The 129,846-nt window shown below is 49.0% G+C and overlaps 2 protein-coding genes across 16 annotated transcripts; both read left to right on the top strand.

Annotated features, from left to right (window-relative positions):
• Positions 1 to 271: 271 nt before the first annotated feature.
• IQSEC2 (IQ motif and Sec7 domain ArfGEF 2) lies at positions 272 to 76,518 on the top strand. Of its 5 annotated transcripts, XM_067722419.1 has the most exons (16): positions 272 to 1,209; positions 24,535 to 24,564; positions 36,937 to 37,032; positions 56,793 to 57,054; positions 58,331 to 58,732; positions 61,154 to 62,049; positions 63,414 to 63,575; positions 64,031 to 64,153; positions 65,129 to 65,295; positions 67,572 to 67,711; positions 68,490 to 68,615; positions 70,475 to 70,574; positions 71,127 to 71,288; positions 72,895 to 73,068; positions 73,556 to 73,605; positions 74,210 to 76,518. In XM_067722419.1, the coding sequence occupies exons 1-16, from the start codon at positions 503 to 505 to the stop codon at positions 75,173 to 75,175; spliced, it is 4,563 nt and encodes a 1,520-aa protein (XP_067578520.1). In that variant the 5' UTR covers positions 272 to 502; the 3' UTR covers positions 75,176 to 76,518. The 5 variants fall into 5 exon arrangements, with proteins under 5 accessions (XP_067578520.1, XP_067578519.1, XP_067578523.1 ...); XM_067722418.1 differs by lacking the exon at positions 36,937 to 37,032 and having other exon boundaries at positions 357 to 1,209; XM_067722422.1 differs by lacking the exon at positions 73,556 to 73,605 and having other exon boundaries at positions 357 to 1,209; positions 74,210 to 74,422.
• Positions 76,519 to 83,387: 6,869 nt separating this feature from the next.
• On the top strand, positions 83,388 to 115,502 carry KDM5C (lysine demethylase 5C). 11 transcript variants are annotated; one of them, XM_067722411.1, is made up of 26 exons: positions 83,388 to 84,094; positions 88,510 to 88,587; positions 90,842 to 90,964; positions 91,258 to 91,428; positions 91,805 to 91,939; positions 92,685 to 92,808; positions 92,917 to 93,098; positions 94,135 to 94,293; positions 96,067 to 96,186; positions 96,313 to 96,471; positions 97,332 to 97,513; positions 97,611 to 97,773; positions 104,500 to 104,619; positions 104,729 to 104,923; positions 109,189 to 109,370; positions 109,460 to 109,584; positions 109,713 to 109,860; positions 110,479 to 110,584; positions 111,307 to 111,665; positions 112,278 to 112,416; positions 112,915 to 113,094; positions 113,250 to 113,387; positions 113,574 to 114,173; positions 114,459 to 114,531; positions 114,658 to 114,857; positions 114,966 to 115,502. In XM_067722411.1, exons 1-26 carry the CDS (start codon positions 83,945 to 83,947, stop codon positions 115,323 to 115,325), a joined length of 4,671 nt encoding a protein of 1,556 aa, XP_067578512.1. In that variant the 5' UTR covers positions 83,388 to 83,944; the 3' UTR covers positions 115,326 to 115,502. The 11 variants fall into 11 exon arrangements, with proteins under 11 accessions (XP_067578512.1, XP_067578507.1, XP_067578510.1 ...); XM_067722406.1 differs by having other exon boundaries at positions 113,574 to 114,172; positions 114,449 to 114,531; XM_067722409.1 differs by having other exon boundaries at positions 91,808 to 91,939; positions 114,453 to 114,531.
• Positions 115,503 to 129,846: the final 14,344 nt, after the last annotated feature.

Here is a 129,846-nt window from a genome sequence, read left to right on the forward strand (position 1 = left end):
GAACGGACTGGGATGGAGGGCTTCTTTAGGCTGCATTAAGGGAAGACTCTGGGACCGGTGGAATGTGAGGGGGCTGGCCCGGGTGCCTTGGGGCGGGTCCGGCTTCGGGTGCGGGCGGCGGTGGCAGGTGGGACGCTCGGGGGCGGGCCGGGCGCGCGGGGTGGGGGCAGGGGCGGGGGGCGGGCCGGCGGTCGGGGCGGTCCCGCGCGGCCGCGCTGCGCAGTGACTGCGCAGCGGGCGGAGCGCCGTGGGCCGCGTCCTCGAGAGCCGTGGCGGTTGGCGGCGGCGGCGGCAGCGGCAGCGGCAGCCTCAGCTCCTGCTCCCCGTGCCGCCTGCCCCAGCGCTGTCTCCCGGGCCCCCCCGGGCCCCCGGGCCCTCGAGCCCGGTGCGCGCCCTCGCGTCCCGCCGGCCCCCTCCCCCGGCTGGGCCCGGGGGAGGGTGGCGCCGTGAGCGAGCGGGGACCGGGCTCTCTTGCCCCTTCCCCTGCCCCTGGGCCGCCAGGATGGAGGCGGGGTCGGGTCCCCCGGGCGGCCCGGGATCCGAGAGCCCCAACCGGGCGGTGGAGTACCTGCTGGAGCTGAACAACATCATAGAGAGCCAGCAGCAGCTGCTGGAGACCCAGCGGCGGCGCATCGAAGAGCTGGAGGGCCAGCTGGACCAGCTCACCCAGGAGAACCGCGACCTGAGAGAGGAGAGCCAGCTGCACCGCGGGGAGCTGCACCGGGACCCCCACGGCGCGCGGGATAGCCCGAGCCGCGAGAGCCAGTACCAGAACCTGCGCGAGACCCAGTTCCACCACCGCGAGCTGCGGGAGAGCCAGTTCCACCAGGCGGCCCGGGACGTGGGCTACGCGAACCGGGACGGCGCCTATCAGAACCGGGAGGCTGTGTATCGGGACAAGGAGCGGGACGCCTCCTACCCACTCCAGGACACTGCTGGTTACTCTGCCCGCGAGCGCGACGTGGCCCAGTGCCACCTGCACCACGAGAACCCAGCCCTGGGTCGCGAGCGTGGCGGGCGGGAGGCCGGGCCAGCGCACCCGGGCCGCGAGAAGGAATCCGGCTATTCGGCGGCGGTGGGCGTGGGGCCCCGTCCATCACGAGAGCGGGGCCAGCTGAGCCGTGGCGCATCCAGGAGCTCCAGCCCCGGGGCCGGCGGCGGCCACAGTACCAGTACCAGCACCAGCCCGGCCACAACCCTCCAGAGAAAGTAAGGAACGCGTGTTTGTCTTCCCTGGCTCTTCCCCGCTAGTTCCCTCTCCAACTTGTACGGCTGGTAAAGTAAGAAGCCGGTGCCTGATTCCATGTCCTTCTCTCCAGTCCCAACCTGCCGGGAGAAGCCGGGTCCCCCTCGTGCAGCCGACACCCCTTCTCTAGCTACCCCAGAGTGGGTTGGCCCGATGAGTGCAGGCGTCTCTTCTTTCTCAAAACCGTGGCCAGTGAGGGCCTGGAGCAGTCATCACCCCCTCCACTTCTTCACCCCCTCGCTATATCCTTGCCAGAGGATGGCTTTTCATTTATTTATTTTATTTGGATGTGCCGGTTGGGATTTTTATTGTCTCCGACGGTGTCAGATCAGAGCCCCAAGGGAAAGAAAGGCCCCCCCCACCTCGGGTCTCCTCTGCGGGTCCTGAGCACAGGCCTGATCTGATCTCCTCTGGCGGCCTCAGCTCCATCCTTTCGCAGAGAGGCAGGTGGGGACCAGAATGGCTGCTGGAGGCTCTTATCCCTCTGAGGGGAACTGCAGCACATCCTGGTCGGGGGAGCAAAGATGGAGGCCCGGCCCTTGGCTAGTTCCTCAAAGACCACCCCCTCTCCACCCTCAAGGAAAAACCACCCAATTAAAGAGCATACCAGCAAGGGAAGTCTACAGATCTTCCCTCTTGTTGGATCAGTGCCAGTTTCTGTGCTGGGGTCTGTGTGTCTGCCTATTTGGGACACCTTGGCAACATCTATTGGGTTGGTGGGGCATGGGCTGGGTCCACTTCTTCCATGCAGATACCACGGTGAGCTGGTTGGGATAAATGTCAGGCCAAGAGAGTCAAGGGCGTGCAGGCTCACAGGGCTGCCCTAAAGGCTCCCTGATTTCTCTTCTGCTGGATTGGAAACAATACTGACCTGGGAGTTAGGAAACCCAGGTTCCCCTTCCAGCTCTGCTGCAGATTGGCTTTGTGACCTTGACTGAGTCCCTTCCTCTCTCAGGCCATCAGTTCTCCCATATCTTTTTAAAAGGCAAGGTCTGCCTTGAATGCTCTTTAAGGGCCCCTCCAGCTTAGATTTGATGGTTCTATGACTAATCCAGCCACCACTACAGAGCAAGTCTGAAGTCCTCTAGCGAATGGACAGCTTTCCCCCTCCTCTCACTGCTCAGCTGGTCCTACCATGTGCCACAACCAGTGGAGTGTCTCTTGGAGGCTGGGCTGGGGGTGGGGAAGCCTTCTGCCTCAGGAAATCTGCCGGGAGACAGCTCTCTGCAACTCCCCCGTGGTGAGGCAGCAGGCTGGGGTGCTGGGTTGAGATGGCTGGGCCCCAGGAGCAGCAGCTGCAGCTCAAGGGCTCGGCTGGGCTTCACTGCAGTGCACCCTCAGTTGAGGTTTGGTATGGGCTGCCCCAGAGGGAGATGGACTCTTCTGCCCAGCCAGGGCTGCTGGGAGCCCATTCCAGGAGGACTGACTGTGTGCAGCTTGGGGCCCCACACTGGAGGGAGGGGCCAGGTCGACTGACCAAGCAAGGCCTTTTCAGGAGAGGGCCATGATGGGGTGGGGACAGAGGGAGACTGTATGGGCATTTGTGGTCCTTTAGCCTGGCTGCCGAAGACTTTTCCAGAGTGGTCAAACCTGTGACAGAGGAAGCAGCCTCATTATGTGTGGCTCCAGGGAGCAGAACCAGGAGCAATGGGAAATTTTGGGATAAATCAGGAAGAACTTTCCAACCTGGCTGTCTGGTGATGCAGTGGACTGCCTCAAGGGGGTCGGGGAGGGCTGGAGAAAGCATAATTCCTGAACTGGTGGAAAGCCCAATGAAATGACCTGGGTCTTCCCAAATTCTAGGATTCCATTCTTCTCAGATTCTCCATCCTGCAGATGTGGGTCTGAATCTCTTGGCTGGCTGGAAGCCTGTTTGCTCTTGAGCTCTGTGCTTCTGCCATCTGGGCAGGCCTGCCTTTCGGTCTTTCCCTCTTTTTGTGCACCCTCCAGGCTGTTTGTTGGATTCCCTTGCTTCACATTTCCTACTGGATTAATACAGGAATTTAGACGGTACTTTGATTGTACACCCATTATTACCTCTTTTGGTCCTCACAACAGGGCCTGTGCAGTGAGCACTAGCAATTCCATTTTAGAGATGGGGAAACTGAGGCTCCAAAAAAATGAAGGGAACATGCTCAAGATTACACTGCCAGTTCCTAATAGATCTGGGGCTAGAACCCAAGTCCACCTGTCTCCGAGGCCTGTTATTTTTCCACTGGGGCTTTCCAGCCTGAAGGAGTCTCTTGGCCTCAGGACCTGGCCAGGTCACCAACTGGGAGAGGCCAGGAGAGCCTGAGGTATCTGGAGGATTTGAGCAAGGGGAGATTGCTCTGGGATGAGTGATGAGAAGGGGAGTCGATGGGGGAGGGCAGAAGGCCTTGTCTCCCTTCTTTCTGCTCTCCCTCCCTCTCTCTCGACCAGGCGTCAGAAGGGCGTATTGATGCACTAGCCATTGTTGTCGCCACAGCTGCTGCAAGCTACTCCCCTGCCAGGCCTGTTCTGGGTTTGTAAGGAGTGGGTGAGAGGCTGCCGCTGGAAGCCAGGGCAGGCAGGGTGGGTGTTGAGCAGCAGAGGCTGCAGCATTGGGGGAGGCTAGGTAGAGCTGGTACATGCTGGGCGCTCCTGGTCCCCAGGCTCCCTCTGGTGGAGGAAGAGGGGACAGAGGGGCCTGGGCCCAGCTGCTGCTTGTTGAAGGGCCCCTCTGCCCAGCGACGCTGTCCGTCTGTCACCACAACCCACGTTTTACAGCTGAAGAAACCGAGGGCTCAGAGAAGTGAAGTAACACACCAGAGGTCACACTATCTGTGAGACAGACTCCCGAGCCTGTGAACTTGCCCTCTACCGCAGTTGATAGCAGCTGTCATGTCCACCCCCACCTATGTCATCCCCCCAGGATTCCCACATCCTCCCGCACTGTCTCTTCTGGACAGGTTCCCGGATGCCAGTCTGCCTTCTGCTGTGCTCTGGGTGTGGCCTTTCTAGTGCAGCATAGCGCACGATGAGGCCCGACCTCCTTCTGGCCACTGGGCCTCTGTACATGAGGTCTTTGCTTGCTTGTTTGTTTTTTTAGCAGCTGCTGGTCTGCAATGCTTAGGTCTTTTTCCCTGGAATTGTCACCCCCACTCCCCATGGTTAGAGAAGAGCTCTGTTTTCGTTGTTGATCTTGGCCTGGCCCCCCCCTTTCCGTTCTGGCACCTGGAATGATTTACAGGCGTGCTGGGGGCCACTGCTGAGTCCTCCACGCTGAAGAGAGCTGCATTTCCCTTGATTTGCCTGGGCCCAGCTCCGGCTCTGCCGTAGGCGGTGGTGGGCTGAAGCTGGTTTGGTGGTAACTCTTCATCCTCTGCACGCCCCCCCCACGGCCAGCAGGCTGGCTTGCGTTGGGGGACAGCAACCAGCAGGACTGGCCTGGTGTTCTCAGCAGCCAGGACAATGCGTGGTCTAGGCTCTAGGCACAGTTGCCGGGTTGTCTTGTGTGTGCACTGGAGTGTCAGTGTGCTCCCCACAGGGGCTGAGGGCACTGGGAGGGAGGGAGGGAGCCCAGGGAGGGGCCCTGGGGAAGTCTGTCTCCTTTGGGGTATTGGGCACTTTTCCTGGGCGGGGGGTGGGGGTCTTTCCTTCTTCCCAGGAGGGAATACCATTGCCCTCTCTCCCCCCACTGTGTTGGGAGCATTATACTCACGTGGGAGGCAATGATAATGTCGAATTGAATGAGAATTAGAGGAATCTTGCTTCTCAGTCTAGATCTGGGGCGAGAATGGGGCTGTTGTCATCCACAAACATTTCTTGGCTGTGTGCACAGAGCAGGAGGGGCCCCCAGGCTGAGCAAACACCAGACTCTCTGCGCTTGAGAACCCTCCCACCCCCTTCCCTGACCAAAGACACAGGGGACCAAGCCTGACCCACTGTAGTGCCGGTGCTTAGGACAAAATGAGTAGGAAGGGCAGTGAGGAGTGGAGGCCAGGCCACTGGTCTAAGACCTGGGCAGGGGACTTTGAAGAGAGTGGGTGGAGGATGGAGGGGGAGGTGGGAGGAAGACCGGACCCAGGCTTGCCCTCTGCTACTCTTTCATCTATCTCACCTCTGCCTCTGGTGGCCTCTGAATTTGCTGGGAGCACAGGGGAGGCCTGGGGCATGGAGAAGGGGCCGCACATGTGCTGAGTGAGCCTCAGCCTTCTACGTGCCAGGCACCACCCTATGTGGCTTTATGTAACAATAGCTAACGTCTTTTTTTAACCTGCATTTACTGTGTGCCAAGCACTATTTGTTCTAAGTGCCTTCTGTGTATTAATTCATTCAATCGCCATATGAAACCTTTGATGTAGATACTGTTATTAAGTCCATTTCACAGATGAGGAAACCGAGGCCCAGAAAGGTTGGGTAACTTCCCCAAGGTCACTCAGTGAATAAGTAGCAGAACTGAGAAGGAGTTAGAAGGAGCCCAGGTGGCCAGGCTCCAGAGTCCATCCACAACGTTCTCACCCACCATTCCATGTTGCTTCTTATCTCATTTGCACAGAGTCCATACCAGGTGGATATTGGTATTATCCTCTTTTTTCAGACAGGGAAACGAGAGGTCAGAGAGGTGCGATGACCTGCCCAAGGTTACACAACTGCATGAGGCCCAGAACTATCTGGCTCCTGAGCCTTTGGTCCACCAATGCCTCCTGCAGGCGGGTGTGAAGACGGTAAAGATGCTCTGGATGTGGCTCTGGGCTTCCCCCAGCAGAGCTCCTGGGACCACTGCTTGAGTCAAGCTCCCTCTCCTGATAGCCTCTGGGATTTTGACCACAGTCTCCTAATCGATGCCCTCCTGCTCTTGTTCCCTCGGGCCCCTGATGAGGTACAGACAGACCAAGCTTTCTGTGGGGCTCCAGCAGTTTCCTGCTGTCTCTGCCTGCAGGAGAAGGTTCAGACTGCTTTGCCTGCCATGCATGGACCCTTTAGGATCTCACCTTTCTCCTCTCATCTTTTTACAGTCCCCCTCACACAGACCGAGTTCCAGCCAGACTGGCCTGTGTGCCCCATTGTCAGCCCACTCAGCCTCCTGAGAGCCTCTGGGTCTTTGCTCATGTTGTTTGCTTCTCCTGGGCTGTTCCATCCAGTGCCCAGGCTGCATTCCACTGTTGTTGCCTCTCCCGTGTTTGTGCACAGGTCTATCCCTGACCCTTGAAATGAGCACTTTGCCCCCTTTTATACCTTTATTTGTTTACACCTCGTGTCATCTCTACTAGCTTGAGGGCTCCGTCAGATTAAGATTTCATACACATATATCATGTGCACGTTGTGTCAGTCCCTCTGCTAGGTGCTGTGGGTGTAACTGAAGGAGCTAGAAGCTTGGAAAAACATAGCACAGCACATAGTAGCTGCTCAGTAAATGTTGAGTAGACAAATGATTGTCAAATTAAGTCCCGGTGCACTAATGGCCAGGGGTGCCTAAGGTGTTCTTCCTTTCAGGACTCCTGTAGAGAGAGATGACTCAACTTCAGGGTTCTCTTGGCTTCTCTGTGGCTTTTCCCTCATGCTCCCTGGAGCTGTTTGGCCTCTGCCCTCTGTGTTCCTCCCACTCACCAGTCTCCCAGTTCATAGGATGTCAGGGTAGCAGAGTCAGATGAGACTTCAGAGACATTTAGGCCAATCTGCTCATCATTACCTGTCCCTCCCATGCCATGGCCATGTCATACCATGTTCTTCTCCCTTAATGCGGGATCTTCTGTCCTGAAAGGGGCAAAGAGGCCTGCATAGGACCTGTGTGCCCTCTGCCTCATCCAGTGGGAAATTACTTATTTACCCATCAAATCTTTATTGGGCTCTGACCCTGGGCTAGGCACGGCGTCTTGGAGTCAGAATAAGACACAGCCCTTCTAGCTCATTCTCTGCTATGTTCCCTGGCAGAAGAATCAACACTTGTCATGGGGAGGAATGAGGAGTAAATGACTTATTCCTCTGTTGTGGTAAGTCATTTAGGGCAAGATCATTTGCTAGTTACCCTCACTTCCTTGTGGTGTCAGGTCTCTCTCCAGGCATCCATGTTGAAAAGCACTCACGCAAGGATGCCTGTTTTTTGTGTTGGCTGCACAGTGTGGCATGCGGGATGTTAGTTCCCCAACCAGGGATTGAACCCGTGCCCACCTGCATTGGGCGTGTAGAGTCTTAACCACTGGACCGCTGGGGAAGTCCCGGGACGCCTGTTCTTAAGCACTTAGGAGCTGCTCTCTGGGACCTTCGCATTTGGAGAAAAATGTGGTGCCGTGGGAAGGAGGAATTTCTGTGACTCTAGGCAAGTCACTTAACTTTCAGAACCTCCGTTTTCTCAAGTAGTCAATGGGGATAAAACTGTATTTTCTGATGGGTGCGATTCCTGTTGCCCGCCTCCCCCCAGCCCCACAAAAATATATCAGAAAGTTTCCTGGCTGCCAAGCACACCCAGCAAGGTCCTGATCAGGGTGAAAAAACCAAGGGATAAGGGTGGAAAACAATATGTGAGGCTGCCCTGCCCTCTAGAGGTGGAGTGTAGCAGACAAAGCAACCCAGCCAAGATTGTCTCATCACATCCTTTTTAAAACAAACATGACAAGCCAGGGCTACACGACAGATCACGATGATTCCTCTAACATTTTAGAGGGAAATTTATCACAATTATCACCTGATATGTACCATTTCACTAATATCAAATGTATTTCTTTGTAGCTATGTGATGATACACACACACACACACACACAAACACACACATACATATATATATATATATATATATATATATATTTTAAGGGATAATAAGATTGCATATCTGGCTGGGCCTTGTGATTTTCTACTGGATTCCAGATGCAATATACTGCATTCACCTGAATAGAACCAATATTTTCCTCTATAGAACCACTTTAGAATTATTGTCATTATATCTGTGATTAAAAAGTACCTAATTTCTTCCTTCCCCCAAATTTCCTTACAAAACTGGGAGGCATGCCTCACAACTGTACATCTGATATGCTAGACAATTCATAAATGACCCATCTTGTCATGATTGTTGTGAGAATTCAGTGAGATGACAGAGAAGTGTTCAGCAGAGAGTGTGTGTTTACTTGGTGATAGGCATTTTTATTATTAATAATGATAATTTTGCAAAATTCCGTGCCATGGAAGGGCAGGAGCGAGAGGTCATGTGCGAGCTCATCACATTTCTGAGAGATAGAGGGCCATCCAGTGAATATTGTGCACCTGGGATGTGCCACAGCTTGTGCTATTGCAGGCAGGGAGTTCCGTGATTAATAGCATATGCTTCTTGGCTTCAGGGAGCTCACAGTTGGGTGGAGAAGACAAATGTAACGTGGTGTCTTGTGTGCTATGCCAGAGGGGAGCACGGGAGGCCACGGGTGCCCAAAGGAGGGACATCTACCCAGACTGAGGTGATGCCTGATCTGAGGCTTGGAGGATGAGTAGGGGCTAGCTAGGTGAAGAAGGACGGCATGTGGGTCAGTGGGAATTGGGAACCAAAGGGAGGTCAAGACGGAGGGGACAGCACGAGCAAATGTACAGAAGTATGAGACCAGCAGGGTATGTGGAGGTGAGGAGGGGAACACTTTTACCAGGTCAGTACAAACTAGAGCACAAACAGGGAGGCAGGGAGGATCCAGAGAAGAGTCTGACGACTTGGCTGGTGCAGATCATGAGGACACTGGAGTAGCGGGATAAGGAGCTTTATTCTGTTGCAAATTGGGAACCAACATAGAGTTCTAAGCTGAGGGAAGAGGTGTGTATTGTAGAGTACGGGGTGACGTGTTGAGAGCAGTGTATTGGAGAGATCCTACTACAGGGCAATTTGGAAGATAGACTGGAGGGCATTCAGTGATGAGGCTGTGCGACAGTCTAGATGAGAAGTGATAAGGCCTGAACTTGGGTGGTGGGAGTAGAGATAATCTACTGGGGGAGAAAGACAGTGGCAACACACTGATAAGTGCTGTGACAGAAGGGAGTGCAGCCACTCATGACCAGTAGGGTTTTAATAATATCAGCATGAACGTGAAGAACCTTCCAGCTTTAGGGACCCTTAAAAATCAGGATGTTCATTTTACAGATGAGAAGACTGAAGCCTAAAGAAAGGACTTGTAGGAGGCCACTCAACGTGTGAGCAGAAGAGCTCTGATTAGAAAAGTCACTCTAGTGTTAATGCCAGTGTTTAAAGCATCATTCCTTAAATGTGCTATTTTATGCCTTGAAATCCTGTGAAGGTTGTAGGGATCATTATCTTTGTCCTACAGATGAGAAAACCAGGCCTCCAGGAGGCTGGCTGATTTGCTGGGGAGGAAACGGTAAAGAGTATGCATCACCTAAGTAAAGGATCTCTTGCTTCAGTGGCAGACAGACCCTCTGCTCTGGTTCAGCCCCTCAGAAATCAGATCAGGTAGATTCATAGCTGGGGTCTGTGGTTTCCGTTTCTCCACCCAGGCCCAGCTTTCTTTTTGCTGCTTTCTGCCTTGCAGGTCCTCATTTAATGTAACTGAGGCAGCTCAGAGGCAGTTTCTGGCTTGACAGCAAGGCCTGTCATCCCCCTTTTTCTGTTTTCATGAAAGAGGGCGGGCCTGTGTCATCACTGTGTCCCCATTGCCTTAGGCAGGGTGTCTCTAGCCTGGGTGGCTTTGTTTTGAGGCCCCCGGTATGATACGTAAAGAATGAGCTTTGGAGACCGACAGACCTAAGTTTGAATCTCGGCTCTGCCTCAACCAACTGGATGACCTCAGCTAGGTCATTTTACCTTCTCTGAGCTTTAGTTTCCTCATCTGTAAAATGGGATGACAATGCCCATCTCTCAGGATTGACCAAGATCATTTGAATGGCATTCCCTGATATTTGTAGGTGCTCAATAAATAGTCATTTCCGGGGGAAGAAAAGCAATGACATAATTCATGATTGTGCCAAAACATATGCTCTTATACCTCATTTCATAATCATGATATTACCTAGGATTCTTCAGTTTTTATAGGAGATAACTCATCCAGATCTGGATAGCACATCATTACAATAGGACAGCTTGAAGTTTAATAAAACAAAAACAAAACAAATCAAAAACAGTCATTTCCTTCTCCTTCATGAAATCTCCCATGGACAATGGACAATGACTTGAAGAATTCAGTGCTCGGCAAAGGTTTGCTTCCCCTGAAAACTGGTATATTTCCTCCTTCCTAATATGAGGCTGTCATGGCTCATTGTATCTTGCTTTCTGCCTCAGCTACCAGTTAATTTGAAGTACAGCTCTAGCATCTTTGTTGATCTCTTTTTCTGAGCTCTTATTTTCTAGTTCAATTTTTATTCTTTCCTTATCTGTGTTATTAGAGTAAGCCACCTCAAATCCTTTGTGACTCAGGCAGGTATAAATAACTAATGGGTGTAAATAGTTGAACGAATGGAAGGCTGGTGAGGCTGGACTGGTGATGGTGGGGTTTGAAGACGACCAGAGGGTGGTGCAGGCTGGGGCACCTGAGAAGGCATCTGTAACGGATGATTATGATACTGTGAGGAGTCGAGGGGTTAGTTAGGAAAGAGTCGGTCCTTCACTGGCGTGTCTTGCTTCTGCTCTAGAAAGAAGCATGGATTTTGGAGAACAAGACTTCGCATCACCTAGAGTCATCAACCTCCCCATTTTATATGGACCGTGTGGGAGACTGAGGTCCAAAGAAAGAGGAGGGACTTGTTTTGAAAAATTAAATCAAAGCAGTACATATACATAATTTATTTATTTATTTAAAAAAATACTTATTTATATAGGCTGCGCCAGGTCTTAGTTGCACCACTCGGGACCTTAGTTGTGGCATGTGGACTTCTTAGTTGCGGCATGCGAACTCTTAGTTGTGGCATGCATGTGGGATCTAGTTCCATGACCAGGGATCAAACCTGGGCCCCCTGCATTGGGAGCGCACAGAGTCTTACCCACCGGACCACCAAGGAAGTCCCCATATACATAATTTTAAAAGGGCAAATAGTACACAAGGACATGCATACTAGTAAGCCAATGTCTCCCTGCCCCCCACTTCCCAGCCCCCAGAGGTGACCACTTTTACCATTGAGGCTTTCTGGTGGTGACTTCGTATCTCCAAATAAACATCCTTTGTCGGTTATTTCTTCATTTATCAACTTTAAACATCATCTATTGACTTCTTTCTACTATGACAAGTGAGAATTTAGCTTGTTTACAACACTTGACTCTTTTTTCCCCCTTCCAAACTTTAATAATTATATTACTATTTTGGTTCCTCTATTAGTTACCTTTGTAACTTTGCTAGATACTACTTAGACTGTAATTTCTTATTCCATCAATTTTCCACAGTATCTCTTGACCACTCAGTTTGTAAGATATAGTTATTAGTGCACCATCCTTCCCTCCATCTCTCCTCCACCTTTCCACCTCCCACTTTCTGTGTTCTGTACTTTTGCATCCAGCAAGGTTGACTACATTTGCATTCTGTTATGTAACAATAATTAGGTCTTCAGTGCTTTTCTGGACAGATTGACTTTAAAAGTTGACCACCAATACACGGTGTTTATGTGATTATGACTATGTCATATTATTAATTGCAGGGCTAAATAGTGTACTATAATTACACCTCACTTCCCACAGGTCCACTGTCCCAACCTCTGTACTCCCAGGAAAATTTTCCTAGCATCAAGATCAAATGAATTTTCGTTTCTTATGCTCTACGAATTGCTCAAAGTCATGCCGCTTGTTACTTTGTTTCATATTTGGATCAGGACTTTCCACCTTATCGATTTATTTATTTATTTATGTACTTACTTAAACTTACTGTTGTGTGGTGTTCCTTGAAACCACAGGATAATCATAGCACATCTTCTGGGGACATTTTATTTGAAAATTTTTTAGGAGGGGGATTTTTTTTAAAAACTTCATACTGAAATATGTATACAGAAAAGTGCTCATATCACATGGTCAAGTTTCCACAAGCCAAACACACCTATAAAACCAACACTCAGCTCAAGGTCTGTTTTTCATTAACCCTACCTGGTACTCAGTGAGCCCTTTCAACTTGATGCACCTTGTCTTTTCTTACATAATTTCTTTGGTAGTTTCCTGCCCTTCATTTTCTCTGTTTTCTCTTTCTGGAATGTCTGTTAATTGGATGTTGAACTTCCTGGATTGATCCTCTATGCTGCTCACCTTTTCTCTCATATTTTCTATTTTATAGTTTGTGAATGAGTTGATACAAAGTGAGATGTCTGTATATCCAGCTGACTTGTCCACTTGCTGGCTTTATTTTAGGTGAGCCGCCGGGGAGCTGGCAGTTGTAATGGGTGCCCCCCAAATGCCAGAATGAAAAGCACTTTATTCTGGGAGCACCAACATGCCACTAGGTGCCCTGAGTAATCCCAGATAGTTTAATTCCTTTGATATTTTGCCTAGGGATGAAAGCCAGGCAGCTTGTGTTTTGGATCTGGGAGTTGTCAGTGGGGGCACAGGGAAGGATTTCATGTACTTACCTTCAGTTTATCCCCCCGTTTTCAGCCCCTGATTGCTCCTACCCTCCCCTGTACCTACCATCTTCAAGTCTGGACTCTCTCTGGGCCTCTGCTGGCCTGACTGGCTCCCTCTCCAGCTGCAACCCCCTGAGTGGCGTTGCTGGCCCTCCTTCAACTGTGAACACTCTTCTCTTTGTTTTTCGCTCCCAGAAATTGGTTGAAATCTCTCACCCATTGATATCACCCTCTCCCATCCTCTTCACTGTTATGATTTCTTACCTTATTTTATTCCTTCACATTCTTTTCAGCAGGGTCCTGACAGAAGAGAGAGATAAAGATTTATGCTCTTGAGGTCCAAACTAAGGCTAAAGCTACTTTTAAAAAGTGGTTGTTTTGCTTTCTCAATCCAGATTGAGAATGGAAATTATTAGTCAACCCCCAAAATACCCAACCCTGTATGGCCTCATTTTGGCATGTGTTGCCTCTGGCTCCAGCCCTGTCATAAGCCTTCCTGTGGCAGCCTCCTGAGCACCCCTTTTCCTCAACCTCTGCCATCTAGACCACGCAATCAAGAGAGCCCTCAGCTGAGGGACTGGAGACCTGGGTTCTGACCCCCATCCTGCCACTGCCTTCCTCTGAACCCCCGGGCTAGTCCCTCCACCTCTCAGGGTGCCCTCACTGTGACTTGAGAGGGTCTGGGTCTGCTGTAAGCTATGCTTTGGCAGGATTGGGTGGGTGCTTGGAGAACAGCCTAGCCTCCTTTGCTTAGGCAGTGGGAGCAGGTGGGCCAGAGATGGGCCCCAAGCACAGCTTTGAGGCTGAGCTGAGGCTTCTGCAATAGCAGGCTGCTCTTGCTGCTTCCCCTTCCGCCCACTCTCTCTGCCATCATGGCTGAACCTCCATCCTTCTGCCGCCAGCAGAGGGAAGCAAGAAGGGAGGGCTGGAGAGCCAGTTCCATTTTCCTTCTCTCTCTCTCTCTTTTTGTGATAGTGCTGAGCTGCTTTGGGCTGCAGTACCTGTGCCTAACCCCACCTTCCCTTTTTGGTGCCCCGCCTTCCATCCTTGAATGATTGTCTCTTCCAGAAGCACCCCCTGAATGCTCATGGTGTGGAGGGGAGTTTGGAGCCAGTTGAGGGAGAGAGGTCAAGCTGTGGGAGATGAAGTGCTGCCTAGCTCTGGCATGACAGAAGGAAGCCACAGCTGTAGCAGTGAAAAGCATTGGCTTTGGAATCATACAAACCTAGACTTGAGTCTCGGCTCCACTACTTATTAGCCGTGTGACTCTAGGTAAATCACGTTGCTACTCTGAGCCCCAGTTCTCACATCTATACAATGAGAATAATAATAATGACCTTGCACAGCTGTTATGAAGATAACACAAGTCCTGGACCATTGTAGGTGCTTAATAATCACTTTATTCTTTTTGGATTATTAGAAGGCAGAGATGCTAAGGACCAAATAAAGCTCGCTTTAGTGATTGAAAGGGGCGGGAGGTTAGGAAGGCAGCATTTGACCTTGTCACTGCTTGGTTCGAGACCCCCAGGGGCTTCCTGGCAATTATACAATGAGGTTCACACTCTTGCCTGGTGTTCAATGCTGTTTTTGTTGTAGTCTCTGCCTGTCTTTCTTTTCTTTAAAATAAAAATGTGAAGTGATACTTGCCTCTTTATTTTCTGAAAAAGAAATTTGAAAAGTGATAGACAGATATTTCCTCTGATGCAGCAATCTTTATCATCATCATCATCGTCATTGTCATCCCAGGACTTTTCAATGAGTAGTGGTAACAAAGGACTAGAGGAAGAGTAATCATCAACAGAAAGATAACTAGCAACTGAAACCACCATGGGCTTTCATTTCGTTTCCCCACCACGATCTTGGCCTGTGGATCATGTGGATCCATTCAATATCATGTGAAAAATGCTGAAAATGGTTACATTATCCAACAAGGTTTCTGATTTGTTCTGTGGTTCATCTAGTTTTTCTTCTCTTTAATTAACCTTTTAAGATTTTTTTGCATGTCACTATTACCTCATCCACATGACTTCTATACTTGCCTATTTGTCATTTCTAGGTCTGATTCTTGGCTCAGACGGCCCCTTAGAAAGGAGTCTTCCCTCCACCTGAATTATCTTTCAAAAGGTTTTAACTTTGGCCTTTCACATCATCATGATTTAGGTGGCAGTTGAACTTGGGAGGCATCTTTGCCTCTCCCCTAGTGCTTTTCCACTTCCTGGCTGTCACAAGTTGGTTTTCACACCACCTGTGGTCTAGGGAAGCTCTCGCATGCTCCTTTGGGTCAGGCCACAGCCCCGCTCACCTTTCAATTAAATTTAGTTTTTATTTATTTATTTTTTATTGGGGTATAGTTGTTTTACAATGTTGTGTTAAATTCTACTGTGCAGCGAAGTGGAGTTCCCTGTGCTCTACAGCACGTTCTTATTAGTTATGTATTTTATACAATATTATACATATTAGTCAATCCAAATCTCCCAATTCATCCCCCTGCCCCCCCCCGCCCTCCCCCCTCCCGCTTTCCCCACTCATCTTTCTAGCCACTCTGTTCCCTTCCTGACCTGCATTCAAGTTGTACTGAAGTATCTAGGATACCCTCGGCAAAGTGGACTTCTTTATGGGTCCATGCCTATATTCTGGCTGTTCTCTTGGCCAAGAATACCTTTTACCCCTGTCTACATGGCAGATATCTACTCGACTGTTGAGGAACATCTTCAGTCTCTCACTGATACAGGCACTTGGAAACAGTGAACAAAACAGACCTCTCTCCTGCTGAGCTGACATTCTAGTGTGTGAATGTAGGGAGTGGGGAAAGAAAAGAAACAAATAAACAAGAATATACAAAAATATGTCAAATAGTGGTAAGTGCTATGGAGAAAAATAAAGCTGGGCAGGAGGATGGGAGTGCAGAAGTCTGGTCAATCCTACCATAGCCAATATTTGCACACCCATTAATAAAAGCAGCCTTTTCTCATTTAAGCATTTTCTAATGTTATTACATACTCATTACAACCATAATCCTTCCAACAACTTTATCAGGTTAGTGCTATTATTTTCTTTATCATATTGGTGAGCAAACTGTGCCTTAGAGATGTAAATCACATAGTTAGGAGGGGCAGAGCTGGGATTCAAACCTGGGCCTGTCTGACCCAAAGCCTGTGCTCATAACCTCTAAGCCATTGTGCCCCCAGCAAGCCTCACAACAACTCTCTGAGATTGGAATTATTATACCTATTTTATAGTTGGGGAAGCTGAGGTTCAGAGAGGGGAATGGACTCATCCATGGTTGCACAGCAAATAAATGGATTTGAACCTAGATCTGTCTAACACTCAAGGTAGGCCCTTCTACCAACCTTGAGGCCTAGGGACCTACGGACCTGCCTGCCTCTATGTTTGTGCAGCCCATGCAAGGTACCAGTTGAGGCCATTGGCCCTTCCCCCTTCTCTTCCCACCTGTAGTTCATATGGAGCTTTGAGATGTGTATGGATACCCCAGCCCACATCCAAACCCTGTCTATTTTCCCTTCCCATTGACCACCCACTGGGCCTAGCAGATGGACCTGGATAATAAGACCACACAATTCCTGCAAGTAAGCTCAAGAAATATGGACAGAGAATTCTGGGTTCCAGGTACCTGAGTGCAGTCTAGAAGGGAGAGGGCCAGAGATCCTGATGGGCATATTCTCTTGGCCCCACAGACCCTTTACCTCACAGAGAGAGGCCTCTGAAGTGTGATGTCCAGTGTAGGGTAAACCTTCTGTTTCCCAGTACAGCCTATGATATTGCAATTTGTAAAAAGCTGGGCTCTGTGATCCTCCTCCTTTGGCTTCCTGAACTAGGTCCTGCTTTGCAGTGGGGGTGGGGGCTGCAGTGGGGCTGGGGTTCCATGGGCCTGGGCCTTCCGGGTCTCTGGCCAGTGAAGAACGGAGCCTTTCCAGCAAGTGCCGCTAGAAGTGTACACAGACCCTTGGGTCCCCTTCACAATATTTTGTTCATAAGTATCTCAGGATACTTCATTTCTTAGGAAATTTTTAAAAGTATACACTTAATGCATTCTTCCATTCGAAAATTTATAAAAACTTAGAAAAGTAGAGGAGAAAAACATTACCCATAATTACAACACACAGAGGCAGCTACTCTGAACATTTGATGTATTTCCCTGTTCTCTGCATTCTTTTCATCTGATTGAAATAATACAGCACATACAATTTTTTCTTGCTTTGTTCGTTTGAACATTTCCCCATGTAATTGCATATTCTTCAGAAGCATCATTTTTAATGGCAACTGATATACCATAATGTACTTAACCATCCTCTCAACATGCTGGGCCTATTTTTTTCACTGGTTTTTATTTATTTGTTTGTTTGTTTGTTTGTTTATTTATGGCCGCGCTGGGTCTCTGCTGCTGCCTGCGGGCTTTCTGTAGTTGCAGCGAGCGGGGCCACTGTTCATTGCGGCGCACAGGCTTCTCATTGCGGCGGCTTCTCCTGTTGCTGAGCCTGGGCTCTAGGCACACGGGCTTCAGTAGTTGTGGCACGCGGGCTCAGTAGTTGTGGCTCGCAGGCTGTAGAGCGCAGGCTCAGTAGTTGTGGCGCATGGGCTTAGTTGCTCCACAGCATGTGGGATCTTCCCGGACCAGGGCTCAAACCTGTGTCCCCTGCATTGGCAGGTGAATTCTTAACCACTGTGCTACCAGGGAAGTCCTTCACAGGTTTAAATCATGCTGCAGTAGGCATCTTTGCACATACAGCTTTTAGGGAACTTAGAGCTTTTAGGAAACTGGCCTTGTATAAGAACAATTGTATTCCGCTTATGTCCCTTTCTAGATGGTCCCTCTGGCTGGGTCTGATTCATACGTATAGTCATTCATTTATTAATTCAATCCATCATCACTTTTTTATTTTTTTTTTTTGCGGTACACGGGCCTCTCACTGCTGTGGCCTCTCCCGTTGCGGAGCACAGGCTCCGGACGCGCAGGCTCAGCGGCCATGGCTCACGGGCCCAGCCGCTCTGCGGTATGTGGGATGTTCCCGGACCAGGGCACGAACCCGTGTCCCCTGCATCGGCAGGCGGACTCTCAACCACTGCGCCACCAGGGAAGCCCATCATCACATATTTACTGTGTACCCCTGTGGACCAGACCCTGGGAACTGGGGGCACAGGCATGACTAAGACGTGGCCCCAGACTGCCAGGAGGCCTCAGTCTGCAGGGAGAATCAGGCATGGAAACGGACACTTTCAAAACAGTTTGATCAGAGCTGTGATGGAGGCAAGAAAAGGAGCCTGTGGGAGAACAGAGGAGGGGCTCCTCATCCAACTTAGGGACCTTAAGATAAGCTTCCTGGAGGAGGTCTTGCCTAAATGAGTCACGGAGGATGAATAAGAGTTGGCTGGAATACAAAGGGGAACTTCCTGTTAAACACAACTAATTGAGTAAACTTCTTTATCTCTGCTGCTTCCCCAAATCCCACTGAAATATGAGTAAAGGAATAAAAAAGGTAGAAACACAAGGTCTGGGGTGCTGACCAGAAGTAAACTATTCCACCCAGCAAGCCCCAGGAATCAGAGTCCCGTGAAGCACAGAAGGCAGGATGAGGCATGGAACTGCAGAAAGCAAGGAGAATATTGAAAGTCTGTGAACAGACCCTCTTGGCCCCTCCCCGACCCCTTTCAGTCGGGACACCTCTCCCCAGCTCCATCTCTATAGATGGAGGGTGATTCTTTGGAGAAATTGAAGTTAGGAGCCTCCAGGCTTGGGGACACCAGGCACAGTGGAGGATGGGGGTGAAACAGGGCTGCAAGCAAAGGGATCTGTACCCTAAAGCAGTGGAACCCCAGCCTCCTTCCACTTGCCTACTTCCAGAACACCAAAGTCAGGAGCACATGAGACAGAAAAAGATTCTTCTCTGGGGAAACTGAAAGGCCCCAGACAGAGCCCTCCAAAAGATGACATGTGGGAGTCCTCCAACAAAAGAACAGGCTCTCAGCCCCTAAACTCTGTAGTGAAGCCCATCACCTGGCCAGCTCCATCTACACACAGAGCTTCCCGTCATGGGAACTGATCGCCGGGGCTCACCAGCCAAGGATCCTTAAGGTAGGTATATTTCATTTTATGTAAATTAAACCTCAGTGTAACTGGCATTAAAAAAAAACAAGCCTTAGGTAGCCAGAGATGATCAGATAGTACAAGGGTACTTGAGGAAGCCCATCAACCTGCAAGAATGACCCAAAAAGCAAACAAACAAACAAACCAAAAAACTTGGAAGGAACAGAGGTAATGAAGGGAGGGGAAGAAACCTGGGAAATTTAAGATAGTGAGAGCCAACATAAAGATTTCAAGAGAAGGATTAGAAAATAAAGTTGAAGAAATATCCTAGGAAGCAGAATAACAAGGCAAAGAGATGGACAACAGAAGAGAAAAGATGAGAACACGGGAGGATCAGTTGAGGAACTGCAACATCCAACAATAGGAGTTCCAGAAATAGAGAATGGAGGAAACAGCAGAAAGGAAAGGATCAAAGACGTGATATAAGAACAAGTCCAGAACTAAAGGAATGAATATCCCACCGAGTAACCAGCAACATAAATGATTAAAGAAAAACCCCACCAAGTTATGCCACAGCGCAATTTCAGAATACCAGGGATAAAGAGAGGATCCTAAAAGCTTCCAGAAGAAAAATATATCATGTACAAAGGATCAGGAAAAAGAATGGCATTGGACTGCTCAACAGCAGCACTGGAAGCTAGGAGGCAATGGAGCGGTGTTCTCAAAATTCTGACAGACCATAATTTCCAACCTAGAAGCCTATACTCAGTTGAATTATCAATCAAGGGTGAGGGTGCAATAGAGACATCTTCAGACAAAGGAGAGCTAAAGATTTTATGTCCTAGGCCTCCTTTCTCAGGAAGCACTGGAGAATGTGCTCCAGCAAAATGCAGGCATAAACTCAGAAAAAAGGCCAAGGAATCCAGGAAACAGGAAATTAACACAGAAGACAGGTGAAGGGAATCCCAGAGTGATGGAGAAGGGAGCAGATCTATGGGCAACCTTGTGCAGGCCTGGAGAGCAACCAGTCTGGATTGCAGCGAGAATGATGTCTCAAAGGAAAAAAAAAAATCTGATGGATTACCTGATGTGTCAGAACACATTGAGAAGAGAAATGCACTACTCACAGAGTTTGGGGAGAATTGATCATATACATGAAAAAAACTAAGCAAGCAAAAAAAAAAAAAAAAAAATAGTCATCAACACCAGGGAAAAGAAAAAGTTGTATGGGAAGGAAAATGTAATTATAGCAAATGATTTACTCATTATTAATATCAATGCAGTCATAATAATGTAAGCCACCAATATTGATTTAACCAAAACTTCGTGCTATAACTACAGTGGTAGAATGGGAAGGAAGGACGGTGCACCCACATAAGAACTGGGAGCTAGAGGTGGTTGTGTGTGTTAGGGAGCCCCACCCTCTCTCTGCACGGTAGGAATTCAGTACATGATATACAGAACTGAAAAAAGTAAATCAAGAAATAGAAGTACGCATGTGTTCCTTAGAAATGAGGAGGTAAATACCCGAAAAAGTAGTTAAAAGACTTGAAAACAGTTTGTCTCTGAGAGTGGGAGTTGGGGGTGAGGAGGGGTAGAGTGGGGAATTTGTGTGTTTTGTTTTGTTTTAATCCTTGCAGTACTATGTGACTTGAAAATCTATATGCATGTATTACTTTGGTTAAAAAAAATATTGAAAGGGCACACACACACAAAAATGCCAAAAATGGATTAGCAATATAAGCGTATACTTTAGAAATATGAAAGTAAACTCAGAAAAAGGTAACTAAGAGAGTTGAAAAGGAAACTTTTATTTTTAAGATCCTTTCAGAATTTGACTTTTTAAACTAGTTTACATATCACTTTAATAAAATTTAAAATAATTTTTAAAAACATAAAGGGGAGCAAGAGTGTTCCAGGGAACAAATACCAAATGTTCTAAGAAAGTAGATGGGAGGGCGGAGTAAGATTTAGAGCTTTGGAGAGTTTGGGCTCGACTGGCACGGAAGTTTGTGGGAAAATTGTCTGTGGGAAAACTATCGGTGAGAAAATTATTGAATGTTTGAAGCAGCAGAACCACATCAACTGATTTGTGCTTGAGAGATGTTCCTTTAGCAGCCAGTGAGAGAAGGTGGTTGCCCATTGAAGAGACTTGCAGTTAGACAAGTTGATGTTTGGGAGATCAGTTGCCTGGCTGCCCCAGGGCTGGTTCTCAGCTTTTAGAGAGACTTGTATGATCCCTGGGCCAGGGTACCCACCTCTTTCTCCTCAGGACACTTCTAGGAGGAGCCCTGTACACAGCAGCTCTTCAAGTTTCCATTAAAAAATGTACTTCTGTTCGTGTCCAATCACCTTTCTGTTGGACACCTGATTTTGTAGACATGTTGCTCAAATGCTGGCTTGAGAAACAGTCTCTCTTTCTCACGTAACTTTGCATATCTCGTTTCTGATGCATTTTTTGTTTCTTAGTTTAGGTCTCAGAGGACAACCTTATTTATCCAATTCCAGGTTCTTGGGAGAGAGGCACCTTATTGTGTTCCCAGGCACTGTTTATAGATAGCTTGGAGGGTCAAAATGAGAGGCAGGGAATCCAGTCAGGAGGTGAGAGCAGAAACCCCAGTATGGCAACTCAAAGGCTTATATTCTTTTGAGTTATTCTGCCCTGTTGTCGCCATAAGTCCCCCAAAGGTTCAAGAACTGTCGATATTTTGCCATTTATTCTCCCATCTGCCAGATTGCCCCTTGTACCTGGAAGCAGCAACGTCAGAATCCTTGGTCTCATTACATGCCTGCGTTTTTGGTTCAGAAAATATGGTCACTATACTCATAGGCTTCAATCAGTTACTGTTTATTGAGCATTACTCTTGAGGATGGGAATTGGCTTAGACAAGCCTTTTGAGAACCCTGGGGTCTGAAGTGGCCTTCCATTGGGAGAAAGCCATAGGAGTAGCAGGAGAAATCCATCTCCTTTCCTGACATGGATTGATAAAGGGAGGTCTGGTACCCTGGGTCTTTGTTTCTACCCATAGGTAGCTGAACCCACTTGACAAAAGAGAGAAACTTTGGGATTCTGAAGACACTAAGTATCTTAGGGCCTGAAGATTGGAACTCAACTAACACAGCCCCCTTGTTTTATAGATGACGAACCAAGGTCCAGAGAGCAGTGATTTCTCCAATTCTATGCTGCCAGTTAGGGAATGAGCCATAATAGAGCCCAGCATTCTTTCTACGTCTGTGCTACTTCACAAAAGAATGGTGGTCCAGCTTCATGGAGTAAGGGGTGGATTGACCATTGGGCTGGGCATTAGTCCTGAAGAGGTGTAGGATAGCACAGTGTTAATGATGATGGTTATCTAGATGTAAATAACAATTTGTATACTAAACGCATAAGAGCCTGTAAACCCCTGAGGTGGCATGCACCCCCGCATTGAGGGTCATAAGATGCCGTATACCCTCGAACTAGTAAGAATCAGTCCACAGTGAGGAGAGCTGGCTAATTCACTCTGCCTCATGGCGTGGAGCTCTTTTGCTCCCCGTAGCTGCCATCTTGAGGACTGTAACATCATACAGAAGTGCTTTTGGAGCAGAAGTACATATCTGGTAATCTCTCCTAAGAAAGAGCCTGTCAGGAAGTGCCTGTCCTGACTTTGGGGGACGAGGATAAGGGAACTCACCTTAACGATGCGTAAGTGCCCAGCACTGAGCTGCTGGTGCAGTGGAGCGTGGTGGTAAGAGCACGAGCTGTGGGGTCCAGGCCAAGCTTTGCCCCTACTTGTGTGCCGTGGGGCAAATCATTTCAACTTCTCTGAGTCTCAGTTTCATCATCTTAAAATTGCATGAGTAATTCCCACTTTGCAGGATCAAAGGAGGTCATGTACCAAAAGAGCCTGCCACCCTGCCTGGTACATAGTAGGTGCCCGGTGATTGTTCACATGCCAATGGAGACGATTATATATGTGGCTTATGCTCTGAAGTATAATAGATTGAGGCAAGGGGCCAGTCTGTGAGCAACTTGAGGGTTTATATTCCTGAGTCGGGGCCTGGTATATAATAGTTTGAATACGTGTGTGCTGGGGGTTTTGGGGTGGGGTGGCGAGGAGACCAGCCTGCCTGGAGCAGAGGGTTTGTGTTAGGGAGAAAGGCTGAGGGGCTTAACTTCCATTCTGTTGACAGTTGAGGAGTCATTGAATTAAGCCCACCTGATCTGGTACCTGCGAATAATTGAGCCAGGCCTGAGAAGAAATCTTGTTGCTGCAGAGTGAGATGGAAAGTTTTAATAAATGTGAAAAGGTGCTCTGTGGCCCTGCTCCTCTGTCCCTTTAGGGGGCTGCAAAGGCTAACGATTGGACCCACTGTTGTCCACTGTGCCAGGCTGAACCTCACAGCCACCCCACCCTCCTGCCCCCCTCCCCTCCCCTGTCATGTCATTTTACAAGTGAGAAAGCTGAGGCTGGACATCGGGGAGTGCCTTCCCTAGGAGTATATGGCTAGTAAGTAGCAGAACTGGAAGCACTGGCCTCACCCACTGCCTGCGCTCCTGCACCCAGATGCTTGCCTGCCCCACCTGGCCGGTGGGTGCTCCATTCACTCTTCCAACAAATACTCACTTTCCCCTCCCCGCGTGTCCCTCTCACTTTGCAATCAGCATAGACGACTCTCCCCCCACTCAGGTCCCCTCACTAAGGTCCCTTCTTGGTTCTCTCACCTGAGGACAGAGCCTGTGATGTGTTCATCTCTGTCTCCTCCGACGTCTGCAGTGGGAGTGGGAGTGGGGGTGGGGGAGGGAGGGGAGAAAAGGAGGAAGAAGAGGACAGAGGGGACAGGGAAGCCACTTCACACACTCTCCCCGCTTCTTCCAAGTGCCCTGGTCCTTCTTCCTCCCTTTCCCCACCCCCAAGGACAGTTCCACTGTTCCTCCCTACACACACACACACACACACACACACACACACACACACACATTCTTTTAGGGAGGAACAGCCGGAGTGGGTGTGGGTCGGGTTTCACTCATTCTCTCAGTCCCCTCAAAGCTGTCCCCAGTGCCACTCTCTTCTCTTGCCCTTCCTTTGCCTCTGAGGGGGCCTCACAATGAAAAAGGCAGACCAATGTAGTAGAAAGGAGCCCAGCAGCTGACTCACTCACCCCTCTCAGCCTCATTCTTGTCATCCAGAAAATAAGCAGGTTGGACCAGGCAATTGGCAAAGCCTTTTCTATGTTGTTAATAATACCTGGCATTTGTCTGCTGGGCTGCAAAGGGCTTAATCATCCCAACAGCCCTGCAAGGATTGGCCTCGTGTTACAAGTGAGGAGACTGAGGCTCAGATTCCAAGCAGGGAGGTGATTTGCCCAGGTCACAGGGCTGGTAAGTGGCAGAGCCAGTATCTGAGGCTTGGTCTCTCTGTGTTTAAACCTCGGGCTCTGCCCCTGGCCACCGCTGCAGGCTGCCTCTCAGCCACTCCGAGGAAGGCTCTTCACCATGACCCACTAGGCTAGAACATGGTTGGTTCCTGGCACCTCCTCGACCTCACCTCCAACCATTCTTCCCCTCACTTATTCCACCCCGGCCACACTGTCCTCCTCCGTGTCCCAGCAACTGGCCAGGCCCTCCGCCACATCATGGCCTATGCACTGGCCATTCTCTCTGCACGAAATGCCCTACCCTTCATTTTCACGATGCGTACTAGGTGTCAGGGCTGGGCAGAGGGAGGAGAGGAGTAGAGGGCATATGCTGACTGTCGGGTTTTTTCTCTGTTTCTCTTTCAGATCTGATGGTGAGAATTCCAGAACAGTCAGGTCAGTACCTCCTTTCTTTAGTAGTGCTTGGGAGTTGGGGCAGGGACTGGGGTGGGGGCCTCTGGCTTGTCACTTCGGGATCCATGGGAGGGGCGGGGGCCAACTCCAGGGGTTTTGTCCCACTGGTATTAGGGGTGGGGAGGAGGCAAGCATAGGGAGGGGGTTGAAAACTCTTCCTTAGTCTTTCTGACCCTAGCTGATTTGGGGGCTCGGCTGAACACTGGAGGGGCTCATGGGAGCTACCTAGATGGGAAAGCTGACCTGCAGAGAGGTCAGCTCTGGACCCGGGACCTTCTCCCCCTCCCTTCCCGGGAGAAGGGGACACGATAGAAACGGGGCTTCCCTGGTCTGGCGTTTGTGCTCCACCCTGACCTGCACTAGCCCTGAGTAGTGTGGTTTGGATGGACTTTTGATGTGACACATTCCAGTCATTAGAAATATACCTTATATTTAAGGTAATGTTACACTTAAATATACCTTATATTTAAGTGTAACAAGTGCCCCCCCCCTTTTTTTTTGCATGCTTGGTGAAAAAGGTTTACAAGCATCAATCAGTAAGTTTTCAGGGTGTGATCAATCTGCCATTTGGGGGTAAAACTGGGGTTAGGGACAAGGACTATTAGTGCATTTCCCAGGCCTTAACCCAACAGAAGCTTCATGAAAACACAAGTGTCAAGGATAGGGACTATGTGGGAATGATGCGGGGCTCAGGGTAGGGCCCAGTCAGAGAGCATCCAGGCCAGGGGTGATGCAGTTGGCCTCTGAAATGAGATGGGTCCAGGCAGCAGAGGCATGAGATGGGCTCACTCGGTTCCAGCCAGGGCTGCAACTAACATATATAACACCTATGTGAAGAGTAGAACCCACTGCGTGGATCAGTTGGAGGAATGTTCCCTTTCCACAGGGCTCCTGCAGCCCCTCACCAGGGTTCCCGGCTCAGTGAGTAGAGCACAGGTTGAACTTCAGCCGCGACTCATGCCCTCTTGGCTGTGAACCCTTGTGCAAGGCACTGCTTGTCCAACCATATGCAGCAGCCCAGGTCCTGGCATCCAGGCAGTGGATATGGGAGGGGGGCAGAGGATCCCAGCATCCAGACGGAGGTGCATAATGAGACATGCTGTGTCCTTGCATCCCAGGCAGAGGGGATGGGATGAGCACACTGGTGCCCTGGGCCAAGGTAGGGGCTGTGGGATGGGAGCACACTTCGGCCAGCAGGAAAGCAGGGGAAGTGTGGTAGATACAGTCAGGCCTAGTGTCCAGGCAAGGGGTATATGATGAGATGCAATTAGTCCTGGCATGCAGCCAAGGAGTATGGCCTGGGAACAGCCTGTCCTAGCATTTAGGAAGGCACTGGTCTAGCAAAGGACACTGATCCCAGTGCCCCACTGTGGGTTTGGAGAAAGACAGCTTGGGCTGACTCTGAGCACAGGCTCCCAGGCATCCCCGTTGATATGCCTGCGACTTGTCAAGGAATGCGACTGAAGGCGTCTCTAGCTCTTCCCGACAGGGGAGGTCCTAGGACCTATAGCTCAGGGTTTTAATAGTTATTATGATCATAAATCATATGATGATGTACGTTGGGCCTTTACAACTTACAGAAGTTGTCAGGGACTTTCTTTTGTTTGATCCTCCCAGTGACACTGTAGGTGGAACCTGGGCTGCCCTTATCATCATTATTTTACAGTTGAGGAAACTGAGGCTCAGGCTGGTTATGGGTTTTGCCCACAGCCATGCAACTTATTTATGGCTGAGCCAGGATTCAAACCCAGGTCTGCCTGGCACCAAGCCCAGAGCCCTGCCCACGCCATCCCTGCAGGAGCTTTCGACAGCCTTGCAGATAATAATAATCATCCTCATCCTCATCCTAATATTAGTAATCATAGCAGTTATCATTTGCTCCTCACATACTAAGAACTCTGAATATGATCTTATTTAATGCTCACAACAGCCCTATTAGGCATGGATTGGGATCTCTGATTTACACATGAGGAAAATGAGGTCCCACAGAGGGTCAGTGCCTTGCCCAAGGAAATAAGAGAAATGGGGCAGGGTGGCATCACTCTGACTCATACCCTGGGCTGTCTGCTGCCAAAGCTGGTATTTGTTTTACTGAGATGTACTTCCCGACATCCACCCTGGACCTACAGTCAAGGAGGCTACAGGGACCTTGCAGACTCAGCAACTGTGGAAGCAAGGGTCAAACTTGGACTGTGGAAGGGGCCTAAAATAGCACTTGTGGGGCAAAATCTTGCAAATATGGTGGGAAGGTCCTTTAACTTGGAACCAGAGCTGGGTGGGGTCATCTGAGGATGCTCTCAGGACCCGCATGTGAATTCTTGAGCTCACTTCAGTTAGGGGTCAGGGAGAGCTTCCTGGAGAAGGTGGTGTCTGAGCTGGGTCATGGAGGACTGACACGCAGACTGTGTAAGGAGGGCATCCCTGTAAATGAAACCAGCAGGCATCGGAGGTGAGGGGGGCTGGGTGGGGGCAGTCAGTCGGGCTAAAACAGATCTGGGCAGGAAAGGAGCAAGTGTTAAAGTTCAGAACTGGTCTGGTCGGGACTGGGTCACAGATACCTTCTGTCATCAGTGGGAGCCGGGGGAGGCTGGAGGAGAGAGGTGGGGCTCTGTAGCACAGAAAGGGCAGCAACTGGATCTGGGCAAAGGGTTCCATTTATGGCCAGGTCGCTTTCTAGTTATGTGACTTTGAACAGATCTTTTTCCCCCCTGGAGCCCCAGGGTTGTCATCTAATAAACATTGTGTGTGTGGAGGGGAAAGTTTAGGAGGGTAGAAGGAACACGAAGGAAAGGAGCTAGACTTCGGCTGCTGTGGAAGTGGAATGGGAAGGAATGAGCAGGGTCGGTGGATTGAAAACCCCCCGTAGCAGGGCCCAGGCATGAGGGCTTCCAGGTATGGGGTGCCAGAGGAAGTGTGGAGTCTAATTAGAGCTGAACAGCTGGTGTTGCTAAAGGGCTGTGGGCAGAGGAAGGTGCCTGGACTTCCTGTAGATCCATGAGGAGTTGTCAGACCTACAGGCGCCTTAAATCCAGGTCCAGAAAGGGACTGGCGATGGCTCAAGGTCACAAACTAGCTCTCAGCAGAGCCTGCTTCCTAGCTGTGTGTTGTTTGCAAAGTCACTTGGCTTCTCTGATCCTTACTTTCCTCATCTGTAAAATGAGGTCAATAATTCTGACTTCTTTGGGTTGATGAGAGAACTTAAAGCAATGCTCAGCATAAAATGGTGGCTCAACATATTGTAGTGCCCTCCGCCATCCCCTAACCCAATGCATTGTCATTTATGGGGCAGTAAAGCTTGAGATATGTGGAGAGGTGCAGAACTTGAAGACAGAGGGGCAGGAGGGGCTGATACCTCCGCCACCAGAAGAGGAGGGAGCCCAGGCCTAGAGGTGCTACCGCTGCAGTGAGGGTCTGGCTGGAACTTGGGGGCCCTGGGGACCAGGCCGGGGTTGACAGGCACGCAAGGATGAGAGCCAGAGGAGGTGGCCTGTTGCTAGGGAAGGAGGGAGGAGGTGGGGGAGCTGCTGACACCCGCAGAGCCAGGGACGTCCCCATGGCAACAGGAGCCGCTGCTGTCGGGAGGAGAAGTGGGAGGAGGAGCCAACGCTGGCTCTGTTCCCAGAGGAGGCCTCCCACTCTGGGCCTCAGTGCCCCCATCTGTCCAACGGGAGTTTGGATTAGGTAATCTCTAAGATTCTTTCTTGTTTTGACCTCCTGGCAATCTGGGGTAGCTGAGACCTCACAGACCTTCCGTGGCTCCCCCATCCACATGTCCAGACACTGCCAGTCCCCAGAGCTGCCCCAGCTGCTTCCAAATCTTCCCTTGCGTGCTGCCTTCTGTTCAGCGCAGCCTGGTTGCCTGCCCTGCCCAGCTCTCTGTTCCCACCACTTCCTTTTCCTGGAACCTTGTCACTTACCGCCTGCTGAATGCTCTCTGGCTCTGGTGGGTCCAACTCCAGCCCTGTGCACTCTGGGGTGCCTTCCCTGGCTGCCCGAGTCCACCCTGACTGCTTCCTCGCTCCTGGGCTTCTTCGGCCCCACAGGTCTGCGCTCCTCCTGCTATCCTTAGTAATCGCTGCTGCAATGCATGGAGCCACTTCTGAGAGCTGGGCTCCCCTTGACAGGCTCAAATCATTACAGTAAATTTATGGTGTCATATTGTGAATCCCCATTTTACATATGAGCCAATGCTCTGAGAGCTTATGTGGCTTGTCTGAGTTCCCCCGGGTCCTATGTGGTAGAGCCAGGCTTGGAACTCAGCTCTGTATAATTGCTGCTACCCCAGGCCTGAGGCAGGGCATAATTTATCAGCGGCAGCAGCACTTGCTGGGTGATAGCTAAAGCCCATATATGCTAGCCACCATGCTGGGCACTTTACCTGTGTTTTCTCACTTCATCTTCACAATAATCCTATAGAGTATATATTCTAGTCACTTTACAGGTGAGGAAACTGAGGCTTTCAGAGTTAAAATAATTTACCCCCTCCCCCCCATAGAACTCAGATCAGAATCCAGACCATCAGAGTTGCGGTCACCATGCTATACCGGGGTTAACCCAGTTGTTTTCCAGAAGCACGAACAGAGCATTCCCTGTGTACCAGGCCTGTGTTGGGTGATCCATGGGGGAGATGGAAGCGGGCTACAGACACAGATGAGCCAGCTCTGGCAAGCCCAAATGGGAGTGCGTTGATGAAGAGAAGCCAGTTGTAAGGACAAGAGGCTGGAGGGGGTAGAACTTGAATTTGACTATGGGATGGAGGAGGAGGGAGGTGGGGGGGGGAGGGAGATGGGTAATTTTCCCAAAGGAGTTACCTTTGTCCAGGAAGCTCACGAGGGGCAAGAAGGGGTAAGGGGGTCCTCCTTCCCCTTCCTGTTAGTGTTTCCCTGCCCCGGCCTGGCCCAGCCCCAGGAAGTGGGTGACCCCTAAGCTGGCTGCATGCCTGATTGGCACCAAAATAAACTTGCCTTCTCTCTCTTTCCCTCCCCTCCTCTCTGTCCCCTCTGTCCTGGCTTTAATTAGCAGCCCTGGGGATGAGTCACTTGGCAGCTGGGGAGGGAGGCTGCTCAGAACCCAGTCGAGCCTGAGCCTCGGTTCCTGGCCCAAGCCTCCCGGGCAGCACCACTGTGTTCTTGGTGTGGCTTCACATCTGTGCGGGTGTGAGGAACGCAGGGGCAGCGCTGCGTGCTGGTGGGTGTCCATGCACGGCAGGGTGTCTGCATAGAAGCAGATCTGGTTGTTGCTGCATTTGTCTTGGTGTCCACTGAATGTCAGTGTATGTGAGTGTGCGACTGTAGCATGTATCTGTGGTCGCAACTGTCAGGAAATGAGGGAGCATTTGGGTGAACAAACACAAATGCTTTATAATTGCATTCACCCCTCCCTACCTAAGTGTTCTTTATGCGTTTTTGCTTATGCAAGCCCTGCACTTACATCCCCAATTTTCCCTTGTCTTAGTCTGGGTACACTTTGTTGCAGGGAACTGAAACCCACTCAAACGCGCTCAAGAATAAAGGGTGGGGGGGGGGAGACTATTGTGAGGCTACATCTCACAGAATCTAAGAGCAGTAAATGACGTATAGCCAGGCCTCATGCCAACTGGAAGTGGGACCAAGAAGTCAAGGAGGAAAATTGCTCTCTCTTTCTCTCTCTCTCTCTCTCTGCATCTCTGCATCTCCCTGGCTCATACGTTGTCTCTCTCCATCTTTCATGACTTGCCTGGTCCCTGTCATCTCTTTGTCACTGACTCCTCTCTCTGGACTGACTTCCTCTGCTCTCAGGTGGCCTGATGTGGCCACCAACCTAGAAGCTATGTGACCTTCCAGCTTCAGGGCCCACCCCCACGGGACAGCACTGTTTCTGTCCATCCTGTGGTAAACGAGGTGGCAAGGGGCTGTAGGTGGGAGTGGATTCTCCTAGAAGTGGGTGAGCGTAGAGGTCAAATACTCTGGACTTGGTGTTTCTTCTACAGTGCCCACAGCTTTTATGTGTTCACAAGCGAGGTCAGAGCCTGGGGAGTAGTCTGCTCAGAGGCCCACGATTATAAGCTTGCTCGTCCATCAAGGTTTTGGTTCCTACTCTAATGCAAGTTGACCTTAGCTCACTATGCTTTCAAGTTCCATGCTCTTGCATCAAAATACCCTGTTTTATCTAAAACTTTCCCCTTATTTTGTGCCCAAACAGCCTTTAAGTGCACAGTGAATATTACCATCGCCACCAGTGTGCGGTGATTTTCATAGTCTCAGAACAACTGGCATAATGCTACTCATGGTACAGCTGCTACCAAGTTCTTGGTTGTTTCAGGAATTTTCACATTTTATTAGTGCAGTGACTGAATTTATAGTTATCTTCAGTATAGAATTACAAGCACACATTATCAATATTATCAACTTGACGCTCGAGCTCACTTTTCCATTAATACAAACCCTGCAGTTTTTACATTAATTACAGAGGGAACCTTAGACAGGTTTTCACCTATGAGTAAAGAGTTTGGAACCAGCTGTGCACGTAATGACTGTTCTCCAGATGTAGGGGCAATGCCCATGGCTCTGACCTCGGCCCGGGCCTTGCATCCTCTGGCTGAGACTGGAGACTGCCCACCTCCTTAGGGAGCTCCTACTTCTGGCCTGGCACATAGCAGGTGCTGTTGTTATTTTTTAATAAAAAGGATAGTTTTCTTATTATTGTTAAGTCCATCTTCCACATATAGGTGGTAAGCCTGAGTGGGAGAGATCATCCCAGGCTCAGGGCAAAGCCTCCTTCAACTTAATAAATGCTTTGATTCAGAAAATGTGTACTATGTATCAGGTACTGTTAAGGAACATTCCACACACCTTATCTTTAATCCTCCTGGCAGCTCTGCCAAGTAAGGGTGATGGGATCCACTTTACAGAGGGGGAAACTGAAACCTTGAGAGGTAGAGTCACTTGCCCGAGGTCATCCATCCATCTGTCCATCCATCCATCCACTTAGTCATGGGACAATTTCTTGAGTACCTACAACGTGCCAGGCACTGTGCTAAACTAAATGCAGTTGATACAATGATGAATAATAGAATCCTGCTCTGAGGAAGCTCACCGTCTGGTAGGAAAGCAGATAAGGAAACAGACAATTACAGGCGAAGTGTAGGGTGCTGTGGGAGAACCTCAGAAGTGTACCCAACACAACCTGAGGGTCAGGGAGGCTTCTCCAAGCTGACATCTAAACTGTGACTTGGTGGATGAGTAGAAGTTAGCCTGGTGAGGGGTGGGGGTGTGTGTGAGGTGAAGTGGAGAGTGTTGCAGACAGAGCAAAAAAGTGTGCCAGGGCTGTGGAGCAGTGTTTGGTACTTGCATTCGTGAAGAACTGTAACTGTATCTGCAGTGGGATGGCACTGTCATGAGAGATAATCTGGAAAGGAGGCAGAAGGTAAATTGGGAAGCTGGGACTGGGACCCCGGTCAGTTAGACCCAGAGCCAAGGAGCTGCAGGACCCAGGAGCAGAGTTTCCATGCTTCCCCGCCTGCCTGGTCCCAGGGGCCAGCCTGGGCCAGCCTGGCTAGTGCCAGCGGCAGGCCAGGATTCCAGTGGCCACAGTGCCCTCTAGTGTCCAGCAGCCCATCTTGCAGCCTCTACCTCAGTGTGGATTGTCTGTCTCTCAATACCTGCTGACCTGTTTGACTAGGTGCCCTGTGCTGGATGCTGGGGACACTGGAATGAATAAGACATGGTGTCTGTCCCCACCGAGCTCCTGGACCAGAAGGGGCAACGGCATGTGAATAGACAGCGCTGGAGAAACGCAGGGTGGGAAGGACACAGGGGAGGGATCCCAGAGTCAGATTCCCAGAGGGCACCACCTCTGAGCAGACTTGTGAGGAAGAAGGGGGAGCTAACGAGGTGGGGAGGTGGCACTGGGGGCAGGGTGGTGGGGAATGGTCTTTTGAGCAGAGGCAAAGGTGAGGGCGGACAGCAGAGTGTGGCAGAGAATTGTAGGCGCTTCTGTTTGGGTGGAGCACAGGTTGAAGGTGGGGTGGGGGGAGGCTGAGACCACGGGGAAGTGGTGGGGAGGGGCAGCTCACAGAAGGTCCTGGGATGCCTGACACTAGCTCATAGTCAGCACTTAGTGAATGGACTCATATAAGGAGTTTCCCTGCCCTTTTGGGATCACAAACCCATCTGAGGATCTAATGAAAGCAATGTTCTCCCCGGAAATGCACTCATACTCACTCATATTTTTCATACAACTTTAGGGGCTTCAGAGACACTCCCCGCCCCAGGCCTATCCGTGAACCACAGGCTTCCAAATTCCTCTTAGTATAAATATTGAAACCTTATCAGGACCTCCAGGCTCTGCATGATTGGGCCCCCGCCTACATCTCCAGTCTCGCTCATCTCCCCTTTGCTTTTTCCACTCAGCCACGTTGGCCTCCTTGTAGTTCCTGGAAATACCACCTCAGGTCCTTTGCCCAAGTTGTTTCCTCTGCCTGGAACACTCTCCCCCACTACCTCCACTTTTTGCCCAGCTTAATTCCATTAGTGGTTGAATAATGTCTGTCTCCTCTCACTTGAATATGAGCTCCATGAGATCGGGACATTGACTGCCCTTAGTCACTGCCGTATCTGTCACCCAGCTCAGTGCCTGGCTCACAGGATCTGTAGTGTAAGTGAACGAAGGCCCTGCCAGTGCCCTGCGGCTGGGTCAGGCTCCTCACCCTTCGCTCCTTCTTCCCTTCAGCCCCTAGAGGGTTATCACATGAGTCGCCCCAACAGGCTCAGATATGCCTGAATTCCAAGAGTGGCCCATATGAAGAGGTATCTTCCTAGAAATCTTCCCCTGCCCGAAACAAACAGGTTTCCCAAGAGTCTCCCGTACCTCCCTGGGAGAAGGATCATACTCTCTCAGGCTCAGACTGAGACTTTTCAGCATGTGCATATGTGTCTCATTGAAACCTCACAAGAACCTGTGAGATAGGAGTTGCCACTCACCTTTTATAGATGAACAGACCGTGCCTCAGAGGGGTTACCCAGCTGAAAAGTTGTAGAGCTGGGACTTGTATCCAGCTCTGCCAGGCACCAAAATGTAAGCTCTTTGCCTCACCAGAGAGGGGAAGGGGCTTGCTCAAGGTCACACAGCATCAGCCTTAGGGCCAGGACTAGAATTTCTGTCTCTCAACTTCTGCCAGGCCAAGGTGAAGGTTTGGGCCACAGGTGCCACCCTTAGGACAATAACTGCAAATGGGCACAAGGTGTGGCTGCCACAAGAGCCAAGAGAGTTCCTGAGGGAGAGAGAAAGAAAAGCAGGGGCTGAGACCAGAGCCTTGAAGACCAAGGGGCTTTAGGGGGTGGGCAGAGGGAGAAGAGGCCATGAAGAGCCCATAGATGCCAACTTTGCGGTGGTCCATAGGGCCTATCTCTCTCAGCAGCTTTGGCTTTCTTGAGAGGAACCAGCTGCCCCGGCAGGGAGGCAGGAAGGCAGGAAGGCAGGAAGGCTGGCCTGTTGCCTGTCAACTCCTATTCCTTCTAGATCACTGGCCCCCTGGCCCCTCCCAGGGCTGCCTTCTGCTCAGAACAGCCAGGGACCTGGGCTCTGGGGCTGTGAAAGGACAGGAGCCCTCTGAGCTGGATCTGGGGTACTCTTCAGGAACCCCACACCCTTCAAATCCTCCAAATTGTCCCCTTTCTCCAGCCCCCCACATAAGGAGGAGAGAGAGATTACTGTGGTAGGTCGATGGGGATTCTAGTTTGACTGGCTGTATGAACTTTAGTAAGACTCTTCCCCTCTCCCCGTCTGTAAAATCAGGTGGGCCAATTTCCTTGGAAGAACAGCCTATAGGTTGTGAATGGCGTGTCTTCTGATTTTTGCTTTTCTCTTCAGGGAGCATTTCTCTTAGCCAGTTCAGAAAACAACGCAGAAGAAAGTGAGAGCTTATTGCAATGGTCAAGAAATCGGCTGGGCCCTCATCTTGATTTCCCCAGATGGGTGATTTGAATTTTACTTGAACTGGAGCATCCCAGCATAACCACCACACAGAGTCTCTTTAACTCTGTGGAAGATGAAAATGTTTGTGAAAAGCTTCTATGGAAAGGTTTCTGTATTCACAGGGCAGCAATATGGCCAAGGGGACAGAGTCCTGATTTGGGAATGGCCAAACCAGGTCCTGATCTTGGGGTTCTGCTACTTACTAGCTCTATTACCTGTGCCGAGTTACTTAATGTTTCTACATCTCAATTTTCTCTTCGGGAGAATAGGGCTAGTGACATGTACTTGACAGGGTACTTGGGGAGATTCCAACAGAGGTGCATATAGTGAGCACAGCCTGAGGTTTGGCCGAGAGGAGTCACTTCAAGCTCTCAAAGCTGCTTCCTCGTACTAGGAGTTCCCAGCCCTCCTGGGGGAGCAGGGGAAGGAGCAAAGTTTCCAGTTGCAGTCTGGCCTATAGCCCAGCAGGCCTGGCCCCGCCTCCTTGGTTCCTCCTTCTAGGGAAGGGCTGGGGAGGAGGGGGTGGCAACAGCGGTGGAGGCACCGCCCTGGCCAGGGGGCCTGCCCTCGGGACAGGTCCAGACCCATGGAGCCCCCCGGGAGGAGTAGCAGGTAGGAACCTGGCCCCCACCCCCAACCCTGCAGCCCTACCCCCTCCCTTCCTGCCCAGGCCTGGACCTGGTCCCTGGGCTGCTGATTCAGCAGCCTCCTGGCTTCCTGGTTCCTGGCTCTCCTCTTGGATTCTTGGAGGCCTTTGGCTTGGGGGAGGGAGCCAGCTCAAGTGGGTGAGCCCAGGGGCATCTGGGTGCCCAGCTCTGTAAGAACCCTGGAGCCCTGAGCAGCGCAGTCGGTGGCCTGTGAGGGGTGTGATTGGTGGCTGCCCTGGCTCCTAGCCTGGTGCTGCGGGGCTGTCCACAACAGCTGAGACTCTCTGATACCAACATTCCAGCAGCCTAAGGGTCTCTGAGTCTCAGGTTTAATGAGTCAAGGACTTGGGCCAGTGACTGGCACTTAGATGGCACTTGAGAAACAGTCGTTCTGCTGATGACAATTATTCCAGAGGCTCTGATAAGAAGAGTATCAGATTCCAGGATTCTCTGTTAAGGTTCTAAGATTTAGGCATCCTCTCCAATTCGCAGCAAGCGAGATAGTGGGCAGCTGGCCTGGCCTGCAGCCACATCTCCCGGCCTTTACTTCGGCTCTTGAATGGCCAGGCCCTGACCACAACCTGCCTTCAGGGGCTCGTGGGGGGCAGGGGCTGGCTGACCTGGCACTCACTCCCAGTATCTGCCCTGTGCTGCGTAGGGCAGGGACAGGGCCCTCGGCCTCACTACCCTGCTGTCTCTCCTCCCCCTTCCCCTTCTCTGGACTTTAATCGTGGGAAGCAGGAGGCAGAGGGGCCTTTGGACCCCACGCTAAGGGTGGGAGCACAGCGCTGGGGGGCGGAGCTTGGGCCCTGCCCCAGGCTGGGGGCGCAGCACTGGCCTTGGAAGCAAAGAACCACCCTGTCCTCTGGCTCGCTGGGCCCCACTCGCCCACTCAGCCCGAGTCCCATCCTGTCACCAAGACCACTGAGACCTTGTCAGCTCTCCTCCGCCCTCGCCTCTCCTGTCCTTTGCTCTGGCACTCTCTGCCTCTCCCCGTCTTCTCTCTGTGTCTTTTGTCTCGCCCTTTCACTGTCTTCCTCCTTCTCTGTCTTTCTCCTTTTCTGTCTTGTCTCTTTCGGTTTCTCTCTGTCTCTTTCCCTCTCCTCCTCCAGTGTCTCCTGCACCCCCCCACCCCCACCCCCACCCCGCCCTGGCCTGGGTTCTTCCCCCACTTTGGACCCAGAGCCTCTTTTCTCCCCATCCCTCCCTCCTTTCTTGTGAGGGGTCTTCTCTAAGGGGGAACCCCCCCATACACCTTTTCCCTTTCTCTTTCATCCACCCTTCCCTCTCCCCTCTTCCCTACCCGTGGCGTCTGGTGTGAGGAGGGCTCCCTTCCCCCTTCCCTACTGTGGTGTCCCAGTGTCTCTGAGGCCGAGGTCCCCACGGAGTCACCTGGAACACAGGAGGCCCAGCCCAGCTCTTTCGTCTCTGCTGCCCCCTGTTGTCGTTGTGTTCTGTTTGTGGTTCGAGTGCCGTCCTCTCTTTCTTGACTTTGTGGTTTTTTCTTTTTTTCTTCCTTCCTTCCTTCCTTCCTTCCTTCCTTCCTTCCTTCCTGCCTTCCCCCTCTCCCTCCCTCCCTCCCACCCCTCCTCTTCCATTCCCTATCCTCCACCACCCATTCCTCCCAGTCTTCCCCTTTCCCCTACCCCACTCACTTTCGCCTCCTTGTCCCCATTCCCCACCCTGCCTCTCCCCTCCCTCCCTGTCTCTCTCTCTGTCTCTCTTTCTCTCTCTGTCTCTTGCTGTCTCTCAGGTCCACAGCGTCTCATACTCTACACCAGTATTGCTGTCCTACTCAGGTCCTTGACTCCATGAAGCTTACCCCCTCAGGCAGGCTGGCAGAGAGCAGGTAAGAGCTAGACCCACCCCTCCCCCAATCCCTCACCCCTCCAGACAAATATCAATATCATTGCCAGCCCCTCCCCCATCTCCCTCTAGCCTCTGGAGTGACTGTGGAATGGGTGTCTGAGCGTGTGAGGAGAGTGACTGGGGGACCAGGCCAGAAGACCAAAGAGGACATTCACAGCCTGTTTGTAGCTTGTCCTTCCTTAAAAATCCTTCTCTAGATACCTTCCCCCCCGAAGTGGGAGTGGTTGGTCCTAGAATATATAACATTTGAGCTGTTTTGTAGGATGAGTAAGAGTTTGTCAGTTGGATAGGATGGGGAAGGGTGTTTAGACAGAGAGAACAATCTGCTTATACTTTTGGGGAAGGAGATTATTTCCAAGTTAATTTGAAAACACATTTTACATTTTCTGATTATAATGCAATGAAATAAAATATTAATAGCAATGGCAAAAAGGCTAGGTCCATTTGAAAGTTTAAAAATACTTGTGTTAAAGAGGAAATAAGAATGGAATTTGTGGACTATTTAGAATAAATGTCAATTGAGAATGTCATAGATCAAAACCTATGGGATATGACCATGGGGGTTCCCAGAAGAAAGTTTGTGGTCTTAAATGCTTTTATTAGAGAACAAGACAGTTTAAATGAACTAATTATTCTGATCAAGAGTCTAGAAAGTTCTAGAAAAAGAACAACCAAAAGAAAGCAGAATCAAGTAATTACTATATATAAAACCAGAAATTAATGAAATAGAAAACAAAAGGTTTGATAAGCTAAGAGGTGTTTTTTGAAAAGACCAGCAAACTAGACAGACCCTCCTCTGGCAGTTATGATTGAGAAAAAGGCAAGAAAACATAAATAAAATAAGGTATGATGAAGGGGATTTAACCACAGATTCAGAGTATATGAAAAAGTCATAAGAAAATGCTTTGTGTAATTTTATACCAATAAATGTGAAAATCTAGATGAGATGGTTTTCTAGGAAAATGGTTTTCTAGAAAATGGTTTTCTAGAAAATTTATATTTTCTAGGAAAATATAAACTACCAAAATCACTTAAGGAGTGGCAGAAAACCTGAATAGAATGGAACAGTATAGAAGAAGTTTAAAAGATGGTCAAAGTTTTCTCCTCAGAAATGGTACCAGGCCCAGCTGGTATTATGGAAGTTCAGGTATCATGGAAGTTCTATCCAATATTGAAAGATCAGCTAATAGGAAAAGATGGACAGCTTCCTAGTTCATTCTAGAAGGCTGGTATCACTGGACAGGTTTAGACAAAAAAAAGGAAAACTATAGTCTAACCTCACATATTAATAGAGCAACACATGTTTTAAATTACAGATTCTCCAACTGAATCCATCAGTATATTAAAAGAAGACTGTATCATGACAAGTGAAGGTTTGTCCCAGGAGTGCAGGGATTGTTCAACATTAGGGAAGCTGTTATTGTAATTGATTATGCTAATAGTTTTACAATCTTTTTACTCTATCTCCATAAATGCTGAAAAAATAATCTGACAAAATCACACATCCATTCTTGATTTAAAAACCCTTAGTGCCTTAGTTATCTCTTGCTGCATTGGGGTAATTTGTTAAACAGCAATAGATAACTAGTACAGTAAACTAGGAATGAATGAAAACCTCCTTAACTTGGAAAGAATTTTTATCAGAAACCAAAAACAATCATCAAATGTAACAATGACGTGCTAGATAAATTTCCATTCAATTTGGGAACAAAATAAGGATGACTACTATCACTGTCACTAACCAGTGTTTTCTGGAAGTTTTAATCATTGGGATTAAAAAAAGAAATAAGTGGTATAAATATCAGAAATAGAGTCAGAATTAGCATTATTTGAAGATGATATAGTTGTCTACTTAGATAATCAAAGAGAATAAAAGGAAAAATTATTAGAACTAATAAGAAAATTCAGTGAGATGGGTAGATACAAGATAAATATACACCCAAACCATCAACTTCTCTAAATACCATCAATAACTAATTAGAAGACATAATAGAAAAAGATTCCCATTCACAATAGCAAAAAAAAAAGATAAAATTCCTACGAATTTATAAGAAATTTAAAATACTTCTCTGTAGAAAACTAAAATTTCGTCAAAGGCTATAAGACTTGAATAAATCACGAGTCATATCCTATTCTTGGATGGGAAGAATTCAATATGGTTTAAAATGACATTTTACCCCAATTTGATCAAAAGATTCAATGTATTTCTCATTAAAATTTCAGTGGTATTTTCTTTGGGAATTGTGCAATTGGATTTTAAAGTTCATTTGGAAGAGTAAATGCCCATGAATTACTAAGAAAATTTTGAAAAAGAAGAACAATGAGGGGGGACTTGCCCCGTTAGATATAAAAACTTACCATAAATCTACAGAAATTACAAATATTATATCATCACAGAAATAGAGGAATACATAAATGGAACAAAATAGAGAATTTAGAAACAAACCCATATATTCATATGGGAATTTAATTTGTGACAAAGAATGCATTTCAGATCAGTGGGAAGTCAGTAAATAGGATGGGACTATTAGCTACCATTTGGAAAAAATTTAAGTTAAATCCCTACCTTGTACAAAAACAAATGCAAAAAATAAAGCTGTAAAAGTACCAGAGGAAAATCCAGAATATTTTTATAACAGGGTGGAGAAGCCTTTCTGATCAGGGTTTAAGAACTCAGGAGCCATAAAGTAAAGAGCAATAATTTCAACTACATTAAAGTTAAGAACTTCTGTGTGGAGAAAGATACTATACACAAAGTTAAAACAGAAACAGGCTAGAAGAAAGTATTTGCTACATAGACATCTGTCTATATCGTCTCCTGGAAATCAATAAGAGAAAGGTGCCCTACCCATTTAAAGTGGAGAAATAACGTGATTTGACAATTCAGAGAAGAAGTAGACAGCTAATGAATGAGAAAGGATGTTCAACCTTACAGATAGCCAAAGAAATGTAACTAAAACAACAGCGAAGTACTAATTTTAAAGTACCAAAATTTAAAAGATTGAAAGGGTTGTGAGGAAACAGAATCTCTCATATTCCTTGATAAGAGTACGAATTGGTTTCATTTTATTATGGGACCAGTTTGTTAGCTGCCCCCAGAAACTTAAATGTGCATATACTTCCAAGCTGAGAACTATGTCTTAGAGTTAGGTTTCTCTAGAGTTTTACTACTAGGTAGACCCCAATTTGGCCAGCCAGAAGCCTTTTCTAAAATACCCCAACCCCAACTGCAAACATAAGCCATACTGTGCAACTCTATCACACGCCCTTTTGTAGGGTAGCATTCTCAACCAACTCTTAATGAAAAGGTTGCATGATATATGCTTCTTAAATAAAGACAGGATTATATGATTAGGAATAATCTTTATTTTTAGCCAGTTTATAAAAATGTTAAAGCCACGGAAATAACCTTTATCTACATTTTAAACAAAATGTTCATTCCCTTTGCTCAGCAATTCAACTTTTAGGAATCCTTCAAAACTACTTTCAGACACATGCAAAGATGTTCACTGCAGCATTGTTTATAATAGCAAGCAATTAAAACAACCTACATGTCCATCAGTAGGAAACAGCTTTTCCTTCATGATCCATCCATACTCTGTAGCAGATCAAAAGAAAAAGATATATCTCTAGATACTCACCTGGAAAGACCTCTAAGACTTATTGTTATATGAAAAAAGCAAATTGCAGAACAGGGCTTATAGTATGATCCCATTTTTGTAAGGAAAAGAAAACCCCCATAACAACAATGAAAAAAATGTTATACATACCCTGTCACAACTTTAAAATTACTGGCCTTTTTTCTTGGTCCCACTTCCTTGCCTTTACTAACTTGTTTCCTTCCTCCTCTATACCTTTTTCCTGTATCCACCTGTTGTTTTTCCTTTTAATAACTTGCTCAAATACCACCTGATTCACTCAGCAAGCATTTGTTCTGCCTGCTCTCAGTTAGGCCTTGTGTTGAACCTTGGTGGTATATGGGAATGAGCTGTATCTGGTCCTACAGTCAGGGAGCTCAAGTCTGGAAGGGAGAGAGAGACACATAGACAATGACTGCATAGTGTGGTTTGGGATAGAACAGAAGTAGGCCCAGAGGGCTGCCAGAGGAGGGGTACCTAACCCCACCTGTCCCCTACAGGAGGGGACATGTGTACTAAGTCTTGAAAAAGTAATAGCTTTCCTTTATCCCCCAATCCTGCCGGAAATGGTTGCCTACTTTTTGGCTCTTCAAGCAGGATGACCTAATGGGGGAAAATAGTTGGGTCAGTATCTTTATTCAAGTCCAAATTCGGCTACTTCCAAGCTTGACTTTCGGCAAGCCTCTGAACTTCTATTTCCTCATCTGTGGAATGAGGACAATGCCTATTTACCTCTCAGGGCTGATTTTGGGATTGGAGAAGGTACATGTAAAACTCCTGGATGACTATCAACTGTTGAAGGGCAGGGACTACCCATGTCTTGTTTTCCTCGTAGCTAATATGTAGCCTTGGATTGGATTGGATCTAAAAGCTGTACGTGTCTAGGGATGGTTCTGGAACAAAGGATGCGCCTGACCATAGTGGGGCTTTGGGATGAGGAGGCTGAGAGTAGTACATGGGATGGAGGGGATCGCACCGTAAGAAGAGAGAGCCAGGGAATTCGCTGGCAGTCCAGTGGTTAGGACTTGGTGCTTTCACTGCTGGGGCCCGGGTTCAGTCCCTGGTCCGGGAACTAAGATCCTGCAAGCCTCGCAGCATGGCCAAAAGAAAAAAGAGAGAGAGAGAGAGAGAGAGCCAGGTCCCTGGTGTTGACATGAAGGTGACACAGGAGGGAAAATAAGAGTAGGCGGCCCTGGGAAATGGAGCCCAGAGGGCATTCTGACCCTGGTTCTTGGTCCTATTCTGCTACTGATACCATCTCCTAATCTCACAGTGCAGGGCAGGGAAGCATGGTGGACCAATACTTGCATTGGTGTCAACATGTCTCAATTCAATCCCACCTCTGTCACTCACTAACTGGGTGACCTTAAACAACTCACTTCACATCTCTGAGCCTAGTTCCTTATCTGTTAAAAAGAATACCAACATCATGGGGTTTATTTATTGAGGAGTAGAAGAGATCATAAATAGTATTCATGTTGTTGAGTGCCTGGCACATAATGAGTACTCAAAACAGGGTAGCTGTTATTAGTGTTTGTTTCAGTAGACACTTAGGGAGTTCTGCTACAGCAGGGCCTATGCTGGGTAATGGTTCTTGCCTTCCACAAATTCCCAGTCAGCTGGGGAGACTGAGGAGGGCTATGACAGAGGAGAGCACAGGGTGGGGGGGCTGCTGTGGAAGCCCAGTGGAAGAGATCTGGCCCCACCTAGGGCTGGTGCAGGTCAACTCAGCCTAAGAGCTGAGTCTTAGAGGATGAGTCAGAGGCAGTCAGGGGCAGAAGGGTGAAGTATGGCAGAATGTTCCAGGCAGAAGGAACAGCATATGCAAAAGAACCTGGATGTTCTTGGGAAGAGCCAGAGGTTTGTTACGAGCCTGGGTTGCATGGGTCCCAAATGGCTTCAGGTGGCCCATGAACCTCCTGAAATTGAATGCAAAATGTTGTGTGTGTCTAGTTGTGTGCATTTTCTGTTGGGGAGGTGGTTTGTGGCTTTCATTAAATGCCTAAAGGGTTTTGGGTTCCTCCAAAAAAGGTTAAGAACCAATGTTGCTGGTGATGAAGTATCATGTGAATGGATTCTAAATAAGAGAGAAATTTGGTAAAATTTGTGTTTTAGACATATCACATTAGCAATCGGTATGAAAAATGGATCGTATGCATGGAGGCCAGCTGGAAGGCCTACACTGGGATATTGGCATAGAAGAAGTGGCTTGGAGCAGGGCTACTATGTTGCACTATTCCCGTGGGCACCATTCGCAAAGAACCATTTTAATTTCAAATTATGGAATCTAAATTCTTTGAGAGATAGACCCAACAGCAGGTGAGAGAAAGGGAGGAGGCAAGGATGGATCAGTGTTAGCAGAGGGCCAGAGGGACATGAGTCCAGGGTAATAGTGCAGGAGGAGAAGGGAACCTCTGTTAAGGCTCGCCCAGCACCCAAAGTCCATGGTCTCAGATATAATTACTAACTTCCATCCTACTCCTGGTTCTCGGAGATTCTGAGTGACACTGGAGACACTTATTTCTCTATGTATTTGGGGGAGGAATTACTTCTGGTTTGTGAGTCAGGTATTTTCCTGAAAAAAGTCGTGTTTGAGCCAGTCATCCAGGGTCTGTAAAGATTTTGAGTGGTAGAGATGGGAGAGGATGCTCTGAGAGTGAACACAGAGGCCTGGAGGTGAGAAATGGTAAGGCTGAACACTGATGCGGAGGTTAGACACGCCTCAAACAGCTGTCTGGGGAGCCCAGGGTCCTTTCTCATGGTAGGCAGCTGGAGAGCCATGAGCAGTTCTTGAGGAGGGAAAGTAACATGATCAAATTAGCATTTTAGAAGGAAGGGAGACTAGGGAGGAGGCTTTTGCAGTAATCCAAGAGAGGTAAGCTGAGGTAGTGGCTGTGGGGATGGAGCAGAGGAGGTGGATTTGAGAGGTGATGGGGTAGAAGAGAGAGCTGGAGTCAGAGAGACTGAATAGATAATGGGGGTGGAAGTGGGGGGTGGAGATGACTGAGGATGGTCACGGTGAGTTGCCCGTGTTCAGGCCTGGCAATGGATTCATTCATTCAACAAATATTTATCGAGTGCTAGACACTGTGCTGGGCATTAAGGATATAGCACTGAGCAAAACAGATGCCTGTCCTGATGGATCTTACGATGGGTGAGACAGATACTAAATAAATAAGCAACTAAATATATAGAATGTGTCTGGTGCCACACCTATCTGGGGGATGATGTTCCAGCGAGTGCAAAGGCCCTGAGGCAAGAGTGTGCTTGTTATGGTTGAGGGACGGCAGGGAGACCAGTACGATTGGAGAAAGAGTGAGCGAGGGGCAAGGGGAGTAGATGATGAGTTAGCAGAGGCCAGATCATGTGTAGTCTTTTAGAGCTATTTAGGGGGTAGAATCAGCAGGATTCAGTGGCTGACTTGGTAAGGGAACAGGAAGAACCTAGGGTGACTTCCAGGTGTGTTTTGGGCTTGGGCCCCTGGGTGGTGGTGCCTTTCACGAAGGTGGGAAATGCAGGAGGACGGGTTTGCAGCGGTAAGATGCTGCATTAGAGGTCCCTGTGAACTCTGAAGGCCCTAAGGGCCATCTTGGTGGAGCTTCCAGCAAGCATTAATTAGGCTTGATGGGTCTGGGACCCAGGAGAGAGATCCATGCTAGAGAGAGAGATGTGGGGTCCTCAGCCATACCTGAAGTTATGGAATGGAATGAGATCACTGACAGAGAGTGTGGAATGAAAGAGAAGAGGACCAGAGCAGAACTGGGGAAGAGGTACTAACGCATAAGGAATGGAGAGAGGAAGAGGAGCTGGGGGTGGTCCGAGAAGTAGGAGGAAAACCAGCAGGGAGTGGGCTCACGGAAGCAGAGGAAGGAAAGAGCCGTCTGCGCACGGGGGGGCTTGTTAAGAGTGGCAAATGTTACAGCTGGGGGAAGTAAGATGAGGGTGGGAGAGAGTCTATTGGCTTTAACCAGTGGGAGGTCCTGGGCGACCTTACTAAGAAGAGTTTCTGTGGCTTGGTGGGCGCACGAGGCAGATTGCAGTGGGTTGAAGAGCCCGTGGGAGGTACTGAAGTGGAGATGGCCAGTGTAGATGAATTTCTCAAGAAGCTTAGCTGTGAAGAGGAGAGAGGGACACTGATTGCTAGAGGGAGATGTGGGGGCAGATCGAGGGTTTTTATTCCCAGATGGGAGAGACTTGAGCTTCTATAAATGTTGGTAGGAAGGAGGCAACAGAGAGGGAGAGGTTGAAATACTGGAGGGAGAGGGGATGATTGTTATGGAGGTGGTAGCAGGGGTGGGCTCCAGAGCCTGGGTGTAGGGACTGGCCTTAAATAGTATAGGGGCCCTCTTTTTCTCACAGGGAAGGAAAGCAGAGATAGTGGTGGTCGGGGGAATTCAAGGGCGTTGAGGGGATTAGTGAAAGAAATGCTTCAGAAAAGTTCAAAGCAACACATGGAGATCCCTGACAAAGAGCACGGATGCTGGAGCTAGGAGGAAGCAAAGAATACTTCTGGTTGGAAGTCAGGGAGGACTTCCTGCAGGAAGCAGCATTTGAGCTGGGTTCTGAAGTTCAGACAGGATTTCAACAGGCAAAGCTCTGTGCAGAAGGAAGAAACAGAGTCAGCAAAGGCATAGAGGCGTGAAAAGGCTGGACGTGCTGATGTAATAACGAACAAGCTAGTTTGATGAAGGCTGGGTGGTATAACATTGATGGCACTGATGCTGACAGTAACAGTAATAGTTACCATGTATGAGGCACCAAACCTACCCTGTGGCAGGTGCCTTACATACTTGAATTCATTTAATCCCCACCACATCCTGCAGAATAGGTATTTCCTCATTTTGCAGATAAGGAAAATAAGTCCTAGAGAGGTGAAGAAATGGACTAAAGGTCACCCAGCTAGTAGGTTGTGGGGCTGATATTTAAACCCAGGTCTGTCTGACTCTAAAGCCTGGGCTTTTTCCACCTGACAGGAAAGGCCAGGTGAGGCCATATGGTGGGGGAGCCTTGAATGCCAAGTAGAGGAATCTGAACTTTATCCAGGAAGCTAAGGGGAGCCAAGGTGGGTGTCTGAGCAGAAGAGATTCACACTCAAAGGTGGGCTTTAGGAAGGCTAATGTGGTCCAAGAGAGTAGGGAGAAGAAATCAGGAGGTGACTGCAGTGTCAGGGTGAAGGGTAGCAGGGGCCTGGCCTGGATAGGAGGGGAGTGAGCAGAGGGACTGGAAGATCATTTGTTCCTCATGACAGCCTTGAGAGGTGTGGAGTTTCCTTCTCCTTTTATAGATGAGGAATGGGAGACTCTGAAAGGAGGAGCTACTTGCCCAGGACTTGAGCACTGGTTCATGTGGTTTTGCTGACTCAGTGACTCTGTGGAACAATGTGTCAGAGGGAGCTCTGAGTATGAGGAGGGTGTGTGTGTGTGTGTGTGTGTGTGTGTGTGTGTGTGTCCCCGCGTGCGCACCCCTGCACGCGCTTGTCTGTCAGTTGGACAGCAGTGCCTTCCCTTGCCTTCTCTTTCCTTCCCATGTCTTCCCAATACTCCAGCATCCTGGATTCCATATTTCCTACATCTCCTGAGCCAAGGGGGTCTGGGAGTGGGCTGAGACTGTTTCTTTGGAAATCTCTAGAAGATCAGCCTTTTCACTCCCAAGACACCTGGTCCCACCCCAGCCCTCCTGCCTGTCCATCCACCCCATGAAAATGTAGTCCAGCTCCAGTGACTGCCACATGCAGACTGGCCCCTGGTACTGCTCCGCAGGACCCGAGGAACAGGTGCTTGTTCCTGCAATGTTTCCTCCCCGCCGCTGTGGCGCTTCTGTGTGGGTGCAAACGGCCACCTTGGTAATTAGGTTCAGTTCATGAGCAGTTAACAATAACCACCACCATGTTCCCATCACTCTTGTTTGCCAGGCATTTGACATGTATTCCAGTCCTTTGAACAATCCTGTGGGGTTGGCATCATAAGCCTCATTTTTACAGATGAGGAAACTGAAGCTCTAAGAGGGGCATTAACATGCCTGGGGCCGCAGCCTAGAAGCACTTGTAGAGCTGGCCTTGGAACCCAGGTCTGTTTGCTTCCAAAGCTGTGGACTTTCCACGCACCATTTCTAAGCATCTCCTACATTCCCGACGCTGAAGCCTTCAGGAAATACAAATCTTTGTCCTTCAAGGGCACAGTGGATTTCTAGAGATAGTACCAAGTTCACCCAAAGGACCTGCTGGGAAGAGTCTGAGACTTGGAGCTCCAAGAACTTCCAGGTTTAAATCCTGACTACCGCTCACCCAGCTGTGTGACCTTGGGCAGATATCTAACCTCTCTGAGCTTGAATTCCCTCATCTTTAAAATGTTGCACAGTTGTTGCAGGGGTTAAATGAGATGATGCATGCAAAGTGCCAGCAGAGAGCTGATTGCTACTATTTATGTTAAAATTAAGGTTGGGCACCTGTCAGGTCAGAAAGGGAGTTTACATACTCTGGGTGTAACCTTAAGCCTGAGCCCAGCCTGAGTGTGGGGGAGGGCCGTTCCAGGAGGGGGACCAGCAACAGGCTGCTTGTAGACTGAGATGGATGTGGCCCCATTGGTCACACTGGCCTCCCCATTCCAACCCCCATCCTCGCCCTACCTCCCTGGTTCCAGCCCTTCTTGTGTCTCCCTTGCTCTGCAAACTAATGCCTCTGCCTCTCTCTGTCACCCGCCGCCTGTGGCCTCTACCCTGCCCTTCCTGGCCCCAGGGAAGAGGAGGAGGAGGAGGAGACTGAGGAAGAGGAAGAGGAAGACGCTCATCAGTTCTGCTGTCCGGCCTCCGAGTGCAGTAGTCCCTCCTCTCGGTAACTGAGAGGACAAGGGTCATTTTCTATGCAGAAGCAAAAGCCTTAACCAGCCCCCTGCCCCCTGCCCCCTCGATCCCCCATGGGACCCCGTCCCTGCTTCAGGAACCAGATGGGCAGGCATAGTGCCCCGTCCTCACCCACCCCCTTCTTGGAATTCCCACCCTCACTGCTGTCTCCCCTGGACTCCAGCCCCCAAATTATAAAGGCTGGAGCCCTAGGTCTGACTAAAATGTGGGAGCAGCAGAGCTTGGAGCTTGGAGCTTGAAACCTGGACCCTCCCATACCCGCACCCCACTTCCCAGGCACCCTGGAGCCTGCCACTCCTGGAGAGGTCTCCAAATGACATCCCAAGGACCTACCTCTGTCCTCTGTGAGCACAAACAGAGATGCAGGGTGCCTAGGGCTTAGAGGACCAGACGGGGTCGGGACCCAGCCTGCTCATTCCCTCGCTGTGGCCATTGCTGCCATCTCTTCTACTGCTTGGAGGCCTTGTCCCGTGCCTCCTGCCACTCCCATAGCGCTCTGTAAATATGATCAGGAGGAAAAGGCCTTTCAGAGTGCGTGTCGCTGTGTACAAAAGAATTTCCATCAATAAAAGCTGATCTCTTCTCTCTGTCTGATGTATGTTCCACCCCACCCCACTTCCCTCTCCCCATCCCCACCAGGGTCTTACCTTCTTTCCTATCCAGGGCTGGGAACAGGGGCTGGGAGAGAGAGTAGGGTTTGATTTTATTGTCAACACCCAGAAGGCACTCAATAAATGAATGAATGATGTGGCGCTCTCACCATGTGCAAGCCTAGCGCCTTCTTCAGCCTGAGGTGGTGCGAGCTGGTCAACTTGGACACGTTGCTTGGCCTCCCTGCTACCCAGTTTCCCCATGTGTAAAAGGAGGAGGGAGTCTGGACCAGAGGATCTCCAAGGGCTCCTCCAGCTCTGACATTCTGTGAATCTGAGATGGTACAATTTTAAGAAACTATGATTACATGACTTTAAGAGAGGGTAATTCAGTGACACATTCCATCCAATTCTGTGGTTTCTCTTTCTAAGACGCTGTGATTTGGGGATTCTACCATACTGTGGTTTTAAGATTTCATGATTCTACCATTTAGAAAAAATTCTGATGGTGTGATTTTAACATTCTGTGATGTTAATAGTCCTTGATTCTGTACTTTCAAGGTTCTGATTCTACAGCTTTAGGGATCTCTGAGTCTGAGGGAAAGCCACTGCCCCCAGATGCAATAACCCTAAGTATTTCCTGCACCTGCCAAAAGCTAGTTCTAAGAATCCCCAGAGGCTGTTGGCAGGAAGGCAGAAGGTGTCCTCTATGCACTGTAGAACCCACACCTTCCATGATGAGTCTGTGTTAGGAGCAAAGCCAGGAGATTCCCAGGTGGGCTCATACCCCTGCTTTCCCTTTCTGAGCCTTTTTTTTTTTTTCATTAGACAAATCTGAGTTTACCTTATGGTTCTGCCACTTACTCTCTGTATAACCTTGAACAAGTATTTTCTTCTCCTTGAGCTTCATTTTCTTCCCAATTACAGTGAGAATAGATCTACCTCTCTGCGTTGTCATGAAGATTAGCAAGAAAAAGCACAAGGAGCTCAGCATAGGGTCTAGTGCACAGCTGCCAAGTGTGTACTAATTGGAGGCTCCTGTTTTGATTAAGGCCCAGGTGAGAGTCCCTCCTCTCCTTTGTTTCCCCCCTCCCTTCAGCATCCCCATCACATGCCCTGGTAGTTTTCCAGAGGCTCGCCTCACTCTTCACTCGTTGCTTGACTCACTTAGGCACTCAACTCAGCTACTCACTCACTCATTCAAATTCTCATTTATTTCTCCCCTCCCTTCTTCCCTCCCTCTCTCTTCCTCTCTCCTTTATTTACTCTTCCAGAAGGCATTGCTCAAACACCTACTGTGTACAAGGTTTCAAGCTAAATACAGTGAGGGACCGAAAGTAAGACAGTGGCTGTGTTCTCCATAAGTTCTCCATCTATCAGGGGAGATGAGAATTCCTTTGGGAAAGTAGGCAGGGTGTGAAGGGCAGAAGTGATTGAGCAGATATGGCTTCAGTAATGAGCAAAATATGTTCCTGGCCCAAAGAGTAGGGAGATGTCAAGATGAGCTGGGGGTGGTGGTGTCCAAGGATTGCTGGAGGAACAGGGGCAAGAGTAGACGGCCGGGAAGGGTTTGGATAGATGGTTTGAGAGGTGAGGCATTAAGGAGTCAGAGACAGCATGGACCAAAACCTGGTGGAAAGCCCCAGGGGTTGTGTTGGGGAATGATACATACATTGCTTGGTTCAAGCTGGGCGTGTGAGTCTAGGTGACCTGTGGCTGTGGAGGGGGAGACCATTCTACCCTTCATTTGATTGGAGATAGAAACAAGTTAGGGGGCACAGGGGCTCAACGAAAGGTCAGATAGCCATTGTGGGAGCCATGGGGGTGTAGACTCCTGTGTAGGCAACTGAATTGGCTGAGGGCCTGTGCTATGGGAAAGGGGAAGGTTTCTATCTGTTGTGAGGGAAATGTGTGTGCCTGTGCACAGGTGTGCATGAGGCTGGCAGGTGAGAGAAGAGTGAGAGGCTGTGCACTGTTGTGTATCTGAGGGAATGTGATTGTGTGAGGCTGGGTGTGAGGGATTCTGAGTGTGTGAGGTTGATTGTGTGAGGTGGCAACTTTCTGTGCCTGGCAGTCTCTCTGCATGTGCCCCGGTGGAGATAATCACAAGAATGTGTGTCAGTGGCTTTTGAGCATGTGGTGCTGTGGCTTTTAGGGTGACAGTTGTCAGGATGGTCACACAGACACACATGACTGCCACCTGTGGTCTTAGGGGACCAAGGTGGCTGCTGGGCCCTGGCCTGGGCATAGGGAGGGTCCACAGAGGTGAATTATACCAGGCCACTGCCCATGGGAAACGGGAGTAGTGTAGGGAATGGACACTTCAAGAGAGAATCTCAAGTTAGCCGGTGATAAGGACGGCCGGTGACATGAGTGTGCACAAAACATAGAGGGGGGATAACTGACCCTGTCAGGTTCTGTGGGGGGTGGGAGTGAGTCAGAACCAACTTCCCAGGAGGGCTGGCTGGCTCAGGGCGCCACAAGATTCAGAAAAGCTCAGCCAGACCGACAAAGGCTGCAGGTAGAGGGGAGAGGGAGGAAATCCTGGGCAGTAAGAGCCTGGGCACAGGCGTGGTGCTGTGGATCAGCTTGCCTTGCCTAGAAAGTTCAAGGAGCCTGCTGCCACCAACATCTAGGAGCTTAAAGGTGCCGGGGGGCGGGGGTGGGCACTGGACAGATTCAGCTAAAAAGTTACGCTGGCCTGGAAGATAGGGGATTGGGGTTCTTGTCCTGTGTGACCCTGAGCAAGCAAGTCACTTAGATTTTTTGAGCCTTAATTTGAATCTGTGGAATTAGATGGTTCGAAAAGTCCATCCCAGTTCTGTGGATCTTCTACTCTTGGCCAGCCAAACCAGTGAGTCATTGCTCTCAAAGTCAGGTACTTCTTCCATCTAACCTCAGTCTTTCCTGCTTCCTCCTGGATCGCTTCCTCACTCACACACTCCACAAATATTTACTCAGCATCTGGCCCTCTGTGTGCCACTGTGGGAAGGCACAGGGAGCTGGAGAATGCAAGGACTCTGCCTCAGAGGGGCTGCTCAGTGCTGGGCTGGTGGGTACAGGCATGAGCGATGATTCGACTCCTGGCACCACCACTGCTGAGCATTGAGACTTTAGGCAAATTACTTCATCTCTCTGTACCTCAGTTTCTTCATCTGTGTTATCCCCTTCAAGGGGAACAACCCAGACCTTGCAGAGTTGCTGGGCCTAGCTAAAAGTACGTCCTCAGTAAATGACAACTATTATATTTAGGGCTGCAAAGGAAGCAGAGCCAGGATTGAAACCCTGATCTGTGTGCTCCCAAGCCTATGTTTGCCTGCTGGGTACCCAATCAGCCCCTCCGATGGCTTCCTCTTCCCCTGCCAGTCCCTGTGCCAAGCCGGGCTGGCCTCAGGTTTGGAGTCTTTGTGGCGCTGGGATTGGACAGCAGAAACAGCTTGTTGAAAAGCTGTCGGGGGAGAGGGAGGTGACTGGAGTCCCTCTGCCCCTCTGCCCCCACCCCCCGCTGGGTCTGGTCTCCTTGCCCAGTCTTCCTCCAGAGCCCAATGCCCCTGGCCTCATCTAGGTGTGCTGACCTCCTTGTCTTGTTTTCTTGTCTCACTTCCGGTCCCCCCCACCCCGCTTTCAGCCCAAGTTGTCATGGGGATAGTCCTCAGCATCCCTAGCTTCCTCTTGCCCTCATCTTATGGTATCCATAGCAACAGCCCCCATTCATTTCCATGGCAACTGCATCCTGATCCCATCCCCTGCCGGCTGCCTGGCTCCGGTCAGTGCCAATAAAGGGAAGGAGAGAGAGATACCTCCCATTAATAGCAGCAGCCAGAGTGGGTCAGTGCCCCCGCCAAGGGCAGGCCACCCCAAATCCCTACTGCCCGTTCTGCCCCGCTTCTCCCCATCGTAATGCCTTGGCTCACAAGGTCCCTCACTCCTTCTCTCTACCAACTCCTCCTAGGAAAGGCCCTATTCAATAGCTCCCCCACCCCACCACTGCCCCATGAAGCCTTCGAGGCAGGGGAACTAGCACAGGCTCTGGGCTTTGAATCCCTGTTCTGCCACTTGCTAGTCCTGAGACCTTTGGCATCACTTCCCCCCTCAGAGCCTTCTCCTCACCTGCAAAATCGGAATCCTAATTCTTCCTTCACATTTGCCATGCAGTTAAAATAATGTGCAGAAAATGCCTGACACAGGGAAGGTGCGCTGTAAGTGCGAGTTTATTTTTATTCCGCTCAGCACCCCTGCCCCACCCCGCAGCAGGAGGAATCTCTCCTGAGCTCTCCTAGCACTTCCTCCGTTCCCCAGCCCTGAGAACTTTCAGCTTTATACTGTGGTTAGTTGTGTAACGTGATTTATTCCCCCCGCTGCAGAGGATGCTCCCCAGTTTCCCTCACAGAATAGCCCAGCAGACAGCACACATGGGTGCACGTGTGCGCGTGTGTGTGTTTTCTTTGCTCCTGTTCCCGGCTGGGAGGAGTCCCAGAGAGGTAGATCTCCCAGGCCCTTTCTGAAGTGCAGGAATCCAAAGAGGGAATTGCATTTTGAGCTCCACGCGGATGAGAAACTGAGGTGCATAGAGGTAAAGGGACACACCCAGGCTCACACAGCGGATAAATGGCTGTCAGGACCTGAACCTAGGTCTGCCCAGCTTCTTATTGCACAACATGTTCTCTGTGTGTGTGTTTGTGTGTGTGTGTGTGTGTGTGTGTGAGAGAGAGAGAGAGAGAGAGAGAGAATGAATATGAGTCTATGTGAGATGTAAGAAAGAGAAGAGAGATTTTTCCATGTGATCAGCATTTGCCACGCAGTTAAAATAATGTGCAGAAAGTGCCTGACGCAGGGAAGGTGCGCTGTAAGTGCGCTGAGTGTTTGGGAGTTCTGAGTTAAGGGATCCCACGTCCCCAGGTCCCATTTCTTTAGCAGTGTGTATGATGCCCTCCAGCTCTGTCCTTTTTGGGGGGCTGTGTTGACAGCCTGACCTCCCTGCCACTATTACCTTTGCAACCAAAACAGAAGGGAGGGGAGAACTGCCAAAGGGTAGAGGGCCAGGGGCAGCATGGGGCTAGAAGTGGGGATAGGCAACAAGATGTCATGTCATGAGAAGACAGCCTAGGCCCTGGGTTTGCATCCTGACTTTCTCACTTAATAGCTGTGTTACCTTGAGCAAGTTTACATCACCTCTTGCCTCAGTGTCCTCATCTATAAAATGGGGCTAATGGTGCCTGCCTCAGTAAATTGTAAGGCTTCAATGAGCTAATTAATGCCTTTGCCCTAGGGATAGAGGTGACTCTAGGGTCCTATGGCAGCACAGAGGAGGCGCCTGTAAGCAATCCTGTGTGAAGGGCTCAGGCAGGCATGGAAGGGAACACCCGAGCTAAATGTTGAAGGGTGAGCAGGAGGTAGCCAGGTTGGGGTAAAGGGGCAGAAGGTATATGAGGCAGAGGTCCGGTCAGGAGAACCATCCTCAGCTATGGTAAGGAAGCTGGAGGTTATCCTATGGATGATTATTCCTGTAAAACCTAAGTAGATCACGCCCCTCCTCTGCTCATCTCAATCAGAGCAAAAGCCAAAGTCTTTTTCGTGGGCTCAATGCCCTTCACAATTTTGCCCCAATTACCTTTCTGATCTTATCTTCTATCACTCTCCCCTCGTTTACTCTGCTCCAGCTTCACTGGCCTCCTGGCTGTTCCTCAAACATGCCAAGCACAGTTCTATCTCAGGGCCTTTGCACTGGCTCTACCCTCTGTCTGGACTGCTCTCGTGTCAGATAACCACACAGCTCACTCCTTCACTTCCATCAGGGCTCTGATTATATGCCATTTATTCAAAAAGCCCTTCCCTGACCACCGCGTCTAAAACAGCACCTTTAATCACCCTGCTGTATTTTCCTTCCTAGCACTTCTCTCTACCTGAAATGATAGTATATATTTATAGTCTTCTTCTCCCACTAGAATGTCACTTCCACGAGGGAACAAATCTTACACGTCTTGCTCACAATTGTATTTCCAGCACCTAGCACTGTGCCTGGCATGTAGAAGGGGTTCAGTTGTTGTTTGTTGTATGAGTTATGAGAAGCCATGGAAGGGTTTTAGTGGGGGAGCAAAACGGTCAGATTTCTACTTTGGAAAGCTCTCTCTGGCCACAGGATGGAGAACGGATTGGGACGAGGAGACTGGAGGCTGAGGTCAAAGTTCAGGTGAGAGGATATATTACCGCAGCCGCCAGAGCTCATTCACTGACTTCCTCCCTCCAGAAGCTTTCATTGAGCACCTACTCTGTTCCAGGCCTTGTGCTCTGTGCTAGCGGAGAGATTACCAAATTCTCTTCCTGTGCTGGGATTCTGGGAGTCAGGAACACAAATAGCTGTCACGCTTTGCCAAAGCTAACCTGCTCCATAAAAAGAAGGACAGACATGTGCTGTGTGTGGGAGCCCTGAACAGGATCAGCAATCATTTCTGGCTAGAGGTGGGCTTCGGGAGGGCTTCTTAGTGGTGGCATATGACCTGAATCTTGATGGCACTAGGGTGTGGGGGGGTTCTCAGATTGCAGATGGCAGAAGATGATAGGCATGGCATTGCAGGTAGAAAGTACTGTATGAGCAGTTTGGGAGGTGGAAAGGACAGGAGTATTGGGGAGAAACAGGATTTGGGCTGGCTGGAGGGAAGGGTTCATGGGGTGGGGGGCTGGCAGCCAACCCTGCAGTATGGCTTAATGTTTAAGACTGTGAGCTCTGGAGTCAGACTGCCTGGATTTGAATCCTGGCTGTATCATTAATAGCTGTGTGACTACAGATACATTACTAACCTCTCAGTTTCTTTATGTGTAAAATGAAGACGAATAACAATACCTACCTCATAGGGTTGTTTTGAAGAGTAAACAAGTTATTAAATGTGAGGTGGTAAGAACAGTGCCTTACTAAACATTAGCTACTGTATCTTGGAGAAGCCTCAAATGCCACAATAAGGAACTTGGGCTATCTCTTGTGGGCAGTGGGAACCATGGATGGTTCGTGAACAAAGGAGACGACAGTTGATCAAAACTGGGAGCCATGTGCTGGGAGGGGAGAGGTTTGAGAGGTTGGTGGGCAGGATCCTGCAGTCCTGAAGGGGCGAAGAGGAGCATCTTAGATGCCTGGGGGGCGCTGGGCTGGGTCTGACCCCTGAAGGGGGACTTCACAGGCCCCAGAGGACCAGAAGGAGAGAGCATCTGGGCAGGGCAGCCCCTCAGTCTGTTTCCGCCCGCTCCTGACAGTGTAGCAGATTAACACTTAGGAGGGTAGAGGGTGAGCAGTGGGCGGGAGCCTCCACCAGGACAGAGCCAGCGCCAACGCTGTAACCCACCACACCCAGCCCCCAGACCAAAGTGCTCTTCTCTGCCAGGCTGGCAGGCCCGTTGTAGCTCAAGCTCCTGAAACGGTAGGGAGCCCCCCTCCACCCACCCCAGCTTGCCCCCGTTCTGGTTCTGCGCCCTGGGCCTCTGCAAGTAGCGGCTGGGGAATGGCCCCTTAACCCTTTCGCCAGCCAAGAGCCCCCTCACCCCCGTGCCTGCCGGCCTCAGCCACATCTATTCTCCCCACAACCCCCTCCATGCCTCCCCCTGCCTGTCGCCCCCTCCCAACCCCCCTCCAGTGTTCCTGTCTCTGCGGCTGCTCATCGTGCCTGCCCAGCTCAGGGCGCCTGGGCTCTGTCGCCACCTGAGTTCCCTGGCAGCCTGGTTGCCAGGGCACCGTGGGAGCAGGTGTGGCAGAACAACAGCTCCGGGTAACCAGGGCGGGCAAGACCCAGTGCCCAGCTCCTACCACTCTTCAGCCTTGAGACCCTTGTCCCCCTCCCCCAGCTGAACAGAGGAGGCCATGAGGAGAACAAGGAAGTTGCCCCACAGGGCAGCTCTTTACCTGTGAGGATGCTGGATGGGAGGTGCCTCCCACTGTCACTGAGCCCGTGTCCTGGCGGCCAGGGAACCCTGGGAACTGGCCAAGCCCGGAGTCCAGGCCTCTGAGGGCAGAGGCAGGGCTGTAGGGGGCAGGGCTGGGCGAGCAGGGGAGAGCCTAGATGTGCAGGATGTGGGAGTGGGCCTCAGGCCTGGGGACAGTGCTGATCGGGGGTGGTGCTGGGGATAGGGCTGGGAGGGATGCATGTCTCATCTTGTCTCCTCTTGGGGACAGAGCTGTGAGGGGAAGAGGTCTGGGGGGGTGGAGATACAAGGGAATTGGTCCCTCGGGGGAGGAAGGGTTTGGGGATGGAGCTGTTAAGGGGCTGAGATGATTAGAAAAAGGAACTTGAGGGGACAGGAGTGGGAGGAAACTGGTCTGAGGATAAGGCTGTGAGGGGACATGGCCACGAGGGGACCAGGCTGTGAGAGTAGAGTAGGACTGGGGACAAGACTGTGAGAAGACATGGCTGGAGGGAAAGGAGTCTAAAAGGATGGAGCTGTGAGGGGACAGGGCTGAAGGGGCGAGGACAGGACTGTGAGGGCAGTGAGGAGACTACTTGGGGGGGTAGGACTCCCCTCTGGCCTTTAAGTATTGGGGTCCTTGTATCTGTGAGGACGCTGGGGAGGATGGGGTTGTGGGAAGGGATCTGGTCCACCCACTCTCAGTCTGGCCCAGCAGCCCTGTCTCCTGTTTCAACATCCTGGCTCATCTTATCTCATCCCCACAGTGTGGAGGGTGATGCCCCAGGCAGTGACCTGAGCACAGCGGTTGATAGTCCCGGGAGCCAACCCCCCTACCGGCTGAGCCAGCTGCCCCCCACCAGCAGCCACATGGGGGGCCCCCCTGCTGGGGTGGGCCTTCCCTGGGCTCAGCGGGCTCGCCTCCAGCCAGCCAGTGTTGCCCTGAGGAAGCAGGAAGAAGAGGAGATAAAGCGCTCCAAGGCCCTGTCGGACAGCTATGAACTCTCCACGGACCTGCAGGACAAGAAGGTGCCGACGAGATGGCTCTGGCCGGGAGTGGGGGTGGGGGTGGGGGTGTGAGAGGACCAAGGGAGGGATTGGAATGTGGCACTCAAAGGTGGTGTCCAGGGAGGGCTAGTGAGACTAGAACAGGAGAAGACTGGCTCCAGAACCCTTCACCCTACTAGGGCCTCACTGACCCATTCACCATCCATCCACTGAGTCTTGAATTCACTCAGCAAACATTGAGGGAGCTCCATGCTGGGCACTGGAGATGTAAAGATGAAACACCTGGACCTAGTCCTCAAAAATCTCAGTGTAAGGGGAGAAGCACACACATAAATTGACAAGTTCAGAACAGTGTGTTACAAAATATCACATGTATCACACAAGGTATTGTTTAGCTACAACAGGGGACACAAAATACTAATGTACAAAAGAAAAAAACTGGAAGGACATATCCCAAAATGTAATTGTGGTTATGCCAGGTGTTGGGACTTTAGGTGAACCAAACTTCCTCCCTTCCTTCCTTCCTCCCTTCCTTCCTTGCTCCCTCCCCTCCCTCCCTCCCTCTCCCCCTGTCCTCCCCCCTTTCTTCCTCTCTCTTTCAATTTTCCTTCCTTCCTTCCTCGCTCCTTCCTTCCTCGCTCCCTCCCTCCCTCCCTCCCTCCCTCTCCCCCTGTCCTCCCCCCTTTCTTCCTCTCTCTTTCAATTTTCTTTCCTTCCTTCCTTCCTCCTTTCCTTTTTTCCTTCCTTTCTTCCCTCCCTCTCTTCCCCTCTCTTTCTCCTTCTTGCTTTCAATTTATGTCTTCCTTTCTTTCCTTTTTTGGCTTCTCTGTGTTTTTTCTTTTCTTATTTTAAAATACTGAACATCTACTTCTTATAAATAAAAAAAGAGGGGCTTTCCTGGTGGCGCAGTGGTTGAGAGTCCGCCTGCTGATGCAGGGGACATGAGTTCGTGCCCCGGTCCGGGAGGATCCCACATGCCGCAGAGCGGCTGGGCCCGTGAGCCATGGCCACTGAGCCTGCGCGTCCAGAGCCTGTGCTCCGCAATGGGAGAGGCCACAACAGTGAGAGGCCCACGTACCGCAAAAAAAAAAAAAAAAAAAAAAACCACAGTTCAGTCCCGTGTGACATGTGCTATCTGAGATTAAAGTGAGAACACGACACTGAGAACCCAGCCTGGCGCATCCAGGCAGCTGTAAGCAGTTAGCTGTGACTCGGGCGGTGGTGTGGTTGAGGCCCAGGGAGATGAGGAGGCTGTAGTGAGTTTCTGACCTTGTTCCCCTCCACCCTCCCCTGCCAGGTGGAAATGCTGGAGAGGAAGTATGGGGGCTCCTTCCTGAGCCGCAGGGCTGCCAGGACCATCCAGACGGCCTTCCGTCAGTACCGCATGAACAAGAACTTTGAGCGGCTCCGCAGCTCAGCTTCAGAGAGCCGCATGTCCCGCCGCATCATCCTTTCCAACATGCGGATGCAGTTCTCCTTTGAGGAATATGAGAAGGCACAGAACCCCGCGTACTTCGAGGGCAAGCCTGCCTCGCTGGACGAGGGTGCCATGGCTGGTGCCCGGAGCCACCGGCTTGAACGGGGGCTCCCATATGGAGGCTCCTGTGGAGGGGGCATCGATGGTGGGGGAAGCTCCGTCACCACATCTGGAGAGTTTTCTAATGACATCACAGAGCTTGAGGACTCCTTCTCCAAACAGGTCAGCATCCCTGAAAAGGGCCTTTCCTCCCCATCCCTGTGCTCTGGCTACTCCTACGCCTTTTTACCTGTACTTCAAACCGAAAGAAGTTGCCCAACAAGCTTTTGATAACAACGAATAGCTACCATCTGCGTAGGGACTGTGAGAATAATGAGAAAGGATTGGCAAGAGAAAAATTATATCGTTTAAACAAGCAAGTTAAAAATCTGGGTGTCTAGAACACATAAGAAAATTAAAGTTCTCACTCTTTGGAACGTGAGCCACTATCAGATAAAGGCCTAACAGGTGATGAGCTCCTACTCTGTACCAGGTGCTGTATATGCCTCATAATGACCTTCCAGACCGGTGTTGTTATCCTGGTTTTACAGGGGAGGAGACTGAGGCTCTGTGGCCCTGAGAGGTGAAGTGACTTCCAAACTGGATTGGAACTCAGCTCTGACTGGTTCCAAAGGTTTCCCTTATACCATACGACCATGGACCAGGCTCTGTGCTGGGCGCCATGTGGGAGACAGATGAACCGGCCAGGGTTCTTTTTCTCAAGGATCTCCCCAAGCCAGTAGGAAATAGCAGACACATGTGCACAGGACTGTCTCCTGAAAGAATGTGCTCAGAGCCATGAGAAGGGATCACATGGGAACCCAGAGGAGGGAGAGGAAACTTTCTTCTGGGAGGACCAGGCAGGCTTCTTTGAGGAAACAGCACTGGACCTGGGCCTTAGTAGACAGTTAAGAGTTAGCAAGTTAGAGATAGTCGGGAGGGTGTTGCTTGCATAGGCATTGCATCAGCAAAAGCAGGAAAGGATGGGAATGTAACCGGCAGTGATAGTGGTAGGAGATCACTCTAGGCTTGTGGTGTGTCAGCATAGCTGATCAGCTGCAAATCCCAGTTTTGCTATTTCCGAGCTATGTGACCTTGGGCAAACTGTTTAACCCCACTGAAACATGATCAATAAAATAGAGATAAGACCTTCTTTTTAGAGCTGTTTGGAAGGTTCAGTTCAGCTAGGTAGTATATCTGAAAGCACGTAGTACATGGTAGCTGCTAAGTACATGTTAGTTTCCTTCCTAAAACCAAAGAGGTATTTGGCAGAAATTGTTGAATGAATGAATAAAAGAAAGTTTATAAGAGAAGAAGTTATTCTGCTCTAACCTCTGTGATCTGGCCCTGCCATAAACCTGGGCATGCTTCCCTGGAGGTGTGTTGGGGGGGGGCAGGGGCGGGTAGAGGGAAGGAAAGAAGTATTAAAGGGAAGATCTAAATCAGTCATTTATTCATTCATACAACACATTTAATTGAACATCTCTTCTGTGTCAAGCAATGTGTGTCGAGCTGAGCTAAAAAGAGAGAAACCTGGCCTGGACCAGGGGCCTCAAGGGGGTAATGGAGCATTGGGCTCACAATCTGGCCTGGGCCCAACTCTCAGTGCTATTCAAGTCTGATGGGGAAGTGTATTCATTATCTATTGCTGCATAACAAATGACCCCAAAATTTAGTAGCTTAAAACTGAATGTAAAGACGGAGCTTAAACAACAAATAGTTTTTGAGGGCCAGGAATCTCAGAGTGGCTTGACTGGTTGTTCTGGTTCAGGGTCTCTCATGAAGCTGTGATCAAGCTGTAGGGCAGGACTGTAGTCTCTGAAGACTTGACTGGGGCTGATGGGTCTGCTTCCAAGCTCACTTTCTTGGCTGTTGGCAGGAGGATTCAGGGCCTTACCACGTGGGCCTCTCTATAGGACTGCTCACGGTGTGGCTTTCCCCAGAGTGAGGGGTCTAAGAGAGGGAGCACAAGTGAGCGAGAGTGCTCAGGATGGAAGCTGCAGGCTTTCATAACCTAATCTCAGAAGTGACATCCCATCACTGCTGCCGGATGCTGTCAGTCCCATAGACCAACCCTGGGATACTATGGTACACGAGGGTGTGAATACCAGGAGGCAGGGATCATTAGGGGCCAGTTTGGAGGCTGAAAACCATAGGCAGAGTTACCAGCCATGGTCCAGATTCTCGAGGCTAAATATTATGGATTTCCTAAGAGAGAACCAGACAGAGGGCTCTGGGAGCCCAGAGGCAGCTGGGATTTTGGTTTACCCTAAGGGAAGGCAGAGGCAGGAATGTGGCTTGGATCAGGGAGGAGGTGGCGTTTGGCTTGGGTCTACATGGACATGAAGGAGGTATTGGGATATCTGAGAAGGGAACTTGTGGGCATTAGTTCCAGCTCCTGTGAGCTCACAGTGGCTCCCTGGGAGTTATTTTATATGCTGCAGAGAATCTGTGGAGGTCGGGGAGGGGAAGCCCTTTTTTTGGCTGCCCCACCAGGAAGATTCCCCCCTTTTTCTTTCCCTCCCTCCCTCATTCCCACCCTTCCACCATCCCACCATCCTTCATCTTTCCTCCCTTCCCCTCCTCCCCTTTTCTCCCATACAGGTAAAGTCTCTGGCTGAATCCATTGACGAGGCCTTGAACTGCCACCCATCGGGGCCCATGTCTGAGGAGCCAGGGTCAGCCCAGCTGGAGAAGCGAGAGTCAAAGGAACAGCAAGAGGACAGCTCGGCCACATCCTTCAGTGACCTTCCCCTCTACTTGGATGACCCAGTTCCCCCGCCATCCCCTGAGCGACTGCCCAGCACAGAGCCCCCACCCCAGGGCCGGCCTGAGTTCTGGGCACCCGCCCCTCTCCCACCAGTTCCTCCACCAGTGCCACCAGGGACCCGGGAAGATGGTAGCCGTGAGGAAGGCACTCGCAGGGGTCCTGGGTGCTTGGAATGCCGGGATTTCCGGCTGCGAGCTGCCCACCTTCCCCTGCTTACTATTGAGCCTCCTAGTGACAGCTCCGTGGACCTGAGTGACCGCTCAGATCGCGGCTCTGTCCACCGTCAGCTCGTGTATGAGGCTGATGGCTGCAGCCCCCATGGGACCCTGAAGCACAAGGGGCCACCAGGCAGGGCCCCGATCCCACACCGCCACTACCCAGCCCCGGAGGGCCCAGCCCCAGCCCCGCCAGGGCCCCTGCCACCAGCCCCCAACAGTGGCACTGGGCCCAGTGGTGTGGCTGGGGGTCGGAGGTTGGGGAAGTGCGAGGCAGCAGGCGAGAACTCTGATGGTGGAGATAATGAGAGCCTTGAGAGCTCCAGCAATTCCAACGAGACCATCAACTGCAGCTCTGGCTCCTCTTCGCGGGACAGCCTGAGGGAGCCTCCAGCCACCGGCCTGTGCAAGCAGACTTACCAGCGGGAGACCAGGCACAGCTGGGACTCGCCAGCCTTCAACAATGACGTGGTGCAGAGGCGGCACTACCGAATCGGCCTCAACCTCTTCAATAAGTACGTGCTCCCGTTCCCACTCCCTCACCCCTTCCTACCCTGCTGCGGACACTTTGACCCCTGGAGGCAGTGATCCTGCTGCCACTATCCTCTCATTTTGTGGATGGTGTTTCTCTTCAGCTGTTCAGGGAAAAGAATTGGCAATAGGGTGACAATAGTAGAAAGCTGCCCCCACCCCCATGAGAGGCAGTTCTGGTCCTAGTTCTGCTTCTGACTGGCTGTGTCATCTTGGGTGAGATGCTTCCCTCTCTGGGCCCTAGTTCTCTGTCTATAGGATGGATGGATTCTGAACTTTGGGTTGCCCACCTTCCATTTTTGGTAGGGAAGCGATGTGGTGTATAAAGAACCCTGTTCTCAGAAACGGGAGACTTGGGCCAGACTCACTGGGTAGCCCTGGGCAAGGTGTGTCCCTTCCTTGGGCTTCAGTGTTTCTATCTATTAACTAGCAGGGTGTGGATATTTGAGGTGTTGGGGGCAGGGTGCTGTGTTGGACTAGTCAGTGACCAGGACCGAGCTCTTTCTAGGTACCTGGTCTTGTGCCAGGTGCTTAGCAATGGAATGGGAGTGTGACGTTTGATGAGAAAATAATTAGAAAACAAATGCTTAACATCTTCATAGCCTATGAGACACGGCCTTCTATATTTAGTTCTCAGGATAACTCAGGAAGGTTGGCAGTCGTGTCCCTATTTTATAGAGAAGGAACTGAGGCTTGGAGAAGTAAAGGGAATTGTCCCAAGTCATGCGTAGTAAGTGATGGATCTGAGACTCCTGTGGCACCAAAGTCTTCCAAATTCTAGCCTCGTAGGACCCTAAGGCTCTGGGGTTCTGAATATGGGATAGCTCAGACCCAGATATGACCTAGTGGAAAATGGGGAGCAGCTTGTCTATAGAAACACTCACAGAGGCTGCGTGATACCTGTCTGAGTGGGATGTGGGATGAGGACAAAGTAATCTTTTCACTTCTCTCCTACTCTGAGGGTCTGTGACTCAGGGAGAAGGACTTAGCCTGGAACTCAGGCTTTCTCCCAGGACTCCTCGATGCCTGTGAGGAATATCAAAGGTCCTGGCACACAGCAGGCTCTCATTAGATCTTAATTTTCTTTCAATTGTAGTGTGGCTCCAGTGCAGGAGGAAGTTGGGTTGAGGATACCTTGGAATTTTGAAGCACTGTGAAATGGGAAACTGTCTTCTTCTCCTTGGTCCTCAGTTTTCTCACCTGTACCATGAAGGGAGTGGACCAAGTTATATATTCGACTTCCTTAGTTCTCTGAGGACACGGTTGGGCCCAAAATTAGTTCAAGAAATGGGACGGGGGCAGAGTTCCAGGAGGACAGTCATCTCATCTACCTCCCCTCTTTCTGCAGGAAGCCAGAGAAGGGTATCCAGTATCTGATCGAGCGGGGCTTCCTGTCAGACACGCCGGTGGGAGTGGCTCACTTCATCCTGGAACGGAAAGGCCTGAGCCGACAGATGATAGGGGAATTCCTAGGGAACCGGCAGAAGCAGTTCAACAGAGATGTGTTGGAGTGAGGACCCCAGGCTGGGGCAGACTGGGCCAGGGGTTCCTGGAAAAGGAGGGCAGGAGGGAGATAAACTTTGCAAAACAGGATGAATAGACCTTCCTGCTCCCATACCTCTCTGCCGCAAAGAGATCTGATCTCTCTTGGAACTAGTCCTAAAGTCTTCTGGGTGGCCCCAGGCAAGGCATGCTTGTCCTTTGGCCTGCTTTGAGCCTCAGTTTTCCCATCCCTGATATGAGTGGGTTGACGGAACAGACCATTAGTAACCATGTGTCTGGCCTGGACTTTTTGGGATGGATTCCATTTCAGACGTTCTATCCTCATAAGTACTTGCTTAGGCCACAGGTCCAGATTTTGGAAGTCTATCAGTGGGGGGTTTGGTTCATTGGAGCAGGTCAGGGTGGGTCAGAGGTTTTCTGCAGGGAAATTGAGAGTTCCACACACCCTTCTCTGCTCCTCAGCTGTGTGGTGGATGAGATGGATTTCTCCTCCATGGATTTGGATGATGCACTCCGGAAGTTCCAATCCCATATCCGGGTTCAGGGTGAGGCCCAGAAAGTGGAACGACTCATCGAAGCCTTCAGGTGTGCCCACTTCCCACTCCTGAAGCTGCCCTTCCCTACTTTGGGGGGCAGTGTAGGACGTGTCTACAAGTCACCTCTCTGAGCGTTATACTTTCTTAACCAGAAAATGGAAGTTATAAATCCTATCTTGCAAGGCAGTTGTGAGGATCAGAGGTAATGTGCCTAAAGTATCCAGCTCAGCATCTGGGACATGGGCATCCAACAAGTGACAACAGCATCAGCAACAACAGCTTATATTCACTGAGCTGATACTGTGCTCGCCAGATATTGGGTACTGAGCTGGACACTTTACGTGATTATTTCAGTGAATACTCACAACAACCTGGTGAGGTAGGTGCTTCTCTTATTATTCCCATTTTGCAGATGAGAAATAGGAAGTTTAGAGAAGGTAAGTAACTAGCCCAGAGTCATGTGGTGAATAAGCAGTGGAACCAGTATTTGAACTCGTGTGTCTGACTCCATGACCCATGCCCTTAACTATTATCTTCCTCTGTGAATGCTTCGGGGATCAGGCATCAGACCTGGGTATAAACCCTGGCTCCACCACTTTGAGGTATTTAGAGGAGAAACAGAAGAGTTACTGAGAGCTTGTTTCCCAACATGGGAGAAGGATTTGCTTTGTAGTCAGAAAGATCTGCATTTTCATCCTGGTTTCACCATTTATCAGCTCTGTTGCCTTGGGCAAGTTACCTTACCACTTTGGACCTCAGTCACTTCATCTGTAAAATGGGGCTGCTACTAGCTACCTTGCAGGACTGTGATAGGATTACATGAGATAATGTACAAAACTCCATGAAAGGTAGCGGTTGTGATTTTTACATGCTAGTCTTGAGGAAACTCTGAAGAAAGACGAGAGACCCAAAGGGTTTGGGAGTATGTCTTGGAGGAAGGAGTTGGTGGTGCCAGATGGGAGGATAGTGGGTAGGTGGAGGTTACTGGTGCCTGACCCTGGCCCTGACCCCTCCTGTCCTGCAGCCAGCGGTACTGTGTGTGTAACCCAGCTCTTGTGCGCCAGTTCCGGAATCCAGACACCATTTTCATCCTTGCTTTTGCCATCATCCTCCTCAATACCGACATGTACAGTCCCAGCGTCAAGGCTGAACGCAAGATGAAACTAGATGACTTCATCAAGAACCTGAGAGGTGACCCCAGACCTCCCCATCAGCTTTCCCTATCTTTTACCTGGGAAGGGAAAGTGGGCTGGGTGGCAGGGGTGGGGAAGGAAGAGGGAGATCACATCTCCTCCCTGGAAATTAACCTGAATTTCTGCCAAGGCTGGATGTGCCCACAGCATTTACTTGTTAATTCACTCAAATAGTCATTTGTCCATCCATTCATTCCCACACTGAATACTGACTGATTAGGAGGTCCTGAACAGGAGGTACAAGCCCTGGCTCTTACGGAACTTACACTGATTCACTCACATGTCTGTTTACTCATCACTCCCTCTTTCCCTCCCTTGTTTATTTATGCCCATAAAGACTCGTTTATTTTAGGTACCCTTTCCTCCACTTATGCATTCATTTATTCACTCCACCAACCAGCCAGGCAGTTGACACTGGGTGCCTCATGTGTCCCAGTCCCTGTGGTGGGCGCTAAGGACTGGGGAGGGGCATCTGCCACAGTCCCTACCCTAAGAGGGCTCCCGGTTTGTGGGAGAGATACCCAGCACAAGACAGGAAGTGAACTGTGATGTCAGGCCAAAAGTACAGTCAGAGCTCAGGGGAGAGAGAGCCTACCTCCAACATGCTTCCTGGAGGAAGCAGGATTTTCATTTTCAGGTGGTTCTTGAAGGCACAGATAATGTGATGGAACAGTGATAGAGGAGGCTTACCTAGCAGTAAGAATAACAAAGGCACAGAGGTAGGAAAACGTTAAGTTGTTTGGAGAACAATCAAGAGGGGGTGGACAATCCAGTTGGTAAGGTCAGTTGGAAGCAGTATCCAGCAGCCTTGAGTGCCAGATGAAAGGCGTCACCTTGACCTTTTTTCTCAGTTTATTGTATCGATGTCAAGCCCTGCCTCTCACCAAAGAGCAGCCTACTAAAAATGGCACAGATGTTAGGATTATTTAGACAGAAATGAAAGAGGGAAGTATAATTGAGGAAAAACAAACAGACAAGACAAATTTGCTGACTGTCGCGGTTTGCACAATTGGGCTCTAAGCTCTCTGGCAGCTGAGGTAAAAAGGCGGTGTGATGAAGGCTGTTCCTTTAGCACCTGGTGTCCAAGGAGGAGGTGTGGCATTTCCAAAGGAGAAAACATTTTCTTTAGCGGAAGGTTTAGAGAGAAGAGTGAGTGGGCTTCGCTCAGCAGACAATCAGAAGGATGGTAGACTTGAGAGGAGGGAATTAGACAGATCAGAGGCCATCTGGAGCTGTCTCCCAGAATCCTGCCATTAGTCGTTCGTTTGTTCCTTCATTCATTTCATCCATTCTCCCTTCCCCCCTCCCTGTCTCTCTCTCTAGCTCTCTTTCTTTCTCTCTTTCTCTTTGTGTGTGTGTGTGTGTGTATGTGTGTATATGTATGTGTGTATACATATACATATTTTATATATGTATGTATATGTGTATATATTTCCCCCTCCAATTATTAAATAAATAAGCAAACAAACAAATGAAATAAATACCTGCTCATTCTGGAAATTTTAGAAATATAGGAAGTTATTAAAAATTTTAACCATCCAAAATTCTGCCCCCTAGAGGCAACCATGGTTGATATTTTGGTGTATTCTAGTCTTTTTTTCCTGTGCATATGTAACTTTTTCTACAGTTAAGATCAGGCTGTACATGCAATTTATTATCTTGCTCTTTTCACTTAACTTGCTACAGGAATTTTCTCATGCTTTTTTGATAAACATCAAATTTTTAATAGCTGTAAATTATTTTATGAAACAGGTATACTCAACTTTACTTAAGTATTCTGCTGTTAGAACTTAGGTTGTTTCAAATTTTTCCCATAAGTTGTACTTATACATATATCTTTGGACATATTTCTGAGTAATTCCTTAGAGTAGGTTCCTAGAAGAGGAATCACTGAATACTTAGGCTTGCCAAATTACCTTCCAAAATAGTTAACGTCAGTATATCTGCCTGCTTCCCTGAACTCTTACTAACACTGGATATTATCATTTAACATTATTTTTGCTAGTTAGAAAGGCCAAAAAAAGTGTCTGATTGTTTTAGTCACACTGTACTCTGAGTTGTTTAGATAAAATCCCCACCTTGGGGAAGAAAGCAACTGACTATCTTGAAGGGCCCCTTTCTTGGCCCGATCCTGACCAAGGGACCGAGGGTGCCCACTCCCTCCAGTCCTGGCCATTGTTATGGCCCACGCTTGGGTGTGGGGTGTTGTGGAGAATCCCTGCCACCCACTCCCCACATGTATACTATATATTCCTGTGTATTCCCTCCACCCAGGGGTTGACAACGGTGAAGACATCCCCCGAGACCTCCTGGTGGGTATTTACCAGCGCATCCAGGGGCGTGAGCTGCGGACCAACGACGACCACGTGTCCCAGGTGCAGGCCGTGGAGCGCATGATTGTGGGCAAGAAACCGGTAAGTGCCTTGGGAGACTGCAGAAGGGACAGGGTTTGGGAGGTGAGTCCATGCCCCTTTCTGAGCCCCAGGCTCCCCTCAACTGCCTAATGGAGTGGATGGTGATGCATTCCTCAGGGGTGGTGGGGCAGGTTGAGTGAGATGCTCTATGGGAATGCATCTGGCACATGGCAAGGCACATCATGGGTGCTGTATAAACATTAGCATCCTTCACACCTCTGGTTTTGCCTGTCCATCCCGAGTGAGCAGCCAAGATAATAATTAGCTGATGACCAAAGCCAAGAACACACTCTAGTCTTTTAGTCAACAAACATCTACAGGTGCCTTTCCACTGAGCCCAGCATTTCGATTGGCACTGGGGACACAGATATGAATAAGATGTGATCTCTGTCCTTGGAAGCACTCCCAGACCGTGTGGGGAGGTGTCAGACAAAGACACAATACCTTCACCTTATAGTTAGGTTAATTTAGGGGAGTACACGGGAGGGAGAGGTCATTTTCAGCCCAGGGAGATCAGGAATGGCTTCTTGGAAAAGAGAACCCTAGAACTGGGGTTTGGAGGAGGGGTGGAATGTGGCCATAGGGAGCTGGGCAAGAAAGGCATTCCAGACACAGGGAGCTGCCGGGACAAAGATAAGCCGAGGCTTAGTTGCTTAGACTCGTGTGTCACAGTGACAGTGATATGTACCAGAGGTGAACTTCCTCTTGCAGTTAATGTTAAGATGCCTGAAGCTGGTGGGCTGGCCTTGCGGACACCTATTTCTTCATGCCTATCTAGGTCCTGTCTCTTCCTCACCGTCGACTGGTTTGCTGCTGCCAGCTCTATGAGGTGCCAGATCCAAACCGCCCACAGAGGCTAGGGTTGCATCAGCGAGAGGTCTTCCTCTTCAACGATCTCCTTGTGGTATGAGCACTGAGGGGAGAAGGAGGGAAGGTGGTGAGCCTGGACCCCGGGTCTGGTGTGAACCATATTAACATTGGTGGGTGGAGGCGTGGCAGGTAAGGAGCTCTGCCATGTGATCTGAGTGCCTCAGCCCCTCCTTTACTTCACCATTTGGAGGATCCATTTGGAGGTAGTGGCAGCCACACAGGGGCAGAAAATGTGAGAACCAGGGCAGATGACAGGCTTACAATCTGGGAAGTGGTAGAAAAAGTCCCTGCCCACCTCAATAGCCCAGTGAGTTGGCTGGAGGAAGTGAACCTGTGACCCTGGGGTCAGTCTGAAACCTTCCGGTGGTCGGGCGGCTTGAAGTGATTCTTAAAACCGAGCTCATCACCAGTGTAGACGTGTGTCTTTTAGAACTAGGACTCTTAGGACTCTGCAGGTGGGAAGGGAAGTTCAGGGTCTCCTGTCCAACCTCTTGCCCCACGCAGGAGCCAGCTTCCTGCATGGCCCTCTATTTGCATGAGTGCAGGCACAGAAGGCTGCCTTCCTCCAAGGCAGCCAGTTTCCCGTTCAGACAGCTCTGACTGCTAGAATCTGTGTCTCCCAGTGGGTTTCCTTCAATAATCTTCACTCAACCCTTGGGATCACAGAGAACAAGTGTTCTCCCTCTGCTCTGAGACAGCTCCTCAGGGGTTTGAGGACAGTGACCTGTCCTCCCTTGGTCTTCTGTCCTTTAGAGCAGGTCTCCCAACCTCGACACTATTGACATTTGGGGCAGATGTGGGATACTTTGTTGTGAGAGCTGTCCTGTGCATTGCAGCATGTTTAACGGCATCCCTGGTCTCTACCTACTAGGTAGCAGTAGTACTCCTCAACTAACAATGTCTCCAGACATTGATAAATGTCCTCTGAAAGGCAAAGTCACCTCTAGTTGAGAATTGCTGCTTTAGATGAAGCTCCTCCAGTGCCCTCTCTGAGCCTTTATTTCCTCCTCTATGAAGTAGAGCTAATCCCTATCTCAGGGTTGTCATGGGGATGAAATAAGAGGTTAGATGCGGACTAGCCTAACCCAGAGGAGGGCCTGGCCCACGCAGGTATTGAGTAAATGTTTCACCATCCATCATGTGCTGAAACCTGTGGGTGCCCAGCCCCATGCTAGGCACTGGGTTCCCAGAGATGAGGGAGACTCGGTCCTCGTTCTCGGGAAGCTCACAGTCTGAAGGGCTAAAAAGATGCTTCGCATAACTGTGCACTGTAACCATCCTGAAATCAAATCATGTGCTTTTAAACACCATTTGCAGGTGGTCTGAGGTGTTTACAACTTATATTAGCTCAGTCCAGAGTGCCCAAGTACTTGACAAAGACCTTGGTTGTTGAGAAGAAGACTCGTTAACTCTATACATTGCTTTATTGAAGATTGCTAATGTGCCCCGGGTCTGGTCCAGGTGGGCAAGATACATGAAAACCAGACTCCTCTTGGCGCTCCCAGTCCAGCAATCACACACTCAGAGTACTCTCCTAAAGCCTAGCAGTGAAAGGCACTGAACCAGCACTCTGGAAGCTCAGAAAGTGGTGGGAAATCTATTGAGGTGTTAGAACAGGCTTCCTGGAGGGAGCAGCATTCAGTTAGTTCCTGTAAAAATCGAAAGTGCCTGTTGTGCATCATCATTACATCAGGAACTTGCATTTTTCTCCCGTCTTTCCTGTTCTGCTTCACAAGCTTCAGTTCGCCCCAGCTTGTGGGTATGTGTGTTTGTGTGTATATGTCTGTTAGTGGCAGTGGGGTAGAGGGGAGGGCAGCTGCAAGCAATAGGTGCCATGTGGAAATTCCCCTCCCCAAACCCTGCCTCTTGTCTTTTTCCCCGCCCCTGCCGAAGGTCACCAAAATTTTCCAGAAGAAGAAGATCTTGGTGACGTACAGCTTCCGTCAGTCCTTTCCCCTCGTGGAAATGCACATGCAGCTCTTCCAGAATTCATGTGAGTCCCTTCTCGGATCCCAGCATCCCAAGAGTCTTTGCCGTGGCCCTCATGCTCATCCTTTTTCCACACCAACCTCCAGTTTTTGGACTCCTTTACAACTGGGCTAAGGTCTCCAAAGCACCTACTTGGTCCCAGGATGTAAGACAGGCCAGGGTGGAGTATGACTTGTGCCCTGGGGAGCTATGGTCTGGCAGAGAACTGCAGCATGTATGTTTTTTGGTGGGCCAGAGGCATGGCGATCATGGTATGCATTGAAGGACTAAACCAGAGGAGCTTTGATGGGTGGCCTTCTGGGAAGCAGAAGCAATGTGAGTAGAGGTAGAGGCATGAGAAAAGGGGTTCTAGAGAGCAGCCAGAGTTCGGTCTGCCTTTACAACCCAGGGCCATGATTACCAGGAGTTTGGGGGCTTTGGAGCAAAGGGGAGCTGCTGCTGATGCTCATGCAGAGAAGAGGCTGGGTCAGAGTTGGACATTAGAAAAAATTATTTCACATATGAGCCACCTTGCTTCAGTCCTGACAGAGGTGCCTGACCTCCCCTCTCCCCACAGATTACCAGTTTGGGATCAAGTTGCTGTCTGCAGTACCTGGCGGGGAGCGCAAAGTCCTCATCATCTTCAATGCCCCCAGCCTCCAGGACCGGCTGCGCTTCACATCCGACCTGCGAGAATCCATCGCTGAGGTGCAGGAGATGGAGAAATACCGCGTGGAGTGTGAGTAGCCCAGCCACGTCTCCTTCCCCGTCTCCTGATACAGTGCCTTGCAAACACTAAGAATCCTGTCCTCTGAGAAGCTCAGAGTTGAGCGTTAGCTTGTCCAACCTTCCTACCCTCATTCCAGGAACACTTCAGCCTCTGCTTGAATAGCTTCAGTGACAAGGGGCTCATTAACCTCTCAGCCTCAGATTATTACTCCAAGCCCTAATTATGAGCCAACTCTTCCTTCTATTGAAAGGCAGCAGGGAAAAGAATCAGGGTATTGGAGGTAGGACTCTAGGTTCAGATGCCAGGTATGCTACTTATTATCTGGGTAAACTGGGGCAAGGTGCCTGACTCTCTGAGCCCCAATTTCTTCATACATGAAATTGGGGTGGTGAAATCTCCTTCGCAGAGTTGTGGAGATTCAATGAGATAAGGTGGAATGTGTGTCCTACATGTTCGTAGGACATGAGTGTTGAACATCCTAGGTGTCCGACAAATGTTAGCCCCCATCCCAGCCTCTCCTTTCCTCTCCCCACATTCTAGTTCCCGAGCTGAGTCCTGGTGACCCATCCTCCCAGCCTCCAGGGGCCATATCAAGTCATTTTGATCATATATGATGGAAAATAGTGATTACATCTCATTCCTCCCAATGCCCTCTAAGTTTTCTCTTCTCCAGGCTAAGCAGTCACAGTTAAGTAACATGGTATTAAGGAGAAAGAGGCAGGCAGAGAAAGACATAGACAGAGACAGAGGCGGCGGACAGCTCCTCGGTGAGGCCTTCACAGTTCCAGGGTCTGCTGTGCTCCTCAGCAAGGCAGGGTCACTCATTCAGCTCACCAGATCCTTGAGACCCTGGGGACATTCAGAGAGAGGGTGAGCATGCCAGGCTGAGGGGAGGGTGATAGACAGAAGTCTCCGTGACCTCCGCAAGGAGGCAGGAGTGTAAGGCTGAGAGTATGGGCTCTGTACTCAGGCAGACCTGCTTCCAGAATGTCGCCTCCCCCACTTCCAGCTGTATGACCCTGGGCAATCTCTGTGACTTCTTGGATCCTCAGTTTCTTCCTCTGAAAACTGGCTGCTAATACTTACCTCTGAACTGGTGTAAGGATTGAGAGAGATCGAGTACGCATAGCACCCAGCATACTGCTGGCACATGATAGATGATTTGATTCCCTTTGGTTTCCTGCTCCTGTCCTTCCAGGAGCCCTCTGCTCTGGAACAAGGTATCTGAGAATGGAGAGGGCTCTGGAGTGAGTGCCCTTCACTATAGGCTCGAAGGGCCTTCCTGCCCCTCCTGGGAACAAAGCAGCCAATGTAAAGCTCAGTTTTGAAAGGTAGGGGTGGTCTGGGAGACCAGGCAGGGAAGGGGAGAGGAGCCGGAGCAGCAGACACTGAGAGGGACAAGGGGAGACTGAGCCAGAGGAGATGGCACGAGACGGGCTGGGCGCCGCAGTGCTTAGGAGATGTAGCTGAGGTTTGGCCGTCCAGGGGGTGAAGCAGGAGGCCTGAGGACAGAGCAGGTGAGGAGGGGGAAGGCCCACGGAGGGCTGGGGTCAGTCAGGTGGCCTCTCACTCCTGTCCCTGACTTTCGCTCCCTGTCTCCCCACCTGCCACCCAGCGGAGCTGGAGAAGCAGAAAGGTATGATGCGGCCTAACGCCTCACAGCCCGGAGGGGCCAAGGACTCGGTGAACGGCACGCTGGCCCGAAGCAGCCTGGAGGACACGTATGGGGCAGGCGATGGGCTCAAACGGGGAGCGCTCAGCAGTTCCCTGCGAGACCTCTCTGATGCAGGCAAGTCTCCTGGGGCCCCTGCCCAGGCTGGGGAGCCGTGGGACCGGGTGTCCTCTTCGCCTCCTATCACTGACTGCCAGCCTTCCTTGCACCCGCCACACGTGCACGCACCCTGCCTTCATCCAGAGCCCTGGGTGCCGCGCCGCAGGGGGCCTGGGAGCCGGGTCAGAACAGGCGGAGCCCAGGGTTTGGGCCAGGGAGCGCGAATGGGGCCACAGTCTTAGCCCCGCTCTCTCGCCGCTCCACCTCTCCTCTCTTTCCTCTTCTGTCTGTCCAGCACCACCTCTCCTCCTCCTCCATCTTTTCCTCCTCTCGCTCCTCCTCCTCCACCTCTCCTCCTCCCCACCTCCCCCTCTTCAGTGGGGGAAAGGGAATAGGGGTGTCTGTCCCCGGGAGGGGCCCAGACCTGGTGCCCAGCTCTGGAGCCCAGCAGGGTGGGGAGGGGGGGTTGCTGCTCTGACGCTGGGCTCCTTGCTTGTGGGTGCAGGGAAGCGGGGGCGGCGTAACAGCGTGGGATCGCTGGACAGCACCATCGAAGTAAGTGCCAGCTCCTGCCCCACTTGTCCTCTGCATGAGCCCTGCCCCGCCGCCCGTGGAGCCCCAGAAGAGGAGGGGACCTGTTGCTTCCCCCTCTTCCCTGCCGGGAACCCTGCGGCTACTTCTCCCAGCCAACCACTCTCTCAATCTGTCCTCAACTCTGTCTGTCCTCACTCTGCCTGTCTCTCAGTCTATCTTCCACTCTCCCAAGCCCCCTCTCAACCCCAGGGCCGACTCCAAGTAGTGATGCCCTTGGAGTTGGGCCCAGAGAAGCTCTTACCTCCAAGTCCTGCTCTTTGACCCTGAGCAAGTCACTCTGTCTCTCTGGGCCTAACATGCTCCCTGTCTGCAAAATGGGGATGAGGAGGAGGTACTGCTAACTCTTCCTCTCCCAGCTGAGGCTCAGATGAGATAGTGGATGTGACAGCAGAGCTCTGCAAGCTGGGGGCGCTCCATGTACAAGTACAGGACTGTGACTTGGTTTTCATTATGCCGTGGGAGGGCCCTGTCTCCCCAGCTCCAGCCCTCAGGGACCGGGTGGAGTTTAGGGTTGGGGGTTTAGGACATCTAGACCGGCCTGACTTCCACCCCTCCCCCCTTCCAGGGGTCTGTTATTAGCAGTCCACGCCCTCACCAGAGGATGCCACCTCCGCCCCCACCCCCGCCGCCAGAGGAGTACAAGAGCCAGAGGCCCGTCTCCAACTCCTCATCCTTCCTGGGCTCCCTATTTGGAAGCAAGCGGGGCAAGGGGCCCTTCCAGATGCCACCACCGCCAACAGGCCAGGCCTCTGCCTCCTCTTCATCTGCTTCTTCCACCCACCACCACCACCACCACCACCACCACGGTCACAGCCACGGCGGCCTGGGGGTGCTGCCTGATGGGCAGTCCAAGCTCCAGGCCCTGCATGCCCAGTATTGCCAAGGACCGGGCCCGGCCCCGCCCCCCTACCTCCCACCTCAGCAGCCCCCTCTCCCCCCACCTCCTCAGCAGCCCCCACCCCTCCCGCAGCTGGGCTCCATTCCACCGCCTCCTGCCTCAGCTCCTCCCGTGGGGCCGCATCGCCACTTCCATGCCCATGGCCCAGTCCCAGGCCCCCAGCACTATACCTTGGGCCGGCCAGGCAGAGCTCCCAGACGGGGGGCCGGAGGACACCCTCAGTTTGCTCCACATGGCCGCCACCCCCTGCACCAGCCCACCTCCCCCTTGCCCCTGTACAGTCCTGCCCCCCAGCACCCTCCAGCCCACAAACAGGGCCCCAAGCACTTCATCTTCAGCCACCACCCACAGATGATGCCAGCAGCAGGGGCCGCTGGGGGCCCTGGATCCCGGCCACCAGGGAGTTCCTACTCCCACCCCCACCACCCCCAGTCACCATTGTCACCGCACTCACCCATCCCACCCCACCCCTCCTACCCACCCTTGCCCCCACCCTCACCCCACACCCCACACTCGCCCCTGCCGCCCACCTCCCCCCACGGCCCACTGCACGCCTCTGGGCCGCCTGGCACGGCCAACCCACCCACTGCAAACCCCAAGGCCAAGCCAAGCCGGATCAGCACCGTGGTCTGATGAAGGGAGAGTGTGAGCTGGGGACTAGGGAGGTCTGGGGAATCTGCAGGAGAGGGGCCTCACACCCTCTCTGCTTCCTCAGTTTTTCCAAAACATATATACACATAGACATGTCCTCCTCCCCACTGCCTCCCTGCCTTGGGACCCCTCCTCTAACCCCCACCAGTCTCCATGGGATTTCCTTCCAGATTCGAGACTCCTTGCCACTTGAAGCCTATACGCAAGGCTCTCAAGCTCTGGGGAGTGGTGAGGACCTTTCCGAGATCCTCGTCCTCTTTCCTCTCTTCACCCTCCCCCCTCCCTTTCCCTGGAGGTCTAGTTGGGTGGCCTCAGACCTCCGGGCCAGTGTGAGCTCCCTGTCAGCTCTGGCTGGTGGGGAAGGGCAGGTGTCGGGAACAATGAGGGTGAAGGCTTCCCCAGGGCACCTCTGGCCGCGTAGGGCCAGGAGGGAGCTCTGTAGAGTTGTGGCCAAACCTCAGCTGGCTCGGCCCTCTCTCTGACCTCAGGGCCTGACCACGCACCTCCATGTGTCTCTCCACCTGCTGGAGGACATGGAGCGTCAGTGCACGCGGTGGGTGGGCCCCCACTTATGCTGGTCCCCAGGTGGGGCAGTGCGTCCTCTTTGGAGCCAATCTCTGCCCTCTCTCCAGTGGGCCCCAGCCCAGACCTCTTCAGCTTCAGGACCTTGCCTCTCCTTGCAACGTTCTTATCCTGATCAAAGTCCAGACAGGTTTGGGGCGGGGGGGCTCAGGTCTGGGATGAGAAGGGCGCTGCCCTCCCTCACCCATATTGCATGCCCCCCATTCCCTCACACCTACCCCACCTACAGCTGAAGACAATGCACTTTATAGATATTGCCCACACACACCTTGCTGGGGCAGGGCACCCAGCATCAGCCCTGGGGAGAGGGGCTCCCAGAGGGCCACCGTGAGCCTGAGATGTCCTTCCTGAGGCAGAGATTGGAGCCATCAAAGTGGGGGCTGGGAGCCAGGATGCCTGAGTCCTTCTGTCCGTCAAACTCTCCGCTGCCTCTCCAGCCCTTTTACAGCCCTGTTTATTTATTATAAATATATTTTTTACAAGCCCCAGCTCCTCTTCTTGCCCCGCATATCCAGCTCCTTTCTCAGCTCCTGCCTCCCTCTCCCCTCTCCACCATGGGCTGCAGTACAGACAGACAGATAGACCCTGGCTGTATGAAGGGCCAGGGACCCCAGGGCTTGGGGGTGGGGAAGGGCAGCAGCGGGAGGGGCTGTATGGAGAGGAGCTGGGGTTTAGGCATTGTCTTTTTTCCTCCTTGTATATAAGAATGTATATTTGATGCCTCATAAAAGACCTTGTGCTCACCTCCCGCCTCTGCCTCCTACTTGTGCCCCCTCCCCCACAGTGGAGACCCGGGAGAGAGGCCTTAGCCCAGGGAGGTGAGGCGCTGATGGTAGAAGCTCAGGCAACTGGGTGGATGAGATGCTTTGGTTGGGTGGGAGGTGGGGGTGAGGGAGGTTTTCCTGTCTCGTTTCATTAACGATCTGCATGACAGAGCAGAGCGGCAAGGGTCTGGGCTTTGGAGTTGATCCAGTTCAGATCCTGGGGCTTCCCCTTCCTAGCGCCCTCGGGAAACTGAGTCTCTGTTTCCTCAGTTGAAAACTTGGGGTGATAAGCCATTGCCACGTGGGATTGTGATGAAGGCATGAGGTAACGAATGTCCAGCAGCCAGCATGGAGTAGGTGCTCAGCAAGTTAGTTCCCTTCTCTTGCTTTCACAGGTTGGATACTTCCTCTACTCTTGTGGCATCTATTCTCACCCTTCCTGTGACTGGCCAGGCTTTGCCCTGGAGCCCTCTCTCCTTCCCCACAGCTGGGCCACATTTGTGTCCTTAAGGGTGTGTGTGGGGGGGGCGGATGGTGACCTGGGCCAGGAAGTGAGGGCTAGATACATCCATTTTAAGAGCTCTGTGTACGTACTTGGGATGTTAGATAACAAATAGTTGAGCTCTGTTTAGTTTACAGAGGAAGGGTCAGGCCCAGAGAATGGAAGGGTCTTTCCCAAGGTCACACAGCAAGTCAGGATGGGGCGTTCCTGACTTCTAGTCCAGGCCCTTTTCCAGTGCCCAAAACTGCCTCCCTATAAAATGGACATGTTTCCAGCACCACTAATCATGTCCTGGGTCTCAGCAGAGCCTAGGAGGAATGGGGGACACTGGCTCTTGGTTAGGGTCAGCAGGGTCCCCAGAAGCAGCAGTCAGTAAATATTTGGAGGGCCTTCTTAGAGTGTGGAATGGCCTCTAAGAGGGAGCAGTTTGGATGGCCCCACTCTTAAGCAGCTGGGATCAATGTCTTTGTTTTCTTCCTCATACGCACATTTAAGCAAAAGCAGCAGTTGGGGCCATCTAAGCATTTGGTCCAGAATCAAGTCCAGTCAGCAGTTTTTTTGTTTCTTCCCTGGTGGACCAAGCTGGACTGCCTTTGGTTGTTCCCACTTCTCCCACCTTCAGCTTGATGCTCGTTTTGTCTTCCCAAAGCTCAGCTTTTAGTACTCAGTCAGACTTGACTGTTGCCTTTGGCAAGTCACCTTCTCAGAGCCTGGTCTTTCACCTGTAGCATACGGATAATAGTCTTACAGGACAGTTGTTAATAGATGGATGTGAAATGCCTACCTCCTGCCAGACACACAGTCAGCTGTTCTCGGCCACCTACAGAAACAAGTACAAACTCCTTTGCCTTGACGTTGGAAGTCCTCCACCACATGGCCCTGGCCAATCTCTGTAATCCTCTCATTTCTCGCCTACACTTTGGCCATCCACTCACCACTCCCTGAAAAGATCTGTGTGTAATTTCCAAACTCAGTATTTTACCTGTGCCTTCCCCGCTGCCAGATGTACTCCCCTAACATCCCTGATGAAGGTTTTCTCACTCTTATGAGCTGGCCTTAAAGGACCCATCCCTCACAAAGTGCCCTTGATCACATTCTCTGAGATCCCTCACATCATTATCTATCTTCCCCACTAGGCCATAGCTGGCACAGATATGACACTGGTCTGAATCACCTCTGTCCAGAGTATTGCCCAGCACAGTGCTTGGCACAGCACAGATGACACTAAAATGTTTGTTGATTTGAATGAATGAATAGTTCTTTCTAAGCTAAATCTTAAAGTATCTTGGCATTGGTTGATTTATTGATTGATGCAAGCTTTCAGGCCCCTCTGGAACCCCCTCATGCTTCTCTCAGCTCTCTCCTACCTTCTCCTCCTCCTCCCTTCCTCACTGCAGTCCCAGCACTGGGCCATCCCTGCTCGACCCTCCCCCTCTCCCTGGAGGCTCACCATCCAGGCTGTGGAGGGGTGTTGGGCTCCTCACCTCCCCATTTCCCTGAGGACCTGAAGACAAGGAGTTCACTGGCTGTCCTCAAACGTTCTACTGCCAATCTCTTTGGCAATGTGGATGAGGAGGGATGACACACAAGAAAGGACAAAGGTCCTAGAATCTCACGGAGTTCTTATCTTTATCTAGACCAGTGCTGTCCTGTTATAAGTCTTTCTGTGAATATGGAAATGTCCTATACCTGTGCTGTCCAGTATGGTAACCCCTAGCCACATGTGACTATTGAGCACTTGAAATGTGGCTGGTTGCAACTGAACTGAGGAACTGAATTTTTAAATTTAAATTTAAATAGCCACATGTGGGTACTGGCTACCATATTGGACAATGCAGGACAAGGCTTTCAGAAGTAGACAGCCTAGGGGGATGATGTCAATACAATATAGTAATAAGTGCAGTCCCAGAAGGAAGCACAGCATGTGTGGGAGCACAAAGAAAGGGAAAACCCAACTTGGGGCAGGGGTCAGGTAAGCGTTTCTGGAACCGCTCCTTTAGCTGAGTCTTGAAGGGTGAGTAGGAATTAGCCCAGTAAAGGAGGGCATTTGTCAAAGGGAGCAGCATGTGCAAAAGCCTGGAGGTGTGCGAGTATGTAATGTTAGCAGAATAATGAGAAAGAAATGCGAGAGGGCAGCCCAGGTGGTGGGCATGGCACATCCCAAAGCAGAGGTGAGCAGCCCCCATATCCTCATTCCTCTGTTGCCAGCAGGTTTTCTCACCCAGGCTTCGCGCCTCCAGGGTCTCCGTAGAAGCTGAAGAAAGACCAGGTGACACGTTGGGCTACGTAGTGTCTCTGTTGTAAAGCTATTATTTTTCCCTCCGTAATTAATGAGTATCTTGAGGGGAGATGCATTGGCATTATGTAACTGTCTTGTTACTCCTCAAACTTTCACTCACTAGTTTTAGCATTTACTGATGATTCTTGAGGTTGCCAAATGGTGACTGTCCAATGCCATCATTCTTTTGACATGGATTAGTTGGCTCTCCAGTGTAAAGGAGAGCTTTCCCTTCTCCTATGTTTATGTATTTATATTCTCATGGACCATGCTTGTCTATCATTTTCAGTGAGTTATAACACATTAATGTCATTCTTTATTTTGATGTTCAAAATGTCCCAGATTTGGCCAGCAAGAGGCCCTCCAAGCTGGCTCCTGTGTCCTTTTGGCAGGTCTCCATCTTTCCTTGAGCACTTCCTTGTTTTCTGGCACCACAAGATGCTCCAGTCTCATCTTGTACTTTCCCTGCCCCAGCCCTGGAGTCAACCATTGTTTCCAAGGAGACCTGGAAATGCCTGGTTGACAATGGCATCTAGGAACCAAGATTTGGGCACTAAGTGTTATAGCTACGTTTTCAGGGTTTGCTTTTTTATTTGGAAAAAGTTTGAGCATCTATTGATGATTTTCTAACTCCATCATTCTTTGAAGGAAGAGCTTTCCCTTTTCCCTCATTTTATTTATTTCTATCAGTGTGGAGTCACGGATTCTTATTTTAATGAGTTATAATCCACTACTATCATAATTCATTTGGAATTATCATTATTTTGAATATATCATTTTATTGTCATGCATATGTATTAAGCACATAATATGCATCTCTCTCTCTCTCTCTCTTTCTATGTGTGTATATATATATATATATATATTTATCTCCATAAACTCACATAGAGACCTTGATATCTTGAGGAGGCTCTTTTAATAATCTTGGCTAGAGTTAGTAAATGGCTCTCATGGGGAGCAGAAGATTAGAAAAAGGCATGGGGAGGAGGGGGTAAATTTCAGAGCTATTTAGGAGTTAGAACTCACAGCTCATACCTACTTCAGAATTGGAAGGGACCCTATTTTACAAATCAAGAAAGTGAGGCACAAAGTCACTGTACAGTTCATCCAGAAAACGTGGATGGATTGAGTGTGGTCGAGAGCACAGCTGAGCATTCCAATCACTGCTCCGTACCAGTTCCATGCCAGACCCTCTCTTCCAGGTGGGTGGGTGAGGCCAACCGAACCCCCAGTCCAGGGTGAGCTCCCTGGTGCGTCCCAGTTTTTAACCCTGCAGTGCCCAGACTCAGGCAGGTCTCCAGCAAGATCCAAGGATTGAGAAAGGATTCCATTTCCTGAGCACCTGTGGTTTGGAGGGGGGAGGGGGCACCATCTGAGATTTTTACAGGCAGAATTGTACAGCAGTCAGACAGACTTGGGTTTGAACTCTGCCACTTACTAGCCATGTGACTTGCTTAAGTTTATACTTCTCTGAACTTCGGTCTCCTCATCTGTAAAACAGGGATACCAATACCTATTTCATAGCACCTGGCCTTTGATGAATGGTAGTTATCATGATCTCTAATCTTCATAACTACCCTGTGAGGAAGGGTTTACATAGTCTCATTGGATAAATGAGAAAATCAAGGTTCATGGAGGTGAGGTACTTGGTAGATCTCAGTAGGTGAATGTCAGCTGCAAGAAAGCAGGGACCATGTCTGTCTTGGTCACCATTATATTCCCAGGGCCCAGAAGAGTGCCTGGTGCATAGTAGGAATTTGATAAATGTTTATGAATGAATGAATTGGATCTGACTGGCTTCAAAGACTCTATGCAATTTCTATTTGCCCTTCCAGGATGGTGCGGGTGGTGTCCCAGCTAAGGACCTCAGAGAAGGCTTTGGGAAGGCTAGGCTGAGCTGAGACCCCAAACCTGGTCTCCTGACTCCTAATTCATGCTCTTTGCCCTTCGCTGAGCTGCCTCAAGATGGAAAGGCCAAACTTCCTTCAACCTAGGATTTGGCATATTCTTTTATCTTCTTTGTTCTCCTCACCCTTCTCCTGCCTAGTTCTATCACTGGTAGGAGCAAATGACAGGAAGAGCATTTGACCCCGAGGCAGCAACTTCCCGTGTAACAGTGGGCAAGTTGTTTAATCTGTCTGGAACTTGGTTCCTCATCTACAGAATGGGTAAATTGACCTACATCTTTCCCAAGACTGTTGCAAAGATTAAGGGAGATAATTGGTATGAAAGAGCTATGTGGGCTGTTAAATGCTTACACATGTGAGAGACTAGTGATTTTTTTTTTTTTTTTTTTTTTTTTTTTACTGTTATTAGCATCACCTCACCTAGCTTTCTGTTTCCTGTCCAGACAGTTGTTCAGTTGGGTCATTCACCTGTGTTTCAGGTGGAGAAGGGTTGAGGTTTCCCCTGACACCTAGAAAACTAGAAAGGAGTTGTCACTTACTATATATGTATCACTTGGGACAAGTTTCCTCACAAGACAAGTAGGGATAAAGGTTCCAAACATTCAAGGCAATCTAAGGGTTCAGGTGGTAAAAAAAAAATCTGAAATCACTAGGCACAATGCCTGACACAAAGGAGATTCTTAATGGGTTTTGACACATTGTTGACTCTCAGAAATAAAAATAACAGTTAACAGATACTGAGGGCCTTCTATATGCCAGGTACTGTACAACAATCCTGCAAGGTAGGGATTATCATCTCCATACAACATCATTCAGTTACATAAGTTGGGACTTACCCAAGGGCACATAATTAGAAAATGGCAGAGCTGGTGGGACTAGAAATCAGGACTCTCTGACTCCAGGGTGTGAGCTCCTACCAGTGTTCCCCACTCCCTCAGAGCGGATGCCCTTAGCTCAGTCGTGAAGTAGGCAGAATGATATACCTAACTGGGACATGGTATGTGATTAGAAACAGTTAACTGAATGGAGGAATGACACTCTCCATCCCCTTCAAACATATTCAAGCTTACAGCAGATGCTTAATACATCCAGGAAATGTTTGCAAAGAGTATGTATTATTTTTAGTCAATATATACTAAGGCTGCTCAAAAATATTCATTTTTCTTTTGTTTACTCAACATTAATGTACTGCTTACCATGCCAAGTGCTAAGGATGTATAAGGTCACAAGGTCCCTGCCCTTAAGGAATTCACAGTCTGATGGGGGAACACAAAATAAGCACGTTATCAGCATGTATGTAACTAATATGTGCACAGTAGGTGTTCAAACTACATGTGGTAGGCCCACAACTGATGAATAACTTAGAGCTCCTCAAATGCAGTAGACGTCTGACATATGGGCAAAGTACTGGTTTGATACTCAAAGTAGATGCAATAAACCTATTCAGAAACTGCTCACAAACATGCACACAATAGGAGCAGATGTACACATAGTAGGTACTCAAATGCAAGACAGGCTATACACAATAAATACAATCCATGTACACAAATATTTGATAAGTACACTGTAGGCTCACAAATGGGCAAACAGTAGGTGCTTCAAACGGTGGGCACTGGTAGGATACACTCAGGCTTATTTTGTAGGTGTACATGCCACAAATGTGGACACGATAAAAGTGCACACATAACAGGTGAAAGTGTTCATTCAAATGCTGACTGACAATGACTCTTTGGGGTTAAGAATGGAAGCCCCATCTCTGAGAGGTCTCTACACGCAAACTTGGACAAAATAAATATTTTCTTCCTCTCCTCGGGACCCAGGATTCAAAAAATCCGCAATCCCCGGGGAGGGAGCAGCATCCCGACTTCCTTCGTTCAAAGCCCCAGAGGTATCAGCGCCTAGAGCTGGGAGCTGTGTACTACTCTCCTAATCTGCGGGCCTGCAGAAGGGTGCCTTGCAATCAGGCACCCGAAGCCGCCTTCTGTGGCCCACACCGGAAAGACCCGGGAGAAAGAGAGCGTGTTGGGGCGGGGCTCGCGCCAGGGCTGAGGTCATCGAGGGGGTGCCAGTTCGGACCCACCACCCACCAACGCCAACTCCTCTTCCGGTCTGTCTCCATAACGCGCATGCGCAGCACTGGCCTTTAAACGTGCACCGCCGGTCCACCGGAAAGAGGATCCGGCAGTTAATTACACTTTGTTCCTCCGCCGCTGAGGCGGACTATTTGCTCTCAGTCTGGGAAGCACTTTTGAGTTCCTGCTTCCTGATAGGGAACCCACGCCTGCCGATTCAGCTCAGTCTCCACGGGATGAAGGCTCCCTAGGGCTTGGCCTCACGCACGTTATACGAGGCTCGGAGGGACACCCTGCGGAGGGATCTGGTTTGTTGTGGTGAAGGGAGGGGGGAGACGCTGACAAACCAAGATGGCGGCGGCGGCGATGAAGGCCGCGGTGGTTGGGAGGTAACTGTGGTGTTGAAGGCTGCGGTAGTTCCGAGGCAGCGGCAGAGTTTGGAAGGAACGGAGCAGGACGAAGAGGTGGTAGCAGTAACGTCAGCCTGAGCTTCTCAGAGCGCGGCAGCTACACGCCCCCTGGGCCCTCGGCGGGCGGCGGCCGCCCCGCTTAGGGCCTAGTCCCCGAGCAGTGCCTCGGCTTCGTACAGCGGCGTCCGCCATGAGTCCTTAAGGGCCGTCCGAGCCCTCCAGTCCTAGGGCCCACCATGGAGCCGGGGTCTGACGACTTCCTACCGCCGCCGGAGTGCCCGGTGTTCGAGCCTAGCTGGGCAGAGTTCCGAGACCCTCTCGGCTACATTGCGAAAATCAGGCCCATCGCCGAGAAGTCGGGCATTTGCAAGATCCGCCCACCCGCGGTAAGGCCCTGGGCTGGTGGTCGCCGGCGACCAGGCCGGGGATGATGAACTAGGGTAGCGGGCGGAGAAGTCTGGAGCGGAGGGCAGCTCGAGCTGTGGGGAGATGGGGTGGCTGGGACCGTTGTGGATGCGACGCGGGTCGGAGAAAGGGTGCTGGGGCCAGGGGTCCTTTCGTGGTGTGAGGGCCCTAAGTCGGAGACCCACCCCCCACCCCCCAACTCCCACCCCGCCCTTCAGAACTACTCCTAGTAAGGTTCAAGACAGGGATGCCTAGTGGCCCCGGGGAGAGTTCCCAGAGAGGCACCCCGCACATCTCTTGGTTACCCCAAACCACCTAGGTCAAGGCTGCTCTAAATAAGGCTTTTCTCCCATTTACTGGCATCATTTCTCTTCAGGCAGGCAGTGTGGTGTAATGGAAAGATCACAGCTCTGAAGGGAGATAGATCTTAGTTCAGAACTCCACTCTGCAGCTTACCAGCTTTGTGACCTTGGACAAGTAACGTAATCTCTCTGAGCCTGTGAAATGGGTCCCATGAATGGTTATTTCGAGAATTGGATTAAACTAGGTAGCGTCTGTGTGTAGTAGGCACTAGATAAGTGGTAATTATTGTGACTGCAAAGGTGTTTGATGTGGTCATTGGTTTGCTCCTATGTGGGTTGACTCATATTTACTCACACCCTGCCAGGCCAGTCCATTTATGATAATATTCTGGGCTGGTAAGCCAGTCAGGAAATCAGTCTCACAGGCTCTATTTGGCTCCCCTGAGATGGGTTCAGGGAATTGTTCCCTTCTTTTCCTAGTCGAAGGCAATATCTGGGCCTTTCCTGCACATCACCGCCCAGGCTTGACTTCTGTGGAGAGTCTTGGACCAGTCAGTTTGGAGTGGGGTATATGAGTCCTTCCCAGAAGATTTCTACTCTGACCTGTCCCAGGATGTAGGAGGTCCCAGAGAATAGGATATTCTTGGACTCCCAGAAACAGAATGGACGGATGGAAGTCTGCCTCCTTTGGAACCCTTGATTCCCAGATGTCAGTGACAAAGGGCATATCTTTGCTCCTAGGCCTGGCTTCAGGCCAGGAGAAGTCCCCCAAGGGCTAGGATAGGCTGCCACCTTGCTAGCATGGAGGGGAAATGATGATATGCGTTGTTCAGTCACCACTTGGGATTCCAAGGGCAGGAATTGAGTTTGTCTGCAACAGGGTATTTTTGAGTAGGTGTCTCCTGGCTGAAACCAAATGGGAAACCCTGCTGCCACCTGAGGAGGGCACCATAGGCCTCCTTATTCAACTTGGTGCTTTCTGGTGTTCAGCCATACATCTAGGCTGGTTTCAGATGGATCCTCTGAGAGGTGTTGGGTAAGCTGATTTCTTCCTTGTTGGAGCTTGGCCACAGATCTCTGAGGTTTCCTTGTCCATGGTGAGGAAGTGGCAGTGGGTAGTGAGAGGTCGGGAAGGCCAGCAGAAAGGAGAGGCTGGAGTCCTGGACAGCATCAAGGAGGCACTCCCTGAAGTGGCCCGGCAGGCCTGTGGGAAAGAGGCATATCTGCCATAAGGGGTAGTTGAGGCTTGAATTTTCTATCTATCTTGGACTTCTTGGGGCAGCCTGGCCTTGTGTGGGTATTGTTACCCTTCTTTGGGGGACCAGGGGTGGGATAGGTGACATGTCCCTGGTGTGTGTGTGTGTGTGTGTGTGTGTGTGTGTGTGTGTGTGTGTGTGTGTGTGTGTGTGTGTGTGTGTGTGTGTGTGGGATAGGTGACATGTCCCTGGTGTGTGTGTGTGTGTGTGTGTGTGTGTGTGTGTGTGTGTGTGTGTGTGTCCTGCAGGGGGCCGTCCTTTGTTATGCTTCTCTTCTCTACCCCAACACTGTACTTCCCTCTAATCCAGGAGACCTGGCTCTCTCTGGTTTTTGTTCTGTTTTCCCCTCCGGTAGGGCTGCTCCTAGGCCTCCTTTAGGCAGCCAGGACTTCTGGCTGGAATTTAAAGCACTCACCCAAGTGGTGCTTGGGCCCAGAGTGAGAACCTTTGTATGGGTGGGTGCTTGGAAATTGAAGGTTTGCCTGAAGGGCCATTTGGATTCTGAATTGCTAGGCAGGTGACTGCTACTCTTGGGGAAGATGGGTGAGAGGAGAGTGTTGGTATACTGGAGTAGACGCAGGGGAGCTTGGAAGGGTCTTGCTTCCTGCATCAGGTAGCCAACCTTTTTATCACCATCATGACGTAGTGAGTATTTGGCACATGGGAGTATGGGACTGAAGGCAGGATGAGGGAGCTTGTAGGTCCCAGGGAGAGCCAGGCAGGGAGATTTGTTGAACCTTTCCCAGCTATCTGTTGCATGCACAGCTCCTGCTCTAGGATTTCAGTTCTGCCATTTCCTGTCAGGTTGCTTGATGTTGCGCTTATTCTTATCTAGAACTTGATTCAGCAGGAAAGAAAGGTGCCTGGAGTTTGGGGTTTGAGCACCTTTCTGCCTGGATTACCTGCGCTGAGGGAGTGCCCTACTGATGGGAGGCAAGAGGGCATGGGGAGCTTGTCTGGGCTTGAGCCATATCATTTTAGTTTGAGGGTTTTTTGTCGTTGTTGGGTTTGTTTGTTTGTTTTTGCCCCAGCTTCACTGAGTCCCATGTGTTTGCTACCTGCTTTGGCGGGGGGAATATGTGTGCATGCAAGTATGAGTCCTCTGGGCCCTTTCTGTTTTTTTCTTTTTTAAAAAAAATTAATTATTTTATTTTTGACTGCATTGGGTCTTCGTTGCTACTCACGGGCTTTCTCTAGTTGTGGCAAGCAGGGGCTACTCTTCATTCCAGTGCACGGACTTCTTATTGCAGTGGCTTCTCTTGTTGCAGAGCATGGGCTCTAGGGCACGCGGGCTTCAGTAGTTGTGGCACGTGGGCTCAGTAGTTGTGGCTCGTGGGCTGTAGAGCACAGGCTCAGTAGTTGTGGTGCACGGTCTTAGTTGCGCTGCGGCATGTGGGATTTTCCCGGACCAGGGCTCTCGAACCCATTCCCCTGCATTGACAGGTGGATTCTTAACCACTGCGCCATCAGGGAAGTCCCTGGCCCCTTTTCTCAAAGTGTGTGTACAGAAGAGGCCAACAGCTTTTCTTCTCTTTTACCATCCTCCTCCCCCGCTTCCATATGTATGCACATGTGCGTGAACAGTCGTAGCCTGGTGTAGTGCAAAGAGCCTTGGACTGGAGGTCAGAAGACAGGGGTTCTAGTCTTGGCTCTACCACTAACTCAGCATGTGATTCTGGAGAAATCATATTTCTTCTCTGGGCCTCACTTTCTCCATTCATTAAATGAGGGCACTGGTCTAGGTTACTCGAGGTTCTTTTCACCACCCAAGCAGGAGCCAGGGTTCTGAGGAGGAAAGGACTGCGTGGGGTGTGGCGGGGGGGGGGGCAGGCGGGCATTGGGAAGAAGGCTTTTCAAAGCTGCCCTTTGGGCAGGACACAACAAGCTCTGACTTGGCAGGACAGAGTCTCCCCCACTTTCATTATCTTTCCCTGACTTCCCTCCTTCTCCCCAAATCCTCCCAATTCTTTGCTACCACAGTCAGTGGTGCATCCCAGCACTTAGGACACCCCTCCCCGCTTCCTCCCCTGCCTCTTCCTGTACTGGGCAGGTGTTTGAGAGTGGACCCACAGGAAGCCTTTCTGACCAGGTGAGTATTGCAAATTCTTGCTCCTTGTTCCTTGCTCTTCCCTGCAGTGTCTATCTCAGGCCTTTTAAACTGAGAGAACAGACACTAAAGGCCCAAACCTTTAAATCCTGCCCAAATTGGAGATGAGCTACCCTGCATATGTATTGGGTAGTGAGGTCAGCCTTAGATGTCAAGTCTTAATGATGATTCTTTTGAATAACATTTTCATTTGAAAACCAGTTTAATTTTCATATCAGTCTTATGAGGAAGCCAGGGCAGGAGTTCATATTCCCACCTTACAGTTGAGAAAACAGGTTCAGAAAGGTAAAATCCCTTAGCTAGTAAGTAGTGGCGCTAAAACATGAACCCAGGTTTTCTGACTCCAGATCCTGTGTGCTTTCCAGTACTTCCAGACTGTGTGTCCTATGCCTAGGGGATGAGGAGTTAATATGGGCATAGGGAGAGTTTGAAGTCAGCTGTTTTGGGCCCCATCTCTCTATTTCTTAAAATCCTAGCACTGTACTGTTGCAGGGACTCTGAAGACATTTCCTAGGGTATTTGCATGGGGTATTGGATGTGGACTTGAGGGGCTTCTAAAGCCCTGTAGTGAGTTGTGTGTGTATGGGTTGGGTGTTTGCCAGGTTAAAAGGTCTGATGTGGCTAGAGGTCTGGGAAGGCATGAATGGGGTGCTGAGCTGCTTTTGGCGCCCCTCTGGTCTTGCACTATACTGGAATAACCCAACTCCCTTTTTTCCTCTGTACCCACTCAGGACTGGCAGCCACCCTTTGCTGTAGAAGTGGACAACTTCAGGTTTACTCCCCGAATCCAGAGGCTGAATGAACTAGAGGTAAGATGACTAGCAACTGGTGGTGGGGTTGGGAGAATGGATACCTGAGCTCTGATCCCGCTTCCCTCCTACCTTCTCTGTCTAAGGTACTTTACCTAACTAGGCCTTTGTTCTCTCTTCTGTGAAATTGCCTGGAGGGCATGGAGGAAGCTTTAGAGCTCTGAATGTAACCTAGAGCAGGAGCATTTAGCATCCCAAATCTGATAGCCCCAAGGCTGGGGGTGGCCCTTTCCCACAAAGGTTTGCTACTTCTGACGCTCCCCTGTCAACTAACCTACCCTGCTTGGGTCAACAAAAGAGAAACATGGGGCTGGTTGAGACCCTTTCTTGCTTGGCCAGCTGAATGTGTCCTCATCTATCCAATTCATCTACAACCCTGTGCTTCCTACCTTTCTTCCATGGTGCTTGGTAAGGTGGGAGGTGAGGTGGATGGGCAGGAACAACACAAGAACTGGTCTGTGAGGAAGCTGGAATGGTTACAAACTTGGACAGAGAGTCAGGCAGGTAGGCTTTTCCCTCTCCTTTATGTTCCATACAGGAAATCTAGGCCCTTTGCATGGGTAAGATGAGGTTCTCCACTAAGGACTTGAGAATGCCCCAGGGCAATGAGAGTAGATGCCCTCAAGCCAGTTCCAGAGGTAAAGTTCTGGAGTTTCCCATGGAAGGTGTAGGGTAGAGGTATGCTACCACTCCTCTCCCTCATTATTATGTATCCTCAAGCCTTACTAGATGTCTGGGGGTGTGGGGGTGACTATTAGGCCCAACCGAATACCCGTTACCTAAAAGCGTACTTGTCTTCTAGACCACAGTTCCTCAACCTTGGCACTATTGACATTTTGGGCCAGGTAATTTTTTGTCGTGGAGGGCTGTCCTGTGCATTGTAGGATGTCTGTCAGCATCCCTGGCCTCTACCCACATAGTACCCTCTCCCGGTTATGGCAACCAAAAATGTCTCTAGGCATTACTTAAATGTCCCCTGGAGGGCAAAATTGCCCCTCATTGAGAATCACTGTTCTAGAGTCGGTCTAGGTGCTGTGCTGGTCAGGGCAAAAATCATCTCTTGTATGGGGTACAAGGTCCTTAGAGAAATGGATCTGACCAGGTCTGCTGGGGTATAGCTAGGACAAGGTGTAGCCTACCATGGGACAGGGACAGGTTTTCTAGAGAGATAGTGCTGGCTAATGAGGGGGAGGGACAGGGATGGGCCAAGGTTGGAAAGCTAAGGGGTTGAGGTGGAGGGAGTAGGGTTCCTGGCCCCTTAGGGATTCTCATAGCAAAGGAGCCATAGGGTGTTCCTTTCCACAAATAGACCTTACTTTTCCTCATCTGTGAAAGAACTGTCCCTGTTTCCCCCTAATGGGATCAGAGCAAGGTAATGAATGATAATGACTCACCCAGTTCTCCCTAGAACTAGGCCTTCTGATTAGGGTGAGGTGGTTATAGACTTGGGGCCTTGGGGAGCCCTTCTTGGGTCACTGAGATTTCGGGAAAGCATGGTACATGCCTTGTTCCTAGAATCTTTGGCCCACATTGGTTCCTGGGTAGGCCAGGTGGCAGTGCTGCTTTGGTACACCATCTCAGTTCTTTAGGCCATTCTATCTTTAGCATACACTCTCACCCTTCAGCTACCATGGAACAAATTTCATGGTGCATGTGAAGAGGTGAATGTTTTCTTTTGGAGCCTTCATTCTCTGAAACATGCCTAGAGCTTAGATTTAATTCCAGAGTTCCAGAGGGCATTCACTGTTCCTCTCATAAGTCTACCCTTCTGGGGTGAGTGGACTGGGCAGTTTTTTATTTCCCTCATAATCAGAAAACGGGTCCAGAGAATAGAACTGACTTACTCAAGACTATACAGCAGATTATTAGCAGAGGAAAAGCAAATACGTACGTTATTTGACACTCAGATCTCTTGGTACCTGCTGTGTGACTTGAGGAAGCAGGGACTCTCTGTAAAAGAAATGACAATACTTCTACAGCCCTGTCAGGGAGATTGAGAAAGAGTATATGTAAAGTTTTGGCTGTTATGACTCTACCTGCTCTGTTTTGGGACCTTGGGCTTCTCCTGTTGCCTGGAAGGTGGCAAAGATAAGAGAGGTGGGCGAGGTGCTACCTAGAGTTGGGGATCCAGTTCACTGGGAGAGGCCCTGGGTAGTGGGCTGCTCTGCATCCCTTCTCCTCCCCTAAGATTAGGCCAGAAGATAGGGGTCAGGTAGAGGGGGAGGCCGGCCTCTCTGAGCCATTTTTTCTCCAGGCCCAGACGAGAGTGAAACTGAACTACTTGGATCAGATTGCCAAATTCTGGGAAATCCAGGGCTCCTCCTTAAAGATTCCCAATGTAGAACGGCGGATCTTGGACCTCTACAGCCTCAGCAAAGTAAGAACAGGTTTTTCTCAAACCCCTCCCCACCCCACACCTTAATATCCTTGGTACTCTGGGGGCCACCTTGGTTTGGATATTGGATCTCTAGGCTACAGTGGAAGGGGCACAGCCTGGTAGCACACAAGCTGTCATCAGAACTTCTTGGCATCTCTTGGCTGCAATTTGAGTCTGAGTGGTGGAGGTAGGAGGGGGTAGCCTCCAGTGAAGTGAGGGGCTGGAGTTGTCCTCGTTGTCCTTTCTGTACATACATACAGCACATCCACGTCCCTTTCTGCTTGTCCTTACAGATCGTGGTGGAGGAAGGTGGCTATGAAGCCATCTGCAAGGACCGTCGATGGGCTCGGGTGGCCCAACGCCTCAACTACCCACCAGGCAAAAACATTGGCTCCCTGCTACGCTCCCACTATGAACGCATCGTTTACCCCTATGAGATGTACCAGTCTGGAGCCAACCTGGTGGTAAGGATGCCGAGCCGGGGTGGGAGTAGGCTTTCCCCTGCCAGATGCAAATTTCCACACTTGTTCTTAATGGAACTGGTTCAGTGGAGTGGACTGGAGACCTGGAGAGGTCTGGGAAGAGATGGAGTTTGGTTTAGTTGGGGAGATGGTTGCGGGGAGGGGGTTGGAAGGAGGGATGGCATAAGCAGAGGCATGAGAAGAATTCCCAAAGTGTGTGCTGGTGTCAGTGGCCAGTTGAGCAGGGCCTGTTGGGTGGGTGGGTGGCGGGCGGTGTGAAACCACGGCTTTGGTTGCTATTGGGTGAGGGTAAAGGGAGGTCCTTGCTGTTGGGAGCTGGGGCCCCATGCCCTGACCCTTACCCCTCACCTGTCCCCAGCAGTGCAACACACGTCCATTTGATAATGAGGAGAAGGACAAGGAATACAAACCCCACAGTATCCCCCTTCGACAGTCTGTGCAGCCCTCCAAGTTCAACAGCTATGGCCGGCGAGCCAAGAGACTACAGCCTGATGTGAGTACTTCCCTTCTTCTAACTTGGAGCTTTGGTGGTGAAGAGTCCTCTCCCTTCCCTCTGACCAAGGTTCTCTTCCCTGTTCCACTCTCCCTTCTCTTGGTTCTCTGAGTTCTGAGCAGTAGTGTGCCTCTTTCTGGCTTCACTCTTGCTCTTCCTCTACTCTCAGCTGAGCTTCTGAGCTGGGTTTTGATCTGTTTGTATAATATCTTTCCTATGTCTGGTGTTCTTGCCTGCCTTGTTCCTTTCCTGACTCACTCTGCTCATAGGGGAAGAACTCTTCTTTTTCTCCTTATAACTATATCTTAGCCTCAGGAAGAAGCTTATGTGCCGGCATTCTTCTGGGCATTGGGGATACAACAGAGAACAAGATACACACTGTCCCTGGGCTCACCGAAGCATGTAATTTACCAGATCATATTAGTCACTGCCATTTATTGGTAGATTCAAATACTTAGATTTCTTTATATATGTTTTCCTCAAACCCCTTGTAACTGTGAGATAGGAGTTAATATTCTCATTTTACAGTTGGAAAAACAGATCCCATCTTAATTCCATTCCAAGAGAGGAATAAGGAGGGAGTTCACTTACCCTCAGTCTCCAAAAAGCAATCTGAATTCTTGCCTGGGCCCACCTGTGCCTCCACCCTGGCATGAACTCATGTGGTAGAGTCCAGGCTGTTGTTCTTTTAGGATGGGGCAGTCTGCCCAAGATAGTCTTGATTCATTTCCTTCTTTCCTTCCAGCCGGAACCCACAGAGGAAGACATTGAAAAGAATCCTGAGCTGAAGAAGCTTCAGATCTATGGGGCAGGCCCCAAGATGATGGGCCTGGGCCTCATGGCCAAGGATAAGACTCTGCGGAAAAAAGGTGAGGCCTGACAGGCTGGGGCAGTGTGAAGAATGGCCTCACCAGGGGAGAGGAGCCTGGGCCGCGACTTTCAGACTTGTACTTTAGAGCCATTCTCCTCTCTCCCAGATAAGGAAGGGCCCGAGTGCCCCCCCACCATAGTGGTGAAGGAGGAGTCAGGCGGGGACGTGAAGGTGGAGTCACCCTCACCCAAGACCTTCCTGGAGAGCAAGGAGGAGCTGAGTCACAGCCCAGAGCCCTGCACCAAGATGACCATGAGGCTGCGGAGGAACCACAGCAATGCCCAGTTTGTAAGGACCTAGCCCTGCCTTCCTAATGCTCTGCTTCTCATCCCTTCAACGAGCATTTCCCCAGCATGGCACTGGACCAGGTGGCATTAAGCAGAAAAGTGGGCCTGGTGGGCCCTGCCCTCAGGTAGCTCACTTAATTGGGGAAACAAGGCCAACTCACATGGAACAAAGAACAAGAAAGGGTGATCAAGTGCTGTCAACATGAAGTGCTGGAAGGGTGCAGAGGAGGAGACTCCCTCTCCATTGCTTCAGGATAAAGGCTAAGCTCCTCATTACAATGCATGATCCAGTCCCTGCAGACCTCTAGCCTCATTCCCCAGCACTGCCCACCTTACTCCTTCTGCTATAGCCACACTGAACTGCTTGTAGGTATGTTTGTTTTTTTCCTGAGATGTGCCATGCTTTCTTTCCCCATCCTTTGTACATGCTGTTTCTTCTGCCTGGAAGAGTTTTCGCCTGTGCTCTGCCCCATTGCCAAATTCCAGTTTGCCTTCAGGTCTCAGTTTCAAGTGTCACCGTTTCAGTGAAGTTCTTCTCAAGGCTGTTCCTCCTTATCTCCAGCTGATTCGAGTGCTTCCTCCTTTAGGTTTCCATAGTACCCTTTTATGGGCTGCTGTTGGCAGTTTCCACACTGCCCTTTAATTTTTATGAACTTGTGCCTCTGGAGTACTGTATGCCTTTAGAAGGCAGATGCCATGTCTCATTTATCGCTGTACTGAAGAGTCCAGCGTAATGTTGAACACATAAGTGTTCAGTAAGTATTGAATGAATAAAAATGGGGGATTCAGGACTGAATGATAAAGACTCTGCTGTCACAGCTCTACAGTTAGTTTATTTGGGGAGGTGGTACGTGCATGCAGTTAAATTCCAGGCCTAGCATGACTAACCTGTACAGGGCCATGAATGATCCAGCCAGCAGGCAAGGTGGGTTTCTAATGGAGATCTTTGTGGACTAGGGTGCAGTCTGGAGGAGTCTGATGTTTGAAAGGCTGGACAGGGCTTAGGTTGATGAACTGTTGCCTCCCTCCCCTGGCAGATTGAGTCATATGTATGCCGAATGTGTTCCCGAGGGGATGAGGACGACAAGCTCCTGCTGTGTGATGGCTGTGATGACAACTACCACATCTTCTGCTTGCTGCCTCCTTTGCCTGAGATTCCCAAGGGTGTCTGGCGGTGCCCAAAGTGTGTCATGGCGGTAAGGACTTCCCAGCCCCAGTCTATGTCTGCCTCATAGGCTATCCTTGCCTTCCTTCATCCGGTCTTATTGAAAGCAGCCTTCTAGCTCAGCCACAGTCTTATGTTTTGGGTCCCTGGGGTGGGGCTAGGTTGGGCAGAACTTTGGGAGAAAGAAAAGGAGGACACTCAGCCTGTGTTCTCTGGGAGCTCTCGGACCACCCCGGGAGGTGAGAGTCATGATTAGACAGATCATATGTGATGACATATAATCAAATGTTAAATTGTGTGTTAGAAATTCAGATGTAGAAGTTCAGAGGACAGGAAAGTGACTAAGGGTAGTAATCAGGGAAGGTGTCAGCAATGAGATTTGGAGGACAGGAATATGAAAAAAAATGTTCTTTTGATTTCCAAGTTTTTTATTCTTTGTTTCTTTTAGAAAGCTTGGAAAATAGACAAATTACCTATCATCTCACCACCTAGAGACAACCATTGTTAATAGTCTGGTATATTTTCTTCTCATCTTTTCGTTGTTGCCTATATATAACTATCTTTAACAAGTTTGGGATCTTACTGTATATTTTCATTTGTTACTTTATAATCATTTTTCTATATTATTAAATTTATTCATGGGTATGATTTTTTTTTTCCTTGTAGGGGGTCCATCATGTGGGTATAATATTTATTTAGGTATTTTCCTTCTGTTGTGATAATTAGATTGGTTTGCAGTGTTGTAGATTTTAACTACAAGAGGTGGGCAGGCTTTCTAGACTGGGGGATGGAGGAGTGCAGGAGTAAGGATACATGGGGATAGTGTACCTAGTGCAAGAGAGGCAGTGAGGAGAGCAGCTGTAGCAGCAGTGAGGGCTAAGAGGCCTGGGAAGTCTTTCAGTTCCATTTCATGAGCCTCCTACCTTGATCCAAATTCCGGGTGCCTGTCTACATCTCTCCCTCGGTTTCTGGAGAGTAGACGCTGACAGTTTCTTGCCCTGTCAACTGTGGTCACAGAGACCAGGTGTGCACGTGCACACACACTAGACACACACAAATGAGGAAAGAGACCAGGGCAGTGCATAATTGCCTTGGTAGTGGTGGGGATTCCTTTAGGGAGGAGTTTGGATACCAAAAGTATCATAGACAACAGACTGTCAGGTCTACTTGGCTCTCTTCTCTAAGTGGTTGTGGGCCAGTGGACCAGATTGACTTTTAGTTTTCAGACATGAGCAGAAGGTGTGTCTGACTGGGGTACATACATCTCTCATCTAAAACCACGAACATAGATACAAAGTGAGTTAGACACACGTCCTGTCTTCTGAGACAGTGTAAAGAACAGGAATAGTGTGGGGTTTGACACTAGGAGTTGGTGCCTTCGTTTCCCATCCTCCAAGCTACTAGAATATTCAGTGTCATTTTCCCAGGTCTGTAGTTCCAGTCTGGGCATAAAACTTCTCTAAGCATCCTGTATAAAGTCACATTTTATCTTGAGAGAAAAAATACTGGCAGAAGAGCATGGGGTAGCATATTTAAGTCAGAGCCCATGGTTTAGATAGTAAAGTCCTAAAGGAAGAGAAGAGCAAGAGCATGGTAGAAGTGCATGTGGGGAATGAAGAGACTAACTGTGCTCAAGTGCTAGGAGGAAAAGGTAGAGCTATGACGTGAGACCTGCCTCAGGGGCCTTCAGTACAGACCTAGGGCTGTTCTCCTTCTGACTCCTACCCCATATTCCAGCTCCGCTTTTGAGGATTCTCCACCTCTTTGCCTCTGCCTTGGTGACGTGTTCTCCTTTGGGTTTCAGGAGTGTAAGCGCCCCCCCGAAGCCTTTGGCTTTGAGCAGGCTACCCGGGAATACACTCTGCAGAGCTTTGGCGAGATGGCTGACTCCTTTAAAGCCGATTACTTCAACATGCCCGTACACGTAGGTGATGGAGGGCTGGGGTAGTGTCAGGGCTAGGGTCATAGGTGCCTGATGGTCAATAGCTCTCCTGGGTCAGTGGGGCCAGGATATGATGGGCCATGGTCATCGGCTACCCCTGTTCCTTAGATGGTGCCCACAGAACTCGTGGAGAAGGAATTCTGGCGGCTGGTGAATAGCATTGAGGAAGATGTGACTGTTGAGTATGGGGCTGACATCCATTCCAAAGAATTTGGTAGCGGTTTCCCCGTCAGTGACAGTAAGCGGCACCTAACCCCTGAGGAGGAGGTGAGTAGGTGATTCATGGTTATGTCAGCTGTGTGACTTAAGCAAGTCATTTAGTATCTGAAAGACTCAGTATCTCTATAGGATGGGGACTATTATGCCTACCTTATATGGTTGCTGTGAGATGTAGATGGGATGATATGTGTAAAGAACACAGCCTAATATCTGGCATGGCATCTCCAGCCATGATATTGGCTGTTTATTTTGTCTGTAGAATGGGGACAGTATCCATTTTACAAATTTTATAAGAATTAAATGAGAGGGCTTCCCTGGTGGCACAGTGGTTGGGAGTCTGCCTGCCGATGCGGGGGACACGGGTTCGTGCCCCGGTCTGGGAGGATCCCACATGCTGCAGAGCGGCTGGGCCCGTGAGCCATGGCCGCTGGGCCTGTGCGTCCGGAGCCTGTGCTCCGCAACGGGAGAGGCCACAGCGGTGAGAGGCCCACGTACCGCAAAAAAAAAAAAAAAAAAAAGAATTAAATGAGAAGGTATATGAAGTACCTGGCAGGGTGCCTGGCTCATTCATAAGAAGTGTTCAGGGACTGGGATTGTAAGTTCAGGAAATAATGAGGCCCTAGGCCTGTATCAAGGGAAGGGTGCATTTTGGTCCAGAGCAGGGGCTTTTAACTTGCAGATATTTTGGTGGGTGGGCACATCTATAAACCTCCCTAAAATTGAAGTAAAGTGAAGTGGATTGAAATTTTGTGTGTATGCATTTGACGGAGGCAGGGGGAAGAACACCTATATTATTTCTTAGATGTTTCAGAAAGGTCTATGACCTCGAAATTAAGGTTCCCTGGGCTAAAGATCTCCACTCCTTAGCAAAACTCTCATCCCTTTTCCACAAATACCTGACCTGACAGGAGTATGCTACTAGTGGTTGGAACCTGAATGTGATGCCGGTGCTGGAGCAGTCCGTACTGTGCCACATCAATGCAGATATCTCCGGCATGAAGGTGCCCTGGCTCTACGTGGGCATGGTCTTCTCAGCCTTTTGCTGGCATATTGAGGATCACTGGAGTTACTCCATTAACTACCTCCACTGGTGAGTGGGGTCCTGGTGAGCCAGGGAAGCAGTCAGGGTGGGCTCCTTCAGTACCATAGGTGTGTCCACTCTACATGTCTCCTTTCTGCTTGGCCAGGGGTGAGCCGAAGACCTGGTATGGGGTACCCTCACTTGCAGCAGAACATTTGGAAGAGGTGATGAAGAAGCTGACACCTGAGCTCTTTGATAGCCAGCCTGACCTTCTGCACCAACTTGTCACCCTCATGAATCCCAATACCCTCATGTCCCATGGTGTGCCGGTGAGTGTCCAGGAAATAGGGCAAGGTGTAGGAATGAGTTAGTGGTGTCCTTTGTGGTGGTGGTGGTGGTGGTGGTGGTCATTGTCTGGAATCTACCCCTGCCCCTTTCTCATTCCTATTCTGTCTTAATCAGGCTATAGGTTTGACAGAAATAATAGTGATTAGAGATACAATGTGATGGTGAGCCCTCTGGGCCTGATGTTTGAGGGCAACACCTTAGGGATGGCTTCCACCAGTGGAAAAGGGAAATAGAGGAAGGACTGGGCAAGACAAGTCTCCTTACTCTTAAGGGCACACATCATTTCCATTCACCTCTGGTTAGTCACAGCTTAGTCACATGGCCACATCTAGCTGTGAGGAAAACTGGACAATCTGATTTTTATTAAGGATGGTCATGTACCAGCTACAAATTGGAGGTCATGCTATTAAGAAAGAGGGTGAGAATGAATATAAGGGGACAACTAGCAGTCTCTGCTATCCTTTCCATATTGTGACCCTTCTTGGAGCAGTGGGTAGGTCTGCTTATTTATTTAACAGGTCAGAGTTCTATGGTGGTAATTAGTTTGCATTATATAAGTGTACCAAATCCACATGTTGTACACCAACATGTTATATGTCAACTATATCTCAGTAAAGCTGGGACGGGGTGGGGGGAAGTAACCTAAAAAAAAAAAAGGTGCCAATATCTTTCAGCATTTAAAAAAAAAAAGCTGAACCCAGAGTCCTGACTTGTCCTGTTCTCCTTCTCTGTGGACTTCTCTCCCACTGTGGGTATACATCCTGGCTTACCTATAAGGGGCTTTATATTCCTGGGAATTTCTGACATTGAATAGTATCGGCCAGTTTTCTGGTGTGGATCTTAAAATAACCTGATCAACAGTCCTGTAGAAACAGGAATGAGTACATCTTCCACCTCTGCTTTCAGTCTTATTCATTCTGTGCTGCTACTCCTCCCCACTCCCTTCAACCCCGTGCCCCCAAAACCATCCTTGGCTACCTTACTGCTTAGTCTAGTGCGTGGGACAGTAAGCAGTCAGTACATATTGAATTAATATCTCCTTGAAATCCCTGGTCATCTGTACAGTAGGTCAGTGGTTCTTGCCTGAATTTCTTCTTGCCTTCAGCTTGTTTTGCTATACTATATAACCTATGAGTAATACTTTTTATTATGCATTTTAGTGATACTTAACCAAGGTTTGAGATATCTAGGGAATTAGAGGAAACGCATTCCTTTTCCCTCTCTGCATCACCTCATTTAAGAATTACTGGGAAAAAAAAAAAAAGAATTACTGGACTCAAGATGTAGCAATGACCAAGGGCCCTTCAAGTTATGCTCTTCACAAGTAGCCACTGGGTCTGACCTTTCCTCAGACTCCTTTCTTCCTGACCCACAGCATCAGTTCTTTCCCACAGTGTCAAGGAGAATTATAAGAGTAGAAGAGGATTCTCCTTAAGGATTCAGACAGCTAAGATTCATACATACATACATACATATATATACACACATATATATATTCATTCAATTCTAATCTCTTTTTATTTATTTATTTTTGCGGTACGCGGGCCTCTCACTGTTGTGGCCTCTCCCGTTGAGGAGCACAGGCTCTGGACGCGCAGGCTCAGCGGCCATGGCTCACGGGCCCAGCCGCTCCGCAGCATGTGGGATCTTCCCGGACTGGGGCACGAACCTGTGTCCCCTGCATCGGCAGGCGGACTCTCAACCACTGCACCACCAGGGAAGCCCTCTTCTTAAAAAACTTTTATCACAGACTTTTTTGCTTCCACCTTCACAGCATTTCTCCTGCTCATAGCTCCCCAGCTTCTCTGGCCAGCTGCTGTTTCACCACCCCACCCTCTGTCTGCCAGGCCCTTCCTATAGGTAGTTCCCAGCATCTCCAGGCTCTTTGGACTTGGCAGTATCCCCTCAATCCAGGACATCTGATTTTCATATTCACATGTCGGCAGGCTGCAGTTTAGCCAGCTGGAGGTCCCTCAGAGCTATCTTTGGCCGCACTCCCCCCCCCACCTCACCCATCTTCCCCTTTGGTGAGAGAGGGCCATTTCTTTTTATAGAGATACATAGTATAAGTATTTTTATTATAAAAGAAACGTTCCCCCTTTCCAAAAAATGGCAGTAGAGAGGTCATCTCTATATCCTCCACATTTTGTTACATTTCCATCTTTTTTATGTAAGTTTTGACATGACAGTAATCAGTGTATGGATTTTATAATCTCTTTTGTTAAGTTTGATCATCTAGAATGGCATTGTCCAATTTGGTAGCCACTAGCCACATGTGGCTATTGAGCACTTGAAACATGGCTAGTCCCAGCTGAAATGTACTGAAAGTATAAAACATACGTTGGATTTCAAGACATTGTATGAAACAGAGAATGAGAAATATCTCAGTAGTACTTTTGTATACCAATTACACATTAAAATGATAATATTGTGGATATATTAAATAAAATACATTGAAGTTAATTTCACCTGTTTCTTTTTACTTTTTTAATGTGGCTACTGGAGAATTTAAAAAGTACATATGTGGCTGGCATTATATTACTATTGGACAATGCTGGTCTAGAATAATTTTTTACTTCCTCACCATGAACTATTTATAACCATCTTTTTTGGAAAACGGCTTTATTGCAGTATAATTTACATACCATAAAAATCACGCATTTTAAATGCACCATTAAGTGAATTTACAGGGTTGTGCTACCATCACCACAATCCAGTTTTAGAACATTTCCATCACCCCAAAAGGATCCCTTGTGCCCTTTTGCAGTCACTCTTCATTCCAACCCCTAGTCCCAGGCAACCACTGATCTGCTAACTCTAAAAATTTGCTTTTTCTAGACAGTTCATATAAATGGAATAATATGTGGTCTTTTTTGTCTGGCTTTTCACTTAGCATAATATTTTTGAGGTTCATCTATGTTATAGCTTGCTTCAGAACTTCATTCCCTTTTGTGATGGAATAATATTATATTGTATGGATATACTACATTTTGTTTGTCCATTCACCAGTTGATGGACTTTTGGGTCATTTTTTAATAGCTGCAGAATGTGAGGAGAGCTTTCTAAAAAAAACTGCATAGGAAACAGTAAAGTGACATTGCCAAAATGAGGGTGCATTAGGTTCTATTTCTGGCTCTGCTACTTGAGGCTTCTGTGGGACTCAGTTTTCACATCTGTAAAATTAAGGCTGGGACTAGATCATTCAGCAAATACTGCTAGAACTCCCTCTGTGTGCAGGACCTCTGGTCAGCACCCTGAAAGCAAATAAACTAATCCCTGCCTTTAGTCATGTGCAGTTGAGTAGAGGACAAAGGTGAGTAAACAACTGGAATAAAATATTAGAGGTGCTACAAAAGGACAACAGACTGGGTCATTAGGAAGTAGGGGCGGCGGGGGGAGGTCAGGAAAGCATTTGTAGAAGTGGTGACACTTGAAGGAAGAGTAAGAGTTTGCCTATTGGGGCCGTGGCTTTATCATGTAGTTATGGGGATTCAAGTGAGGGGTTCTCAACAGGGACATTACATAATCAGGTTTGCATTTTGGTTGGGGAAGACAATTCTAGTGGTTGGTAATGGGGGCCAGTGCAGTAGTACAAGCAGTAAATACTGATGTTGCCTCTAAGTAGGGAAAGATTTGAGAAGAAAATGTACTGGAGGTGGGAACTGATACATGGCCTGAATAAATGTGCAGATTCAGTATTGTTAGGATGCTGATTCTCTCCTCATTAGTCTAGTACCCTAGCAGATGAATTGTTGGGTTGAAGGCTATAAACATTTTAGGTTTTTGGTTATGTGTCAGCGATTTTGCTTTCCAGAGAGAAGTTATTGGTCCCCATAACAGCACTGTACTTATTTCACTGTGTCTTCATCAGCATGGAATGTTCATTTTAAAAAACTTTGCAAGACTTCTTGGTAAAGACAGCTAATTAAACGTACACATGGCTACTTCCATTCCTTACTGAAACTTCACAAAATGCCACAAAGTGATTTTTTTTTTTAAGGTTAAAAAAAAAAATCACAGAGATGGGGAAAACAAGAAAAGAGACAATGATAAACAAAATTCTTGAAACTAGGAAACAAATAAGAAAACTGAATCTTAAGCCAGTTCTGGAATATCTGAGAACCAATCTGATTTATACCTCAGTACCCCCCAAGGGTTCAGTAGTTGGTTGCAGCAGACATTCCAGGGAGTAAAGACCAGGGAGTAAAGACAAATGGGGTAAAAATAAAGATTGGTTCATATTTATATAAGAAGCTATGGGAGGGACTTCCCTGGTGGCACAGTGGTTAAGAATCCACCTGCCAGTGCAGGGGACATGGGTTCAAGCCCTGGTCTGGGAAGATCCCACATGCTGCGGAGCAACTAAGCCCGTGTGCCACAACTGCTGAGCCCGTGTGCCACAACTACTGAGCCCGCATGCCACAACTACTGAAGCCTACGCGCCTAGAGCCTGTGCTCCACAACAAGAGAAGCCACCGCAATAAGAAGCCCAAGCACCGCAACAAAGAGTAGCCCACGCGCAGCAACGAAGACCCAAAGCAGCCAAAAATAAATAAATAAATAAATAAATATTTTTAAAAAGCAGCAGCTATGGGATCCTCACCCACACTGGGCAGCTGGAAACGTGACCCTCCCTCACTCTAGCAAAAGACTGTGAGATTTACTTTCAAAGAGGTTGAAATAGATCTCTGGATTGAGGTCTTCTAGGTACAGTTGAGAGTAGAAGTATAGTGAAACTAGTAGGATTCACTGTACACCTACTGAATGCTGAGGTTCCCAGCCATCTTCCTCCACTTGGCTCTTAGAACAATAGCAAGCCAGACCTTTTTCCTTCAGGCAAAAAAATAGGAGTTTTCTCTGGGGAATCTGACTGGCCCAAAAGGAAAGACCTAGAGTTTCCCAAACTAAGTGGTTTCACTCTACAGTGGCTCACAGTTGACAAACTTCACCTCTGTACTCAGAACTTTCATTTAGCCTTTTCATTTCTTACTCTTGAATATAACTAGATAGCCACAGATTAACAGACAACTGAGAAAATTCTAGAATAAACAAAGTAGAACCAAATAGTAAAAAAGCAGCTTGGACAAACAGAGGCTAGGCAGGGAGAAGTAAACTTCAAAAAGAAAAGGAAAAGAAACCTTATTAATACCTTCAGAGATGAGCATATATTGCAAACATAAAATAAGAACAGGGTGCTATTTTAAAAGAACATGCTGAGAACGAAAATTAAGATAGCAAAAGTGGAAGACGAAAAAAAAATAAAAAGCTTAGAAGATAAACAGTTAAGGAGATCTCCCAGAAAATAGAATAGAAAGATAAAGATGGAAAAAGGTAGAAAAAGTTAGAGAATTTGTTCTGGGGGTTCAATATTCAAATAATTCTCTCTGAAAAGAGAATAAATGAAAACTGAAAGGATCAAATTGTTAAGAAATTGTTCAAGAAAATTTCCCTGAACTGAATGACAGTTTCCAGAATCAGAGGGCCTACCCAGTACATGAATGCAAATAGATCCACACCAAGGTATACCTGGTGAATTTTCATATCAAACAATGGGACCAGAAGACTCCTACAAGCTTTCTGAGAGAGAAAACAGGTTTCATTCAAAACATTAGGAGTCAGAACAGCTTTAGACTTCAAAAGCAACACTGGAATCTAGAAGACTAGAGCCATGCCTTCAAAATTATTTTCTTTCTTTCTTTTTTTTTTTTTCCAAAATGATTTTCAACTTAGAATTTTATGGGCAGTCAGATTATCAAGGTTGAGAGTAGAATAGAGGCATTTTTTTAAAAAGTTCTTCCCACCATTTCTCAGGAAGCTGTTGGACGATGTGCTTAAGCACAGCAAAGGAACAAACCAAGAAAGAGGAAGACATGGGATCTAGGAAACAGGAGATCTGTCGTGGGAGAGTGACAATCCAGGGAGGGCAGCTGGTCCCAATTGAAACAGATCATAAGGCTCCATGAGAGACTGCTACAGAAAGGTGAAAAGTGATAGGAGAGAGGAAAGTTGGACACTTGTCCAAAAGGTTGGGATTAAATTACTAATACATACACAGAAAAGTAAGCAAATTGAGACATAGGAGGCTATTTTTAATATAGTCTAGAAGCATGTTATTTAGGGAAGCCCCGGGTCTGCTGACTTTATAACAAATCTTACAGAACCACTTGGTTCTTGAAACTGCTTACATGACTGGTAACAAAAATTAATGAAAAAACATGTCCAGCTTAATGAAAAGTGATGTTTTGAATTTTTAAAAAATTATTAGGGGGCCTCCCTGGTGGCGCAGTGGTTGAGAGTCTGCCTGCTGATGCAGGGGACACGGGTTCGTGCCCCGGTCCGGGAAGATCCCACATGCCGCGGAGCGGCTAGGCCCGTGAGCCATGGCCACTGAGCCTGCGTGTCCGGAGCCTGTGCTCCGCAACGGGAGAGGCCACAACAGTGAGAGGCCTGCGTACCGCAAAAAAAAAAAAAAAAAAATTATTAGGGAAGTTGAAATATTTTGGTATATGTACATTTCCTGCTTTTGACTCAAATTTTCCTGTCATCACAAATCAAAACCTTGAGAGCAGAGACCAATGGTCCTTTCTTTCAGAGTTGGAGGGTCTGGGAATCTGTTGTCAGACTGTGTTCCCTGAGACTTTCCTTCTTCTCCTTAAGAACCCTGGACTTAGATCTCTGTCTCAATGACCTTGGCTTTTCTTCCTCAGGTTGTCCGCACAAACCAGTGTGCAGGAGAATTTGTCATTACCTTCCCTCGTGCTTACCACAGTGGCTTTAACCAAGGCTACAACTTTGCTGAGGCTGTCAACTTTTGCACTGCTGACTGGGTGAGTCTGGAGTGTGATGGGATGGCAGGGAGAAGCAGGAGGGTTGTGGGGAGGCTGAGGCACCATCGCCTCCAGACTTGGCCATACTCAACCTTGAACCTGTCCACAGCTGCCAGCTGGGCGCCAGTGCATTGAGCACTACCGCCGGCTCCGAAGATACTGTGTCTTCTCCCATGAGGAACTCATCTGCAAGATGGCTGCCTGTCCAGAGAAGCTGGACCTGAACCTGGCAGCAGCTGTGCATAAGGAGATGTTCATCATGGTTCAGGAGGAGCGGCGTCTACGAAAGGCCCTGCTAGAGAAGGTGGGTGGTGGGGAGAGTGCCCTGGATTGGGTGCCCTAGTCTGGCAGAGGTGGGGGGGGAGGAAGAAGTAGAAGATGTAGCCACTTCTCTTAGGGAGTAGTGAAAAGAACTAGACACATCTGGATTGGAAACTACAATTCCATTCTCTACCATTTACTAATAACTGTTAGTAAGTTAATTTACTTTACTGAGCATCAGTATCCCCATCTGAAAAAAAATGGGGATGATAATAGTGCTTTTTTTGGGGATAGTTGAGTGGATTTAAGATGTTTGTTAAGTAAGTGACCCATAGCAGGTGCTGTTATTGCTAATGATGTTATTGCATCATTATTTAAATAACCCAAGACCAACTGACATATGAAACCCCCACTTGCTGGTAAGCTGGATAACCTTTTCAAGTTAGTTAACCTCTCATAGTCTCACTTTCCCACTCTGTAAAATGGGAATAAATACCTCACTTGCAGGGTGGTTGTAAAGCTTGAGTAAGGTGATTTATGTCAAAGCATCTATTGCTGCACTTGCAGTGTAGCAGATGCTATTATTGGTAATATTAGTACATGAAGAAAATGATAGAAATATGGAACATTTCTTAAGAAATGCCATTTTATTACACTCATATAGTTCAGTAGCTCAAACTAGGTTAATATTACTGAGTAGAAGGGTCTTCCTTTAATAGATTTCTCATAACATGTCAGTTTGGTTTGTAGATGAGTGGCACCGCTATTCATGTAGTTTAGCTGCCTTCTTTTTTTTTTTTTTTAATGTGGTACGTGGGCCTCTCACTGTTGTGGCCTCTCCCATTGCGGAGCACAGGCTCCAGACGTGCAGGCTCAGTGGCCATGGCTCACGGGCCTAGCCGCTCCGCGGCATGTGGGATCCTCCCAGACCGGGGCATGAACCCGTGTTCCCTGCATCGGCAGGCGGACTCTCAACCACTGCGCCACCAGGGAAGCCCCAGCTGCCTTTTTAAAGCTCCAAACTTGTCCAGTTAGGGAGTTGACTTAGTGAGAGTCCTCCATAGGATTACAAAGGAATGCTGGTCCTGAGGAATCCCTTGCTGGATCCCTTTTCTTAAAATAAGAAAAGTTAGGGTAATACTTTCTTATTTTAAAGCTCATTTATAACTTTCCTATGAGCATGGGTTGTAAGGAGAATTGCAGCTATGGTAAGTGTTGGAAGTCTGGGGCCTGTCAGTCTGTGGTATTAGTTGGTGAGCCCCTGGGCTTTTCTAGGCATCATTTGCTCTCTCTGTTCAGTACTGTTATTGGATGATCACTCTGGGGCTGTGCTACACTACAGAAGGAGTCAAAGCAAGGTGGGAAAAGATGTTTCCATCCTAACACTCAGAATTCTTTACACTTGGCCCTTACCTAAGGAGAAGGGTTCTGGACCCCATAAATTCTGTAAAAGATTGTGTGTGTGTGTGTGTTTGAGTGCTTTTCTGGGGAGAGGGCTCATAGCTTGCATCCAGTTCTCAAAGGAGTCCATGATCCAAGAATACCTAGGGGCTTCATCCTTTTAGCAGCATTCTCTGGCTTCAGAATCAAAATAGGCTGCAGACAGATTCTCACTTTGGGCAAGTTACTCTCTCTGAGACTTAGTTTCCTCCTTAGCAAAATGAGACAGGCCTGTGAAATAGGTATCCTTATCTGAAGATTAGAGCCAATATCAGTAAATATTTGTTGGGCACCTATTCTTTTATCCCCCCCTATAGTCATCATGTTGTACATTGGATCCCCCAAACTTATTTATCTTCTAACTGGAAGTTTGTATCCTTTGAGCAGCGTCTCCATATTTTCCCTACCTCCCTAGCCCTTGGCCACCACCATGCTACTGTTTCTTTCTTTTTTTTTTCTTTCTGGCTGCATTGCAAGCTGGCTTGCAGGATCTCAGTTCCCTGACCAGGGACTGAACCCAGGCCTTGGCAGTGAAAGCCCGGAATCCTAACCACTAGGCCACCAGGGAACTCCCACTACTCTGTTTCTATGAGTTTGGGTTTTTTAGATTCCATATATAAGTGATATCCTATAATACTTGTCTTTTTTGTCTGATTTGTTTGACTTAGTATAATGTCCTCAAGGTCCATCCATGTTGTTACAAATAGCAGGATTTATGTCTTATGGCTGAATAATATTCCATTTTATATGTGTATGTATGAATACACACACACACACACATCCCACATACTTATCCATTCATCCACTAATGGACTCCTAGGTTATTTCCATATTTTGGCTATTGTGAATAATGCTGCAGTCAACATGGGAGTGCAGATATCTCCTTGAGATCCTGGTTTCATTTCCTTTGGATATATACCCAGAAGAGGGATTTCTGGATCATATGGTAGTTCTATTTTTAATTTTTTGAGGAACCTTCATACTGTTTTCCAAAGTGACTGCACCAATTCGCATTCCCACCGCAGTGCACAAAGGTTCCTTTGTCTCCACATTCTCTCCAACACTTGTTATCTCTTGTCTTTTTGATAATAAGCCATTCTGACAGGTGTGAGGTGATAATTATGGTTTTGATTTGCATTCCCTGATGATTAGTGATGTTGCACATCTTTTCATGTACCTATTGGCCATTTGTATGTCTTCTTTGGAAAAACGTCTGTTCAGGTCCTTTGCCCAATTTTTATTCGGATTGTTTGGTTTTTTGCTGTTGAGTTGTATGATTCCTTTATATATTTTGGATATTAACCCTTTAGCAGATAGACAGTTTGCGAATATTCTCTCCCGTTCCATGGGTTGCCTTTTGATTTTGTTGATAGTTTCTTTTGCTGTGCAGATGCTTTTTAGTTCGATGTAGTCCCACTTATTTATTTTTGCTTTTGTTGCTTGTGCTTTTTAGGTATCATGTACAAGAAATCATTGCTAAGACCAATGTCCAGGAACATTTTCCCTATATTTTCTTCTAGGAGTTTTATGGTTTCAGGTCTTATGTTTAAGTCTTTAATCCATTTCAAGTTAATTTTTGTGAGTGATATAAGATAAAGGTCCAGTTTCATTCTTCCGCATATGATTATCCAGTTTTCCCAGGACCAGTTGTCAAAGAGACTATCCTTTCCCCATTGAGTATTCTTGGCTTCTTTGCCAAATATTAGTTAACTATATATACGAGAGTTTATTTTTGGGCTTAATTCTGTCCATTGGTCTGTTTTTATGCCATTACCATACTGTTTTGATTACTACAGCCTTGTAATATAGTTTGAAATCAGGAAACTTCATACCCCCAGCTTTGTTTTTCTTCCTCAAGATTACTTTGGCTGTTCAGGGCCTTTTGTAGTTCCACTATTCTAAGTGCTAAGATACTTTTCTAGGTCCTTAGTCACTTTACCTTTGTTAATCCTCATAACGACCCAATGAGGATAGTACTATTGTCTCCATTTTACAAAGCAGGGAAACTGAAACCCAGAGAGGTTTAAATAATTTACTCAATATCAACGCAGCTAGGTTTGTAATGTGCAGTGGACTCATCTTATGAGCAGGATTTGTAATGTGCAGAGCGCATTTGTGGCGGAGCGGGATTTGTAATGTACAATGGACTTACGCAGAAGTTAGGTTGGTATAGAAGACAAAAACGTTAGAATCAAAATTTCCCTCTAAAATCCCTAAAATTGCCCATAATGTATAGCATTATATTGTCTTTCAATTACTCCAAGATAGCTGGCTTTTCCTCCATTTTTGGAAGGGATTGCTTTTTCTTCATCTAATCAACAGATAAAGTCATTGGCTTAGGTTTGGAGGCCATGTTTTTTGGGGGGGAAAAATTGTATCTTTAAACACTGAACAGAAGCACGTAGAGTTTATTTCTCTAAGTTATAGATGTGTGTGCAGTGTGCTGATAAAGCAGCCAGCACAGTGCCTGGAACACAGTGGGCGCTGAGTGCCTGGAAGCTAGCATTATTCCCCAGTACATGGCACTTCTCTTGGCCACTTCCACATATTGCCATCTCTCTGGTGCCTTGGTCCACCACTTTCCTCACCTTCTCTCAGCCCGAAGGTCCTTTCTGCTGATCTGAATCTTACCTGATTTTTCTCCCTCTCAGCCCACACTGATCTTACCCTGCTTCATGTGATTCCCCCAGCTTTGAGAGTTTGGACTTCACAAAGGCAGTGTGCTCTGTGGAGTTTTGTCTCCCCCACAGCTCTTAGCACAGATTTGAGTCTAATGTGGGGCTCAGTGAGTCTACTGTGGGGCTCAGTGGTGGCTGAGTTAGGGGTTTCTGCAGCCCTCTTCTTGTTCTATATAATGAACACCCCCAGGGCATCACGGAAGCTGAGCGAGAGGCTTTTGAGCTGCTCCCGGATGATGAGCGCCAGTGCATCAAGTGCAAGACCACGTGCTTTCTATCAGCCCTAGCCTGCTATGACTGCCCAGACGGCCTTGTCTGCCTTTCCCACATCAATGACCTCTGCAAGTGCTCCAGTAGCCGGCAGTACCTGCGGTGAGCAGGGGGCCTACCTGGAGGAAGTGGGCTGAGGAGGGGGATGCAGAACTGGGCCAGATGTGCTCTTCCCTGCCCTCTTCCTCCAGATATCGGTACACCTTGGATGAGCTCCCTGCCATGCTCCATAAGCTGAAGGTCCGGGCTGAGTCCTTTGACACCTGGGCCAACAAAGTGCGAGTGGCCCTGGAGGTGGAGGATGGGCGGAAGCGCAGTGAGTGATGGGGGGACGGAGGGACTCCACAGGCAAGTTCTATTCCCTTTTCTTCTGTACTCCCCCACCCGCTTCCTCTGCCTTTACTCAATACTGCCTACTCCTTGCTGCTCTCATTCTCTCTCCAGGCCTTGAAGAGCTGAGGGCACTAGAGTCTGAGGCCCGTGAGCGGAGATTTCCTAACAGTGAGCTGCTGCAGCGACTAAAGAACTGCCTGAGCGAGGCAGAGGCTTGCGTGTCCCGGGCTCTGGGGCTGGTCAGCGGCCAGGAAGCTGGGTATGGAAGCATGAGGCGTTGGGCACAGGTAGCCTGCTGAGGAGCCAGCACCTAGGAGAAGGACTATGGCGGGGGGAGGGGTGGACTCTGAGTACCATTAGGCAGATGACATCAGCAGGAAGCTGACAAGCACTGCAGTTGGAGGCGTTGGGGAGGGCAAGGAGACCAGGCAACTAGAATGGAGGGGAGCGCCCCAGTGCTAAGAAAGCTAGGAATGTTTCTTTTTATCAGTACCTGAAGGTACTGATTTCAGAGAGGCCGAGGGATTTTGTGGGCAGGGAGGTGTTGTGGGAGGTTTAGGGACAAGAAAAGGACACAGAAGCATAAACTGATCATAGAGTTCACAGTAGAAGATGGATTAAAATTGTCCAGCTTCTGTTACCATCAATTTCTAAGCTTCCCCCACCAAATATATATTCCTCTCTTCTAATTCTTTCCCCCCATCATATGAACTTGCATGTATCTTAAAACCCTCCCTCTAACCTGGGCATTTGTGGGGAACTGTGAAGTATGAGAGGTCAAGGTGGGCAGGGATGAGGAAAGGTGTTGGGCCTTAGCACAGAGATGGAGGGAGGGGACTGGGTTTGGACTTGAAACCCTACATGTGAAACTCCATAGCCCCTACAGGGTGGCTGGTCTACAGATGACCCTGGCTGAGCTCCGAGCCTTTCTGGACCAGATGAACAACCTGCCTTGTGCCATGCACCAGATTGGGGATGTCAAGGTGAGGAAGGGTGGACTTGAAGTGCTGCTGAGGGATCGGGGTGGGGGGTTGGGGGACCTGAGCAGTAGGCCATTCTTGGCTTCTTTCAAAAGTTGCAAGTATTTGGGCAAGACAGGATGCACATGTGAGAATAACAGGAGGTAAGAGGCAACGGGTTTTTAGCAAATTGCCTCTTAGAAATGGGATTTGAGGGGCAGGTGACAAGGGTACAGGTACAGGATGCATAGTCAAGGGAAGGTTTCCTGGTGGAGGTGGAAGAGGAGAAAGGAAGTAACAAGGATGTTTGTGGGCCTGGAAAGCTGAGTCAAGTTCAGGAAGGTAGAGGAGTGGGATGGAGAGGGCAGTGGACACCAGTATGAGTGTAGAGATTGTGAGAAGGCCAAGCGTAGCAGAGCATTTTTAGGACAGAGGGTCTCCTGATGCTATACATCAAAATCCTCTGGGGACTTAAATAAAGCACAGGCTCCTGACCAACCCCTATTAAGAATCTCAAGGAGTGGACCCAGAGATCTGCATTTTAACAGATGCCACAGGGTATTCTATCGGGCAGTGAGTGTTGGGAACCACTGCTTAGGGCCTGGCAAAGGAAGAGAGCCCAGCCCGTGCTAGGCTCTCCTCGCAATTACTGGAGGGTAAGAAGGTAGGTAGGGCAGGGGTACGTAGTGGTGGAACTTCTGTGTGAGCCCTGCTGAGGATTTTGTTCTTTATCTGTGTCCTGGTAGGGTATTCTGGAACAGGTGGAAGCCTACCAGGTTGAAGCCCGTGAGGCCCTGGCCTCATTGCCCTCCAGTCCGGGGCTCCTGCAGTCCCTGCTGGAGAGAGGGCGGCAGCTGGGGGTGGAGGTACCTGAGGCCCAGCAGCTCCAGCGGCAGGTGGAACAGGCGCGATGGCTGGATGAGATGAAACGCACACTGGCCCCCTCAGCCCGAAGGGGCACCCTGGCTGTCATGCGGGGACTGTTGGTCGCGGGTGCCAGTGTAGCCCCTAGCCCTGCTGTGGACAAGGCCCGAGCTGAACTGCAGGAGCTACTGACCATTGCTGAACGCTGGGAGGAGAAGGCCCATCTCTGCCTGGAGGCCAGGTGGGTCTAGCTTCTTCCCCTCCCTGCTCTACCACAACCTTCAAAGTTTAGCAGAGAAGCTGAAGATGATTCCCATGGGTGGCCTTGGGCACCAGACTCCTGTGTTGGTGTATTGACTATCCTCGCCTTTTTTGTTTCCTATCTTTTTTTTTTTTTTAAACTCCATAGTACACGTAGAGGCAGAGATAGTCTTACGGAGAAGCAGAGATGGACAGATACAGAGCTATATAGAGGACTAGCTCCACAGGCTGACGTGTGCACACACTCACAAGCACAAGTACCAAAAGGCAGATGGACAGGTGTCAGTAGAAAGACACCATGCATGGGACAATCTGACAAAGTGCAGCACCAGGTTAATACTGCAGGTTGTGTGTGTAGGCACTGCCAACAGGCTGACAGACTGGTGGACAAGCAGAGGCATGGAGGTATGGCAGAAGTTGGGTGCGTGCAATCTGGAGCAAGCAGGGACTGACAGCCATGCGTAGGCAGAATACAAGCAAATAGGCCCAAGCAGCAGCCCCAGGGGCTCATATCGCTGTATCTGGAAGTCAGGCTGGGCTTCTGGTTAGGCAGACCACCCCACACTGAGGCCTCTCTTTTCCCTACCTTTAGGCAGAAGCATCCACCAGCCACGCTTGAGGCCATAATTCATGAGGCAGAAAACATCCCTGTTCACCTGCCCAACATCCAGGCTCTCAAGGAGGCTCTTGCTAAGGCCCGGGCCTGGATTGCTGATGTGGACGAGATCCAAGTGAGGACCCTGTTGCACACCCCCCCCCCCGCCCCCGCCCCGTTTACCCGACACCTTCAGTCCAGCTGGGAGAGATGGCATACATTGCCTTGCGCTGGGTTGAGTTGGGTTGGCTAGAGAGAGGAAGGGGTCACAGCACATCGTGAGGAGGCAAAACGTGCTTGGTGAGCATTGTGAAGAAGGGTTGCAAGGCTGGCCTGAGGGAAGTTAGGATGCTGGTTAGGATGAGAATGGTGGGGGGCAGGGAGGATAGAAGAGGCAAACCACAACAAAATAACTAGTCTGGTGGTCCTGGGGACTGACTGGATATCCAGAGGCTGAGCCAATGGATGTAGGAGTTGTAAGAGAGAGCCAGGTGGGTGTGCCTTCCTGAGGATGATCCCTGTTTTTTCTGCCTCAAGACTGATTCCAGTCTGTCTTCCCAGCTCAGGGCCAGGCACAGAGTAGCATCATAGATGTTGGCAAGTTGAACTGAGCTTTCTCTTGCCCCTGTCCCAGAATGGTGATCACTACCCCTGCCTGGATGACTTGGAGGGCCTGGTGGCTGTTGGCCGGGACCTACCTGTGGGGTTGGAGGAGCTGAGACAGCTAGAGCTGCAGGTACTGACGGCGCACTCCTGGAGGGAGAAGGCCTCCAAGACCTTTCTCAAGAAGAATTCTTGCTACACTCTGCTGGAGGTGAGGCCTAGGACCCTGACCCACAGCCTCTCCTGCCTCTGGCCCAGCTGTTGAGACAGCTCATATGAGTGGGGCTTTGGGGGTGCTGGGCAGGGGAGGGAGGGGGTGGGAGTGAGGGGAAGCCTGGACATTCCTCCTTTGTCTGCTTGCCTCAGGTGCTCTGCCCATGTGCAGACGCCGGCTCAGACAGCACCAAGCGCAGCCGGTGGATGGAGAAGGAGCTGGGGTTGTACAAATCTGACACAGAGTTGCTGGGGCTGTCTGCGCAGGACCTCAGGGACCCAGGCTCTGTGGTAAGGAGCTTGGGCCCAGATGGGGAGAAGAGCCTGGTGACAATAGTGTCTGAGCCAGGTGGCCATGAGCAGCAGACTGCTTGCTCCCTGGGCCTCAGTTCTCCTGGTTTGGGAGTGGGGTATTCATGGTGCCAGAGAAGGAGGGTTGGGGTGCTGACCTCTCCTCCCCTGTCCTGGGCACGGCAGATCGTGGCCTTCAAGGAGGGGGAACAGAAGGAGAAGGAGGGAATTCTGCAGCTGCGTCGCACCAACTCCGCCAAGCCCAGTCCACTGGCATCATCGACCACAGCTTCCTCTGCAACCTCCATCTGTGTGTGTGGGCAGGTGCCAGCTGGGGTGGGAGCTCTGCAGTGTGACCTGTGTCAGGACTGGTTCCATGGGCGATGTGTGTCGGTACCCCGCCTCCTCAGTTCCCCAAGGCCCAGTCCCACCTCATCCCCACTGCTGGCCTGGTGGGAGTGGGACACCAAATTCTTGTGTCCGCTGTGCATGCGCTCACGGCGCCCACGCCTGGAGACCATCCTGGCACTGCTGGTAGCGCTGCAGAGACTGCCTGTGCGGCTGCCTGAGGGTGAGGCCCTGCAGTGCCTCACAGAGAGGGCCATCAGCTGGCAAGGCCGTGCCAGGCAGGCTCTGGCCTCTGAGGATGTGACTGCTGTGTTGGGACGGCTGGCCGAGCTTCGCCAGCGGCTGCAGGCTGAACCCAGGCCCGAGGAGCCCCCTACCTACCCTTCAGCCCCTGCCTCTGACCCTGTCAGAGAAGGCAGTGGCAAGGATATGCCTAAGGTGAGCTGCACAGCCCAGCTCTTTCGCCCTCAAATTCCTGTCTCCTAGCCCTCACCCTTACTTAGGCTCCAGCCCTGTCCCTGCTCTATGACTTTTGGTCTCCTTTGGCCTGGCCTCCCTGCCCCGTTCTGCCTCCTCTCCAGATCCCTGCAGTGCTCCATGCCGGCAGCCTGTGTCTGCCCTCCTCCCGGAGGTGGAGGGTCCCAAGTCTGAGGTTGTGGGGGAGCAATCGGGCCTGGTTCTTCAGTTACCGCTACCTGTCCTTGCTCTCTTCGGCAGGTGCAGGGGTTGCTGGAGAATGGAGACAGCATGACCAGTCCCGAGAAGGTAGCCCCGGGGGAGGGCTCAGGTAAGAGAGGTAGGTTTAGGTGTGGGTAGGCTGTTTATTGGATTTCACCAGAGTGACCCACGTGGTCCTCGGCTCTGTCGTGGGGGGTACGACCGGGAGCAGCCTCTAACCCAGCTTGTCCCCGCATCCCCTCAGACCTGGAGCTGCTGTCCTCGCTGTTGCCACAGTTGACTGGCCCTGTGTTGGAGCTGCCTGAGGCAACCCGGGCCCCCCTGGAGGAGCTCATGTTGGAGGGGGATCTGCTTGAGGTGACCCTGGATGAGAACCACAGCATCTGGCAGCTGCTGCAGGCTGGGCAGCCTCCAAACCTGGAGCGGATCCGCACACTTCTGGAGGTGAGGAGAGGAGGGATCATGGGCAGGGATGGGAGGTCAGGCCAAGCAGGCAGGGAGCCCAGGCCTGACCACTGTCCCGCACTTCTCTTTGCCCGTTGGTGATCACAGCTGGAGAAGGCAGAGCGCCATGGGAGCCGAGCACGGGGCCGGGCGCTGGAGAGGCGGAGGCGGCGGAAGGTGGATCGGGGTGGGGAGGGCGATGACCCAGCCCGAGAGGAGCTAGAGCCAAAGAGGGTACGGAGCTCAGGGCCAGAGGCCGAGGAGGCCCAGGAGGAGGAGGAGCTGGAGGAGGAGACTGGGGGTGAGGGCCCACCCCTGCCCACCACTGACAGCCCCGGCACCCAGGAGAACCAGAATGGCTTGGAGCCGGCGCTAGGGGCCAGTTCAGGCTCCTCGGCCCCTTTCTCCACTTTGACTCCCCGGCTGCACGTGCCCTGCCCGCAGCAGCCGCCTCAGCAACAATTGTGACAGTGGCTGAGCCTAGCACAGACCCCAACAGAGACCCCTTGGCCTCAAGGATCCTCTTTCTGACCATCAGGCCTGCTTCTTGGGAGGTGGGCGAGTAGGGGGGATGGCCACCCCCCCACCCCAGCCCATCCCCGAGTCCCTTGACTTTTATATTCTGACTCCAAGGTATTGTTCAGACCTCAGCTCCTGGGGGCCGGCCCCTGGAGTCCCCCTCCCTGGTAGCCTCTAACCAGCATTCCCAGACACCTGAGGCAGATAGACAGATGGGCAGGTGGGCAGGGGGGTGGCTGGGGCTGGGCCGGCACCATTCCAGAGACACGGCCAGTGCATATGCAAACTGGGGGAATCTCCTCTCCCTTCTCTCCCCAGTTGTGGCCCTCGCCAGGCCATGCTACACTAACCTCACCTCTCCCTTTCACTCTTTCTCCTCCTTCCCCCCTTCTCCTGCCTCCCTCCTCCCTTTGCCTCCTTCTCCTCCCTTCCCCTGACTGTTCCACCCAGGAGGAGGAAACTTCACATAGCTGTGCTCACAGTTTTTTATTTTAAATGAATTTGGCTGGGGAGCTGAGCAGGGCTCCCTGTGATCTGAAGAAAGCTTTTGGTGCTTGTCCTCACTACCACCTTGATCTTCCCTCCATGTCCTGCCCTGTCTCCTTTCCTCCTCCTGGGTTCATGTTGTAATAAAAGAAGATTGTTGGTGTGTAATTAATTTGTTCAAAAGAAAAAAAAAGCAAAACAAGAAACTTGGTTCCAACTGAAGCCTATTTTAATTTTATTTTATTATTTTCCTCTTGTTAGAAATAAAACCCTTAGCAACATTTTTTGGAAACATGTTTCTGAAGTGCATTTCTCTGTGGTGGGGGAGAACAGTGTCAGATACTATTTTAGGCTTTGTGGGCCAAGAGGAAAAACCAAGTGGATAACCAGTGTTCCTAAGGCCATATACTGAGTACTTTATCCTTTCTCCTTTCCTTTTTTTTTTTTTTTTTTTTTTTGCGGTACGCGGGCCTCTCACTGTTGTGGCCTCTCCCGTTGTGCTGTTGTGGAGCACAGGCTCCAGACGCGCAGGCTCAGCGGCCATGGCTCACGGGCCCAGCCGCTCCACGGCATGTGGGATCTTCCCGGACCAAGGCACGAACCCGTGTCCCCTGCATCGGCAGGTGGACTCTCAACCACTGTGCCACCAGGGAAGCCCCTAGAGGAACAGAATTTTAAGGATGAATTTCTGAATTGGTTCTGGGGTTTCTGGAATTGGCTTTCTAATCTGATTAGATTTTAGAGACACTAATGACTATCCCAGTAGTAAAGAGAGCACGGATATTCCATGGCATGAACTGCTTATAGAGATACACAAAATATTACCAGTGGATACTCATAATCAACCACTCATAAGAAGCAAGGATCTGGGTGACTCTGTATTTTTGAACATGTTTCTTAAATTAATGACTATAATGAGCTTGGCTGGTTGCTCCTAATGTTGCTCTACAAAGTGGGGAAAGTAAAGACCAGCTCAAGGATTTGAATTCCCAGCACAAGAGCCACATAAATGACCTGAAAGCTTCTAGGTGTGCCCTGGAGACCCTTATCTCCTGTAGTTGCAGGGCTGAGATTGCTGAAAATCAAACCCAGAATCTCATCCTGCAACTGGCTGAATTTCAACACAAGTTGAATTCCTGGCCTTACAGGGTGTGTCCCCTGTTAAAGTGAGAGAGCATGGATGGGGAACGAATAGGATCCTGAAAGTTGGAATGGTGAGCCCACGTCTCCTTGAGGAACACTGCCAAAAGTTCATACTGTTAATCTTTCTCTCAGCCTTCCCCAAAGGGACCTACAGCCTTTTACCAGGGTAACCGTGCATTGAGTAAAAGGAAATAATCAGATCTTTGGGGGACTACTGGACACTGGCTCTGAACTGACACTGTTTCCAGGAGACCACTCTGGTCCGCCAGTCAGAGTAGGAGCTTATGGAGGTCAGGGGATCGATGGAGTTTTAGCTCAGCTCTGTCTCACAGTGGGCCTCGTGGGTTCCCAAACCCGTCTTATGATTCTTTCCCCAGTCACAGAATGCATACTTGGAGTAGATCTACTCAGCAGCTGGCAGAATCCCTACATTGTTTCCCTGACCTGTGGAGTGAGGGCTATTATGGTGGGAAATTGTAAATGGAAGCCACTAGAACTGCCTCTACCTAGGAAAATAGTAAACTAAATGCAGTACTGCATTCCTGAGGGATTGCAGAGATTAGTTTCACCTTCAAGGACTTGAAAGATGCAGGGGTGGTGATTCCCATCATATCCCTATTCAACTCTCTTTGGCCTGTGTGGAAGACAGATGGATCTTGGAGAATTGACAGTGGATTATTGCAGGCTTAACCAGGTGGTGACTCCGACTGCAGCTGCTGTACCTGATGTGGTTTCACTGAGCAAATTAACACATCCCTCGGTACCTGGTATGCAGTTATTCACCTAGCAAATGCTTCTTCTCCATCCCTGTCCATAAGGCCCACCAGAGGCACTTTGCCAGCAAAGCCAGAAATACACCTTCACTGTCCTACAGTTGTATAACAACTCTCCAGCGCTATGTCATAATTTAGTTTGCACGTAGCTTTATCACCTTTCCTTTCCATGTGATATCACACTGGTCCATCACACTGATGACATTATGCTGACTGGATCTAGTGAGCAAGAAGTAGCAACTACTCTAGACTTACTGGTAAGGCATTTACACATCAGAAGGTAGGATATAAATCTGACAAAATTTAGCAGCCTTCTATGTCAGTGAAATTTCTAGGGGTCCAGTGGCATGGGGCATGTTGAGATAACCCTTCTAAGGTGAAGAGTAAATTGTTGTAGCCGGACGTCCTACAACTAAAAATGAGCCACAGTGCCTAGTGGGCCGCTTTGGATTTGGGCTGCAACATAGTCACTTGGGTGTGTTACTCTGGCCCATTTACCAAGTGACCCAAAAATCTTCTAGTTTTGAGTGGGGCCCAGAACAAGAGAAGGCTCTGCAACAGAGCTAGGCTTCTGTGCAAGCTGCTCTGTCACCTGGGCCATGCCACCCAGCAGGTCCAATTGTGCTTGAAGTGTCAGTGACAGATAGGGATGCTGTTTGGAGCCTTTGGCAGGCTCCTATAAGTGAATCGCAGCCCAGGCCTTTAGGATTTTGGAGCAAGATCCTACCATCATCCACAGATAACTACTCTCTTTGAGAAACAGCTCTTGGCCTGCTACTGGGCCTTAGTAGAGAATGAACACTTGACCATGGGCCACCAAGTTACCATGTGACCTGAGCTTCCCATCATGAACTAGGCATATGTGACCCACCAGTCATAAAGTTGGGCGTGCACAGCAACACTCCATCACCAAATGGAATTAGTATATACAATATATGATTGGGTCCGGGCAGGTCCTGAAGGCACAAGTAAGTTACATGAAGAAGTGGCCCAAATGTCCACGGCCCCCACTCCTACACTGCCTTCTCTCCCCCTACACTGCCTTCTCTCCTGCACCTATGGCCTCATGGGGAGTTCCCTACAATCAGTTGACAGGAAGAAAAGTCTCAGGCCTGGTTTATAGGTGGTTCTGCACAACATGCAGACACCACCCTAAAGAGGACAGTTACAGCACTACAGCCCCTCTCTGGGACATTCCTGAAGGACAGTGGTGAAGGAGATTCCTCCCAGTGGGCAGAACTTTGGGCAGTACTCCTGGTTGTTCACTTTTCTTGGAAGAAGAAATGGCCACACGTGATTACATATCGATTCATGGGCTGTGGCCAATGGTTTGGCTGCATGGTCAGGCACTTAGAAAGAACATGATTGGAAAATTGGTGACAAAGAAATTTGGGGAAGAGGTATGTGGATAGACCTCTCTGAATGGGCAAAAACCATGAAGATATTTGTATCCCATGTGAATGCTCCCTAAAGCGTGACCTTAACAGAGGAGGATTTTAATAATAAGTGGATAGGATGACCCATTCTGTGGACACCAGTCAGCCTCTTTCCCCAGCTACCCCTGTCTCATCGCCCAATGGGCTCATGAACAAAGTGGCCATGGTGGCAGCAATGGGGGTTGTGCAGGGGCTCCGCAACATGAACTTCCATTCATTAAAGCTGACCTGGCTACGGCCACCACCGAATAACCCATTTGCCAGCAGCAGAGACCAACGCTGAGCCCCCTCTACGGCACCATTCCCCAGGGTGATCAGCCTGGTGGCAGGTTGGTTACACTGGACCACTCCCATCACGGAAGGGGAAGCATTTTGTCTTTACTGGAATAGACACTCTGGATAAGGGTTTGCCTTCCTTACACTTAATGCTTCTCCTAAAACCACTACCCATGGACTTACAGAATGCTTTCTTTTATGTACCATGATGGTGTTCCACACAGCACTGATTCTGATAAAGGAACTCACCAAAAGTGCAGCAATGGGACCATGCTTATGGAATTCACTGGTGTTACCATGTTCCTTACCATCCCAAAGCCGCTGGCCTGATGAATAGTTGAATGGCCTTTAGAAGAGTCAGTTACAGGGTCAGTTACGTGGCAATGCCTTGCAGGGCTAGAGCAGTATGTGGCGTTGTTTCTCCCATAGTCAGGATTCATGGGTCCAGGAATCGGGTAGAAACAGGAGTGGCACCACTCAAATTATCCCTGGTGACTCACTAGCAAAATGTTTGCTTCCCGTTCCCATGACCTTATGCTCTGTTGGCCTAGAGGGCTTAGTCCCAAAGGGAGGAATGCTTCCACAAGGACACACAACAATGATTCCACTGAACTGGGAGTTAAGACCAGCTGCCCCACCACTTTGGGCTCCTCATGCCTCTGAATCAATAGGCAAAGAAGGGAGTTACTTTGCTGGTTGGGGTGACTCATCTCGACTACCAAGGGAAAACTGGGCTGCTACTCCATAACAGAGGTAAGAAAGACCATGTCTGCAACACAGGAGATGCCCTAGGTATCTCTTAGTATTATATATCCTGTGATTAAACTAAATGAAAAACTACAACAACCCAATCCAGGCAGGATTAGTAATGGTCCAGATCCTTCAGGAATGAAGGACTGCATCACTCCATTGGGTAAAGAACTACGACCAGCTGAGGTGCTTGCTAAAGGCAAAGGAAATACGGAATGGGTAGTGGAAGAAGGTGGTTATAAATACCAGCCATGACAATATGGTCATTTACAGAAATGAGGACAACTTTCATGACTAGTGTCTCTTTATTTTGATATATATATATAATCTTTGTTTTCTTCCCTTTCTTATCCCCTTATCATGTAAAATAAGATGTATTCACTTTATATCATAATATTTAAGTATTGTTAACTTTACATCGTAGTATTTAAGTTATGGGATGTCAAAGAGAAGAGTAAACATCATACAAGGACTTTACCTCCTCTTCTGGGGAAGGGGTTCATGCATTTTTGGTTGTATGCAGGATAGTTGTATCATGTTAGGTGGAAGGATAACCTTTTTATTATCTTCATTTGGAGATTAAGTGTGATTTAAGGAGATGCCTATGAGTGTCAAGTTGACAGGGGGTGAAGTTGTGATGGTTAATTCTATGTATCAACTTGACTGGGCCACACACTGCCAGCTATTTGGCCAAACATTATCCTGGGTGTTCCTGTGAGGGTGCTCTGGGATGAGATTAACATTTGAATTGGTAGACTGAATAAAGCAGATTGCCCTCCCCAATGTGTGTGGGCCTCATCCAATCTGTTGAAGGTCTGAATAGAACAAAAAGCCAGACTTTCCCCAGATTAAGGGAGAATTCTTTCTGCCTGACTGCCTTTGAACTGGGACATCAAGATTTTTGTTGCCTTTGGAGTCGAAATGAAACATTGGCTCTTCCTGGGCCTTTGGATGGGAACTACACCATCAATTCTCCTAGGGCTCCTGCTTGCCCACTCACCCTACAGATCTTGGGGCTTGTCAGCCTCCATAATTGTGTGACCCAATTCCTGTAATAAATACCTCTGTCTCTCTCTCTGTCTCCCTGTCTCTCTCTCTGCACCCCCCCCCCACATTCTATTGGTTTTGTTTCTCTGGAGAACCCTAATACAGATTTGGAAACAAATATTTTTATAAATTAAATCTATTTATATGTTAGGTTCTCAAAAATGATATTTAATATTAGGATGCATGAAGAGTACTTAAAATGAACTTCACTGACATTTAAAAAATCCACATGTGGTAAATGAAATATTAATTTTTGGTTAACTTCATAATGAAAATTCTAAAACTTTTAAATATTCAAAATAAATATTACTTATACTCACATATGAACATATTTTGAATAACAGCGTTTTTGAAGTGATAAGGGCCTATAACAGCCCATTCTGACTTAATTAAATAATCCCATTATTATGTTTTCATATTTTTTTCTAAAAGTAAATGATAACCCAGAATGAAATTCCATCAAAAATCAGCATTTGGTTCATTGTTAACATCAAAATCCAGTAATACAAAGAGATGGGGAAAAAGAGAAATTGGGGAGAGAGAGTGACAGAGAGAAAGTAGAGAGAGAGAAATAAAGAATAAGAGAAGGGACGGAGGAAGGAAGAAAGGAAGGAAAGAAGGTAGGGAGAGAGGGGAAAGAGAGAATGGGAGATAACAACAGAGAAAATAAACAAAATTAATGATGTTCCTTATAGCAGCACCTACTAATAGATGCTGATGATTCTGATAAGATATAACTTCCATAACTTCTGTATTACTAGAAAAAAATTAAAACCCTAGATTGAATCTAATAAAAATTTAAATATTACACTTATGCACACAAAACAAATTATCTTGATGAGCAGGAGCAAAGTAAAAATCATATTAAGTGGAATGATTCCCAGAGAAGGTCAGAGGAGTGTTGCATAGTGCAGCCTGCACAGAGCCGCTCTCTGATGGTGGAAGCTACGCATGGAGTCTTTCCTGGCAGCATAATAATCATGGGATCTAGAAGTTCACAGAGAAAACCACGCGAGTACTGTACTGTTCAAATATAGTTTCAAAATATTTTAAAACCGGTTTAAAAAACCAGTTGTAAATGTTAGAGATATTTTTAAAACACTTGTCATTATTTTTAAAGTTACAGCTATCAATAACTCCCACCCGTGGAACTGATTTGCAGCACTGTAGGGTTCCTGGACACATGTGCTGGGAAAATCCACTTTAAAGAGTGAAGGCTTGTATTTTTGCCCTTGGAAGCTTCTCATTTGAAGAGACATACGTTTAGTTTTTTGCCTTTTCTTTTTGGGTTTAATGCTGTGATGAACACCCTCACATATGTCCCCTTATATATGTGTGTATTTCCCTAAGATTTATTATACTCAGGGGCAGAACTGTTGGGTCATACAGTCTATGCATATTTCATTTGGCAAGGTACTGCCAGACAGCCTTCAGAATGGCTGCCCAAGTCCACACTCCCACCAGCCACACAGGTGGGTTTATAGGTCCTTAGAGCCTCACCAGCACTTGGCATTATCCTGCTTTCTAATTTTGTCAGTCTCATAAATGTAAAGTTATATCTCACGGTTATTTTAACTTCTCAGATTTCCAATGATCTTGAATACCTCATCATATATGCTGTTGGTTTTTCAAATTTCTTCTTCTGCAAACTGTCTGTTCTATGCTTTGCCCAACTGGTGGTGGTAGTCTCTTTTTTGTTGATCCACAGGAAGCCTTTGGATACTCTAGATATTAAATCCCTTGTTGATTTAGACATTGCAAATACCTTCTCCCAATTTGTAGGTTATCTCTTACCTTTGTCCATAGTGTCTTTCATCAAGCACAAATCCTTAATTTTGATGTAATCGAATCAATCAACTCTTTACCATATGCATTATAGTCTTGCAGTTTTATCTAATAAGTCATTCCAAGCCCCTAGGTCACAAAGATATCCTCCTACAATTTCTCTTATTAACATTAGAGTTTTATCTTTCACATTTAGGTCCTCTATCTAGAGTCCATTTTTTTACATGGTGTGAGGCAGGGGTCTGGTTTTATTTTTCTCCAAGTCAAGAGTCAGTTTTTTCAACACCATCAACTGAAGCAACTGTCTTTTCTCCATTGACCTGTTATACACTAGGTTCCTTTATAGTCACAGGTCTGTATCTATGCTGTTCTATTGGTCTACTTTTCTATTTTTGTGCCAATGCCACACTGTTTATATTACTAAATTCAAAGAAATAAGAAAGAAATGATAATGATAAGGCAGTAATAAACGACATAGAGAACAACAGACAATAGTGAAAATTGACCAAACCAAAACTGGTCTTTGAAAAGACTCATAAGGGAGACAGACCTCTGACAAGAGTGATCAAGAAAAAAAGGGGGAAGGGGGAGAAAAATGCAAAAGCAAAATGCAGAATTAAGTTCTTTTAAAAGACGAATTATGAATGATATGCCAATGAATTTGAAAATCTGGATGAAAAGGATACATTCTTAGAAAAATATAACATGCTAAAATAGGCACAAAAGAAAGGTCTTGAATAGTCCAGTGAGTATTAAGGAAACTGAAATGGTAGTCAAGGAACTCTCCTCCTTCAAAACCCTAGTTGATTTTATAGGTGAGCTGTAGAAAACTTTCAAGTTTCCAATCTTATGCATAATAACAAAAGAGTGAAACCTATCCATTTAATTTTTTGAGCTTAGTGCAACCTAGATTGCAAAACCAGATAAGGAGAACCAAAGAAAAGAAAATTCTAGGGCTGTTTCATTTATGAAATGAAAATCCCCAATAAAATGTTAGCCAACAGACATTAACAGTATATTCAAAGGTATAGATTATAACCAGGTAGAGTTTACCCCAGGAATATAAGGATGTTATGGTTCAATATCAAAAGTCACTATATAAATGGTCTAAAGGATAAAAGTCATAAGATTAGTTCAATTGATGCAGAAAAAAATCATTTGATATATTCCTTTTACGTTGAAATTAGTGCATTATCTTGATTTTTGAGAACTGGGTAGGTGGGTTCCATTAGTAGTGAATCCCATTTCAGGAGAGTAAAAGGTACATTGGGTCTGATGAGTTGAGACTTACTGCTCTCAGGTGACACTGAGGCATATCGAGGACCAACAGGACAGTCTAGTTTCCCTATGGATGGTACAGCCTGGAAAGTGACAGTTCAAGTTATTTGTTGTCAATGGTGGGTGAAGACAGAGTTTTGGGGAATTGGAGTGTCTGGAAACAGAGAAACAAAGAGATGCTCAGATCAATCTCAGAGGAGTCTGAGCTGGATTCATGGAGAAGATGATGGTGGGTTTAGAACTCTGAGATGAAAGGGGTGACATATTCATTAATGTGGTGTGGGTCTCGAACGTGGTGGCAGACCTGTTGGCTCTTAGGAATAAATTGCCTTTCTTACCAGGAGGACAGGGCTATTGCATAGACTCTGAGTTGGTATTAAGATGCCATGTTTGAGTGGATAACAACAAGGTCCTACTGTATAGCACAGGGAAGTATATTCAATATCCTGTGATAAACCATAATGGAGAAGAATATTAAAAGAATATACACACACACACACACATAACTGAATTACTTTGCTGTACAGCAGAAATTAAAACACTGTAAATTAACTATAGTTTTTTTTAAAAAGATGCCATGTTTGAGGAGGACGTTGATGACAGGCTCTTTGGGACAGGAAGGTGGTAGCATATGCTGTGTAATTTTGATTTTAATGGGAATGTCCTAATCAGCTGCTCCCCCTTGTTAAGGTCAGCTTTGACTGGGACATCTGTAAGAGCCCAACCCAGAAAGTTGGCTACTGTGGATCAGATCAGGTTGTTACAGAGGGCATTATACTCCAACTGGCCTACAGCACATTACTATGCTTCATTTGTAAGTAGTATTTCTACCTGATATGTTAGTAGACACACAGGGGTTAGGCAGGAAGGTATATTGTATATAACACAGTAATAGGGAGCCATTTCCTAAGATTAGGGATAATTGGCTTTATCTCAATTTCAATCCCAGCAAACAACAGACCTAACGAGGCAAACTGAGCATGGGGAGACTAGGTAGAGCAGGTGGCCTTAGTATTGAGGGGGGAAATGCCCATTTGCCAGTCAATGGAGACGGGGATGCTAGGATTGGGGGATAAAACGAAACAGTGTGGCTAGGAGTGATGTGAGTAGACTCAGTGTAACCCCCATGATTCTTTTCCAGGCTGAGGATGGCTGAGGTTTACTCAAGCACTCATTTTCCCAACTGCCAGCTTTTTGTTTCTTGTTTTTAAAACTATAGAGGAAATTTCTTTTGCTTCTTCTGCTCTTCTAGGGACATGACTTTAGTCTCCTGTTTTCTCTGCTTGTTTTTGAGTTTTACTGTGAAATGGGCTGATGTGCCAAGGGCTGTATTGGAATCCTCCAGGAACGTTGGGTAGGAGTCTACAGATAAAACTTTGGAGAGATGACCACTCAGAGGGGCCTTCAAAATCCTCCGCCTTGGGAAATTTTCTGTAGCAACCCTTTATTATAATAATCTTCACGTGATTTGACTTTGCACCTATTGGTTTTGGACAGATTTATAAGGCCCAGCTGCTTTATTCAATATTCAATTCATTCAATATTCATATTCAATATTCAGGTGCAGAAGGTAGAGGAAACTGTACTCCACATTATCTTTGACCACTAGAATGGATGTCTTTTTATTTATTTATCCATGCATTCCATTTTCTCTTCATTCTCTACTCCCATTTCCAACCCTCTGCCTCCATAGGTAGATATTCTAATGTGTTCACTGTGATTCTCTTCGATTCTATGTGTTCTGTCAGGTGTAAATATTATTGGGTTTGAAAACTGTGTTTCTTCGAAAACTTTAACTGCATTCAACATATAGAAAAGTTTCTAAAACTTACTTGTACAGTTTAACGAAGAATAATAAAACATCCATATACCCACCAACCAGGTTCGGAACTAGAACTTTACAGTATTTTAGAAGCCGCCTGTGTATCCCTTCACATACCTCCTTCCCCTGCCCCAGAGGAAACCATTATCCTGACTTTTGTGTTACTCATTCCTTTGCTTTTCATTACAGTTTACCTAAATAATATATATTATTTTGTTTTGAAAACCGGAGTGGCAAACACACACCTAGCTGGTTACTGAAGTTACTGTTAGGTGAAGATACCCAGGAGGGGATAAGCTGAACAGTCTCTCGGTCATAGTCCGGCTCCAGCTTCCCTAAGAGTTTAAGAGCCGAGTCTAGGGAGGTCATCGGGGTGAGGTCACATGTGAGTCCAGGGAAACACACATGGCTCACCACAGTCAGGGCACCAGAGAGCTGTTGTGCAGACCAGAAAAATTAGTTGTCTGGTAACAATATGGTTTGATGGGGAGTGGGCCCCTCTGACTTCTCTACTTCTCATCTCCCCATGACCTGCTCCCCCCGCAAGAGTAGAAGACAGCAGATAACTTCTGTTGGGTGGAATGTATGTGCATGCCCGATCCAGGCTGTGCAGTACTTGGAGGGAGGGGGTGCAGGAGCTTCGGCAGCATGTGGTCAAATTTGCAAAGTCCAGATATTCTGAGTCAGGCTCACCTGGGCATTCTGTCCTCAGGTTGACAGAGGACAGATGGGGCTGTTTCCTCCTTAGTGAAGAGCAGATGCTAAAGGATGAATGCCATAGAGAGTAGGTGACCTAAGACAAAGGAATACATGCTTCCTGTTTATTTCTTTCTTTCTCCCTTGCTTGTTTTGTTTACTCCCTATTATCCAGACTCCCGTTCCACCCCAAATCCTACCTCATAGGCATACCTTTTTTTTTTTTTTTTTTTTTTTTGCGGTACGGAGGCCTCTCACTGTTGTGGCCTCTCCCGTTGCGGAGCACAGGCTCCGGACGCGCAGGCTCAGTGGCCATGGCTCACGGGCCCAGCCGCATCTTGCCGGACCGGGGCACGGACCCGTGTCCCCTGCATCGGCAGGCGGACTCTCAACCACTGCGCCACCAGGGCAGCCCATAGGCATCTCTTTGAATGTGTTTAACTTGTATCCTTTTGTTCAAGTTCTTTTATATTTGGTGTATATGTGCATGTATTTGTAACTTATGTGAATAGTGTTTTGTTTTATGGTTTATTATTTTTCGCCCAGTGCTATGTGTTGAAGATCACCAGTGATGCTCTGTGTACATCTAACTCACTGATCTAACTGCTGAAAGGCCAACTATGGAGCGCATCCCTCACTATTTCCCTGTGCATCCCCTGGTGATGGACACCCAGAATGCCCCCAACTCCCCACTGTTGCAAACCACACCATAACAAACATTCTCCTACATGACCTGTTATGGATCTGTGTGAGAATTTCTTTAGAGGGCACATGGGGATATTGAATTGGACTACGTACTGCCACATTCATCTCTGGGATGGCTGCCCAAGTCCCTTCTACCACTAGAAGTGCATGAGGGTCCCTATGCCTCACATTCCCATTATAGGACTTGGCATGATTGAGTTTTCTAAAATTTTGCCCATCTATGAGATCTAAAGTGAAATCTCACTGTAACTTTATTTTGTACTTTTCTGATAACTAATGCATTTGAGCATATTTTCTTTTTTTAAAATAAATTTATTTATTTTATTTATTTATGTTTGGCTGTGTTGGGTCTTCGTTGCTGCACGCAGGCTTTCTCTAGTTGCGGCGAGTGGGGGCTCTCCGTTGCGGCACATGGGCTTCTCACTGCGGTGGCTTCTCTTGTTGCAGAGCACCAGCTCTAGGCGCACGGGCTTCAGTAGTTGTGGCTCGAGGGCTCTAGAACGCAGGTTCAATAGTTGTGGTGCACGGGCTTAGTTGCTCCGCGGCATGTGGGATCTTGCCGGACCACGGCTCAAATCCATGTCCCCTGCGTTGGCAGGTGGATTCTTAACCACTGCGCCACCAGGGAAGCCCGAGCATCTTTTCTTATGCCCGTTAGTTTTTTCAGTTTTCTGCTTCAGGAAATCGCTTGTTCATATCCTTTGTAGGCCTGTTCTGCAAAAAAGCCTGCTGAGACTTTTAAAGGGATTATGAGGAATGTACAGATTGGTTTGGGGAGAATGGACATCTTAACAACACTGAGTTTTCTAACCCATGAACGAGGTGTATCTTTCCATTTATTTTGTTCTTCTTTCGGCAATACTGGTGTACAGGTCTTTCTGTCAGATATATTCCTAATTCATATTTTTAGATGTTATTATAGCTGGAATTTAAAAACTTTCTATGTCCAATTGTTCATTGCTATATACAGTTGGCATATACAATTGTTTTGTGTATATTGATCTTGTATCTTGCAACTTGGGGAACTACTTATTAGTTCTAGTAGTTTGCTGTTGTTTGGTAGATTCACTTGGATTTTCTACAGTCATGTCATCTTCTATAAAAATATAGTTTTTTATAACTATAAAAATATAGTTTTACTTCCTCCTTTCCCATCTGGATGGCTTGCCTTTTCTTTTCTTTTCTTGATGTCTTGAATTTTCTTTTCTTGTCTGACTGCACTGGCAAGAACCTCCAGTACAATGCTGAAGTGGTGAAAGAAGTGGTGAAAGCAGACATCCCTGTGTTGTCTCTGATGTTGGGGGGGTGAAACTTTCAGTCTTTCACCACTAAATATAGTGTTAGCTGTGGGTTTTTTGTAAATGCCCTATATCAGGTCGAGAGGTTCCCTTACATTCCTAGTTTACCAAGAGGTTTTCTTTTTAAATCAGGAATGGATATTAGATTTTGTCAAATGTTTTTCTGCATTTATTGCAATAATCATATGGGGTTTGGAGGGAGGTTGTTAACATGGTGAACTGCACTGACTTATTTTCTAATGTTACGCCAATGCTGCATTCCTGAGGTAAACTCCACTTGGTTGTGATATCTTTTTAAATACATTGTTGGATTTGATTTGATAAAATCTTGTTTAAAATTTTTGCATCTCTTGAACTTTCACTTTTGACTCTTTCCTCAAATATGCCTCCCCACCAAGCACTTCTTTTCAGTATGACTCACTCCTCCTGTTCATATCCTCTAGATTGTGTCTGAGATAGTTACTGAGGCTGGGAATTTTTCCAAACTCAGAGAAGGCCCAGGAGAATTTAGAACAAAGACTGAAAGCATTTCTGATGTGGTCAGTCCTACCTCTGAGAGTGTGAATCAACTCCTGGGAGCAGACTTGCCCCTCAACAGAGTCATGTCCCCAGCCTGAAGAGCCATCACACCCTTTAAAGCCTCTCAGTACCTGACAGGTTAGTTCCAAAGAGAAAAGCACTATTAAATGCTTAGGAAATCCCTTACCCTAGATTAACCCTCACTGTCACTGCTCCCCCATATGGTATTGTTCTGCTCCAATGAGGAAGTAGCCAATGTGGGTCACCTCTCAAGAGGGGTCTACCCTTAAACCCTGCTTCCCGTTTTCCCACTGAAGAACCCTAACCCATTCTGACTACCTAATGAACTTGATATCCCACAGCCTAAAGTACCCAAATAATGCCTCTAAATTCCCGACTTTGTGTTTTTCGTTAATGGCTTTTATTTCTAAGATATTAGGAGAACACACAGGGCAA

Source organism: Pseudorca crassidens, chromosome X (assembly GCF_039906515.1).
Source record: "Pseudorca crassidens isolate mPseCra1 chromosome X, mPseCra1.hap1, whole genome shotgun sequence".
Lineage (NCBI taxonomy): Eukaryota > Metazoa > Chordata > Mammalia > Artiodactyla > Delphinidae > Pseudorca > Pseudorca crassidens.

Excerpts from the sequence above, each read along its gene's own strand:
- IQSEC2 (XM_067722419.1), top strand. The coding sequence starts at position 503 with ATGGAGGCGGGGTCGGGTCCCCCGGGCGGCCCGGGATCCGAGAGCCCC. Across the intron at positions 37,033-56,792 it reads GGCAGGCTGGCAGAGAGCAG|TGTGGAGGGTGATGCCCCAG; the intron begins GTAAGAGCTAGA and ends TCATCCCCACAG. Across the intron at positions 68,616-70,474 it reads TCTTCAACGATCTCCTTGTG|GTCACCAAAATTTTCCAGAA; the intron begins GTATGAGCACTG and ends CCCCTGCCGAAG.
- KDM5C (XM_067722406.1), top strand. The coding sequence starts at position 83,945 with ATGGAGCCGGGGTCTGACGACTTCCTACCGCCGCCGGAGTGCCCGGTG. Across the intron at positions 104,620-104,728 it reads ACTTTTGCACTGCTGACTGG|CTGCCAGCTGGGCGCCAGTG; the intron begins GTGAGTCTGGAG and ends ACCTGTCCACAG. Across the intron at positions 114,858-114,965 it reads GGATCCGCACACTTCTGGAG|CTGGAGAAGGCAGAGCGCCA; the intron begins GTGAGGAGAGGA and ends TGGTGATCACAG.